The sequence below is a fragment of the Pseudonaja textilis genome, chromosome 3 (assembly GCF_049901715.1).
Source record: "Pseudonaja textilis isolate UNSWEBS1 chromosome 3, rPseTex1.2, whole genome shotgun sequence".
In the NCBI taxonomy this organism is placed as follows: domain Eukaryota; kingdom Metazoa; phylum Chordata; class Lepidosauria; order Squamata; family Elapidae; genus Pseudonaja; species Pseudonaja textilis.
Genome location: NC_141992.1, coordinates 36586359 through 36730537, shown reverse-complemented (window position 1 = coordinate 36730537; position 144179 = coordinate 36586359). Strand labels below are relative to the sequence as shown.

General features: G+C 35.9%; 2 protein-coding genes and 1 long non-coding RNA gene across 6 annotated transcripts in view; 1 reads left to right on the top strand and 2 right to left on the bottom strand.

Annotated features, from left to right (window-relative positions):
* Positions 1-4778, bottom strand: part of LOC113444273 (venom nerve growth factor 2) — an 8660-nt gene extending 3882 nt beyond the window's left edge. Inside the window, exon 1 of the mRNA XM_087931992.1 lies at positions 4716-4778. Within this exon, the coding sequence (XP_087788118.1) occupies positions 4716-4718 (3 nt within the window). The 5' untranslated portion in view covers positions 4719-4778. The remainder of the gene's footprint in view (positions 1-4715) is intronic.
* A 38445-nt stretch (positions 4779-43223) lies between these two features.
* On the bottom strand, positions 43224-107471 carry LOC113444256 (venom nerve growth factor 1). Of its 4 annotated transcripts, XM_087931990.1 has the most exons (4): positions 107065-107223; positions 106390-106448; positions 67658-67726; positions 43224-44120 (listed from the first exon to the last, which is right to left on the bottom strand). In XM_087931990.1, the coding sequence occupies exon 4, from the start codon at positions 44106-44108 to the stop codon at positions 43377-43379; it is 732 nt and encodes a 243-aa protein (XP_087788116.1). In that variant the 5' UTR covers positions 44109-44120; positions 67658-67726; positions 106390-106448; positions 107065-107223; the 3' UTR covers positions 43224-43376. The 4 variants fall into 4 exon arrangements, with proteins under 4 accessions (XP_087788116.1, XP_087788114.1, XP_087788115.1 ...); XM_087931988.1 differs by lacking the exon at positions 67658-67726 and having other exon boundaries at positions 107065-107471; XM_087931989.1 differs by lacking the exons at positions 67658-67726; positions 106390-106448 and having other exon boundaries at positions 107065-107465.
* Positions 98166-100009, top strand: LOC148126075 (uncharacterized). The gene is made up of 2 exons (XR_015742746.1): positions 98166-98307; positions 99714-100009. It is a non-coding gene; the product is annotated as an uncharacterized LOC148126075 (long non-coding RNA).
* Positions 107472-144179: the final 36708 nt, after the last annotated feature.

Here is a 144179-nt window from a genome sequence, read left to right as displayed (position 1 = left end):
TGCAACATTTGCACTTGGTTCCTCACAGTGGTGTGGCTCAACAGTGTTGAAGAATGCTCCAAGCGTCCACCTGTGTCCCAATCTTTCTTGAGTTTGATGGGTGGGATTGATTGTGGTGGAGTTTGGCTATGGTCTATGACTGCTGGCTTTGCATGTGTCCAATGTAGCCAAGAGTCTCATTCTGCAAACCTTTATGGCGGTGTGTGTAGTCAGTAAAACTTGGTAGGGTCCTTTCCACCTGGGTTGTAGAGGGGAGGTTCTGGTGAAGAACTTGATCCACACCCAATCTCCTGGCTCATATGGATGCAGGGCTTCTTCCAGGGGTAAGGTCTGTGTCAGCGCATTCTGGGTCCAGAGGGTCTGTAGTCTCTTTTGCAGGGCTGTAAGATAAGAAGAGAGAACCCTATCCCCCCTATCTAAGCAAAGGGAATGAGGATTTAGGCTGAGAATGAGGATCCTAGTAAGGTATGGGGGGGGGGGTGACCAAAAAGGATCTCAAAGGGGGGAAATATGGTTTGATTGGATTATCAGTTTCATCCTAATGTTTTCTTATATTTGTTTGGTGGCAATCTCCTGTCTGCTATGGAATTTATTTCGTGTCTTTTGTCTATTTGTTTTGCTGATTTGGCATGACCTGTTGTTTGTAAGGGATTTCTTTTTCTTGTTTCCCTAGCTTTCTTAATTACTTGGCTTTTGTCTAGGGGGCTTCTTTCAATACCTTTTATTAAATCTCTTTTCCTATGCAAGTTTGTTTTATGGCTGGCCTGATGTTCCCTTTGGGCTTTTCCTGCTTGGGTGTCACCACTGTCCTCATGAAGTTCCCTTTCCACAGGGGGTTTAAGAGCATTTAATCTTGTGTTGGATTGTGGCTATAGTTTAAATTGAGTAAAAGTTCTGAAAACAGATTCTCCTTCTCTTGCACAGAGTAGACAAAAGCCTAAACCTCTTCGGAGAGAATGATTCAGACTTTGTTGTTTATCTTTAGTTCTGCCATCCCTTCTGAAATCCTTCAAGACAAAGGCCCGTCATTATTGATGGGGCTCTCTGACAAACCATAGATCCCCTTGTTCCCTGCAGTTATACTTTGCTAAAGACAATAATTTGTGTCAAATTCAAAGTTCTTTTTTGTTAGAAGTGCTGAGATAATTCATATTTTGAGGCATACCTGCAGATAATGTATAGTTTTAGTAGTAGATTTAATCGTTAATCAATACTCTTAATCTTAGGATATTCATCAATCAGTCAGATTACTATGGTTGCAGATTCTATACAAAATATTTGCTAAAATCACCAGAAAGGAAAATTCCAAGAGGCTACATAACTAAATTTTGAGACATAATATTTCATCTTGCAAAAATACAGACAGCCAGAAGATGGCAACAGCAGGTTTGAGTTTTATTTTGTAACAGCCATCTAATATTTATTTTGATTTATGCAGCCTGCGTACTGTATCCCTATCCAACCTCATTATTCTGACTGTGTTACAAAAACTGGAGACAGAACTAGATGCTTGTTGTGCTGCAAGAGGAAATCAGTTATAAACCATTTAAATATGTTACAGCTCAGGGAAGCACCAGAAGCTTTAATTTCTCAGAAATTTCACTAGGAGCACTGGGGTCATGGCAGCAATTCAGAACATGTCAAGTGAGTTTCTTGATGTCAACAAATATTCTAATGAAAAATGTTTGTGCAACTAAATTTAAAGACAATATAGGCACACCCTGAAGTGGATCTACATCAGTTTTGTTTTCTGGAAGTCATTTGAGATTCATGACTAAAAAGGAAAAATGCTATTTGTATTTCTAATAGGGTGGAAGAAGACGGTGTTATGTTAACAAAGCAAAATTTAAAAAAGGCCTTTTCAGATTTTAGACTTAAAAATCTTAATCAGAACTTTAGAATTAGATTAGCAAGAAATTTAAAAAGAAATAATTAAAATAATTAAATAATTAAAAGCCAGAGGACAATGCAAAATATTGCCATTTACCTTTATATTTTCAAGCAGGGATAGGTTCTGTAAAATACTTACAATGTACGAGCTTTTAGAAAGATTGGATAATTTGTTCAGAATCTGGAAATACTTTAGATTCTCAGAAAGTAATTTTAGAAATATTCACAAAGTCCATATATATTCAAGCAAAAGTGCATTAAAAAACTAAAGCTATTAAAAATAATTATTAGTTTGGTAGTAATGCATTCATCCATGCTAAAAATGCAGAGGCACGGATTTAACTCATGAATCAGCCTCTCAAACTCTTAGATTTGCTATCAAATTCTAAAAAACAGTTTTGATTAGAGAAATTTTCACAAAATAAAAACCATAAGAGAAAATAACAAAGAATGGTAAAAAGAGAAAATAAAATATAAAAAGAAAAAAGAAGAAAAGGGCAAGAAAGACTATAAAGAAGCAGTATCCAGATGCATTTTTATTGTGTCCTCTTGTTCTAATTTCCTTCCTTCATCATAATTTCCTTCTTTGCATAAGATATCCTTTCTAATATTAAGACCTGTAAATCACGTTCATTTTTCTCCCTTTTCAACAAAAAGTCCATAAGGGGTTTCCAGTTACTACTCAAGGTGATTATTGATTTTTCTCTAATCAAACAGATTAAATTTGTATTTGCTGCTAATTTTGTCATCTTCACCAACCATTTCTCTGTTAAGACTTGCAACACTGACCATATGTAAAGTTAATATTTATTGGCTGTCCATTAATCCCAGCAAGAAAAGTTAAAGTTTCAATTGAATGTTGTTGTTTTTTAAATCCTTTATATTACTCTATGTATTTCAACCCAAAATTTCTAGGTTTTTGTTTTGTTTTTACAAGTCCAGCAGATAAAATGTTATCCACATCTCCAACATAAATTTGAAAACTCTTCATACATTCCAGACAAATTTTCTGGATTCTTATACCAATGGTGCATTCATTTTATGAAAATTTTCTTTTAGATCATAATATAACTTAATCTAATCACATATTTTCCCACTATTTCATCAATATATTTTGTCTAATGTTCTCAGTCCATTTTATTATATACTCTTTCATTTATTCTTCCATTTCAAATTTTAATAAGCATGTATGTTCATCATTTGTACACAGTTCAACTTCAAATTTTGTCTCCTGCTGCTCAATTTCAAATGTCCTTAAAATATTTTCTTAACTGTGCATATGAAAACCACTGAAAACTAAATTCTCCTGCAGCTGATTCCTCTTTTGATTTCATTTCATCTTATACTTTCCATGTTCTTGTTCTAACAACTCTTGATAAGCTAATCATTTTTCTTTATGCATTGTTTTTTTTATCTAAAATCTTCTATTGCTAAAATTCATAAATATAGATTTGATCCCAGGCTAGGTTTATATCTGTTCCATATTTTCAATAAGACACTTCTAATACATGTAATGACTATTAAAGCCAACATTAATCTTAACGTTATTGTACCATAAAAAGCTATGAACCTTAGAACATGCTCTTGCATCCAGATTAAGCAGCAGACTGCAGCTATCAATCAAATTCTTAAACTCATTGAATAATGTACATATCTATATGTTAACCAAATGACTCTTTTGTTCTAATTATAATTAAATAATATAAATGGGGTCTTCAGAATACAAACCTATCAGTATAATTGATAAGTTATGATTAAGTATTTTGAACAGACAAAAAAGACAAAAGACAAAAAAGTTATTTCATATAGATAAATCTAGAGGAAATTACACTGTATTTTAAAAAGAACCATTAGCACTTTGCAACTCAAATGATGTGCTCAGCAAAGATTCAATGCAAACAGATGAAAAACAAAACAAAACTTTCCATATTGCTAAAGGCAATGTGCAAAAAATATAACATTATATTAGTACTAGTAGCATAGTCGCAAATAACTGACTGGGATTTCAGGGGAATAACAACACATCTTAGTCTACAGTATAACTAACAGCTCTACAGTTCTGTAACAGCAATTTTTAAAAGAAGAGAATTTGAATTTTTAACCTGGTTTTTCAAAAGTTTCACTGAATCTATAGGAGCTTATTTAAAAAAAAAACAAAAGGAACATGTCAAGGATCAATTTTTAAGATTAGTTATAAACTCCCAGTAAGCTCCTTTAAAAACATAAAAAATCATGTGCATGCCTCCAAACTAAAGGTAGTTAAAGTTAATTAAAACAGGCAATATTCAGGAAATAATTGTGCCTCAAGCAGAAACTATAAAATGTCCACAAAGTGTGCTACTTGAGTCTTATGAAAGTCTTTGGTGGAATCTGCTACATAAAGGAATTAAACATTTTGAAAACACCCAAATAACAAATTTTGTCCCAATTTATTAAACTGGGTATGTATACCCCCTTTTTCTCAAAGAATTCAAGATGATGTATGGGACGGAGATAATAATTGAATTTAAGTCATCTGCTGAATCCCATATCAACTAAGAACTTTAGCCAGAATCCTCCTGGTATCATATCATCCCTTTAATCAAGATTCTCCAAAAGTAAGATGATGGTGTTGGAGACAAGCAAACTTAAAATGCAGCAGTTCTGAAATATATAATCGAACTACACTCTCTACTCTCTCAAGAGAGAAAGTAGTCATAGCTGGCTATTTTAAACCTTGTGCTGTTTCTCAGCTATAATCCCTAGGTTATGTCAGGAATTAACAAAATCACCTAGTTTTGGTGAGCAATAGAGAAATTTGCCAGATTGCTCAGATTCCTTCTTACCATTGATCTCAATTGATACCTCTGAAGCAGTTGAGGATATCCTCAGGTTCTCTCTTCAACTCTAAGACTGGAAGGGATGAGGCAAGCCCTTTTTAAGGGGAGGAAAAATAGGTACCTCCTCTGTCAAAAAACTGGGGGAAGGAACAGAGATTTGCCAAGCATGGAGTATCTGTCAAGTGCTAAGAAATCTTGACCTGCAAATGGAGAAGTATCAACACATGCTCCTATAGATGACAATGTTACATTGCTCAGTCTCTACAACCTGTTTTCAAGAAGTAGCCTGCACCATTCAGTTTCACACATATTATAGAATTTAAATAATTTAAAGTTATGAAGTTAAAAATATATCTATAGGACAAAAAACCACACACACACACACACACACACACACCACCCCTACATTTCAAACAAGGAACGAAACATTTTTATTCAATTCAATTGTATAGAATGTGAAGGATGTGTTTTTTTATTTTTTATTTTTCTTATGTAAGATGTACACTGAAGGTGGCATTTAACTTCATTGTATGAGGTGCAATGACAATAAAGAAACCTATACTAACTATGCACTGAGTACTCATTAATGTCAAAGGTTTTCCTAAAATAAATACAGATTGGATGACTTAGATGTTCTCTTTAGACAAGAATTAAGTAAAAAGACAATAAAGTTTAAAGTTATTGTAAATAGAGAGGAAGAGGATCCTTTTTGGCCCCCTCTCTCTTGTGCTTTTTTCTGGTCACTTTGGTGATACAGATTCAACTATAATTTGGCCTGAAATATCAAGAACTTCATCTACAGAATCAAGAATATTGGAAATATGGAGAAGCCAGAGAGAACTATTTTCTAACCCTAAGTAGTGCAGGAGTCTACCCCTAAGATTCACTAGGGAAACAGTGGGTCAATATGAGCATAAGCTATGTGAAGTAAGTTTTATGACACAAACATATTGTGTTGCTGCTGCTGTTGTCATTCAGGAACATTCAAAAGGTGATTTCCAGGGCAATCTCAAGTTTCCCATTGGAGATACCTACACTGACCATTAGAAACATAATCAGGTCATTGCAGATCAAATCTCAGATATAGATACAGATAATCAGACTTGTAGGTCATGTAGTCCAACCCCCCACCTGAGTGGAAGACCCTACAACATTTCTGACAAATGGTAGTCCAATCTCTTTTTGAAGATCTCAAGTGATGGTGTTCCCAAAACTTCCAAGGGCAAGCTGTTCCATTGGTTGCTTGTTCTCACTGTCAGAAAGTTTCTCCTTATTTCCAGGTTAAATCTCTCCTTGTTCAGTTTCCATCCATTATTCCTTGTCTGGCCTACAGGAGCTTTAGAAAATAGCTTGACCTCTTCCTCTCTGTGGCAGCCCCTCAAATATTTGAAGATCACCATCATGTCTCCCCTGGTCCTTCTCTTTACTAGACTAGGCAAACCCAGTTCTTGCAACCGTTCATTGTATGTTTTAGGTTCCAGTCCCCTAATCATCCTCGTTGCTCTTCTCTGTACTTTTTCTAGAGTCTCAACATCTTTTTTATAATGTGGTGACCAAAACTGGATGCAGTACTCTAGGTGTGGTTTTACTAAGGCTTTATAAAGTAGTATTAGTACTTCCCTTGATCTTGACTGTATTCCTCTGTTAATGCAACTTAGGATTGCATTAGCTTTTTTGGTGGCTGCTGCACACTGCTGGCTCATATTTAGCTGGTTGTCCACTAAGACTCCAAGATCCCCTTCACAGTTACTGCTATTGAGCCTGGTTTCACCCAGTCTATATGTGTACTTTTGGTTTTTCTTGCCTAGGAGTATAGGATACTTTTCTCTATATTGAATTTCATTTTATTAGATATGGCCCAGTGTTCTAGTCTGTCAAGATCCATCTGGATCTTGAGCCTATTTTCTTGGGTGTTAGCTATTCCTGCCAGCGTAGTATCATCTGCAAATTTGGTAAGTTCCCCTTCTATTCCCTCACCTAAGTCGTTAATGAAGATATTGAAGAGTACTGGGCCTAAGATGGAACCTTGTGGCACCCCACTGCTTATTTCCCTCCATGTAGACTTAGACCCATTAAGGACTACTCTCACCAGGCTGGTGAGGTTGACTCAGCCTTCCATCCTTCCAGGTGGATAAATGAGGACACAAATCGTTGGAGGGCCAGAGACTGACTCTGTAAACCAGTTAGAGAGGATTGTAAAGCACTATAAAGAGATGTTATGACTCCCCTTCGAAATTCAAATGAACAAAACAGAAAGCAGCCGTTTCACAATTAAATCAAACGGAAAGAAGCCTTACAAGATAACGGCTGGCAGAAACCACAGCATAAATCTTTACTCTGTCCGGCAAACCAGTCCTGGCAATAAATCTTCAGCCTCAGAGCTCTTTGCTGTAACGTCTTCACTCAAATAGTTATTTTGTTCCTGGCGAAATGTACCAGCCCAGCTGTGTCCTTTTATACTCATTAAGGCAACGTGCTAATTTACTGACTTGCCCTTCTCATTCGCTCTAGCTGATTTTGCCTTTTCAACCATCTTCTATTTTTTACATTTAACCACAAATTTTCCAAGTTCTCATCTTCACTAGAAGACTCTCTCAAAACTTCCCTGTCAGCCATTCCCGGCTGTTGATCAGATAAGGAACCAGAGGAGGTCAAAGGTCCTGACAATTCTAATACATCAGGTCTGTCGTCCTTTGTCACGTCCATCTCCTCATCCTGGTTATCAGTCCAATCAGTAAGCCAGGCCGGTTCATATTGTTTTGCCATAACCTCTTCACTTGAACTCATATCAATCACAGGAGCTGAATCCAAGCCCAGAGCCACAACAAAGAGGTATGTAAGTGCTACTGTTATTGCTATTAGCTCACTTGCTTATTTGGGATTTGCAGCATTTGTCTATAACAGAACATCTCATTCTGCTTTCCTTCAGACAAAACCTCTTTGTTGTGATGTCCTGATTTTTGTTTCTATACAGCTCATTGCATCATGCAGTCTTTTCAAGATGAAAATAGAGAAAGACTGAAAAAAAATTTATGGATCCAGAATCAGTGGTCTCCTGCCTGAAGAACAGAAAGTGCACGATGGATCTAACATTAACCAAAAAACCCCAAATACCCAGCTGTTTTGCATGAAAAGATACTACTTGGAATATAAATATGGTTGTGTTGCGACTGTGAACTTTTTAAATGAGGAACCAAATGAGAGAATGCCACGTCCCTGCTCATGGCTTATTCCTGGAGGCATGCTAATAAAAACAATACAAATAGTACGATAATTTTGTACGGTGTACGATGGTTGCCTTGCATAAGCAAAGACAGGTGCACATCTCTCTTAAGCCCCACTGTATTTGGAGCTATACCAAGTGTTTTTAGCCAAGGGTTATTAGCTCAATCAGTCAACCCAAAGCATCAAAATATGCATAGGGAGAGGGCAAGGGGAGAAACAGTGAGGTGGGGGATGTAATAGAGTTTTAGTTGGTGCAGAGATCATACAATTATTTGCGTCTCATCCTCATTTTGAGCACAACGGTAACTTTCATAGGTTGCTGTCTAAGGTGTGAAAATTTTGCCTTGATTCAATGGTTGAAGTTCCTCTTTTAAGATCAATTAAACTATGTAATAGAGAAAGTCTGCAAATGAAATTAAACTTTATGAGATCTTTCTCTTTCATGAGAAGTTGGAATTGATTGAATGATTATTTTTTTTTAGCTCTCTCCCAACAAATGTTTGTTTCCCTATACATGATGGTGAGAAGTGTGAAGGAGCTGGAAATCAAGTAGGCAAAGAAATCCTTGGGGAATATGTTCTCCTAGCCAGCAAAGCCATGTGGCTTCCCAGCCAGGTGGAGAGCGTTCTCCCAGCCAGTGCGGCCATGCAGTTTCCCTGTGCTGCATGGGATGCAGTGTTGCAGCAAAGCAAGGCAAGCAAGTTGGAGGCTGGGGAAGCAGGGACGGTGGGGGGGGGGGAGCAGCTTGCTAGGCCATGAGTGCCACAGCCTGTATGGAACTGCAGTGGTGAAGCAAGCCAGGCAATCTGGAGGCTGGAGACAGAGGGACTAGTGCGACTTGCAGGCTTACTTACCAAGGCAGGCAGATCAGAGGGGCTCAGATGGAAGGCAGGCAAGCCACAGAGCAGAGACTGTTTAATCAATGCAAGGAGCCACATGGTATGCTATGCCGGGGAGGTGACTTTGCGGGGTGGGGACAGTGGGCAACATGGACGGGCCAAGTGGCGATTGGGTAGGTGGGGGCAAGGCCAGCGAGAGGTGATATTTGTGGTTCTCCAAATTACTCAAAATGTTTCTAACCGTTTCGCCAAACTAGTCTGAACTGGCCAAATACCACCTCTGGAATTATATGAAGGAATAGAAGGGGAACTAACCGACTTTGCAGATGACACTAAGCTGGCAGGAATAGCCAGCATTCCAGAAGATAGGCTCAAGATCCAAATGAATTTCAACAGACTTGAACTCTGGGACCCATGTAACAAAATAAAATTCAATTGTGAAAAAAAGCAAGGTTTTACAGTCTGGCAGGAAAAATAAAATGTACAGATACAGATTAGGTGAAACCTGGCTCCACTGAAGTACCTGCGAGAGGGATCTTGGAGTCCTGGTGGAGAGTTCCCTATGTAGCCATGTGCTACAGCTGCCAAAAAACAACAACACAGTCCTAGACTGCATTAACAGAGGGATAGAATCGAGATCATGTGAAGTATTATTAAGACTTTATAAAGCCTTAATAAGACCTCACTTAGAATATTGCATCCAGTTTATATATTTGCCACAATCAAAAAAAAAAAAAAAAGATGTTGAGACTCTGGAAAGAAGAGCAACAAGAATGATCAGGGGGACTGGAGGCTAAAACATCTGAAGAATGATTGCTGGAACTAGGTATGTCTAGTTTACTGAAAAGAAGGACTAGGGGTGACATGATAGCAGTCAGGGGCTCCAACAAGGAAATGGGGTTAATCTATTCTCCAAAGGACCAGAAAGCAGGACAAGAAACAATGGATGGAAACTAATTAAGGACAGAACCAACCTAGAACTAAGGAGAAATTTCTTGACAGTTGGAACAATTAATCAGTGGGATGGCTTCTCTTCCTAAGTTATGGGTGCTCTATTGCTGGAAGTTTGTAAAAAGAGATTAGATAACCATTTATCTAAAATATTACAGGGCCTCATGCTTGGGCAGGGGTTTGGAGTAGAAGTCCTCCAAAATCCCCTTCCAACTATGTTATTTTATTATTGTGAAACACCTGGTGTTTCCATCCACAGATTAAATGTACAGATAGTTAAATTCTTTCTTCCCCTTCAGGTTTGAGGGAGCTTAAGACAAAAGCTATATCTGTTAAATGAAGGCAAAGTTTGAACATCATGGACAGCAATCCTAGTGCTTCAAGTGAATTTGAGATGCACAGAATTATATGTTCTCTCCATCAATTAAAATTCCATTAAATCCCCCACATATACGCTGATTGTGGGTATTTTAATACTTCAAGTTGACTGAAATGTACAGATACAGTAGTTAAATTCCTTCTTCCCCCTCAGGTCTGCTTAAGACCTCAGCTTAAAATTAATCTTGTTGGATTTCCAAAGACAAAAGAGCTTAAGAGAGATGTTTACTTATCTTTACTCATGCAAAACAAACATCATGCACTGTGCAAAATTATTATACTGTCCACATTGTCTCTCTCTCAGAGAACCTACAGGAATAAGTGATGAACAAAGATGTGGCATTCATTCACTTGGTTCCTGGTTTAAAAAAAAATTGGCACAGTTCCAAAACAATCATGGCTGTGTTCCAGAGAGTACCTTTTGCCACTAACCCACTAGATATATATTTTTTTAAGGTTGGAACATCAGATAACGCTTCACAAACTGCAAAGCCTCCATTTTCCTCCTGACTCACTTTAGTCATCATTTGGTGATAATATGTTATAATGAATTATAATGGAATGAATGATATTATGAATTGAGATAGCTTAGAAACTGAAATTTGCTCAAAAGGATGATTATAAGTAAAGTCCAATAAATAATTAATAACAATATAATATAATATGCATATTCATGTAAAATAAATTTTAATAATGTTAAAAGGGAAGGACTGTTAATATTGTGCACAAGAAGATTTATACCCACCGACACACTGTACAATGGAAAGAAGGTTTTATGTTTTGTGTTTATGTTTGTTTATGTTTCTTGTTAAAAAATAAAACAAATTACCAAAAAACAAAACAAAAAAACCCAAACAAACTGCAAATCCTCCATTTTCCTCCTGGCTCATTTTAATCATCATTTGGTGGTACACCTGTTGACTCCGTCTCCAAACCAGAAGACCCTTGTGTCCTCCCTTCCAGACTATTGCAATATATCAGTAAATCTTTTAATTCTCAGACCTTTTGTCTCTCCAAGCTCAATGGAACTACACCTATGTGGAGGGAGGAATGCAGTGGGGCTCTTTCTTAGGCTCTGTACACTTCAACATCTTCATCAATGATGTGGATGAGGGGATAGATGGGGAACTCATCAAATTTGCAGACAACACCAAGCTGTTAGGAATAGCCAATGCTCCAGAAAATAGATTTAAGATTCAGAAGGACCTTGACAGACTTGAACATTGGGTGCTAGCTTCAATGAACTTCAGCGGTGAAAAAAGTCAGGTTCTACATTTAGTCCAGAAAAAACAAATGCACAGGTGTAATGGGGGTGGGTGGGTACCTGGCTCAATAGCAGTAACTGTGAGAGGAATCTTGGAGTCCTAGTGAATAATCACTTAAATTTGAGCCAGCCGTGTGCTGCAGCTGCCAGAAAAGCCAATGCAATCCTTGGCTGCATTAACAGAGGGATAAAATCAAGATCACATGAAGTGTTACTATCAGTTTATAATGCCTTGGTAAGACCACACTTAGAATACTGCATCCAGTTTTGGTCTCCACGATATAAAAAAGATGTTGAGACTCTAAAAATGATACAGAGAACAGCAACAAAGATTATTAGGGGACTGGAGGCTAAAACATATAAAGAACAGTTCCTGAATTGGATATGTTTAGTTTAATAAAAAGAAGGACCAAGGGTGATATGATAGCAGTCTTCCAATATTTGAGGGGCTGCCCAAAGAATTCAGGAATAGATGCCAATTATCCAGGTGTCTAGGTTTTGCACATGGAACAGTAGAGTTTGCCTTCAAAACAAGGGCCAGTGGTGGTCGGTGATTGAAACCCATAAGGGTTTCCTTTCCTTTCCTTTCCTTTCCTTTCCTTTCCTTTCCTTTCCTTTCCTTTCCTTTCCTTTCCTTTCCTTTCTTTTCCTTTCCTTTCCTTTTCTTTCCTTTCCTTTCCTTTCCTTCCTTTCCTCCTTTTCTTTCCCTTCCTCCTTTCCTTTTCTCCTTTCCTTTCCCTTCCTTTCCTCCTTTCCTTTCCCTTCCTTTCCTCCTCCTTTCTTCCTTTCCTTCCTCCTTCCCTTTCCTTCTTTCCTCCTTTCATTTCTATCTGTCCATTCTCTCTCTCTCTTTCTCTGTCTATCCTATCCTATCCTATCCTATCCTATCCTATCCTATCCTATCCAATCCAATCCAATCCAATCCAATCCAATCCAATATGTTTCTGAATTTCCTCCTGTGGTTCTACTAACTTCTTAGATGAGATTCAACTGTAATTTGGCCTGGAACATCAAGAACTTCATCTATAGAATCAAGAATATTGGAAACACGGAAAAGCCAGAGAGAACTATTTTCTAACCATAAGCAGTGCAGGAGTCTGCCCCTGCAGGAGAAAGAATCAAGGAAAATATTGCAATTAATAGATGACCAAGGCCAAGTTTGCTATGGTAGTAAAGAGAAGAAGGAAATCATACGAGACTATTATGGGAAACTAGACACACAAGAGAATATTGATGAGGAAAGAGTTAAACAGTATTTACAGAATGCCAATTTACCCCAGATACCTAAAGAGATTGAAACAATGTTAGAAACCAATATAACAATGATGGAGTTAACTGAAGCACTCAAGAAGCAAAATAATGGAAAGGCACCAGGCCCAGATGGACTTCCAGCAGAATTTTATAAAACATTACAAGAATCATTGAACCTTCCATTGCTAGAAGTTATGAATGAAGTTATGTTAAAGAAGAAGATACCTAAATCATGGTCAGAAGCTTATCTTACACTTGTCCCAAAAGAGGAGGCCAATTCATTATAAATCAAGAACTATAGACCTATTTGCACAGAAGGCATTTGATAATGTGAATTGGCGATTCATGTTATTACAGCTGGAAAAGATGGGCTTTGCTAAAAAATTTATTCAAGCAGTAGAAGCTATATATCATAAGCAAATGGCAAAGATAATGATAGAGGGAGAACTGACAGACTCTACTGATATAAAAAAAGGAACAAGACAAGGGTGGCCTCTGTCACCTCTTCTGTTTGTGTTAAGCCTGGAAGTGCTAAACAGAAATATTAGAGAAGAAAAGGATATAAAAGGGATGAAAATTAAAAAGGAAGAATTTAAGTTGTAAACATTCGCAGATGATCTGGTTTTCATTTTAGAAGATCCACTAGAAACAGCATTAAAATTGATAGAAAAGATAGAGGCATATGGAAAAGTGGCTGGTTTGAAAATAAATAAAGATAAGACAAAGATCTTGACAAAGAATATGTTATCAAGACAAAAGGAAGAACTGGCAGATCTATTGAAAATTCAGGTCACGAATAAGATTAAGTACTCGGGGATACATTTGACAGCAAGATGCAGTACATTAAAAGAGAATAATTATATTAAACTTAAGCAGCAGATAGCGCTAGATTTGGCAAAATGGGAAAATTTACAACTGTCATTAATAGGAAGAATATCAACAATCAAGATGAATATATTGTCCAGAATTTTATATTTGTTCCAAACAATTCCAATTATGCTAGGAAAAGATTACTTTGAAGATTTAAATAAAATTGTATTGAAATATATATGGCAAGGTAAGAAAGCGAGAATAAAGTTAAAACTTTTGCAAGATGCCAGAATAAGACGAGGATTTGGTTTGCCTAATTGGGAGTTGTATTACCAAGCTACAAATTTGATGTGGGTTAAGGAATGGATAACATTAAGATATACTAGATTAATAGATGATCAAGGCCAGGTTTGCTATGGTAATAAAGAGAAAAAGGAAATTATTCAAGATTTTTATGGGCAACTATATAAGCAAGAGAATATTGATGAGGAAAAAGTCAAACAGTATCTACAGAATGCTAATCTACCTAAGATACTTAAAGAGACTGAAAAAATGTTAGAAAGTAATATAACAATGATGGAATTAACTGAAGCACTTAAGAAGCAAAATAGTGGGAAAGCACCAGGTCCAGATGGGCTTCCGGCAGAATTTTATAAAACACTACAAGAATCATTGAGCATTCCACTGCTAGAAGTCATGAATGAAGTTATGTTAAAGAAGATCACACCTAAAACACGGTCAGAAGCTTATATTACACTTATTCCAAAAGAAGAGGCTGATCCATTGCAAATTAAGAATTATAGACCTATTTCTTTACTAAATGCAGACTATAAAATCTTTGCTTCAATTTTGGCAGAAAGACTTAAAAAATACTTAAATAACTTTATTCATCCAGATCAAAATGGATTTCTGCCAAAGAGACAAATCAAAGACAATATGAGAGTAATCCTGGACACTTTGGAATATTATGAGGCACATCCCGAAAAACAAATGGCTTTGATATTCTTAGATGCCCAAAAGGCATTTGATAATGTGAATTGGAGATTTATGTTACTATTATTGGAACAGATGGGTTTTGCCAGAAATTTTATCCAAGCAATAGAAGCCATATACCATAAGCAAACGGCAAAGGTAATGATAGAGGGAGAATTCACAGATTCTATTAATATAACAAAAAGGTACAAGACAAGGATGCCTTCTATCACCTTTGCTATTTGTATTGACTTTGGAATTGTTGAGTAGAAATATTAGAGATGATAAAAGCATAAAAGGAATGAAAATTAAAAAGGAAGAATTTAAATTGCAAGTCTTTGTGGATGACCTGGCCTTTATTTTGGAAGACCCTTTAGAAACAGCCCCAAAATTATTGGAAAAGATAGAGAAATATGGTGAGGTGGCTGGTTTGAAAATAAATAAAGATAAAACAAAGATTTTGACAAAGAATATGTTACTAAGACAAAGAGAAGAACTGGCAGACCTATTGAAAATTCAAGTCACCAACAAGGTCAAGTATTTGGGGATATACTTGACACCAAGATGCAGTACATTAAAAGAGGACAATTATATTACACTTAAACAACAGATAGCGTTAGACTTGAAGAAATGGGAAAATACAACTATCACTAATAGGGAGAATCTCAACAATCAAGATGAATATCCTACCCAGAATCTTATACTTGTTTCAAACAATACCAATCAGGCTTGGAAAAGACTATTTTGAAGAGTTAAATAAAATTGTATTGAAGTACATATGGCAAGGTAAGAAAGCGAGAATAAAGTTAAAACTTTTACAAGATGCCAGAATTAGAGGAGGATTTGGTTTGCCTGATTGGGAGTTGTATTATCAAGCTGCAAATCTGATGTGGGCCAAGGAATGGATAACACTAAGAAAGACTAGATTGTTGACATTAGAAGGTCATGATTTGTTGTTGGGCTGGCATGCCTTCCTATGGTATAAGGGAACTAAAACGCAGGGCTATTTTAGAAGACATTATATACGGGAGTCTTTGTGGTTAAATTGGGAGAAGATCAAAAGACAATGTTATTTGAAAATTCCAGTTTGGTTATCGACCATTGAAGCATTTTCCTATCCTATAATTTATAAGAAGGAGCAAACAGTTAGATATGGGGAAATACTAGATGAAAAGGGTGAACTTAAATCGATGCAAAACTTAGAGGAACAAGGTTTAAAGATGAATTGGTTTTCATATGCGCAAATACATTCAAGGTATGATGAAGATTTTAAAACAGAGGGATTTTATGATAAATTGACTGATTTAGATAAGATCTTGACAGGTACTGATGAAAAGGTGATTAAAAAATTGTATGGTTATTTATTAGAAATTAAACTAGAAGAAGAACAAGTTAAAGAAACTATGATTGCTTGGGGGAAGAATTTTGGATATGGGATTGATTTAGAGAAATGGCAAAAATTGTGGTCTCAAAATTATAAAATGACTATGTCAACAGCTTATAAAGAAAATTTGTATAAGATGTTTTACAGGTGGTACTTTCCCCCGACAAGAATAGCAAGAATGTTCAAGAATAAATCTGAAAAATGCTGGAAATGTCATCAGATACCTGGTTCATATTACCATATGTGGTGGACATGTGCAGATGCTAAAAAAACATTGGACTAAAATCCACATGTGGTTGGAAAAATGACAAAAAGGCATATAGATTTGAAACCAGAGACATTTTTATTGGGAATTTTACCTGAAATATATAGTAAAGAATTGAAATACCTGATTGTAAATGTATTAACAGCGGCTAGGATTGTATTTGCTAAAAACTGGAAAAATGAGAAAATACCATCACAGGAGGAAATCATTAAGAAATATTGGAATGTGCTGAAATGAGTAAATTGACATTTGAAATCAGAGAACAAGATGATAAACAATTTTACAAAATTTGGGATCTATTCTATCAAAACATAGTAATGAAATATGTAGATTCTTAGAAAATAATAAATATATAAAGATGTATTCTTTTCTTATTATATCTACAAAATGATTGTATGATAGATTTGGGATGCTAATATGAACTGTCATAAAACAAATCAAGTAAAATATGATTATTTCATAAAACATGAATGAATAAAAGTATAGTCAAATGATTGATTAATAATGATATTAATGTATTTAATACTTGATTGAAAATACGAGAATATATACAATGTAATTGTAATTGAAGACTAGGAAATGGAAGCACAAAACAATTTGTAAACCAACCGACACACTATATGCATATATATGGAAGATGGCTTGATGTTTTTATGTTTTGTTTGTCGATGTTCATCTTAAAAACCAATAAAAATAAAATAATAATAATTAAAATGTTCCCCTCCTTTCCTCATTCCATTCTCTCATTCTCTTTATTTCATTTATTTATTAAACATTCCATTACATTACAATGAGTATTTTGTCTATCATTTTCATCACACTTGTTTCATATTTTCAAAGTTCATTTCTAATATAACAATACTATCTTATGTACCCTTGCAGAATCCCCCTTTCAATTAAATTTTCACCCATTATCTCTGTGTCTTCTAAATAGGCTTATACCCTTAATCTTTGTATGTTTTCCCTGTTTCCCAATGTCCTGTTTCTGTCTTTCATAATTTCTTTTCCTTTCTCTCTTCCCCCTCTTCTTCTCCCTTCCCTTTTTGATCCCTTCTCTCTCTAAATCTGATTCACACTTCTGTAATCCTCTCTGCTGTTTCTTCCTAATATTGTAGTTGCTTTTCAAACTATTCTTTTTGGGGGTTGTTTTTTCAAATCTTAAATTTTTCACTCTCTTTCCCTCCTTTCCTTTCTTTTCCCCGCATAGAAATACTTGGTCATTGAAGATGGCTTCTTCTTTGTCCCGCCCTTCTTGTTCTACAGGCATTTCTTGTTGTTTCTCATAGTTCAGGATCTCCATTTCTAAAAATTGAAATACGAAGCCAAAAGAACCTCTTCCTTCTTGTGTATCTTCTGTTTTTTAAGTTCCATTCTCAATTCTTCCCAAGAGCGATACCATTTTAAAAACTTTTAAACAACCACCCGATTAATTTTAGTCCTGTAGATCCAATAGCCAAAAATCCAAAAATCACCAAGTAATCCAAATAAGCCAAAGCTGTTTCTTCTTGCTTCTTTTTTCCACTTTCTCTTCCTGGGGTTCTATTATCTTGTTACAAAGTTTCAGTTAAAATATATCTTTTAGGAATCTTGTTAAAATTTCACTGTTAATTCCTTTCACTTCCAGGTGGCCTCTTCCCTTTTTCCAGATCCCAGCCTTTGTTTTTTCCTTCTTTTAAAAGTTTTTGAGAATCCAGAAATCTTTATTATTTCTTTGACATTTTATTTTCAACTTAAATATCTGTTAATGTCAAAGTGGATTTTTGCCAATTTCTTGCTTAAATCTCTTAGCTGTCAGTATAGGGAAGAAAAGAAAAAACCCCAAATCCTTTCCCTTCCCTCTCTCATTTGCCGCTTCAAAATCTTCTTTGTGAGCAATGTTATTCTTTTTAATTCAAATTCCAGGGTACCTTATATTGTTGCTTTTTCAGTTTGACCCAGTCAGCCAAAACTTTCTCTTCTTATCTTCCTCCTGCACATTGTTTTCCGGTCGAGTTCTTCTTTGAGGTGGCCATTTCTGACCACCACTGCAACCACCTTCAGGAAAGGGAATAATGGCCAGCTGGGAAGGAGAGATGGGACTCTCCTCAACCCTGGTGGCAGTCTCTCCCCTCTTCACCACCTCTAGGGGGTGGTTTAGCCTTGAAACTAGCGGCTTGGGGTGTTCCAGTGGTGAGCACAGATCAAAACCACACACGATTGCAGATTTTGTTCTGTGGCTGAAGAAGCTCAAACCAACTATAAATGTATCTAAGATAGGTACAGTTAGGAAGATACCCACACAAATGATGACAACGACAGCCATGGTGAGCCCCTCCACTCAAAGGGCTATTGATGAAATGTTTCCAAAGGAAAGATCAAATTCTATAAAGGACTTACAAGGTCTAATGTTGAGTATGCAAGAGATGATGGTTAAAAACCATGAGGATATGAAGAATGAGATGGGGTCAGTGATATCTGAACTAAAAGAAAAGATACAAATAATACAGATGAAACTGAAAAAAATAGAATATCGTGCAAAAGTTCATTTCTTTCAGTAATGCAACTTAAAAGGTGAAACTAATATATGAGATAGACTCATTACATGCAAAGCAAGATAGTTCAAGCTGTGATGTGTCATAATTGAGATGATTATGGCTTATAGCTCATGAAAATCGCAAATCCACAATCTCAGAAAATTAGAATATTGTGAAAAGGTTCAATATTCTTGGCTCAAAGTGTCCCACTCTAATCAGCTAATTAAGCCATAACACCTGCAAAGGGTTCCTGAGCCTTTAAATGGTCTCTCAGTCTGGTTCAGTAGGAATCACAATCATGAGAAAGACTGCTGACCTGACAGTTGTGCAGAAAACCATCATTGACACCCTCCATAAGAAGGGAAAGCCTCAAAAGGTAATTGCAAAAGAAGTTGGATGTTCCCAAAGTGCTGTATCAAAGGACATTAATAGAAAGTTATGTGGAAGGGAAAAGTGTGGAAGAAAAAGGTGCACAAGCAGCAGGGATGACCGCAGCCTGGAGAGGATTGTCAGGAAAAGGCTGTTCAAAAGTGTTGGGGAATTTCACAAGGAGTGAACTGAGGCTGGAGTCAGTGCATCAAGAGCCACCACACACAGACAGATCCTGGACATGGGTTTCAAATGTTGTATTCCTCTTGTCAAGCTGCTCCTGAACAACAAACAATGTCAGAAGTGTCTTACCTGAACTAAAGAAAAACAGACCTGGTCTGTTGCTCAGTGGTCCAAGGTCCTCTTTTCTGATGAGAGCAACTTTTGCATCTCATTTGGAAACCAAAGACCCAGAGTCTGGAGGAAGAATGGAGAGGCACACACTGCTTGAAGTCCAGTGTGAAGTTTCCACAGTCTGTGTTGATTTGGGGAGCCATGTCATCTGCTGGTATTGGTCCACTGTGCTTCATTAAGTCCAGGGTCAACGCAGCCATCTACCAGGAGATTTTCATGCTTCCTTCCACAGATGAGCTTTATGGGGATGCTGACTTCATTTTCCAGCAGGACCTGGCACCTGTCCACATTGCCAAAAGCACCAAAACTTGCTTCAATGGCTGTGGGATTACTGTGCTTGATTGGCCAGCAAACTTGCCTGACCAGAACCCCATAGAGAATCTATGGGGCATTGCCAAGAGAAAGATGAGAGACATCCTGGTCTTCCATAACACCTCAGCAGTGCTACAGGCTGATAGCTTCCGTGCCACACTGCATTAAGGCAGTAATTGCTGCAAAAACGGCCCAAACCAAGTACTGAGTACTTTTCAGAGGTCTGATATTGTTCTATCTACAATCCTTGTTTTATTGATTGCATGTAATATTCTAATTTTCTGAGATTGTGGATTCGAGGTTTTCATGAGCTGTAGGCCATAATCATCACGATTATGACAAATCACGGCTTCAACTATCTTGCTTTGCATGTAATGAGTCTATCTCATATATTAGTTTCACCTTTTAAGTTGCATTACTGAAATAAATGAACTTTTGCACAATATTCTAATTTTTCGAGTTTCACCTGTAGACAAGAAATTTGAAGCTTTTCAACAAGAAGTCTGGAAAAATCAAGAGAAAATTGTAGAAATTGGGACTAAGATGAATAAGGAGGAAAAAAGGGTAGATGAGTTAATGGATAAATTGGAAAAAACTAACAAAGAATTAGAAGAAGAATTTAGAAGAATTTACATTTATTGTCATTGCATTCCTCGAATACAATGAAATTTGAAAGCTACTCCAGCACAGTTCCCCAAATACCAAATCACAACCACACTACAAGTATTTAAAAATTAAAATAATTAAAAATAATAATTATTATTGTTATTAATAATAACAGCAATAATAATAATAATAGCCTTGAAAAAGAAACTGTTTCTCAGTCTATTAGTCCTCATTTTAAGACACCTATAATGTCTCCCTGATGCTAACAGTTTGAAATATGAATGACCAGGACGAGAACGATCCGTGGAGATTTTTAGTGCTCTATTGAGGAGTCTGGTCTTCACAATCTCTTCCAAAGAAGAAAGAGAGCAACCGATGATTTTTTGTGCTATGTTTATAACTCTCTGGAGCATCTTCTTATCCACTACAGAGCACCCAGCTTACCACACTGTTACACAGTATCCCCAAATGCTCTTGATGGTAGAATGGTAAAAAGTAACCAGCAACTTCTCACCCAGACCACTATTTTTCAGCAACTTCAGAAAGTGCAGGCGCTGTTGGGCCTTCTTTGCAGTGGCCATAGTATGGACTGACCAAGTAAGTTTGTCGGAAATATGAGTTCCTAGAAATGTAAAACTATGAACTATTTCCACACAGTCTCCATTGATATATGGTGGGAGAGGCTCTGCTTTGCATCTTCTGAAGTCTATAATCAATTCTTTGGTCTTTTTGATATTGAGGGTGAGGTTATGATTCTTGTACCACAAAACCAGTCTGAGAACCTCTGACCTATAGGCCGTCTCGTCTCCTCCTGATATGAGTCCCACCAATGTGGTGTCATCTGCAAATTTTATTATAGAGTTAGTGGGACAAGGGGAAGTACAATCATAGGTGTAGAGTGAATACAAAAGGGGGCTCAGCACACAGCCCTCTGGAGAGCCAGTGCTGAGAACAAGAGTGGAGGAAAAATACCTGCCAATCCTAACAGTTTGGGGTCTGTTAGTAAGAAAGTCCCTTATCCAACAGCACATGTGAGAGGAGAGGCCCATTTCCAGCAACTTCTTAATCAGTATATCCGGAATGATGGTATTAAAAGCCAAGCAGCAATAGCATCCTCTGTGGATCTGTTATTCTGATAAACAAACTGGTATGGGTCAAGGTTTCATGGGAGGCAATCCTGTATATATTTTAAGACCAGTCTCTCAAAACTCTTCATGATTATGAGTGTGAGAGCTACTGGTCTATAATCATTTAAAGTATCAGGAGAGGGCTTTTGGGGAACTGGAATAATAATGGAAGTTTTGAGACAAGATGGAACAATGGCTTGTGTGAGAGAAAGGTTAAAAATATTTGTAAACACACCTACGAGCTGGTCAGCACATGCTGAGTACCCTCCCATCAGGGCCAGCAGCCTTCTTCACATTCACTGCTCTAAGCACCTGCTTCACATCATACTCTTGTACTGTGAACAGCTGAGTTCCAGTGGTTTCTAGAGGCAATGTGTTCGAAGACCTATTCAGTTTGAATTGGGCAAAGAAGCAATTCAATTATTCTGCCAGTGATGCATCCTTATTGATCAATATGGGGTTGCTGCCCCAGTAATTAGTGAGGTGTTTAATTCCTTGCCAAGCCCGCCATGGATCACTAATGCCACTTTTGTTTATTCTAACTTTGTAGGTGTTAGCAAGAATAATTAGGAATGAAACAGAAATTAAAGGTTTAAAAATAAAAAAAGAAGAATTTAAACTGCAAGCCTTCGCTGATGATTTACTTTTTATATTAGAAGAACCACAAAATTAGGGACCAAAGCTTATAGATAATTTAGAAGAACTTGGAGACGTCGCGGGGCTAAAAATTAATAGGGAGAAAACAAAAATGATTACCAAAAATATGACAAATAAACAAAAGGAAGCCACAGTAGTGAAAATGGGTATCCAAATAGTAGAAAAAGTTAAATACTTGGGGATTATAATATCGGCGAGACATAGAACACTTAAAAAGGATAATTATGATCCATTAATAAAAAGAATATCTGAAGACTTGGAAAAGTGGGATAAATTAAGACTATCCTTCATGGGAAGGATAGCAGCCATAAAGATGACTGTATTACCCAAATTATTATTTCTTTTTCAAAATGTCCCCATAAAAGTGGAAAAAAAAGTTTTTTGATAATTTGAATGAAGTAACATCGAGTTTCATATGGCAAAAGAAAAAACCAAGAGTTAAACTGAAGCTGCTGCAAGATGCTACAGAAAGAGGAAGATTTGACCTTCCTGACTGGGAATTGTATTACAGAGCTGCAATTCCAACATGGGTGAAGGATTGGATAAATCATAGAAATAAAAGAATACTAGCATTAGAGGGTTTGCAGTCGGGATGGCATACGTTATCCTCTGGCAGGATAATCAAACGGGTTATAGTTAAGTTCAAAGACACAGAGTCAAACAGACTCTCCTAAATGTTTGGAATAAAACCAAAAGACAAATTTATGTAGAAACACCTATTTGGCTATCAACCTTAGAAGCATTGATGCATCCACATCTACTTAGACAAGGAAAAATTATCACCTATGAGGATATATTAACTGATAAAGGAGAACTACAATCTAGACAGGAGTTGAAGGATCAAGGAATTGATATAGAATAGTGGGCTTATTTGCAACTCCAATCAAAATATTTAAGGATAAGAAAGAGTGGGGAATTACAAGAACCAAAACAAAATTAGATGAAGTACTATTAGGAACCGATGAGAAAATGCTAAACAAAATCTATAAAGTTTTATTGGAATTTAAATAGGAAGAAGAAAAAGTAAAGGAAACAATGGTGGTATGGATGAAAATTTTTGGCTATACTATCATTGGCAAATATTATGGGAAAGAAACAAAAAAATGATTTTGGCCATACCATTTAAGGAAAATTTGTATAGATTTTTCTACAGATGGCACATCAAGATTGGCAACAATGTATCCAAAACTTTCCCCCACTTGCTGGAAATGTAATTAAGAAAAAGAAACATATTACCATTTGTGATGGAATTGCAAAAAAGCCCAAAAATATTGGCAAAAAATACAGATATGGCTGGAAGAAATATGTGGGACGAAAATAGAATATAGACAAGAGATTTTTTGTTAGGGATTAATATGAGAAAATACGTTAAGGATAATATATACTTAATAATCCATATAATTACTGCAGCAAGATTGGCATACACACAACATTGGAAAAGTAAAGAAACTCCAAATGAATTTGAAATAATTAGGAAAATTTGGATGTGCGCAGAAATGGACAAATCGACAAAGGAATTAAAAAATATTGATGAATCTGACTATTATAAAATATGGGATAAGTTCTATGGTTGGCTAGAGAAGAGAAAGGATCAAGAGAATAAGGAATGACTTTGTGTGTGTGTGTGTGTACAGATAGATAGATAGTGTCAGCTCCTACAGGAAGTCGCTGAAACTGGTTTAATAAAACACTTCACTCACAGTCTTGCTGTAGCAATGTGTGTTTATTTTGGCTTCCTCCATCAGCAGCAACAAACAGAAAGTCTGAGTAAAGCCAGTGCTGAGAGCATCTGCCTCTCAGTGCTGTTTATATTTCCCGTTCACCCGCCCCCATTAATTCACTAACATTTGCCCTTAGCAAAACACCCAACATTCAGTGACAGCAATCTTGCACGCTATCACCCAAACCCCCAAACAATACCTTCCCCCTTCCCTGGTGCTATTCTTCCACCCCAATCCATTTGATATCTCCTATGCAGATAGCTGACCAGCTGAAATGACATCCCGAAGTTTTTCCTGGTTGAGAAGAGTGGGAGGCGTGTTACTTAGAGTTTTGCAAAATGCCAAACTACTGATAAGGCATGTTCTCAGCCGGTCACACTGCAGTGGGGAAGGGCGGTTATGCCTGGCTCCATCAGCTGTCATCGACATCGATTTGGGACTTTCAAGGTAGATAGCTCTCCCCCACCCACAGCGATGTGTCGGGCTTCATTCTGTCAGCAGGTTTGGTGAAGCCCGACATGCGGCCCCCTCTACCATGTGATTCTCTGAAACAAAAAATAGGCAATAATTATCTTGTATGTACAATTTCTCCCTCCCCGCCTGCTTTCGTGGGGTATTTCCTATGGAACCGCCATTGCAAATGGGGAGTGGACACATCTGTACTCGGTATCCATGCTGCATCTGATAGTGGATACCCCTTCCAACTAACTAGATATTGAAGGACACCCCGTCATCAACATGAATCAAGTATCTGATCAATTTCATAATGATCATCATGTAATGGTCCTGGTAGAATCGCTTTTGGTTCTTGTCTGGTTATATTAACTGGTTTTACTAGAGTAACGTGGAATATAGGGTGAATTCATTTAAAATGGGACAGCAGTTGAAGCTTTACTGTTACCGGATTTATTATTTGTGATATTTGAAATGGTCCAATAAAATTTGGTCCTAATTTCTTATTTAAACCTAGGTGTATATATTTTGTGGATAAATAAACCTAATCTACAATATTATATGGCTTGTGGTCAGCTCACTTCTTGTTGCTTTGGATTGCATATGCTTCCTGGGCTTTTTTCAATGCAATTCGCACTGAATCCCATTGTTTTGCTATATTTGTTGCCCATGTAGTGGTATTGGGAGTTTCTTGTGTTTGTGCAGCCTGCGGCCATTCTGGTATGGGTGAAAATTCCATCCCATTAACTATTTGAAAAGGAGAATAGCCTGTGCTATTATGAACCGTATTTTTGTATGTGACTTCAGCGTATGGCAGTAAAGTTGTCCAATTACTTTGTTGGTAATCAACATAACATTGGAGAAATTGTTCAATGGTCGCATTCACTTGTTCGGCTGCACCATTAGTAGCTGGATGGTAGGCTGTACTTAATCATTGTGTTGATCCAATTGCATCGAGGAATTCGTACCAAAATGTGGATGTAAACTGCACTCCTCTATCAGATATGATCCATTTGGGTACTCCATGTAATCGATAAATGTGTTCTATGAATAATTGTGCTAGTTTTTTGGCTGATGGTATTCCTTTACATGGTATAAAATGTGCCTGTTTTGAAAATAAATTTATAACAGTCCATATAACTGTGTACCCATTGTTTTCTGGAAAATCCACTATGAAATCCATTCCGATTTCTTGTCATGGTTTTGTTGGTTCCGATACAGACTGCAATAGACCCATCGGTTTCCCTATTTTATTTTCATTCATCATGCAAGTTGGACAGGATTTCACATATGCTTTGATATCCAACAGCATGCCTGGCCACCAAAACTGTCGTTTTGCAAGGATTTGTAAGGATTTCAGGAATCCATAGTGTCCTGCCTGCTTAACATCATGACGTCTTTTCAGTACCACTGATCTCAATACCTTTGGTACATAAATTTTGTTCCCCCGCCAGGCTATACCCATCTTTCATCTCAATTTGATTTAAGTTATGTGCCAACCAATCATCTTCTGTTAATAATACAGGCAGATCTGGCACTAGTATAATGGCTTTAGTTCCTGCTACTCAATCAATTATCGGTATAAGCTGTTGGATTGTGCTTTTGCATTGGCTACAATACTGTGGAAGTCAGGATAAAGCATCCGCCATAAAGTTTTTCAGTGCTGGGACATGTTTCAATGTGAATTTAAACCTTTTAAAAAATAAAGCCCAACGCACCTGTTTCGGTGACAAATGATGTGGGTTTTGTAGGGCTTCCAAATTTTTATGGTCAGTCCACACCTCGAATGGTTTTGGACTGTCCTCTAACAAATGTCTCCAGGTTAATAATGACCAATGAACTGTGAAAGCTTCCTTCTCCCATATCGCCCAATTACATTCAGTTGGGCTGAATTTACGAGAAGTGTATGCACACAGGTGTAAAACCCCATCCGTACCCTTTTGCAGTAACACCGCTCCTACTGCTATGTCACTGGCATCTGCCTGGATGACAAAAGGTAACTCAATATCTGGATGTTTTAATACTGGTTACTTTGCAAATAACTCTTTTAAGTTGTCGAATGCCTGTTGACATACTTTTGTCCATGGCAAATTAGTATTTGTCTTTGTATCTTTAATTCCTAAAGGTTTTGTCTTTAATAGATCTGTCAGAGGTAGAGCAACATTGACAAAACAGGGAATAAACTGCCGATAAAAGTTTGCAAACCCCAGGAAACTCTGCAGCTCTTTTCGAGTGGTTGGGGCTTGCCACTTTAACACAGATTCTACCTTCTTTGGGTCCATTTCAATACCTCATTCAGAGATACGATAACCGAGGTAATCCAGTTGTTTAGTATGAAACTCGCATTTTGAGAGCTTTACGTAAAGTTGAGCGTCTAACAGTTTTTTGAGCACCTGTCTGACTAATTGGATATGTTCTTGTTCAGACTTTGAATAAATTAAAATGTCAACCAAATAAACCAAAACTCCTCTACATAAATGTTCATATAACACGTCGTTTATCAGCTGCATAAATACAACTGGAGCCTCCTGTAGTCTGAATGGCATCACCTTATAACAATAACTGCCCAGCAGACAATTAAAAGTCATTCATCTCCTTTCCTAATTCATACTCGATAATACGCTTCTCATAGATCAAGTTTTGTAAATATGCAACCTTGTGCTAAGGTGGTAAGTATGTCTTTCATTAATGGTAATAGATACAACTGTTCTGCACAGATGGCATTTAACCCGTTATTTAACACATAAACATAAGCTGCCATCTTTTTTTTCGTGGAATAACACAGGTGCTGCCACATGTCATCTACTTGGAGTGATAAAACCCCTTTTTAAATTTTTCTTGATATATTTTCTCATCTTGTCTAATTCTTTGTGGATCATGGAGTACATTCGTGGCTTAGGTAAAGGTGCGCCTGGGATCAACTCTATGGCACATTACATTGAGCGATGTGGTGGTAAACAATCAGTGCCATCTTCTTCGAACACCTTGCCCAAATCTTTATATTCATAAGGGTAGGGGTGTATGGTTGATAATTCCTTTATCAAAGCATGTTCAGGAGCCCGTTGTGCTCCATGATGACTAGGTGGATGAGGGCCAATTGCTAGAGTCAATTTCTGATACCCTCCTTCCCATTTTATAGTTGGCTCCCACTTATCCAGCCAGGCTAAACCCAAGATTACCGCTTCACTCATATGAGGAACCACCATGAAAGAAATCCACTCCCAATGTTCATCCATCACCATTTTAAGATACTCAGTTGTATGGGTCACTGGAAACCCACCTAATATGGACCTGTCCACCTATTCAAATTTAATGGGTACATCCCCACCTAATATGGACCTGTCCACCTATTCAAATTTAATGGGTACATCTAATTTAATGACATTTAAACTTAGTTAGTCCACCACCCTTTAGTTATGAAACATCTTGTGCACCCAGAATCAATTAGTGCCCCCACCTTTTTTCCCTTTTTCCTTCAGTTCGCTTATTCCATAGAAAAACAGGCAAGATAAAAGGATGGATTGGTTTGCTCACCATCGGATCATTGGGGATCCCACCTTCCAAATCATAGTCTGTTGAAACCGTAGTTGGTATAGTGAAACTGTTATCTTCATGGTGGTCCTCTGGTGATTTGCTTCGAACACCCCTGACTTTCTCCTGTCCATGCCACTCAGTTCTGGTTGATCTGGTTTGGGTACTTTCTGGACCTACCCGAGGTATTCTGTCTAATGTCAAAGGGGGTATGGGGCATGGTGCACCTCTATGCCCCGATTTATTACATCGGAAACATTTCATTATTCCTCTACCACCTGAATTAATCACCCCTTTAGTCTGGGGTTTTATTACTGGATCCATAGTTTTACATGTTTGGGTATCACTTTCAAGTTTAGGTTTCAAGCACCGGAGTCCATCATCTAATTCTATTGACACCTGATAGCATTCAGTGAGTCTAACATGCGAGCCCCTGTACAGACAGGCTTGATGTAACTTAGGGTCCAGACCTTCTTGAAATAGATGTATCAATAGACTTTTGGGTAATAATGGCAGTTTGCTAATCACCCTTCGAAATTCATTGACATATTCTCTGGCCGTTCCTCCTTTCTGTTTTATGGCCAGCAGATCTTCTTTGGCTCATTTATCGGCTGTTGTATCCTCAAATCTAGTTCGTAAGGTAGCCAGAAATTGAGCTATATCTCCTAACTCCTCTGCCTGTTTTGAAACAAATCAGCTGCCCATTCGTATGCCTCTCCCACCAATACTCCAGTGATTGCAATGATTATTGACTAAGTGGAAGGGTATAAGATAAGTCAAAATGATTCAATACCTGACCTAGAAATACAGCTACTTTTTGTTCAGACCCATCAAAAGTAGCAGTCAGGGGAAGTGGTCCCCATCTTCTTGGTGCCTGCCCTCCCCAATGAGGCCCATACTCCATCTCTCATCTTTCTATAGAGCCAGATCTTATGGAATAACTTTCAGACCCCACACTCCTCTCATCTAATCCTCTAGTATGTAAATCTGACTGTTCCAAGCCTCTCCCTACCTCAGTGTCCCTGAATCCCATTTATTTTGGTGTGCTCACAGAAGTAATATCAGGAGTTAAGGCTTGTTTACACCCCAAAGAGCCTCTATCCATGGGCCCATGCAATGTCATCTCTCTGAACTGCTGAAGTAAAAGTTCCAGCGTGTCACTACGTGGAACCATCCACTGGCTGTCTTCTGTTCCAGGCCACCTTTTCATTTTCCAGTTTAATGTTCGTTCCGTTTGGGGCATCCCTTTTGGAACATAACTCCATTTAAATTCATTTAAATGCACTTTAGGCTGCATGGCTGGCTGCGCTGTTGGCGGAACATCCGCTGTCTTCTCCCCATATCCTCATGGTCCTGTCTCTTTGACTTCACCCCTCTCTTTGACTTCCTCGCAAATCTTTTCCTCCAAAAAAATCAGGATCTTTACCTTCTGCCATGATGATTCACTAATGGAGTGAATAGTAAGAGTCAGCACTGGCTTTCTGTCAGCTCCTATGGAAGGTCGCTGAAACTGGTTTAATAAAACACTTCACTCACAGTCTTGCTGTAGCAATGTTTATTTTGGCTTCCTCCATCAGCAGCAACAAATAGAAAGTCTGAGTAAAGCCAGTGCTGAGACCGTCTGCCTCTCAGTGTTGTTTATATTTCCTGTTCACCCCCCCCATTAATTAGCTAACATTCGCCCTTAGCAAAACACCCAACAATTCAGTAACACCAATCTCGCACGCTATCACTCAAACCCTCAAACAATACCTTCCCCTTTCCCTAGTGCCGTTCTTCCACCCCAATCCATTTGATATCTCCTATGCAGATAGCTGACCAGCTGAAATGACATCCCGAAGTTTTTCCTGGTTGAGAAGAGTGGGAGGCGTGTTACTTAGAGTTTTGCAAAACGCTGAACAACTGATAAGGCATGTTCTCAGCTGGTCACACTGCAGTGGGGAAGGGCGGTTACACCTGGCTCCATCAGCTGTCATCGACATCGATTTGGGACTTTCTTTCTTTTTTAATAAATTTTTTATTAATTTTCAATAAACAAACATACACAAACAAAACACAAAACATGAAAACATAAAACTTCTTTTTGGAAAGCTGCTTAGTCCTGGGTTACATCTTTTTGTACAGACATAAATCAAATTCATGCTCACTTTATATACCATTTCATATCTTATTTACCATTCTACATTTTCTATATAGCTTCTCCCCTCTTTTCACTCTCTTAATTCTATCTTATTTATTTCATCTCAATTTAAATCATTATGCTTGTATCATTTGTCTGTTCTATTTCAATTATCTACTATCTTTTCTCATTAACACAAAATTTCTCCTGTAATCACTGATTGAAGTATGACGCCTTTATATCTTTCCCCTAAATTTAACACTTAAAATAATATATAATTTTCATTCTGATTCTGCTTAGTACATTCTAAAGCTACGTACTACATTTTAAAATAGGAAAATAATAAGTTTATAATATAATTAAAACAATAATCCATAGCAAACTAAACTCTATCATTAAATCTTAAACATTTTACACATTCCTTTTAATATTTTATCCCGTTTTATAATCATATAGTGTTCCAGTTTTCTAACATTATTTCAAATACAAATACAACAATACAGTCTTATGTACTTTTGCAGAATCTCTTTTTAAATTATATTTTTACCCATTATCTCTGAATAAATCCTGTTTCTTTACATCTTGTTTCAAACCTTTGTAACTTCTCTTCCTTTTTCCCCCTCCTTTCTTCTCCAATCTAATCTTTTTACCCCCCATCTCTTGATCTCCACCCTCTTAATCTCCACCTTCTTCTGTATTCCTCTTTTCTGTTGCTTTCTGACATTGTATCAATTTTTCACCTTATTTTTCCCTTTTTGGTTGTTTTTTTAAGTCTTAAATTCTCCATTCTCTTTCCCCTCTTTCCCTTTTCTTCCCTAACTAAAGTTGTTTGTTCATTAAAGATGGCTTCTTCTTCTTTATCCCAACCTTCTTGTTCTTGTAATTGCTGATAGGTAGAAATCACCATTTCTAAAAAATGAAAAACAGATCCAGAAGAGCCCTTCCCTTCTTGTTCCTCTTCTTTTAGCTTTTTAAATTCCATTTTCAGTTCATCAACAAGTAATGCCATTGTGAAAAAGTTTTTTAAACAACCCAAAAGTTTTGAGTCTTTCAAATAATAATTTCCAAAGGTCCCAAAGTCACCAAGCAATCCAAATACACACAAACTGTTTAATTTAGCACTTTCTTCTTTTTATACTTTCACTTCCTGGGATACAGTTCAATTGCAAAGTTCCAAAATGTATATTTTAGAAGTCTTGTTACAATTTAGCTCTAGTCCAGCAAAATCTTAATATTAATTCTTTTCCTCTCCCTTCCCACTTATAGCAAATATATATATATATATTTTCAATGATCAGAAATCTTTAATGTCCCCTTGGCTTTACCTTTCAAATTTAATTACCTGCTGGTGCCAGAATGGGTTTTTACAATTTCCATCTTCTATCACCGTAAGGAAGGAGAGTGAGAAAAAACAAACTTTCCCTTTTAACTTTCATCCGCCACTTTTCCCAATCTTCTTTGGGAATCATGTATCTTTGACGAAATTAAAATTCCAGGGTATTTAAATGCTACTTATTACCCCAGTCAGCAAGAACTTTCACTTTCTCAGCTTCCTCCTGCACATTCTTATCCGGTGAAAGCTTCTTTGTAGAGGTCATTGCTGACCGCCGCTCCACTGCCTTCGGAAAAGGGAGTTAAGCCAGCTGAGGAGGGGGGTTGCGATTCCCCCGGGACCCCGCTGGATATCCCCTATCTTCAGTTACCTCTATGGGTAACTATTAGTCCCCAAATCCAGCTGGGTCGGGGGCACTCCAGCGGTGAGCACAGCAGAAACCGCGCACGATCGTGGATTCCTGTCACTGCCAAAGCCTTGCAAACCGGAAAATCAATTTGGGACTTTCAAGGTAGATAGCTCTCCCCCACCCACAGAGACATGTCGGGCTTCATTCTGTCAGCAGGTTTGGCGAAGCCCGACAGATAGATAGATAGATAGATAGAATGAAAACATGTATTATTACTATCTGACTTAGCAATGTAATGACAAAGAAGTGGATTAGGAGGATTGTACCATGTTCAATATTTTTAATGTGTTATTTGTTTGTGTTTGTTTGCTTAATAAAATATAAATTGAAAAAAAAACATATGAAGAATAGTTACAGGAACTGGGCATGGCTAGTCTAGTAAAGAGAAGACCAGGGGAGACATAATAGCAGTGTTCCAATATTTGAGGGGCTGCCACAGAAAGGAGGGAGTCAAACTATTTTCTAAAGTGCCTGTAGGCCAGACAAGGAATAATGGATGGAAACTGAACAAGGAGAGATTCAACCTGGAAATAAGGAGATACTTTCTGACAGTGAGAACAATCAACCAATGGAACAGCTTGCCCTCAGAAGTTGTGGGAACGCTATCACTTGAGACCTTCAAGAAGAGATTGGGCTGGCTTCCAGTTTGTTCATCATTGGAATTGGAGTGGAATCCCCAATCATGTGTGGCACATGCACCCAAACCTCTCCCAAAGGCAAGCTGCAGTGGTGGTCCTAAAATGGCCACCACAAAGATGAAGAACACTCCAGGAAATTAAGACTGTGCTGGAATGGAGAAGCAGCAAGCAGAGTGTGAACCAGGCAAAAGACATCTCTTTTGAGGTACCCCGGTATTAAAAATAAAGGACTATTTTGGAGGAAAGTGTGTGGAAGCGTCGACCAGAGAAAGTGAGAAGGAAATTGAGTTTTATAAAATTTGGATTGAATTATTGTATTGGATTAACTTGGAAGAGAAAATTTAAAGGAAAATTCTTTAACACAACTAAGGTTTAAAAATTAAACTGGATAAACATTGAGCTATTGGCACTTAAAGGGCATAATTAAATACTGAAATTGAGTGTGTTGAAAAGAAAAGAACTAATAGTTAATGACTGAAATTAGTGAACTTAATAAAAGTATTATACTCAATAAAGAAAGTTAAAGGTAAAAAAATGCAAGAGCGCCACCTGATGGCACAGGAAAATTTCAATACTTTTTAAAAAAAGTGTCTGGTCTTCTCAAGAGTTTGGATTTTGGAACTTAAAATAAAGTTAAAAAAAACCTCCATTATTGTCATAGAATCTCATCCAATAATTGGGGAAATAATCACAAAAGGGCCAATTAGAAGATCTAGATTGTTGAAAATAAACCCAAAAGATATTGGCTGAAATAACACACCAGACTCTGGGATTGAATATATTGATTAAAGAAGAGGATTATAGCTATTAAGAAAGATGAAAGAAAAAGAAAAAAGGAGAAGATATAATGGAGGAACTATTTGTTGATATAAGACTGGACTTACAAGGTATGAGATTGGACTTGCAAGATTTAAGGGACGTGATAAAAATTAAACTTGAAATGTATAACTACGCATCACAGAAATTAGAAATGGTGACTCAGCATACACAAGAACAAAGTAAACCAGAGGGGGAGGAATTCTACAAAGAAGAAGCCAACTTTGAAGGACAAAAGAAACAACAATTATTTAAGCAGGGGGGGAAAGGAATTAGAATTAAAAAATTGTGGTCTGTTGGGATGATAAAAGGGAGAATGGTTCAGAAAACAGAAAAAGAGAGAGGGAAAAAGCTGAAAAGGGAAGTGCAAAAGAAAAATTGCAAGAAGGAGAAAGAAAAGTTTAATAATTGGAATGAGAAATGGAGGGGAATAGGAATACCAGGAAAGGGAATTAAGAGAAAGGACCAGAAAATAAAGAGGAACAGGAAACAAACAAGGATGAAAAGAAACTACACTGTCAAAAGAGTGAGAGATAATGGGTGAAAAAAAGGATAAGGAAGGAGATTCTGCAAGGTAATATGATGTGATGTATAAGAATATATTGAAAGTAGAAAAGTATTTTATAATGTATATTTATAAGGTGTTAAGAAAAAAAGTAATGCGGAATCCAAGGAAAATATATATATTTGTGTTATATATCAAATAGGGAGATTGATACTAAGGTAGAATGAAGGTGGTTTGCTCAAATTATTACCCAAATAATAATTTAGTTAAACAATTATATTCATAGATAAGGATGGATAAAATGACAAATGTGACAGGGAAAAGTAATATGAAAAATGAATATAGAAATGAGATGAGAATACTAGATAACATTGTAACATAAGATAGGAGAATATACCAAGAAAAATGGAAGAAGATATAACATGAATTGGAATTGAATAAATGAATATAGAAATGAGATGAGAATTTTAAATAACATTGTAAAATAAGAATAGGAGAACATACTTAGAGAAATGGAAAGATATAACATGAATTGGAATTGGATAAGATAAGCTTAATATTTAATAATAATAAGGATGATGTAATATGAAATTAAACAAATAAAATGAATAGGTAATAGGTAATTATGGTCATATTTGTATTGAGATGTAAAACCTGGAACCGCACTGCTTGCCAAATGAGAATTCTTTATTAAAAAAAAATTAGGTATGTTTAATTGATATGGTGGTAGGCACTTTGAGAGAGGATCCTCCACTTTGAGGATTGTGATTTAATGTGAATACAAGCATTGAGAGACATGATTGGTAATATTAATTTTGCTTATACTAAAATGTATGATATATTGATGCCACACTGTTAATGTATTGTATGTTATGTATGTACTGTATGTTATGTATGTGTAGATTGAAATAAAAATTTGGGGCAGTAGCTCAAAATATAAAAAGAAAAGAAAAAAAAAGAGATTGGACTGCCATTTGTCAGAAATGGTGTAGGGTCTCCCATTTGGGTGGGTGGGTTGGACTAGATGACCTATAAGGTCCCTTCCAACTCTGATTATCTGTTATCTCCTTTTGTACCGAAACATCTACCCTTATTTCTATCCTCCACCCACTTATACCACCTATCCCAAACCGCATAATAATCTGAATCATTTTTGCCTCTTAATTCCATTGTGAATTTATCCAGTTCCACACAATCCATTATTTTTTGTGTCAAGTCTTCTTCATATGGTATCTTTTCTTTCTTCCATCCCTGTGTGAAGGCTATTCTCGCCACCGTTATGATATGTATAATGATGTATCGGATGACCTTGCTCAATTTTCCCTTAATTATTTCTAATGAAAATATTTCTGATTCAAGTTCTAATTTGTGTTCCGTAATTTCTGATAACCATCCAATAACCTCATCCAATATTTTTTAACCTCTGGACACTGCCACCACATATGGAAAAACTTTCCTTCTTTATATTTACATCTCCAACATTCTGCTTTTGTGTTTGGATACATTTTGGTCAGTCTTGCTGGGGCTAAGTGCCATCTACAAAACATTTTGTCTTGATTTTCTTTAAATGCTGTTGACAATGTCAATTTACGTTATCAGTGCACATTTTTTCCCAACCCTCTAAACTTATATTATAACCTACATTTTTTGCCCAGGCAATCATTGATCCCTTTACTATTTCCCCTTCTAATTCGACTTCCAACATATAATTGTACATTCTTGTCATGAATTTTATCTCTGTGTCTGTCAAAATTTGGTCCAGTTGGACATCCGGTCTGCAGTGCTCTGGGGCAGGCAGAAATCCGTGACTGTGTGCAGTTTCTGCCTGTGCTCGCTGCCTGAGTGCCCTGAGCCACTCGGCTTCAGGGCTAGCCACCTGTATAGAAGGTGGCAAAGACAGGGGGTATCTGGCAGGGTCAAGAGATATTGCACCTCTCTTCCCTAGCTGACTAAACCCCCTTTTCCGAAGGCAGCTGAGCGGTGGTCAGAAATGGCCGCCACATAGAAGCGCTCAGCTGGAAAAAGAAAGTGCAGGAGGAGCTGTGAAGAAGTGAAAGTGTTTTTTCCTGACTGGGATAAAGCAACAGCGAAAGTACCTTGGAACTTAAAATTTGCCAAAGATACATTGTTTCCAGAGATTTACAAGCGGCGAATGGAAGTTTAAAAGGGAAAGTTTTTCTTTCTTTTCACTCTCCTTCCTAACGTGACAGCGAATAGAACCGCAAGAGAAATCGGAAAACCCGCATTGGAGGTAATTAAATGCTAAAGGGATAAGGATTTCTGAACATTTTTTTTAAAAAAACCTTTTTTGCTGTAAGTGGGAAGGGAGAGGAAAAAAAATTGGAGCAGAATTTGAAAGTAAGGAGGAGATTGCCTAGAATTTTAAAGAGCTATTAAAAATTAACAAGACTTCTAAAAGATACATTTTAACTGAAACTTTGTGACTAAACAGTAACCCCAGAAAGAGAAAGGGAAAAAAGAAGAAAGTACTAAAAGAAACAGCTTATTTGGATTGTTTGGTGATTTTGGAACTTTTGGGAACTATCTTTGATTAAAAGCACTTGGGTGGTTGTTTTGGAAAAACTTTTTCTCTCTACAATGGCATCACTTGTGGATGAATTGAAAATTGAATACCAAAAATACAAAAAAGAAGAACAAGAAGAGAAAGATTCTCTTGGCACTCTTTTTCAATTTTTAGAAATGGCGGTTTGCACTTATGAAAAACTGACTGCACAACAGGATGACTGGGATAAAGAAGAAGCCATCTTTGATGAACAAGTGACTCTATTTGGGGAAGGAAAGGAGAAAGAGGAAAAGAAAAAGGGGACTTTAAGATTTGAAAAAACAACCAAAAAAGAGAAAAATGAGGTGAAAAGTGGATACAATGTTAGAAAACAACAGAAAGGGGGAAAGCAGAAGAAGAAAAGGGAGATGGAGAGACAAGGGGGTAAAAAGGGCAAGGAGAAGAATAAGCAAGGGAGAAAGGAAGGGATGAGAAGCCTCAATGGTGGGGAGCAAGATGTAAAGAAACAAAATTCTTTTAGAGACAATGGGTAAACTTAATTGAAAAAGGGATTCTGCAAAGGTACATAAGATTGTATTCTTATATTTGTATTCAGAAATAATGTTAGAAAATTGGAAACAACATGTAATCAAAAATGGGATAAAATATTTAGTGTAATTTAGTGAAATTTTCGTGAAGAAAAAGAAGGCAATGAAATAAATGAGAGAATTGAAGTAGGAGAAATGGGAACATTTTAATGAAATAATGATTTACAATATGTGATGTGGGGGGGGGGAAATAACTATGGAAAGTATAAGTGTTCCCATAAAAGTATGATATTTAATTGAAAAGTAACGTGTAAAGTGTTTAAGATATAAATGAATATTAATATTAATGATTAGATTTGTATTGGCATTGATAGTTGTTTTAATTACATCATATACCTATAAAAAATTGTTTTCTATAAAAAACATTGTGTAATTTTAGAATGTACTAAACAGAATCCCAATGCAAGTTATGTATTATATTAAGTATTATAAATTTAGGGGAAAGAGTTAAAGGTGTCATACTCCAATCAGTGTACAGGAGAAGTTTTGTTTAAAGAGAAAAGATAAATGGATAGCTGGAAACAGAACAGACAAAGAATAATAAGTATTATGATTTGAACTGAGATGAGATAAATAAAATAAAACTAAGAAAGTTAAAAGAGGTGAGAAGTTATATAGAAAATTGAAAATGGTAATAAGATATGGAATGGTATATAAAATGAATATGAATTTGAATTTGTGTCTGTACGAAGAGTTATAACCCGGGATCAAGCAGCTTTCAGAAAAGATGTTCTATGTTTTTATATTTTATGTTTTGTTTGTTTGTGTACTGTCTTTGAAAATCAATAAAATCGTGGTTTTATAAAAAAAAAATTGGTCCAATTGTTGCAAATCCTTTTCTATCCCTTGTTCTTCTAAATCTTTTCTAAATTTTGTCTGCATTTGTAAATATGAGCAACAATCCGTAGTTATATCTTGTTCTTTTAATTCATCAATCATTTTTAAATTCCCCTGTTTATCTAACAGTTCTTCATATCTGACCTTTTTTTTTTGTATCTTTCATATTTGGGTATAGTATCGCTTCCATAGGTGAAACCCATTTTGGTATCTTCATATAATGTTTATTTTTACCTTTTCCCAATTTTGCAATAGTGATTCCCTTATCAAATATCTATGGAAGTATGAATCAGCCTTGGGTGTTTTTTTGTCCCATAAGAAGGCGTGCCACCCTGCTTGAAGGTCGTGGCCCTCAATTGCCAAAATTCTTTTATTTTTCAAATTTATCCATTCCTTCACCCATAATAGTACTGCTGCTTGGTAGTACGGTTCTCATTTTGGGAGTCTAAGGCTGCCTCTACTTCTACTATCTTGTAACATTTTAGGCTTATTCATGCTTTTTTACCCAACCATATGAATTACGTAACTATATTGTTTAGTTCCTGAAATAATCTCTTATGCAGTTTTATAGGGATTGTCTGAAAATAGCATAATAATTTTGGTAGAATATTCATTTTTATCGCTGCTATCCATCCTAATAAAGATAATTGTAGTTTCCTCCAATTTGTCAGGTCCTTCTTTATCAGTTGGAATTATTTCTTAAAATTGTCCTCCTTTATAAAGGAACATCTCCCTGATAGCAAATTCCTAAATATTTAATCTTTTTTTTACGATCTGCAATTTTTCCTTCTAAATCATTTTTCTTTCTGTCAAATTTTAGCTAATATTTTTGTTTTTTCCTTATTGATTTTTAATCCTGCTACTGTCCCATATTTCTCCAATTCTTGTAATAAATTTACCCCTGTCTCCATTGGTTTTTCAACAAAAAAAACACCAGGTCCTCTGCAAATGCCTGTACCTTATATTCTTCTCTTTTAATTCTCAATCAACCTATTTCCGTATTTTGTCTAATCTGGGTTAATAGCACTTCCAGAGTCAAGATGAAAAGTAGAGGCAACATTGGACATCCCTGCTGTATACCCTTCCTTATTTTAAAACTTTCCATAGTCTCGCATTTATAATTACCCTAGCTTTTTGGTTTGAGCATACTGTACTTATCATTTTTCTAAATTTGGTTCTAAATCCCATATTCTCTATCTGTTGAATTAAGAACTGCCAATTGACATTATTGAATGCTTTCTGAGCATCCAAGAAGATCAACGCTGCCTGCTTTTCTGTGTGGGCCTCATAGTATTCTAATACATTAAGCACTATTCTCATGTTATTTCTTATCTGTCTGGAAGGTAGAAAACCATTCTGGTCTGGATGTATAACGTTATTTAGTACTACTTTCAACCTTTCAGACATTATTGTTGTGAATATCTTGTAGTCTACATTCAATAACAAAATTGGCCTATAATTTTTAATTTGGTTGTGGTCCGTATCTTCTTTGGGGATTAACGAAATATATGCTTCTGTCCATGATTCAGATAGCTTGGCGTGCTCCAATACACCATTATACAGATCTAACATCACTGATTCAAAACACTCATACAGACTTTTATAAATTTCTACCAGGAGACCATCTGGTCCTGGAGTCTTATTATTTTTCTTTTTTTTAACTGCCATATCTAATTCTATGGGTGTTATTTCTTTATTTAGTATGTCTTCTGTTCTTCTCTGATTTCTGGTAGACCTTTCTCTTTCAGATATTGTTCTATATTATCTTTGTTCATCTTATCCTCCTTATATAATTGTTCAAAATATTTTTGCACTATTTTTTCTTCTTCTCTGCCATTCAATATTGTAGTTTTCCGTTTTCATCTCCCAACTCCTGTTTCAGCCTTTTCTCCTTTTCTATTTTTAACTTATGTGCTAACCACTTCCCAGGCTTATTGGCATGCTCAAAAAAGTTCTGCTTCGCTCTTTTTACCTCCTTTACTCTCTCTTCCTGATTCATAATATTTAACTTATGCTTAACTAGAGTCATCTCCCTTCTCACTTTCTCATCTTGTGGTGTTTTTTGTAGTCTGCTTTCTAACTCTTTAATCTCCTGTAAGCTGTTTTGTTTTCCCCACCTTTTTTTCTTTCTTTTAGCCATGCAGGCTATTGTTATTCCTCTCAAATACGCTTTTGCTGTGTCCCATAATATCTGTACTGATGTTTGCTGGACTGTATTCTCCTTAAAAAATAACTCCATTTCTGATTTAATTTTTATACATATTCTTTTTCTTTTATGATCTGGGAGTTTAATGTCCATACTCTCCTCAATTTTTTCATTCCCTTCCAAATTATTTTTAATTGATTGTGGTCTGCCCATACATTTTTCATAATCTCTATTGATTCTAATTCATTTCTTAGTTCTACGTTCATTCACGCCATATCTAATTGCAACCACGACTTATGTGGATTAGAGAGAAAGTATATTTTTCCCCCAAATTTAACCTCCTCCATTGGTCCACCAAATTTAATTCCTGTATCATCTCAAAGAAGGATGTTGGCAGGGTTTTCATTTTCTTTTTATTTTTTGTACTACTAATATAGTCCTTTCTTATGTTTGCCACTGCATTAAAATCCCCCACTATAAATATAGTTCCTTGTCCAGTTTCTAAAATTTTGTCATGTAAATTGCTATAAAATTGACTTTGGTTTTCATTCAGAGTGTAAATTACAACTAATAACATTTGCTTCTGGCATATCTCTAATTCAAGTATCAACACTCTTCCATTGGGGTCTACATATTTTTCTACTGCCTTGATTCCTTCTTTGATATATACAGCTATCCCTCTCTGTTTCTGATCTGCCAGAGCTGTAAATAATCTTCCTAGTTTTAGATATTCTAAGGATTTCTGAAACTGTTCTTTAATATATACTTCTTGCAGACATATTGTTTCTACTTTTTGTTTAGCCCATCTCATTAATATTTGTTTTCTTTTAATGGGCGAGTTCAGTCCATTAATATTTAATGATATTAGCCTGGTTTCCTCTTCCATCATCCTACTTATGGGTTAGTATCTACCTTCTATTAATTCTCGTATCTCTTTGTGGGCGTGTTCTTAGTCTTATTCCTTCCTTCTCTCCTTGCTCAATTTCCTCTTTACTTCCTCCTTCTTGTTCCGTTTCTCCTAGTTTCTGTTGTTGTTCTTCTTGGCTCCCTGTCTCCAGCTCATCCCTGCTGCTACTTTCTTCTTCCTCTCCTACTATTTAATCATACTATGCTTTATCCAAATTGTCTTTTTTTAACCTCTTCTCCTGCCATGATACTAACATCCCTTCCAGGATAAGCCACCGAAACACTATATTTCTTTTAATCATTGTGTTGCCAGAAATTTATAATCTCTTGTCTGCATGCGTACTTTCTTCGGGATCTGTTTTAAAATTTGTATCTCTTTATCTTTGTATATTAATGGTTTGTCCCTCATTATTTTATATATTATGTCCTTTACTTTCTTCCTAGCATTTTGGATTACTTTTGAAGTTCATAATAAGCCTCAGTCCATCCAAAGCCTTAATCTTCCTTATAGATTCAGGCTGTTTCCTGATATTCTGCTTTTGCTACATGCTTTTTCATTTGTCCTTTTTGTTTCTCAGTTAATCAGAGACCTTTTTTACGCAACTATGACAATTTCAAAAGGTGACTCCCATTTGTTTTTCTCTTTGGTATTGTTTGAGCTTGGGTCTTAATTATCATATTTTTAAGAATTTCCTAATCTTGAATTGTTTTTTCCTTGAAGATTGCAATATTCTGAAAGACTCTGTAGCTTAACTTTTGCATGGCATTTAACTTAAACTGGCTTCTTAAAAACAGATGCTACTTTTTCAGATTAAACAATGACAGTAAGATTTCTTTAATGCAGACTGAATGGGCTGAAACACACATCGTAGGTCTCACCCAATGAATCACTAAGATTAAAAAGCTTTTTTCCAGTGTGAAAGAGAAACTGAGACAAGAAAGTTTGCTTATTCCTTTAAAAAATCTATTTTAAAAAGTTGTGTAAACAAACTCACTTCCAACCTCAATATCAGTTAGCCAAAGAAAGTCATTTGCATTTATCAACAGTATTATAAAAAGTGTTTCCCAATGTGTCTCTTTCCAGATGTAGTTGATTTTACTTCCACTCAGCATGTACACACGTAAGTTTTAGGAGTGTGGCTCAAAGCTCATGATTTAATTGGAGTAACTGCCAGAACCCTGACACACGTAATATTATTTGGGAATGATGGCAGATGAAATGCAACATGTATGGATGGCACAAAGTTTGGAAAGTTTAAACTGTTTTTATATTTAAAAAATGCTTGAAAGTCCATATTTTTAACTCCAATGAATGAACAGCACATTTTGGTGAATCAATTCTAAATATCCGACATGTGCACACCAATTGTGTTTCTTTCTGCATCGAATCTTCCAATTACTGGTGGCAATCAATGATCTATTCCGGTTCATTCATCCTTGGCAATTCTGGGCAGTAGAGGGAAGGAATATCATTTGAAACATTTTCATCAATAACTTCCATTGATAACTTCCACTGACTTCAAAAGACCAGGATGGTCTTTATTCCTAAAAAATCAACCAAAATGTATTTTTTTTATTCTATCGGGAGGACTGTTTTCTCAGGAACCTTCTACTATTTATTTTGTGTATATTCAGCTTTGATTAGATGAAAATTCTATCACAAAGGTGACATTTGGGTATAAAATCATCAATGTTTAGACTAATCCATGGAGTTTTGCACTGATCCCAAACTTAATCAAAGGCAGTTGCAACTGAAACTGAAATCTTGCAATTACTTACCATGGAGAAAGTCTGCTAAATAGAACAGAGCATGAATAAATCTGAAGTAAATACATCCTGGACAATAATCTCACATATACTTACTTGAGAGCAAATCATATTGAAAATAGTGGAACCTATTTTGAAACAGGAATGTGTGAAATTGGATTTTATATCTTGAGGAAGCAACAGTCAGGACACATTTGTTGTATTGATGTAAATGGGATGGAGTTAGATGTATATCTAGTTGGGCTCAGGCTGGTTTTAGTTTTGCCAGCAGTTGCTTTTAATTACTCCTGTTATAAAATAGGAAGCAACATATTTGCTTAAATGTTTTCTATAAAAGGAATAATAAATTTGTACACAATTTGAAAAAAGGCATCAGACTAGAAAGCAGAAACCATGAGCTCAAATCTCATCTTAGCCATGAAAGCCAGATAGGTGACCTTGGCCTATTGACTCTCCCTCAGCTCAATCCACAGGGTTGTTTCTGTGGGGAAAAGATATGTTCAGTATGTTCACTGCTTTATACTTATTTGTGAAAATAGTACAAATGGAATAAAAATAAATTAACAATAAAGAAATAGATAAATAGATATTTATGGGACTGCTCTGAAGACAAGTTTAGCAAGAAGTCAGCTGCAAATCTAATATTTAGAATGTATCAACAGAAGGAAGTCACGTATTTGAAAACAGTGGCAGTTATGGATCTCCTCAGATGTGTATGTAATATGAACAAATGATTCTGACCTATGAGAGGGAGAATTTTCTTAACGGACTTGTATGTAATGAAGTTTGATCTAGTGCAGAGTAATAGAGCAAGTGCACATTAAATAAAAAGATCAGGTGCAGGACAATGGAAACTGTCATACATTCTTCTCAGAAACTTTTCTGTCAAGCATATTAAAGAAAAGCTACAATATTTTTTTATCAGGAAAATGCTCACATCATGTATTCAGCTTTCAAAAGGATTTAATAAATTATGATGATTCAGTTATTTCATTGTATAAACTATAAATATATAATAGAGCCCTCATAATTTAAAATAATTTACAGGCTGAGGTAGGGGGTGGGGAGAAAGTGAGTATTGGAGCAATCAATGGCCCATCAGAAGTTTTCAGTTTTTCTACTGATTACGCACACACAGGCAGTGTCAATCCGAATGAAGCGCCAGGATGCCCGATTGCCTTCCATGGTTAATGCCTTGACAAATGTGTGTGTTGTGGTGCAATAAGAATTCCAATGCCTGGAATCAATGCCCCTGCACCCACTTGGTACTGGATTTGGATTTCTGCACTTGGTTTCAAAAAAGTACTGCTTGTAGACATGGTTATTAAGATTTACATCCACCATCACAGTCACCGGTTTGCCTTTGATGTCCATTGCTTTGGTTTTGTTGGCAACCCAGACACTGATACTGTCACACACAGAATATTCCCCTCGGTTATGCACAGGATGAGTTTCACGTTTGGCCCGGATATTCCTATTAAGAGTGTCTTCATTGTCCAGGAACTCCACACTTTGCTCATCTCTTGACAATGGTGGGGGCTGAGTGCTGAACAGAACACGAGGTGACTGGAAACGCCTCTTCTGAAAAAGCTTGGGATCCACAATGATGTTGGCTGCTGATCCAAGTTCTTGATCTTCTGCCTTCTTAGGAGCAGGATGGCGCTGATCTGTATTTCGAGATGTTTTCAGACCCTCGTGAGTTTGAGCACAGCTGGTGTCAGAAAGGTCAGATGTTGCAGGGGAGCCCAGAGGGACATTATCTTCAGATTTTGGTGCTGCCCATATGCCAATCAGAAATGCTATAATCAGAGTGTAGCACAACATGGACATTACGCTATGCACCTAGGAGAGATCAAACCAAGAATGTTAGTGTGAGCAAAGGCAACATACAAAAACATCCACTCCAAGATGAGTGGAGAGATATTCTAATACTGCCTTATGAAAGGCCCAGCCATGTGGATACCAGATGCTGCTTTTTCTTTCCACTGCAGAAAGGGTCATTCAAACAGCAAGCCTGCTTAATAAAGTGGGGATGTTAGGAAATAATACACTGCCAGAGTCACTTTATCAATGAAATGGGTTGCAAATAAACAAGCAAATGAAATAATACTAGGGTTGATACCTTGTATCAAGCAGTGTTTTGAGTTTATTAATAGGGAGAATCAATACTGACTATAATTTCTATGGAATAAATTGGAAGTTCTACAGTAAAAAACATGTAAAAGGGAAAAGGAGTTCAAATATATTTTATACTTGCATCTAGATTGCCATGATCCACATGGTCATAAAAAGAAGCAGAAAGGCCAGCACAAAGATATTGCTAAATTACAGAGTTAGCTGAATAGACTGTGGAAGAATATTTTTTTTAAAGCTGCACTTACTTTAATTTCTTAAAAGCTTCTCAATACTAAGATGTAAAATGCTACTTTTGCTACTGGAATAAAAGCTGTTATGCAAGTCCTGATGTGATATTAGTTATAGAATTGTCAGTTTCCCCAGACAACTAACAGTACAAGAAAATATGGGACAAATCCAACACCCAGTTAAATCTGCTTAGATTCATTGACTTTAGGGGGTTTAAGAGCATTTAATCTTGTGTTGGATTGTGGCCATAGTTTAAATTGAGTAAAAGTTCTGAAAACAGATTCTCCTTCTCTTGCACAGAGTAGACAAAAGCCTAAACCTCTTCGGAGAGAATGATTCAGACTTTGTTGTTTATCTTTAGTTCTGCCATCCCTTCTGAAATCCTTCAAGACAAAGGCCCGTCATTATTGCTGGGGCTCTCTGACAAACCATAGATCCCCTTGTTCCCTGCAGTTATAACTTTGCTAAAGACAAGTATTTGTGTCAAATTCAAAGTTCTTTTTTGTTAGAATTCCTCAGATAATTCATATTTTGAGGCATACCTGCAGATAATGTATAGTTTTAGTAGTAGATTTAATAGATAATCAATACTCTTAATCTTAGGATACTCATCAATCAGTCAGAGTGGTTGTCATGGTTGCAGATTCTAGGCAAAATATTTGCTAAAATCACAAGAAAGAAAAATTCCAAGAGGCAACATAACTAATTTTTGAGGCATAATATTTCATCTTGCAAAAATACAGACAGCCAGAAGATGGCAACAGCAGGTTTGAGTTTTATTTTGTAACAGCCATCTAAAATTTATTTTGATTTATGCAGCCGGCGTACTGTATCCCTATCCAACCTCATTATTCTGACTGTGTTACAAAAGCTGGAGACACAGAGCTAGATGCTTGTTGTGCTGCAAGAGGAAATTAGTTCAAATCTAAACCATTTAAATACGTTACAGCTCAGGGAGGCACCAGAAGCTTTAATTTCTCAGATTCACTAGAAGCACTGGAGCTATGGCAGCAATTCAGAACATGTCAAGTGAGTTTCTTGATGTCAACAGATATGCTAATGAAAAAAGTTTGTGCAACCAACTGTAAAGACAATATAGGCACACCCTGAAGTAGATCTACATCAGTTTTGTTTTCTGGAAGTCATTTGAGTTTCATTACTAAAAAAGAAAAAGAGATTAAGTATGTCAATAAATGCTATTTGTATTTCTAACAGGGTAGAAGAAGACGGTGTTATGTTAACAAAGCAACATTTAAAAAAGACCTTTCCAGATTTTAGACTTAAAAATCTTAATCAGAACTTTTGTTTAGAATTAGATTAGCAAGAAATTTAAAAAGAAATAATTAAAATAATTAAATAATTAAAAGCCAGGTGACAATGCAAAATATTGCCGTTTACCTTTACATTTTCAAGCAGAGCTAGTTTTTGTAAAATACTTACAATGTACAAACTTTAAAAAAGATTGGATAATTTGTTCAGGATCTGGAAATACCTTAGATTTTCAGAAAGTAATTTTAGAAATATTCACAAAGCCCATATATGCTCAAACAAAAGTGCAAGCTTAGTCAAAGAAAATTTTTATAATAGCTGAAACAGTAGTGTTAATATGGAGAAAATAGTGTTGCAGGTGCAAATATCAACTGGTTCAGGAACCATTAAAACAATGATTAGCAAATTATCTCCACATCTGAGTTGATTCTTCTGGTTGTCCTAAATATTTTGTTGTCTGTCACAGCATAGCAATTTGCATCAACATCAAAAAAAGTTTTTAATCCCCAAGAAAGATCCAAGAACTTTTATTTCAATTAGTCTCTCCCCAATTTCTCCCCACTATTTTTACATAGTATAACCCAAATCAGTTTCAGCATTAAAAAACTAAAGCTATTAAAAATAATTATTAGTTTGGTAGTAATGCATTCGTCCATGCTAAAAATGCAGGGGCACGGATATAACTCATGGATCAGCCTGCCAAACTCTTTTAACATTCTTAGATTTGCTATCAAATTCTAAAAAACAGTTTTGATTAGAGAAATTTTCACAAAATAAAAACCATAAGAGAAAATAACAAAGAATGGTAAAAAGAGAAAATAAAATATAAAAAGAAAAAAGAAGAAAAGGACAAGAAAGATGATAAAGAAGCGGTTTCCAGATTCAATTTTATTGTGTCCTCTTGTTCTAATTTCCTTCCTTCATCATAATTTCCTTCTTTGCATAAGATATCCTTTCTAATATTAAGACCTGTAAATCACAAGTTCAGTTTTCTCCCTTTTCAACAAAAAGTCTATAAGGGGTTTCCAATAACTAATCAAGGTAATTATTGATTTTTCTCTAATTAAACAGATTAAATTTGTATTTGCTGCTAATTTTATCATCTTCACCAACCATTTCTCTGTTAAGACTTGCAGCACTGACCATATGTAAAGATAATATTTATTGGCTGTCCATTAATCCCAGCAAGAAAAGTTAAGGTTTCAATTGAATGTTGTTGTTTTTTAAATTCTTTATAATACTCTATGTATTTCAACCCAAAATTTCTAGGTTTTTGTTTTGTTTTTACAAGTCCAGCAGATAAAATGTTATCCACATCTCCAACATAAATTTGAAAACTCTTCATACATTCTAGACAAATTTTCTGGATTCTTATACCAATGGTGCATTCATTTTATGAAAATTTTCTTTTAGATCATAATATAACTTAATCTAATCACATATTTTCCCACTATTTCATCAATATATTTTGTCTAATGTTCTCAGTCCATTTTATTATATACTCTTTCATTTATTCTTCCATTTCAAATTTTAATAAGCATGTACAATTATATGTTCATCATTTGTACACAGTTCAACTTCAAATTTTGTCTCCTGCTGCTCAATTTCAAATGTCCTTAAAATATTTTCTTAACTGTGCATATGAAAACCACTGAAAACTAAATTCCCCTGCAGTTGATTCCTCTTTTGATTTGATTTCATCTTATACTTTCCATGTTTTTGTTCTAACAACTCTTGATAAGCTAATCATTTTTCTTTATGCATTGTTTTTTTATCTAAAATCTTCTATTGCTAAAATTCATAAATATAGATTTGATCCCAGGCTAGGTTTATATTTGTTCCATATTTTCAATAAGACACTTCTAATACATGTAATGACTATTAAAGCCAACATTAATCTTAACGTTATTGTACCATAAAAAAATATGAACCTTAGAACATGCTCTTGCATCCAGATTAAGCAGCAAGCTGCAGCTATCAATCAAATTCTTAAACTCATTGAATAATGTACATATCTATATGTTAATCAAATGACTCTTTTGTTCTAATTATAATTAAATAATATAAATGGGGTCTTCAGAATACAAACCTATCAGTATAATTGATATGTTATGATTAAGTATTTTGAGCAGACAAAAAAGACAAAAGACAAAAAAGTTATTTCATATAGATAAATCTAGAGGAAATCACACTGTATTTTAAAAAGAACCATTAGCACTTTGCAACTCAAATGATGTGCTCAGCAAAGATTCAATGCAAACAGATGAAAAACAAAACAAAACAAAACTTTCCATATTGCTAAAGGCAATGCGCAAAAAATATAACATTATTTTGCTAGTAGCATAGTCGCAAATAACTGACTGGGATTTCAGGGGAATAACAACACATCTTAGTCTACAGTATAACTAACGGCTCTACAGTTCTGTAACAGCAATTTTTAAAAGAAAAGAATTTGAATTTTTAACCTAGTTTTTCAAAAGTTTCACTGAATCTATAGGAGCTTATTTAAAAAAAACCCAAAAGGAACATGTCAAGGATCAATTTTTAAGATTAGTTATAAACTCCCAGTTAAGCTCCTTTAAAAACATAAAAAATCATGTGCATGCCTCCAAACTAAAGGTAGTTAAAGTTAATTAAAAGAAGGAAATAACTGTGCCTCAAGCAGAAACTATAAAATGTCCACAAAGTGTGCTACTTGAGTCTTATGAAAGTCTTTGGTGGAATCTGCTACATAAAGGAATTAAACTTTTTGAAAACACCCAAATAACAATTTTTTATCACAATTTATTAACCTGGGTATGCATATCCTCTATTTCTCAAAGAATTCAAGATGGTGTATGGGACAGAGATAATAATTGAATTTAAGTCATCTGCTGAATCCCATATCAACTAAGAACTTTAGCCAGAATCCTCCTGGTCTCATATCATCATTTTAATCAAGATTCTCCAAAAGTAAGATGATAGTGTTGGAGACAAGCAAACTTAAAATGCAGCAGTTCTGAAATATATAATCGAACTACACTCTCTACTCTCTCAAGAGAGAAAGTAGTCATAGCTGGCTATTTAAAATTTTGTGCTGTTTCTCAGCTATAAACCCTAGATTATGTCAGGAATTAACAGAATGCCTAGTTTTGGTGAGCAATACAGAAATTTGCCGGATTGCTCAGCTTCCTTCTTACCAGTGATTTCAACTGATACCTCTGAAGCAGTTAAGGATATCCTCAGGTTCTCTCTTCATCTCTAAGACTGGAAGGGATGAGGCAAGCCCTTTCTAAGGGGAGGAAAAATAGGTACCTCCTCTGTTAAAAAACTGGGGGAAGGAGCAGAGATTTGCCAAGCATGGAGTATCTGTCAAGTGCTAAGAAATCTTGACCTGCAAATGGAGAAGTATCAACACATGCTCCTATAGATGACAATGTTACATTTGCCAGTCTCTACCACCTGTTTTCAAGAAGTAGCCTGCACCATTCCGTTTCACACATATAGAATTTAAATAATTTAAAGTTATGAAGTTAAAGATATATCTATAGGACACAAAACCACACACACACACACACACACACACACACCACCCCTACATTTCAAACAAGGAACCAAACATTTGTATTCAATTCAATTGTATACAATGTGAAAGATGTGGTTTATTTTTAATTTTTTATAGTTTTCTTATGTAAGATGTGCACTGAAGGTGTCATTTAATTTCATTGTACAAGGTGCAATGACAATAAAGTAACCTATACTAACTATACATTGAGTACTCATTAATGTCAAAGGTTTTCCTAAAATAAATACAGATTGGATGACTTAGAGGTTCTCTTTAGACAAGAATTAAGTAAAAAGACAATAAAGTTTAAAGTTATTTTATATAGAGAGGAAGAGGATCCTTTTTGGCACCCTCTCTCTTGTGCTTTTTTCTGGTCACTTTGGGAGTCACCTTTATAGTCTATGGCTAACATGGCAATTAACTTTAGGTCTGGGGTTGGCACAATGCATCAAACAGATTCTGAACTCAAGTTCTCTACTTTCTTTTGGGCCCTCTTAATAACAAAGATTACTGCAAATATTTTGCAGCAGAAGTGAAGCTTATTAGCTGATGCATTTTTCTATGATCCTTTCTCCTTTTCTAATTCCTTATATTTCACTTTTATAGCTATCCCATGTCTTGTTTTCCATCATTGCTTTTCTTATTTTTCTTTCTCCATCTATTTTCCCATGAGGTTCTTGTGCCTATTTCATCCAATTTTGACTTTTTGAGTCCACTGAATAAACTCTCCTTATCAATCCTCATAGCTTTTTCAATCCAGCAATAGGGATGCTCTTGCTGAGGTGAAAGCTTCACCACACAAGCCAGTGTGCAGATGCAATTAGTGGTGTCATTCAGTCTAACGCTCTTTTCCATTAGGACAGGACAATAATTTCTAGTGGAGTTCATTCCCTGAGAATCAGATTTCTGTAAAAAGTAGATAGAGCAGAATATTTTTGAATAAAATTGCCAAAGCTAATTAAGACAATGAATCATATTGTGTTTACAGTCTTATTATCTCAAATATGGTCCACTTCATAAATAACTGATATTTATGCATATTGTTTTTCCTTATTTTCCACAGCTTGGAATCCCACACTGGAAATATATGGGTACTCAGGCTCAGGTTATTGATCAGAGAGATGGCCCGTTATCAAACACTTTAATACAATCAGATATGAAAATGAGATTGATTTCAGTTTATTATGTAGCCAAAAAACTGCCTGCAGTGGGTGCTGTATTGAAGCAACGATGTTGATTTAACAATACCTCTATTGTTAGTATCAATATTATCTGTGAAATATTATCTTTGAAATAGTTCAAGAATTTAAAACTTTCCAAACAAGAGCTTCCAAAGTTTAAAGGGACAACTTCTGAATACTCTATTTTAAGTGTCTATATAATGAACATGTAGACATTTTTTTTCCTGAAAATGCATGCATGCATTTTATGTCCTATTTTAATCACTGGAAAAAAGCCCAACCAGCAGAAAATCAAACTAATTATGTGATCTACTTTCTTGTCTGTAAAGCTTCTGATAACAATATTTATTTTCTTTAGATTTAGGCTCCTAGTAGAAGACTAGTAGGGTTTTATACATTTGAACATTTTTAAACACACAGTTTGAGAACAGATGATGGTTCATACTTTAACACTCCAAAACATCACCAAATCCTCCAAAATGTTTCTAAATCTCTAATTTTCATTCTCTGCCTAACACTAGATTTGGAAAATAAAGGCTGCATGTTTTGTTCTTTCTATGGTCTGATCTCTGCATTAACACATTCCATAACTGGGAGGAGGGAGGGAAGCTAAGCCATGATTCCCAAATGTCTTTGTCTGTTCCAGAAGAGTCCATTTATTGAGAACAATCTCCATAACAATAGATATCTGGCTATTCTGCATGGACCTTTGAAAGGATTCCAACAGTCCTACCAGTTCTATTGAACCCTGTCCAAATGTATATTTTATCATCAGGAATTACAGAGTTGGAAGGGATCCCAAAAAGATTCCTAGCCAATCCCAATCCCTTAACAATATATTTCATTATACTGTAATCTATGTTCTGGAAAACAGCCTTCATTAATCTTTTTTTTGTTCCACAGATATGCCAAAATTCAAATGTTTTCATCTTCCCACAAAATGCAAAATATACTGGATTACATTTGTGTAGGATATCCTGTAGAGTTGTAATTGCAGGAATGTTCCAATCTCGGATGGCAAACCTCAGATAAAGAATGTTTCCAAGCAAATACAACTCAGGCAAACAAAGTCACTAATCTAAAGGAGGATTAGAGAGAGGAAGAAAACATATGTTAGACCTTAACTAGAGATAATTAATTGTGTTAATTACTATGCTAAACAGTAACGAAAGTTAAGCAGTAACCAAAGTTAACCAATGATGGAGGATAATTAAAAATGTGTATAAATGCAAGACTAGACTCCAATAAAGATCATCATGATTCAGTTGTTCATGATCAAACAACTCGACTGCCTCATCATTACAAGTGGCGCATGAACAGGGACCCTCTTACTTCATCCAGCAAGGATTTGGTGCACCTTCAACCCCTTGTGGTTTCTTCAACCTTTTGGTTTCTGTAAGTATGGGGTCTTCGCTTTCTGAGGAACAAAGGAAGCATGTGGATGAATTAGGCTATTTGTTGAAGAAAAATAATACCGAGGTACCACAGAGAAATCTCTTAAGGCTGGTCCAGGAGATTGCAGCTCAGTGCCTATGGTACCCAGACAAGGGGTCTTTAAAATTAACTGATTGGGAACGTATAGAGAAAACATTGCATACTGAACCTCGAGCAAAAATAGAAGTTTTGCAGGTGTAGCATTTATGTAGGCATGCAATTGAAAAATTTGGTCACAATGAATCACAATGATCACTCTTTTAACACCTCCACCTTGACGTTATACTAATGCTGTCATTTGTCCCCCTTCTTCACCTGAATATATGTCTTCAATTCCCTCAGGTCCTGCAGATACAGGGCAAAAGCCTTCTGACTCTATTGTTCAGTCTTCTTTTCAGAAAAAGGTAGAGACTTGTAAAAGGGATAGCTCTGTCTCAGGAACAGAACTTGCAGAATTACTGTCTGTTTGTCCAGTACAATATCATCCTGGTCAGGGGCCACAGCTTGGACTGCAAGTAGCAGAATGGGAGAGTGAATATATGAGACATGCTCAAGCTGCTGCTTTAGGAGGGGGAGGAGCATATACAGTTGAGCAGCTATTTGGTTCTGGACCATTTGGTACAATTCCTACTCAAGTTGTTCTTCCTCCAGCTACATTAACTCTTGTTTCTGAATGTGCCTTTCGTGCTTTTCTTAAGGTACCCCAAGCTGGAGAACCTAGAGCAAATTTTTCAAACATTTGACAGAATGCCAATGAGCCTTATGCTGATTTTGTTGAGCGTCTGTCCAAAGCAACTAGACAGCAGTTTGATCATCAGGAAGCTGCTGGTGAACTTCTTCACCAGTTAGCTATTGAAAATGCTAATGCAGATTGTAAAAGAGCTTTACAGCCGTTAAAGGCTACTGCTCATTACACTCTGGCAGATATGCTGAGGGTCTGCCAGGATATTGGATCACAAACTTATAAAATGCATATGTTAGCAGCTGCTATTCAGAAAGGACAGCGACCAATTGGTAACTGTTTTAAGTGTAAGAAGCCTGGCCACTTTCAGAAGGACTGTCGCTCTACACCTTCTATGCCTCAGAATCGTCCTTCTAAGAAGTGCCCTATTTGTAAAAAGGGATTTCATTGGGCCAATCAATGTCGGTTTTGGTCGGGAAACTTGCCAATGGGTGTGGCACCGACCCAGAATCCAAAGCATGCCTTTCCCATCACTCTGACTCCTCCAGCAGTCTCTCTCACTCCTCCCCAGCCACAGCCGGTAGCGCTGGGATTGATTTAATCACTCAAGAGGAAATTGAGTTTAAATTTCCCATGGAAGTTAAAATAGTTCCATCTCAATTTAAAGGTCCTCTTCCTTCGGGATTAGTTGTCTTAATTTTGCCTCGTTCTTCACACAAAAAGGGCTGTTTTGTTGTGCCTGGGGTAATAGATTCAGATTACACTGGTATCCTCATGATTCAGATTTGGGTGAATCTTCCTCAAGTTCTTCCTTGTAATCCTTCTGTTGCTCAATTGCTTCTTCTTCCATATGAAAATCCATCTCCTGGTATAGGTAATCGTGGGGATGCAGGATTTGGATCAACTTCTTTATCTGTAGGCTTACTTCATGAGCTGAACTCCTCTCGTCCTTTGTTAACGCTCTTCCTTAATAAACAACCATTTCAAGGGTTATTGGATACTGGAGCCGATGTTACAGTGGCCAGTACAGTGGACAAAAATGACAGTTTCTTCATTGTGGGGAATAGGAGGTTCTACAGCTGCTTGGCAGAGTGTTCAAGAAATTAATGTTACAACATCTGCTGGTAAGTCCTTTTTCCTACAACCATACAGTCTAGATATTCATACTAATATTTGGAGCTGTGATATCCTTTCTCTTCTTAATGCCCATTTGATTCTTGATTATGGCTCTTCCTCTTAAATGGCTCTGTTCTACGCCGGTTTGGGTGGAACAATGGCCATTTATCAAGGGAAAAACTTGCTGCTTTACAACAATTGGTTCAAGAACAATTGGCTACTGGTCATATAGAACCTTCTACTAGTCCTTGGAATACTCCTGTTTTTGTTATAAAAAAGAAAAATGGGAAATGAAGCCTCCTGCAGGATCTAAGAGAAATTAATAAATGTATCCAACCCATGGGTCCTTTACAATGTGGTCTACCAAATCCTAACTTAATTCCTAATTTTTATAAATTATTGGTAGTTGATTTTAAAGACTGCTTTTTAACTATACCTTTGCAGCTGCAAGACAAAGAAAAATTTGCATTTACTGTCCCAGTTTTTAATAATAGTATGCCCACAAAATGATATCATTGGCGAATGTTGCCTCAGGGAATGCTTAATTCCCCTACACTTTGTCAATATTTTGTGGATAATGCCCTTCAATCCTTTCGGAATAAATTTCCTTCCTATTTAGTCTATCATTATATGGATGATATATTGATAGCAGCCCTGGATTTTGATGAATCTAGGTTGTCAAAAGAGTTAACAGACACTGTGGCACAACAGGGATTGTATATAGCCTCAGACAAAATTCAAAAGGTAGAATCTTATACCACCTTAGGACATAGAATTTTGCACAATTTCTCCATTCCAATTCTTCCTGAATTACAAGTACAGAAATCATATACATTAGTACAATGGCAAAAATTACTTGGCATTATTAATTGGGCACACCCATTCTTCTACATTACAACTGGTGATACGTTGCCCTTATTTCAGTCTTTGAAGGGAGCACAATCACCAGGAGATCTAGTTGTATTAACTGATCTTCAAAGAACATGCCTTCAAGAAATATTGAATAAGTTTAAGCATCAATGTGTGGACAGGATAACATCCTTAACAATAGGATTTTGCTTAGCTATTCTTCCCACTATACCCTTACCCACGGGTTGTCTTTATTCTAATGCATCCCCACAAGCGGTCAACATTCATGAATGGATTAATTTGTCAGCTACTCCACCTAGAAACATTTATCCTTATCAATCAGCATTAGAGGATTTGATTATTAAAGGTCGTAAACGAGCCTTACATCTTACAGGACAGGATCTCATTAGCATAGCTTTCACTCGTACAAAAGTTGAACATGAGCATTTGATGATGATTTCAGAATCATATCAGATAGCCTTTTCTCAATATGTGGGAAACTTGTTGTATTCTTTACCCAAGGATCCTAGAATAGTGGTTACTACTACTTTAAATCCGGCCTTTTCTTCCATTTTTGTGCGAAATCCTATTTCTAAAGCTCTTACAGTCTTTACTGATGGATCACCTACAAGGGGTGTGGTTGTCTGGCAGATTCAACAACAATGGTATTCTAAAGTTACTGCCACGCAGACTTCAGCTCAAAGTGCTGAGCTGGCTGCTGTGATTTTGGCTTTACGATTGTTCAATGTCCAACCTATTAACTTGATCGTTGATACTCAATATGTGTATTTAGCTATGCAATCTCTTCCCTTTTCTTATTGTGCTCTCTCTTTGGATAAGAATTTGTTATCCTTGTTTTTATCTTTAAAGAATAGTTTGGAAACTCGTTTGTATTCTTTGTATGTAGAACACATTCAAAGTCATACTCCCTTTACTAATGCCTTGACTGAAGGAAATCAGAAGGCAGATGAATCCTTAAAGGATGTTGCGTCTTTGTTTGCTGATCCTGTTGCAAGTCATTTTTATTTTCATCAAAATGCCAAATCGCTTGCAAAGCAATTTAAAATTTCATTATCTCAAGCCCGGGATATTGTCCGTGCTTGTCCAGCTTGTCAGCAACTGGCAGTTCCCTTTCCAGTGGGTGTCAACCCATGAGGAACCCAAGCTAATCAAATTTGGCAAATGGATGTAACTCAATTTTCAACCTTTAAGCCATACTGTTATCTTCATACGTCTATTGACACTCATTCACACTTCCTTTGGGTTACTGCTTCAAAACATGAACATATTTCAGATGTTATTTCTCATTGCCTATCCTCTTTTGCTGTAATGGGTTGGCCTTCTCAGTTTAAAACTGACAATGGCCCCGCTTATATTAGTAAGGAATTTCAAACCTTTTGTCAGAAATGGAATATTACTTTAGTGCACGGAATTCCTTACAACTCTCAGGGTCAAGCTATAATTGAGCGAGCTCATCGTACTTTTAAGGCATTGCTTCAGAAACAATTACAAACTGAGTCTGGCCCATACCATCTGCAAAAGATTCAAAATCTCATTGCTGTAGCATTATATACTTGGAATTATTTAACCTTTTTAGATTCTCTTGCAGACTCACCTGTTAATTTGCATTTTTTAACTACTGAATCTTTAGCAAGGCCTTTGGTAAAGTATCGCCAAACTCCAGATCCAACCTGGAAAGGCCCTACACCACTGATCAGCTGGGGTCATGGTTACACCGCCGTGGAAGATCCTTCTACTGGACAAGCAGTGTGGGTTCCAGCGCTCTGTGTTCATCCGTATCATGGCATGGCATCAGGGCCTTCACAACCCGATTCCGGATTTCAATCTTCATCTAAACATGGAAGTCTGTCTTCCAAGGTCAACACGCCTGCAACCCATCACCTGGGGCCAGGTTAAATCTACTACATATCAAGCTCAATAACAACAACTGCAACAGGCCTCATTACCTCAGACTCCTGAAAATCTTGTTGCTGCTGTTTTTGCTATTATTACTGCTAACTCTGTTACCATTTTACTTTGTATTTTCTTGTTTATGGTTAATGGTGTTTCTGCTCAAAATGATACTTCTGTGGTTTGTCTTAACCCTAATTTGTGGGTTCGTCATGCCCAATACATGTTTATGACCCATGGCACAAATATTACTTTATACTATGAGCCCCCAATGGCATTTGGTCAAATTTCTTTTACCTGTTTATGACCCATTGCACAAATATTACTTTATACTATGAGCCCCCAATGGCATTTGGTCAATTTTTTTTTACCCCTAACTTGATCATGTCTTCTACATTTATTGTCTCACAACTATAATCTATTTCACACTCCTGGTTATTTTCTAAACCTCCTATGCAATTGAATTCTGTCTGTTTGCGTTACTTGAAAGTTAGTCAATTTACAAGGGGTCTGTGTTTCTGTTGTCACGCTAAACACACTTGGCTTCAAAATTGGTCTGATTATGATGCTGCTCAGCACATATTAAAAAAGCTAGGGAATTATATTTATTGTTCTGATTACTATTGGTTGTCAGGTACCTTTAATTCTTCTTTTCATGGAATTAATATAGCTCCTGATATGTATCCTGACAATTTTCCTATTTTTAATGCCTCTGATCAATCTAATACAGGATCGATATGCGCTGGTTGTCAGCTTAAGGATCCTAATATGTGGTTCTTTTTTGATAAATATGCCACTAATGTTCATCCTCAGAATTATCAATGTGCAACTATAGGTTATTTTACTTTACCTGTTCAAATAGGTACGGTCCCATCAACTCGACAGCGGTGTTCCTCTCTGGGGCCTACATGTAATGATGAAGTCATTATTGACACACAATTGTCTTCTGGTTTTACATTTGGCCGTGCATTGGCAGGGGCCATTACAGGAGTCCTTACTCTAGGCTCTTATCCTGGCATAATTGCTCAAGAAAACAGACGATCTATTCTTAGTCTCACCTGCAGACTTGAAAAATCCATCAATGCTACCGCTGCTATTATTCGGGATTTGCAGCATGAAATAGAAGACTTAAATCAAGATGTCTTACAGCAGCGTTTTGCCATAGACTATCTTTTACCCCATCAGGGAGGGTTCTGTACGCTAGTTGGAAACCATGGATGTGCTGTGCATTTTCATTCTTTGAATAAAACTATTGAGGATGACCTTGCCAATTTACAAAGATACATTCAAAATAATATCCATGCTCATTACTCACCTTTTGAGTGGCTAACCAATTGGCTCCCTGATTGGTCTTGGCTCAGACAGTTTTTTTTTTATGCTATAATTATTATTATTGTACTAATTGCAACCTGTTGTTTTATTCAATGTATTCCAAATTTATTCACATTGTTTCATCCTGCTTCCCCCTCTCTTAATCCTCTACAATTGCGATACATTCATAAATCTTTGAATCCTCCATTTAAAATAAAAAACGAGGATATGTAGAGTTGTAATTGCAGGAATGTTCCAATCTTGGATGGCAAACCTCAGATAAAGAATGTTTCCAAGCAAATACAACTCAGGCAAACAAAGTCACTAATCTAAAGTAGGATTAGAGAGAGGAAGTAAACATATGTTAGACTTTAACTAGAGATAATTAATTGTGTTAATTACTATGCTAAACAGTAACAAAAGTTAAGCAGTAACCAAAGTTAACCAATGATGGAGGATAATTAAAATGTGTATAAATGCAAGACTAGACTCCAATAAAGATCATCATGATTCAGTTGTTCATGATCAAACAACTCGACTGCCTCGTCATTACAACAATATCCTATTAAAACAACATTTTTGCCATAAAATCTACCACTTTAAGCATTGTTAAACGCAAAGCCACTAGCATCGGCTCATGCCAAAAGTAATTGAATAGGACTTCCAATGACTGCCATCCTAAGAAAACACAAGTTTCTATTTCGACCCACAGTTTGTTTTAACAAGAAAAAAATTCCCAATTCAGCAGTAACTTTAATATTCTTTTTCTTGATATATTTTCCAGATACTGTAACAATGATAAGTCCAATATATGAAGCTTTATCAAGCACATGAAGTTAATGACAATATCTGTCAGTATTTTAGTATTTTTTATTATCTATCCAGTCTGCGAGGATTAACATTTTACCGAATGCCAAAATGAAAACTTTATTTGCAAGTTGTCAATCCAGATCTACATTCTTTTTGCTTTTTCTATTTGAACAGTATGAGACCTATCCATTTAAATCATTTTTAATAGTAAGCAGCCAAATTTATGGGCTTTTTTGTGTAGGATACCATTGATGCCCAAACTATGCCATTTTTCAGTGGAATGAGGGAGGGGAAGAGCACTCAAGAACAATACAATTCTGTTGTTCTATTCAAGAACAATACAATTAAAAATAAAACTCACATTATTAAACTATGACCAATGATTATTGCACTATACAAACACCTAATGCGAATATCCAAGCCAATATTAACATTTAACCCTTCTAATATTCATATGAACATTTTAGAAACTTTAAATATAACTTATAATAGTATACATTATAAACATGACAATAGAATGCCAATTCTCATTACTGGGAAATGTAGATTTTTTTTTGTCATGGTGGGACCCAGATGAAGTGACTGATAAGGCTTATCATTATGTTTATCATTATTGGTGATCTGATTAAAACATCTTTTCACATATTCCAAGCAGTCTACCAGCTTTCTAGAACTTTGTCTGGATACATATCAAGATTGGAAATCTTCAAAATATTCTGTAAACTTATGCAATTTTTACTGAAAAACTACTTAACAGTAGCCAGTCAAATGCTAACGTTACAAGTCAAATACTATTAACTTTTACAAAACAATAGCAGGATTACATGTCAGTCAGATGTTGCATCTGATACCTTTCAGTGGTTGTATCTATTTAAAACAACTGTTTACCCTAAAAAAATCTATGACACTTAAAAATGTTCCTTTGTGAATTAAAACTGAGTAACTCATATTCTTGATCTTTGCAAATGAATTCCTAGGAAATTTGAGAAGATTTTGATGCAAAGCAGATAATCTAAAATGAACAATTTATAGCTCTGAAATGCAAAAATTTTGTCTTGGTGAAATCCCTCCTGCAGCTCTAATCAAAAAATTCAAGGTAAATCATCAATATAAATTTATTACAAAGGAATTGCTTCATATAATGACCTATATAGTGTTACCTTTGATGTTGAAAACTAAGTAGATAAAAAAAAAATTGAAGAACCAAGTTGGCAAAGGCTGTTTGAGTTTTCCATATATATTTCAGTGGCTGCCACAAAGAGGAGGGGGTCAACTTATTTTCCAAAGCACCAGAGGGCAGGACAAGAAACAATGAATGGAAACTAATCAAGGCAAGAAGCAACCTGGAATTAAGGAGAAACTTCCTAACAATGCGGACAATTAACCAGTGGAACAGTTGTGGGTGCTTCATCATTGGAGGTTTTTAAGAAGAGACTGGAGAATCACTTGTCTGAAATAATATCGGGACTCTTGCTTGAGCAGGGGATTGGGCTATTCTGATTGGTTTATCATATAGTGATGTTGTTGGATCAGAGGTGGTATTCAGCAAGTTCTGACCAGTTCTGGAGAACCGGCAGTGGAAATTTTGAGTAGTTCAGAGAACCGGCAAATATCACCTCTGACTGGAGATTTTACAGTATCCTTCCCCTGACACGCCCACCAAGCCACGCCCACAGAACCGGTAGTAAAAAAATTTGAATCCCACCACTGCGTTGGATGATATATTTAAAGTCTGCTTTGATTTTCTGAAATAGTTGTTCATATTGCTAACATGAACGTAACCAAAGATTTGCTCACGTCAAATCTATATCCCCATTCCTTTTTGTGCTTTTCAGAATAAATTTATTTTTAAATAGGCAAATTATTAAAGAAAGAGCCTGCCCTTTATTACACATAATACAAAGGTTGTATTTTCAGCGTAACTATTTCAAAAAGGACTTCCTATCTACTTCATTCAATAGATTTATAGTTTTTGAATCTGTTTTCTTGTAGTTCCTGTTTATTGTAGCTTATTCCTAAGTTATTCAATTGAGATGTGTTGTAGTATAACTGATTTTTTCTCCAAAAGTTAAAGAGTAGGTTGTTGCAGGAAGTTGGTTTATGAAATTATTTAAGATTGGAATATATAGTATCCTGGTACAGTATTGTTGGTTTTAAATTTTTTTTTTTTTTGGTAAAAGCTGTCTTGAGCCTGAGACATTTTATTCGCAGGCAATCATGCCTTTCACGATTCCATGAATAGAAGATGAGCACTGATGGTCTGATGTAAAGGGAAATAAACAGTATCCTTAACTTTTCCATATCTCATTTTTGTCCTTCCCCAGGCCTCTGTCAACTGTGACTACTGCTTGATTCCATCTAATATTAAGATCAACTTGACTTGAACTCTGAAGAGGCTATATATAATTACTGTGATTACATAAAATATACTCTTGATACAATATACCATAACTATCTATGCTGTATTTAAACAATAGGGAACTAGAATGCTTTTGATATCTGGCAAAATGTCAATGATAGGGATGGCTACAATAAAGGCTGGGCTATCAAAGAGTGGTTTTAGATAATCAAGAGTTTCACTAACTCAGTAGCAAAGGTCAGCAGGAGAGATCAAAACCTCCTATCCCAAATTTGCTTGATACACATATAAGTTACCTTAGAAAGCCTCACAATCTTCTAAGGTTTCATTTTTCTGGTTCCATTTGACCATGATATCTTGAACAAAGAACAACTCTCTAGCCAGGGAACTGGCTTGAGTTAACAAGAGCCCCATAGATCCCATCTACCCTAAGAGATGTGGTTTATTTGAGTAAAAGAATCCTTAAGAGAAAGTGCTGGTTTCTCCCCGCCCCCCCACCTATAGAATGAAGGAAACCAAACACTCTCTCCCTCACCACTAACCCCATGCAATTTAGACATTTAAGACTAAAAAGACATGAATTCAAACAATTCCATGCAGAAATTGGATTTCCCTCCTACCCATATAGCAATGATCTTCTTTCAGTTAAATAGCCAATGCCCAGTACTTAGTCATTAACTTTAGGGAAGAAAAACATTTCTTAATTTCTTAATAAAGAGAAATAAACCTCTGGAACAACCAGATGAAACAGAGTTCCAGTGAATTAAATATAGTTCAGGTGGAATTCTGGCTTTAATTTCATGTTATGACATTCTGGATTCTATGGCATTCTATCAATCCCTAAGAATCAGTAATTGGATACTCTTGATATTTCATTTTACAATCCAGATTTGGTTTATAGTTTTGAGAATTCACTATTACTGTGGAAAGCCTATAATTTGTAATAGAGCTGTGCAAACACATCTCTTTGAAATTATCCATTCTCTTTCTGGGTACAGAAACTGAGGAATCCTTTCACAGAATTTCTTCAATTAAAGAAGAAAATTCTCACCAATCTTCCAAATATGCGGATCACCGTATTAGTAAGATATTTTGGTTTCTAAAGGAGCCCTATAACAAAGTTTTGGCAATTTAGTCACCATTTTGTATCCTCCACAATTTTTAAAGTTTGTTTGGTTGATACCGTGAGAGGATATGGCAACTTTTAATGAAGAATGGAGATTTATATATTCAGATAGGACTGCTTTCTTTGGTGGACTGGGTGGGCAAAATGTAAGAAAAAAAAATAATCTGGGAAATTTTCTCAGAAAAAAACTCCTTTGAAAAATAAAGCGTCACTATTTTTACTCAAAAGCAGTTTGAAGATAATCTGCTATTATTTCTGCCAGCTTCAAAATACTGAGACCAAGAATCAAGGATTTCACATAATCACTGTCTTTCTCCAAGTTTCCAAGAAGTCTTGGATCGCATCATGTGATGTATTGTGAATTTTTTTTCCTTTGCTGAGCCAGGGTGGCCATGGCCTGCATGTGACACATCAGACCTGTGGGACGCCAGTTTGACACCTCGAGCAAAAACTGTTATGGTCAGGAGCTGGGAGGTGAGGTGAAGAAAGAGATATGCAAATGGATAAACAGATTACCCACAAGCTCCACAGAGTAACAACATTTTCAAAAGGGATAGTTTTAGATACACCACAACTGAGCTTTAAATATACCACAACTGAACCCAGGCAGCTTTTGAAAACATCTGGCAATGGGAAATTGCAAAGCTTGAGAGTAGTATTGAGCTCTCATTAAGACAGGCCTTTGGCTCAGCCCCAAATCCTGTTACTTCAGTATTGCTGCAGAAAAAGCTATTTCAATTATGGATTAATTACAAAGCAAGACTTCTTGATAGTTAAATATAATCACATAGACAGAAATATACCATTTTTAGTTATCATTTTGAATGTGATATATTTCCTTCTAAGCTTCTTTCAGTTATCTGATAGCAGATTAATGGATTCACAGGTGCTAATTCCTAATTCACCATTGCAGATTACCACAGATTTTTTCCCCTATACAATTGTGTGAGATTGAAGATATTACAGCGTGACAAACATTAGTTCAGTGTACAACTGGATGTACATTTAAATGGGTGCAGATTATGCATACATGCTCATTATTCAGCTTCCTCATTGGCTAGAATCACCAGATGACCACAGTATTTTTAAAAATGGTACCCGAATAGTACAAGAAGAAACAGTGAAAAACATTGGTAATGTTTTAAAGTTGCTTTTAAAAATGCTCAGTTTTTAAAATGCTCTAGTGCAGAACTGTCAAACTCGTGGGGTGTGGGTCGGATGTGTCATGCACTGGCCACACCCATGCCCAGTTAACAAAGGGAAAAAAGTCATGATAAATCACGTGATGACGCCATGATGACGCAAGTTTGACATCCCTGCTCTAGCATAATGTAATTCTAATGGATTTTTTTCTTTGTTTCTAGCTAGGAAATTTTTAACTCACCCATATAAATACAATCTGTTTCAAATATATTTTTGATAGTTGGTTATGTGCTATGTGTATTGAAAAAGTGCTAAATCTTAGGCAAACATGAGGTCTAAAATATTTATACTGGTCCTCTATAAAAGAAAAATATACTGTATTAGTTGGTTGTAATTTTCACTTTGTTTCATTGTAATTGGCCTACATTTTTCTTGTGGTATAATACTATAGACTCTTTTTCAAGTTCTTATTCTCCTTGTTCTCCTGCTTTGTAAAGTAGGTGTGTTCATTGGTTTGTCATGGCTCCTAATACAAACATAAAGAATAGGCACAATACATTTAAAACTTAATTGTGTGCAGTGGGTAATTAAAGGCATATTGTTCGATTGTATGTTTTTCCAACAGAAGTTTTACATAAGGACCCTCATGAAACTTTTGATCTATTGAAGACATCATCCATAATAGGACTAGTGCAGTGTTGGCGAACCTTTTCGGCATTGAGTGCCAAAACAGGAGTGGACATGGTGTGGGGGAACATCGGAAACTGAAAGAGAAGCTCCCCAGTGCGCACGCATAGGAGCACCAGAAACTGGAAGCCAGGAAACTACTCTTCCAATTTCCGGCTCTCCTGTGCACACAAAGAAAAGCTGGCTGGCGTGCATGTGTGCGCCAGAACCCAGAAGAGCAACGGGCGATGGCTGGTGTGCCCAGAGAGATGGCTCTGCATGCCACTTCTGGCACATGTGCTATAAGTTTTCCAACACGGAACTAGTGGCATCAATTGGAATCTGGTAAATTTTTATTGGAAACAAACAAAACAGCAGATTGTAAGAGCATCAATAATTTTTAAAATATTGTCAATTCTCTCTTATTTCTGTTTAACAATCATAAGAATGAGTAAGCTTTTGGGAGTCAGAGCCTGCAAATTTATCATTTTGGATTAAAATTGTTTGGAGTGCAGAAAGGATGTAAGGGATCACATGGATGCATCAAGCTTCTTGATTTCATACCAGGTGCAGCAATACTTATTGGCATTTCATTTAGTCAATCTTGCATTCAACAACTTCATTACATCATAAGCTTTACCAGAAAAGAAGGACTAGGGGAGACATGATAGCAGTGTTGCAATATCTCAGTGGCTACCACAAAGAAAATGGAGTCAAGCTATTCTCCAAAGCTCCTGATCTATAATTCTATGATTCTTTGGTAGGGCAGGACAAGAAGTAATGGGTGGAAACTAATCAAGGAATGAAGCAACTTAGAACTAAGGAGAAATTTCCTGACAGAACAATTAATCACTGGAACAACTTGCTTCTAGAAGTTGTGAATGCTCCAACACTGGAAGTTTTTAAAAAGATGTTGGATAACCATTTGTCTGAAGTGGTGTAGAGTTTCCTGCCAAGGCAGGAGGTTGGATTAGAAGACCTCCAAGGTCCCTTCCAACTCTGTCTATTCTATTCTATTCTATTCTATTCTATTCTATTCTATTCTATTCTATTCTATTCTATTCTATTCTATCATACAGCTAGGTAAATATTTACTGAAAGGGTTAAGCTTACAACAAGAGAATTACAGTAAATATTTTCAAACAAGCAGCCTATTTATAGACAATATATAATTGCCAAATTTCATTTGTCCATTTTACTCATGTTCTTATGCTGTTTTTTTACCTCACCAGCTTTAGCCTTACCTAACCTTGCAAAATCAGTCAAAATAGTTTGGCTGAATTTCATTTGTGCAATTTGGAACCCTCTTGTGGTTAAATAATGGGGGCTGGGAAGATCATTCCTATTCATTATATTCATAATTCTTTTCCATGGGCATCTTTCATCCTTTCAGCTTACATGTGAGGTGATACTAAAGAAAAAAATAAAAAAAAGGGAAGGAAGATTGCATATTTTCTTAAATTCGTCACATGTTCCATTCCACGGAACTCAACAACTCTTTGCCATTCCAAAAGGCACATTTTGTTTGCTCTTATTTGCATACTAAGTCTTTATGATTAGTAATTTGGCTCTTATGCAACTTTATAGGTCTCTGTTTATTAAATTCAGAACATCGTTGTCTTCATGGATCATTGAGGTTCAAAGAACAGAAAGTGTAATAGTTGAGACAGAACAGAACAAATCCTACTTCAAATTACATTTCTGCCATGGAATTATCAAACTACTTCCAAGGTAATGAATCCTGTCACAATCCTGTCTCATATGAAAATTTTAAATCATCAAAAGAAAATAAAACATGCAAACATTTAAGATAATTAATTTTTCTAAATCCACAAAATGTGGATTTTGATATCATGAAATGGTTAGTAACTAGCCAATACTGACTGATCAGGAAAAAGTAAGTATGCCAGACCTGATTTGTCCTTAATGGAAGAATGCCAAGAAATTTCAGGACTATTGGGTATATATAATATATGTGCATGGTATATTATACTTTGAATTAGAAAGTTAAAAATATGTCAGAAAATGGCTATGGAAAACCACTTGGTTTTTAAAAATTATTGTTATTGTTTTGCCATGAACATTATGTAGATATATCTACGAAGCCATTAGGAATTAAATTTGACATAGAGGAGACATTGAATGCATTTTCCTATATGTAAATTGAACATACTCTGAACTCTATAATTAATGCTATCTTCAGCTAATGTTTCGACAAAAAAAGTCTTACTAGATTAAATAGATTCCAGATATTTTATTCTGAACTGCAGCGAACAACACAATAACAAGTCCATAGATAATGTTTATTTAACAAACTGGGCTATTAAAGCATCTTCTTACAATTCTCTTGGATGAGTGTTGACAAAAAAATGATTATTTGCTTTTGATGAAAGAACCAAGACTAACATTATTAGTAATGCATTTTTAAAAGATTAATAATAACTTTGTTAAGTATGCTGATCAAGGATGCTAACATACAGATGTTTACCCAGCTATATTTCTTTTATACCTCTCTGAAGCTAATAACAGATATATGCTATTATCTCAGAGCAATGATTTGACTGGTAGAATTCTTTATCTATTGGTGATGTATTCTTCAAAAAGCAGATACTGAACTGCAGTTGTCCACTAGAGCCAAATTATTCTTTTGTCCCTTAAAACTAAAGCAGGAGGTCAAGAAAGAAGTGGAGATCAGTATAGAAAAAAAAGTGATCATAGTCCTAATAATCCATAGTCCTTATTCTAAAGTACTATTTTACATTGGAAGGAAGATAATATGTTAAGTTCAAACTAAGTAGCAATAAACTGTAACATTGGCTGTTTTTGAAAAAAAGTTTTAAAAAATGCTTGGATGGTAGATTACTGGGGAGATCCCAACAATGTAAGCTTTACTGGGAACCTAGTATCACCCCAGGATGACATTTTTATAATGCTAAATTCTGAGTGTTCATTTATGCGATTATTTTATAAAATTAATTTTGGTCACCTTTCATATTTACAGCATGAGTGTACTTTTTGAATGCACAACAGCTCTCTGCAGTTTAATATCCTTCCCATTGCAAGACTAGAAAGTCCACTATTTTCAACCATTAGAGCTATTCAACATGCCAACCTATTCTCTCTCTATGATTTGTACTACCCTTTCAGGATGTATGACAGAATATTTTTTATTCTTCCACCCTAAATGTTGCCTTACTAAATTAGAAGCAAATGATAAGCAATCTTCTTATCTACATAGTTTTAATTTTTTATAAATATTTTATATTTAATTAGAAATAATTTAAGAGTAATATTGCACATCAATGGGAATAAATCAGTCTGTGAATTAGCCTTAGGTGAAACTGTCATGGGCCAGAAACTGACGCCATCTGCTTATCTGTTCCTTGTGATCTTTGATGGCAAATTTAGTCAATATGACTAATCAAAGCACTGCCTTCATTGTAACAACTTACATTTCTCTGAATTATTTCAACACAGTTGCATTGTGACTAGTTATATATCCATGTGAGATTATAGCAATAGTAATAGGTTACATAGAGTGCTTTACAGCCCTCTCTAAGTGGTTTACAACATTCTAACCACTGTACCATGGTGGCTCTTATTAAGATACTTACAATAATCTGTGATCATTTGTCTGAGATCATAAGAAAATACAAACAAGTAGTAAAAAGGAAAACAGCAGCCTGAAAAACAGTAAAATAAACGCGCTTGAGAAATAAATGTGTTTGGGTAGCTGTAATCACTGTTTTTGTCAGAGGACATTTTGATTCTTACATTGTCATAAATGTTTTACATGCATTCTGACAAATCAAAATGAATATGTGGTCCTCAAATCTAAGCACATTGCCTCAGAATTAAGTTACAGAAGTAAATACATCATGATAACATAGAACAGACAATTTTACCTCTTTTTCCTTTTAAAAAGCACTGCATATATTATGTTTTAATTTCTTCCTTATCTCTCCTTTTCAGTGAGATTATTTTGTTTGCCTTCCTAGGTTAACATTTTTTCATACAATAATTAAAATATCATATTTCACAGTGGGTGGTTGTGGAGAGGGGTTGTTTTTGGTGTATAGTTTTGTAGCTCAACCATGGTTGTACCCAGATATGCACATATAATTAGACATCCTGCTCATTTATCTGCCTGGGACTGCTAAAATTTACTGTTTCTACATTGGAATAGTTTTATAAGATAGAACTACAAGAGCAAAGGCAGATGCATTTTCTATTTCATAAGAAGCTAGGTGTGGATAATTGAGATATGAAATTATTTATTTATTCAATTTTAGCACACAGGCCATTCTAGAGTAACTATAGAGTATGGCATTATTGGAAGATAGTATAAACTATTTCTGGAAAATCAGATTAAAATTTATAATGCAAACATTGATAGGATTTTGGTGGCATTGGGAGGCAGGTTTGTCTGGGGAGATAAAAGAACAGCAAAGAGAAACACCCTTGAAGAGACTATTACAACACTGGATGTTCTCTCAAAAGGTGAGCAAAACATTGAACCTGATGATCTCTCCCATGAGAATTTGCAAAGCAGAAGTAAACACATGTTTCTATTTCAGTTCCTATTAATAATACCTTTCAACTTGATAAACTGACATGGATTCATTTACAAATTAATTTATGACAAAAAGTTGAACATGTAAATAATATCCACATAAATAAATTGAAAAATTCGATACATTTTAAAATACCAACAAGAGTTGGTGTCGGCTTCCAGCTGGGCACTGCATTGATACGGAGCTGTGGAGCGGATTGCCGCTCTGAAAGGCTCCAATTTTCACTGTTTGGTGGCTTCCAGGAGCGTGTTGGACCTCGGAGGGGTAGACAGATGAAAGGGGAAGACCTGGAGATCTCGGGGAGGTGCCGCAATCCCGGAGATTACAAGAGAATCCCCCGAAAACCAGCAGCAGAAGAGGGAGATCGTACAGATTGGAACCATAGATATGGCAGCCCAGCAGCTTAAAGAAGAAGGAAGGAAGCAAAGAGTGGAAAACAGCAAATTGAGTAGTGGAAAGGTGAACTTAAAGAAGATTTCCAGAATACTGATTTATACTACAAAGGGAAATTGAAAATTGAAACTCCAAACCGAACAGTGCAGCGAAGCGGCAGAAATATCTGAAGGAGTACCAACTAAAGAAACGGCAGTAATTTGTGCTGATTAATGGAGCACTGAAAACGGAGGAGCTAAAGGGTGAGACAACAATGTTTACTTTTACTTTGGGAGCTGAAAACTATATTTTTTGGCGATTGATGTTTGAGAATTGTGGGAAGAAAGAGAAAGTGACAGTGACGTGTCCAAGTGAGACAGAGAGATCGGAAGAACGGCTGAGAGTAAAAACTTGAAAAGAGAACAATTGACACTTTAAAAGATTTAAGGAAAGGATTGAGGAAAGAAACCTTATAATTGCAATATTTGTCTGATAACTGTGATAAAGAAAAAAGGAAGAAATAAGATAACTAATATTTATAAGTGGAACTAGGACTGTGTGGAGAAAAAGAATAAAGGAGCAAGAAGAAGAAGAAGCCAAAATAGAAAGGAGAAATGAAATGGTGGAAGTGACTATGCAAATTTAAAGAGGACATTTTGAACTCGAACTAAGAACTATAATAAGGTATTTATCAAAGAAGAAGAAGGAGGAGGAGGAGAAGGAGAAGGAGAAGGAAAAGATTCATGGACATCATTCAACTGGTCAATCATAGATGTAACTAAATAATATTGGTAAAACATAATCTTAATAGATATATATGTGTTAGAATATTGAGTTAAGAATACTGGTTAATAATTTTTGAATAACTGGACAAGTGAAAGTGTGTTGTATAAATATAGAACTCAGACCTTCAAATAATAATCATATAGTAAGAAAGTGAGGTATTTTTATTCTGAGGTAAGCATATAACTAAGAACTCCAAAGAAATAGATTAATTGATATTTATATATAGATAAGAATTTACTTACTTTAATTAATTGGCTGCTTTAAATTAATTAGTTAAGCATATAAGACTGTTGATTTTGTGAGTAAATATATTTGTATTTGATTAATATTGAATTCTCTTAAGTATTGTAATAGTTGAATAAGTTCAATAAGAAAAAATAGAAATAAGAGCTGTGATTGTGATTTTCCATAACAGAATTTTGGTAATTAATAATATAATAATATATGTATTAATATTACTATTGAACTGAAAAGGAGAGGAAAATAGTGCTCTACTGGGGATAGTTGTTGGTAGATTGGAAAGAGCAGCTACAGATAGTTAAAATGGTGACAATATCAATTACAAATGTAAAATTGGGAAAGAAAACTACAACAATTATGTCTTCACCTACAGGGGAAAAAATCTATAGATGAAATTCTACTGGCAGAAAAAAATAGTTCATCTCAAAGCCTGCAGACAGTACAGGCAATGCTCACTATGATGCAGGAAATGATGGTAAAAACCCACAAATTGATAGTGAGGAACCATGAAGATATGAAAACAGAGATGAGAACTGAAATAGGACAAGTGAAAAATGAAATACAAAATTTGAATAGTAAGATTGGAAAGATGCAGGAAAAAGAGATAAAAAATGAACAGAAATTAAATTTAGTAGAGGAAAGAACAGAGATGGTGGAGAAGAAATTAGAGGATTAAGAACAAAATTGAAAAGAGCTCTACTGCGAACTCCGGGATTTGATGGTACACATGGAATTAGAGAAGGCATCATTTCATCTTAGGTTCCAAAATGTGGTGGAAGACAAAAAGGAAGATTTACATGCAATTATGATGAATCTGATAGCGGCGGCTTTACAGAAACCCAAACTGGAAATTGAAAATGATGTAGACGAGGTCTACAGAGTATATACACACTATGCGAGGAGACATAGACTACCCCGAGAGGTTCATATTCGATTTGCGAGGAAGATAACACGAGACCTGCTCTATAGTAAGACCAGAGATGAACCACTTGTATACAAATATCATAAAGTGGTTACACTGAAACAAATACCTAGGAGAGTCAGAGAGCAGAGAAGGGGCTACCAATTTTTATCAACTCAGCTTATTAGAAATGGTATTCCATTTAGGTGGCTCACCCCAGAGGGGCTTTTAGTTTCGTGGCAGGACAAAAAACACAAAATTGATACAATTGAAAAAGCACAGGAATTTCGTGAATGACACCTAGGACCCGAGGAAGAACAAGAAAGTAGAGATGACCTAAATACAAGAAGCCAAGAGGAACAATCCTCTGGAGAACAAGAATCTGACTCACACTCTGAACACTAAAATCTTAGAGAAGAAGGGGAAGGCAACAGACTAAAAAAAAAAAGAGAGCCTAGAACAAGAAATGAAAAGAGAAATGCCTCACACAGTCAGTGACACTGGTAGAGAAATCACTTTATTTTCAGTCAATATCAATGGTTTAAATCTATCATCAAAAAGAAAACAGATATTTGAGAAATTTAAAAAACAAAACACTGACATAACTTGTATCCAAGAAGTGCATATTCCAGACAATCAAGCAGACCTCTTAAAGAATATAAATTTGGGTAAAATGTACTCGGCACTTGCAAACAAAAAAAGGGGGGTATTGTAGTATACGTAAAGGATTGGTTGCAACATAAACAAATATACAAAGATCAAGAAGGGAGAATGCTTTTTATAGAAATAAATGTAAATCAGAAAAAGATATTATTCATCACAATATATGCCCCGAATACAAACCCAAAAGACTTTTATAATAGGCTTCACCATAAGATAATAGAATTTGAGTATGCTAATGTATGCATTGTAGGAGACTATAATGCAGTCCCAGACAAAAATAAAGATTATAGAACTTCAAAAAAAAAAAAGGAAAGAAGAATACGCCCTTCGTCTTTTAATAATATGGGAAGAGAACTTAACTTGAAAGATGTGTGGAGAGAATTAAATCCAAATAAAAAACAATATACCTTTTTTTTGAGCCCCCACCAGTCTTGGTCCAGAATAGATCAGATATGGATAGACCCTGGGTTAATGGAAAATATTGAAGGATCGAGATTTTGCCAAATCTATGGGCTGACCATAATCCCATTCAAATTAAATGGAAAGGAAAGAGAAAAATTGGAAGAAGGACATTTAACAATACCATATTAAGAGATAAAGAATATATTGAAATGATAAAGAAAGAATTGAATGTATTTTTTGAAATAAACAAAAGAGAACATACCTCTCTACAGAATCTTTGGGATATGGCCAAAGCCTTTGTGAGAGGTCTAACTATTGCTTATAGTATTAAAAAGAATAAAGAAAAAAGACAGCAACAAAACATATAGAGGGAGAAACTGAAAGATTTGGAAATAAGTAGACAAAAGGACCCAAACAATTCAAACAATTCAAATTGATCTGGTAAAACATAAAATAAATTTAAATGTACAGGAAGATTTGGCATGAAAAATTAAATTAGCAAAACAAAATTACTTTGAAAACGCAAATAAGCCGGGGAGGTGGTTAGCCCATAAAATTAGAAAAGAACAAGAAAAGAGAACGATCGTAGCTCTCCAAGATCAGGAAGGGAAATTATGCACACAGACCCAAGAAAAGAAAGAAATTGCTAAGGAGTTTTTTATGAAACTGTACAAACAGGAAGAAATACCAGAAGAATCTATTGATCAATATTTGAATGAAAAGAATTTGCCCGAAATTACTGATGAAGAGAAACAAAATTTGAATAATAAAATATCTATAGAAGAAATTAGGAAGGCAATTGGAACACAGAAAGCAAATAAGACCCCTGGCCCAGATGGAATTCCTTCAGAATTCTATAAGGAATAGAGGAGATATTGGTGGATTTGTACAATGAAGCCCTGGAGAATGCTAACATGCCTAAATCATAGTTGGAAGCATATATTACCCTTATTTATAAAGAACAATCAGACCAACAAAAAATTCAAAACTATAGACCAATATAACTTTTAAATGTAGATTACAAAATAATGGCTACAATATTGGCAGAAAGATTAAAGAGAGTATTAAATAGAATTATCCACACTGATCAGAATGGCTTTCTCCCCCATAGGCAAATAAAAACAAATACAATAACCATTATGGATATATTAGAATATTATGAAGTACACTCAACCAAGACAATGGCATTGATATTTTTAGATGCCCAGAAGGCTTTTGACAACCTGAATTGGAACTTCCTTATTAAACAACTGATAGGCATGAAATTTGGTGAAAATTTTATAGGATTTATTAAGACAATTTATAACATGCAAACCGCAAAACTATTAATAAAAGGGGAAAATACAGATACCATAACAATAAATAAGGGAGTAAGACAAGGCTGTCCCCTGGCTCCCCTACTGTATATATTGGCAGAAGAGACTCTTAGCACAAATTAAGCAAAATCAAGAGATTAGAGGACTAAAAATTAAAAAAGAGGAATATAAACTCCAGGCATTCGCCGATGATATGGCATTTATATTAGAAGAACCCTTAGAAATGAGCCCTATACTACTAAGAGAAATAGAAGAATATGGAAAGATGGCAGGGTTAAAAATTAACAAAGAAAAAAAACAACTGTGTTAACAAAAAACTGTACAAAGGAGCAGAAGGAAGAATTAGCAAATAAATTAGGTATGCAGGTGGAAAATAAAGTAAAATACTTAGGGAGCTGGTTGACTGCTAGATGTTTATCGATTAAAAAAGATAACTATGATAAGTTAATAACACAAATAGTTAAAGATTTAGATAATTGGGCCAAATTGCACTTATCGCTATTTTACTATCGCTATTTTGACAGTAAAAATGAATATTTTGCCAAAACTGTTGTTCCTGTTTCAGACAGTGCCAGTCAAGCTGGAAAATAACTTTTTTTGTAGAATTAAACAAATGTATATCTAAATTTATATGGCAGAGGAAAAAACCCAGAGTGAAATATAAATTATTACAGGATGCCAAGAAAAAAGGAGGATTTGGCCTTCCAGATTTTGAATTATATTATGATGCTGCTATAGTAAACTGGCTTAAGAATTGAGTTAAATTAGAAAATAGAAGGTTATTAGTATTAGAAGGTTTTGTTCTCCAACTTGGCTGGCACGCCTTCATGGGGGATGGAAAATCTATACAACATTCATATTTCCAAAGGCACCATGTAAGAAATGTGTTGTTCAATATCTGGGGAAAGATTAAAAAAAACCACTACCCAAAGGTTCGATTGTGGCTATCTACATTGGAAGCAGTCACATATCCAAATCTATTGGATTATGAAAATATTGTATAAAGATAAAGATTTACTATATGATACTGGAGAGCTTAAAAATAGGAACCAAATACAAATTCAAAGAAAGGAGATAGCATGGTGGCCCTTTGCACAAATACAAACCCATTATAAAAAAGATAGAGAACAATTTGGCTTTAATATGATACCACAAGAATTAGATAAAATATGGCTACGAGAGGAAAAGAAAACAATTAATAAAACATATAAATATCTTTTGGATTACAAATTAAAAGAAGAAATAGTCACAGAATCTATGATAATTTGGGCTAAAAACATGGGTCATAGTATTGAATTAGATAAGTGGGAACACATCTGGCAAACAAATTACAAATTAACCATGTCAGTCTCGTATAAAGAAGATTTATATAAAATGGTTCATCGCTGGCACCTATCTCCCACAAGACTGGCTAAGATGTTCCCCAACCTACCACCCAACGGCTGGAAATGTAACTACGCACAAGGAACATATTTTCACATGTGGTGGATGCCCATGTGCTCAGAAGTTTTGGAAAAATATTCGAAATTGGATTTTAAATATAACAAAACAAAATTTAAAACTTGAACCTGAAATCTTTCTGCTAAGTATGATAGATTTAAACATGGAGAAAAAAGAAGAGTTGGTGTCAGCCCATCCCTTTAAGATTTTATCATTTTCTGGAGAATTGGTTGCAGAGTTCTGTATTGTTGCTCGGACAATTCTAAGTGCTAACAGGGTGACACGGCTGCTGCTGAGTTCTGTTGACATATGAGATAATTTAATCCAAATTAGATAGTGAAGACAAAAATGATCTTTGAACAAACTGTTCTAAACTTAGCACTGTGAAAACCAAGGTTGCCTATGAACTGTGGAAGTGTTTTTTTTTAAATAAAGGGTGGAAGAGTTGTGTGTGACATTCAAACAAGAAAGAATGTGCACTTATAACAATGGAGAACAGAGCATATTTTAAAAGCTAGGAATAGAGCCAAATACTCTTAACAAATCCATACATTTGTACTATTGTGGATTCTACACAGCACATTTATTCTCTGAATATCATCATCTTATTTCAAATGGGTAGGAGCAATTTAGGAATAAAAATGTTTAAGAATACCTTCAACTATTTGTTCAATTTCATCTATAAGATATTGATCAGTTGTTCAAACATATCTGAAACTAGAAGAGGCTCAGGTAACCTGAGGGCTAAGTTCTCTTTTTGAGTACTTGGGTAGCCTTTATGATCTGCTTCTTACAAACATATCCTATTACATTTCAAAAAGCATCTCTGACTCTGTAGTCTACATATACCTCTCAGATCAGTTAAGCTTACTCCTAAAATGAGTGGATATAGAAATTCAGCCTCAGTCAACTCCATTCCTAGTTAAATTAACTGGAACTGAGGCCATCTGTTGAAGTAGACATAAGGTAATAAAAAAAACAATTGAATCAACATGTATTCATGTTAAAATGAAGTTTATCAAAAGGTAGGAGTCTTTAATGAGATCAGTTAGAATCAAACCTAAAGGAAGACCTGAAATTATCCCAGACTGCAAATTTCATTGCTAGGTCATATGATATAAACATAAACGTAATGCACATGTACACAGATCATATTGTAGGATGAATATTAGGGGACTGGAGGCTAAAACATACGAAGAACGGTTGCAGGAACTGGGTATGTCTAGTTTAATGAAAAGAAGAACTAGGGGAGACATGATAGCAGTGTTCGAATATCTCAGGGGCTGCCATAAAGAAGAGGGATTCAAGCTATTCTCCAAAGCTCCTGATCTATAATTCTATGATTCTTTGGTAGGGCAGGACAAGAAGTAATGGATGGAAACTAATCAAGGAGAGAAGCAACTTAGAACTAAGGAGAAATTTCCTGACAGAACAATTAATCACTGGAACAACTTGCTTCTAGAAGTTGCGAGTGCTCCAACACTGGAAGTTTTTAAAAAGATGTTGGATAACCATTTGTCTGAAGCGGTGTAGAGTTTCCTGCCTAGGCAGGAGGTTGGACTAGAAGACTTCCAAGGTCCCTTCCAACTCTGTTATTCTATTCTATTCTATTCTATTCTATTCTATTCTATTCTATTCTATTCTATTCTATTCCATTCCATTCCATTCCATTCCATTCTATTCTATCCTACCCTATCCTATCCCAGCTGTCTCACCTTCTCTATGTATTCTATTATTCCTATTCCTTTAATTATGAAAAGAACATCAAAATTCTTAATAAAATATTTTTATCCACGTTATATGGTAAGGAGCTAATATTATTATTTACAAATATTCCTCGTTTTAAAGTCGCTTGCACAGTAAGACTGTGCATACATGTAAAATCATTCAGAAATGTTTTAGACTTAATCTGAGCAGAGCACCTTTCTGCTATTTATGAAAGCACACCTACTTTTGCAGATTTCTAAATAGACCTGGTAAAATGCTGCTTTAAAGTTATATTTAATATGTCACTTTGAGCAGCAACCCCAGGAAATTCATGCAGCCCCCACTGTCTTCTACCAATCACCATAAAATTTTCTTCCCCATTAGCCTTTGGGTTAGATGTTTGGGCGGGCAGGCCTCTTTAAGTTGGGGGTGATGCAGTAAGGTGATTTGTTGGCCAATGGTTATTTTTTATATGATCTTTTAATCAATGAAGGCATCCAGAGATATTTTTGAATTGGATACCCTAGACATCCATTCAGTCAGTCAGCCAGTCAACTCTTTAAAGCGGCAGTAGGCTTTTTTTTTTTGCCCAGATTGCACAAAAGCCTGAAAAAGTTGGGCTGTTTTGAGAAATGGGCTGTTTTTAGAGATTCTTTTCTCTAATCATTTTCCAAGCAAGTGCAGCCCAAATAATTAGCCATCTGTGGAGGAATAATCAGATGTGATTACACTTTCACTCTTAATTCATGTAATTTATATTTTAGGTTTCTAGAAGAACAAATCTAAAGGTAGTAGTGATAAATTAAATACTAAAAGACAATCATATTATCATAATATAAAATGGGGTATTTTAATATATAAGAGTTTGATTTAATATATAGGAGCTGACAATTTTTCTTAGGAATACTGAGTTAATAACCATCCAATTAAGCCAAAGGGGCAGGGATTATTGTGTTTTATTGTATTTTATATTGAGCTTTTATTCTTGTAAGCTGCCAAAATCACTGAGATGAGTTGGAGGACCATATACATTTTCTAAAACAATAAATAAATAAATAAATAAATAAATAGGACAGGACTACCGTATTTCCCCATGTATAAGCCACCCCTTTTTTCCAAAATTTTCAAGCCCAAAAAGTAGGGGGGTGGCATATACAAAGCAGGTACACTTTTTATACGTGAAAAATGCATAAAATAATAAAGTAGGAATAAACTGGTTTTCCAGCAGTATGCTATACTTTTTTGTAAAAATTGTACGTGATGATACGATTACGAGTGCGAGTATGCGATAGAAATGCATACGCTAGGCATCGGCCTGAATGCTTCGTTCCTACTCTCGTTCCGATGCGTAGATTGCTAGCGTCGCCCGCACCGCTTTCGGCGTCATGACCGAAGTTGTAGATCTAGACGTCGAATTTTGTTTCTTTGTAAATTTTCTTTCTTCATAACTTGTTTCTCTAATAAAATATTTTTTTCAAAACTTCACAGTCCAAAAATTGGGGGGGTGGCTTATACAAAGGGGGTGCTTATACATGGGGAAATACAATATGTACTGAGGCTACTAATTATTGAACTATTGTAGTATAGACAAAAGCTGTACAATTAAGAATGGTGAAGCTTGGCCAAATAATAAATTCCATGAATCATCAGGGTGAAGTTGAGATTGTAGTAAGAGAAGCTATTACTTCTAACTAGATTTATTGTATGTCCTTATTAAATTGTGCAAACATAACATTATATAAGTGGCAATGCTTTAACTATAAACAGCTCAATGTCTATCAGTTACCTAAGACTTCTGCGTAATGATTTTCTACCCACTGTTGAAATTATTCAGAAAAGGCAAGCCTCTTTTAAATTCTCCTCATCTTCCTGCTAATTGCAGAGATAAGCCAGATAATCATAATTTTGCACAAAAGGGTTAAAGATATTGCCTACAATAAATCAGCCACTCCCATTACTTTCTGACTTTCAAGGATATGTACATATCCCCTAGGACAGATGTGATTTTCAAGTAAGATGAACAGCATGAGCCAGACTTTAGTACTTCATGTCTCATTAATGTTCTTTTATTTTCAAATGTGAATAACAAACTGGAAAAGATCTGGAGAATGCCAATGAGAAAGAACAGGGTGTATGAATAAAATACAGTATATACACATTAGGTTCAACAATCCATTTGAGCAAATATCACATGAAATTCTGAATAGGAAGCGGGATGGCATGTCAATTAAGTGAATACATTGTTGGCTTGAAAATCATACCCAGGGAATGCTTATCAGTAAGTCTTTCTCATACAAGTGGGTTGCCAAGTCCCAGCCTTCAGCTTTCTACTCAACATTTATATTTATTTTCTAAATGAACAAATGAAGAAGTGGGAATGCTTATCAAATTTGCAAATAGCATAAAATTGCCTGGGATAACTAATTTCCCAGAAGACTGAAAGAACATTCAAAACAATTTTGTTAGCTTACAGAAAAGAACTGCAAATAAGAAAATGAACTTTAACAGAAACAAATGCACTCTGTTAACAGAAAGAGGAAAATAAATTAAGAATTTCTAGCTTGATAATAGTGATTATGGAATGTATCTTCAAATACTATATGATTATAAGCTAAATATGTATTAGAGATATTGATTTCAATTATATTTTATTTTATGGAAAGTATAACCTGCTCCAGTTCTCTGATATATGCTATAAGAGAAAAAACTACAATAACAAATAAGTAGATCAAAAACTGCATCAAAAACTCAAAATCAATGCTGATGTGAATAGGTATTGTGAAATATATGTGGTTTCAGCAAAGCATCGGGGCAGCAGGAGAGTATCCTATCTTAAGACATTCTAATTAGCACAGACTAAATATAAAAAAGACAAGAAAAGCATAATAGTTGTCAAATGATTGCATTGCATAAATGAAGGAGAAACATATAGTGAGTTAAGAATACAAAGGAACTGTTCTTTTTTTTTGGGGGGGGGTGCCATTTATTTTCCAAATCCTGTTTCATTAACAAAATGAAGTGTATAAGACTGCCTAAGCTACTTTGTTTTAGATGCTGTCAAGCCACTTAGTACCAGAATTTTTATAGTGCTAACATGGCAAACAAAATATTTCAGAAAACTATTGAAGGCAGGGGGAACTGAAAATATTTTGATTTCATTGTCCAACTCTTTTAAAATTTAACATAAGAAAAAGTTGGAAAAATACATATTTTGAGAAGTTCAAACAGAAAATCACAAAATGCTTAATTTTATTTCAAATACTGAACAAAAATGTCACCTTAGAAAAGCATTTTAAATAAGAAAAAATACAAAAATTTTTGTAGAAATTCATTAAGCATTTCCAAAACCAAGAAGCTACATCTACATGGAGGGAAGTATGCAGTGGGATACCCCAAGGCGGATGGGCCAACTTGCCATGGCCAACCGACCATGGCCAACTCATCATGGGACAACTCACTGAAGGACAATTCAACAAATTCAAAAGTTGAATTAATTTCAATGGAACCATGACCAATAATAATAAAAATAAAGAATGGCAATCCAGAAATACAACAGTTTCAATAGTTTTGACAAAAACATGGACACCAATAATAAAAGTAACTGAATGAAACTGAATTAAAGTAACTGAATTGTTTCATTCAAAATTGTTTTGTCGCAAGTTGGCCATGGCAAGTTGGAAGCAGTAAATTGGTCATGGTGAATTGTCCTAGATCTACCTCAAGGCTCTGTCTTAGGCCCATTACTCTTCAATATGTTCATAAATGATTTACTGGTAAATGAGGGGATAGAAGGGGAACAAATCAAATTTGCAGATGACACTAAGCTGGAGGGAATAGCCAACACTTTAGAAGACAGGCTCAAGATCCATAAGGATCTTCACATACTTGAATACTGGGGCCATATCCAACCAAATGCAATTCAGCAATGAGACAAGTAAAGTTCTACATTTATGCGAAAAAAAAACCAAACCCCAAATGCTACAGCTTTGGGATTTATATAGCTCAGTTTTGCTGGTTAAGCAGCCCCCCAACTAAAGATACCCCCACACACAAATTAGACACTGTGAGAAATGTGCAGTTGCATTTTATGTGCTTCTAAAAAGGGGGAGGGGAGGAGAGGGAAACTTAGGACCAAAGTGGATGGAGAAAAAGCTTTCTTTTCTTACACACTGCAATTTGTACAGGGAGAAAAGCATTCTCTGATGCGACCGGCAAACTTGGATGTTTCAGAACAGATGCAATGACAAAGAAACTGTTAATGGTAAATAGATCAATGGTGAATAGTGCACTAACCTTTAGTTCAAAGCCTAGCATTAGTTTATAAACACAGGTGATTTAATTCCACCATTAAACTATGGAGTTGGGCACTTTGGAGGAAAATCCCAGAACAAAGCGCTTTGTCAGTATCTTTTCTTTATAGCAGATGCATATATGCTCTCTCTTTCTGTTCAGGAGATTCTTTCTTGTTCCTAAATGAGAGAGGTCTGTTATCCATATGAGACCTTAGGGACTTGCTGTTTCTACCACATGAATTCTCTCTTTGTTGCCTCATATTACAACTTAAAATCTTGGAAAAAATTAATTAAAAAAATCTAGTGGGAGCTTGAGTTACATTTAGTTCAGTGTAGATGAACAGATTCAAATCTTAGTAACATTTACTCTGTGTGAAAAATGCTGATAATTTTTTTGATTTGGTTTTAATCATGCTATTTAAAAACAAGCTAGAAGATCTATTAAGTTGGTTTTAGTTATATTCTGTTGTATAACCTGAAATCAGTTATCAAAAGGTATACATTTAATGCCTTTCCTCTAACAGAGGTTAATTAAAACAACAACAAATACCATCCCCCACTACCCTTCATGCTTAAATTCCAGAGATTCTACAGTTAAATATAAAGATAAGCTATGGTAGGTGGTGAATGTGACTGCATATATTTGCTTGTTTTGCACTTACACTTAAAGTTGCATGTTAGATGACCATATCAATTTGCAGGCAATGCTACTACATGAACACTACCACAGCATGCCTTTAATCAACTGTAGCTTTTCAGATCGAAAAGTCAGATTTTAAAAATTGCAGGCCAAAACGTATTTGAATGCCAATGTTCTATTTACATTCCTTCTGCTGCTCATTTAAATTCCTACATCATTTGTAGGTGTTGATTCAATTACCATAAATATCCAAAAATCTCATTAACTTAATATGCTCGGCACCAACATCCGTTGAGCTTTGTTCAGATAAGAAAGGTAGGTATGGGTGCTTGAAAATTCAAAACATACTGATCCTTCCATATTTGAAATTTAAACCTAAGTTTGCTGGAATATACATGCAAACATGCACACACACACACACACACACACACACACACACACTTTGTATTCCAGACAAGCTGCTACAGTAATTTCTATTATGTTATGTAGGTTTCTATTCACTGTTATTTTGGTTCTGCCTGGGGAGAATTAAATTTCTTATTTTCCTTGTTTCCTCATTTTTCTATAATGTATCCAAAATTAGTAGTGCATGCTATTACTTCTTTATCTGGCCAAGATTCTGGAAAATTAACTTAATGTGCATTTTTTGGATTACAATACAAAGCAGGATGTAATAATTCTTCAGGTAGTGCAGATCTCTGAATGATTGTCTGCATCCAAGCATTATGTACAAAACATTGTACCTAATCACATAATTTTACCTCCTGATAATATGTGTATCATAAATAAATTACATCTTTCTTGCTTGATGAAACTGCAAATGGAAGTTCCTGATGGTAACACAACTGTTTGTCTAATACTGTATATAGTTTTTCTCATTATGGGATTTATTAACAAATCTATTCTGAGGAATTTTGCCAAGGAAAATGTATATATTGGGAAAAGTTGCATACATTAACAGGAAATTGGATGCAAAATATATGTGTGTGGAGACAAGTTACATCTGGAATTTAAAAAAAATGATTTTGAACTATGATGCAAAAGCATGATAGAGCAAATATGTGAATTGACAGATCAGATTATCAACCATTCAAATACACCTAATGGGCAGGACAGTAGGAGGCACGTGCAGAAAGACGGCATTATACAAATAATAATTCCTCTAATGTAAAGAGATAATATAGGTCATGAGAATGTTTCTTCAGCACAGTTGGTTTATTCACAAAGCTTTCCAGCTGTGTTAGCTGAGGTCTAATAAAAAACCAAGAGGAATCCTATTCAAGCCAGAAATACCTTTAGTTCCAGGCTGGAATCCTATGAAGGTATCAAACACAGCACAGGCCACCCACCGTTGCTTGGTTCATGGTTCCCATTCAGGGAGGTAGAAAGAAAGGCAGGCTTGAATTGAATCTTGGCGTGACCTCCTCAGAACCTGGGAACAGGGATGACTGGGTGTTCTCATTGTTTGTTTGCCAATGCTGGAGGGAAAGCAGCTGCTACAGACCTCACAAAACAGGTCATTGGCCATGGAATACATTAATGAGGCCTGGAAAAAGAAACTGGTGAGAGTCAACAAGCAAAATGAAATTTAACAAATTGAGGAGACAGAGTTTCCTTTGACACTTTCTCTCAAAATACTCTGTAGATATCCTTTCTCCTCAGAGCTACCCAAAAAATTATGGTGTGAGGGTCAGCAGATAAAACAAAAGTTTCCAAATGGCAGAATAACATCTGATACTATTCAGAAAGCTATCCAAAAAGATTTTGTATTTCTTATTCTTTTCAGCAGCAACTTTGTACCTTACATACACTGCTCAAAAAAAAATAAAGGGAACACGTAAACAACACAATGTAGGTCCAAGTCAATCACACTTCTGTGGAATCAAACTGTCCACTTAGGTAGCAACACTGATTGACAATAAATTTCACATGCTGTTGTGCAAATGGAATAGACAACAGGTGGAAAGCATAGGCAGTTAGCAAGACATCCCCAATAAAGGAGTGGCTCTGCAGGTGGTGATCACAGACCACTTCTCAGTTCCTATGCTTTCTGGCTGATGGTTTGGTCACTTTTGAATGCTGGCGGTGCTTTCACTCCAGTGGTAGCATGAGACGGAGTCTACAACCCACACAACTGGCTCAGGTAGTGCAGCTCATCCAGGATGGCACATCAATGCGAGCTGTGGCAAGAAGGTTTGCTGTGTCTGTCAGCGTAGTGTCCAGAGCATGGAGGTGCTACCAGGAGACAGGCCAGTACATCAGGAGATGTGGAGGAGGCCTTAGGAGGGCAACAACCCAGCATCAGGACCACTACCTCAACCTTTGTGCAAGGAGGGACAGGAGGAGCACTGCCAGAGCCCTGTAAAATGACCTCCAGCGGGCCACAAATGTGCATGTGGCTGCTCAAACAGTCAGAAACAGACTCCATGAGGGTGGTATGAAGGCCTAATGTCCACAGGTGGGGGTTGTGCTTACAGCCCAACACCATGCAGGACATTTGGCATTTGCCAGAGAACACCAAGATTGGCAAATTCGCCACTGGCGCCCTGTGTTCTTCACAGATGCAAGCAGGTTCACACTGAGCACATGTGACAGATATGACAGGGTCTGGAGATGCTGTGGAGAACATTCTGCTGCCTGCAACATCCTCCAGCATGACCGTTTTGGCAGAGGGTCAGTAATGGTGTGGGGTGGCATTTCTTTAGGGAGCTACCCAGCCCTCCATGTGCTCGCCAGAGTTAGCCTGACTGCCATCAGGTACTGAGATGAGATCCTCAGACCCCTTGTGAGACCATATGCTGGTGCTGTTGGCCCTGGGTTCCTCCTAATGCAAGACACTGCTAGACCTCATATGGCTGGAGTATGTCAGCAGTTCCTCCAAGATGAAGGCATTGATGGTATGGACTGGCCCGCCCATTCCCCAGACCTGAATCCAATTGAGCACTTCTGGGACATCATGTCTCGCTCCATCCACCAATGACACGTTGCACCACAGACTGTCCAGGTGTGGGAGGAGATCCCTCAGGAGTCCATCCGCCACCTCATCAGGAGCATGCCCAGGCATTGTAGGGAGGTCATACAGGCACGTGGAGGCCATACACACTACTGAGCCTCATTTTGACTTGTTTTAAGGACATTACATCAAAGTTGGATAAGCCTGTAGTGTTTTTTTCCACTTTAATTTTGAGTGTAACTCCAAAACCAGACCTCCATGGGTTGCTAAATTTGATTTCCATTGATAATTTTTGTGTGATTTTGTTGTCAGCACATTCAACTAAGTAATCAACAAAGTATTTAATAAGAATATTTCATTCATTCAGATCTAGGATGTCTTATTTTTGTGTTCCCTTTATTTTTTTGAGCAGTGTCATATACAATGCTATGGCATGGACAAGGAGAATAAAACATAACAAAATCTCATTTGATCCAAGCCCAGCATAAGGTCATATTTAAAAATATGGAATTAAAGATCCTTCTTTCCCTCTCTCCCTCTCTGATTGATTATGAGCCATCAAATTGCTGTGACCACATTTTCTCCATGATGATCTATGTCTAACCTGGTCCTTCAGGTCTTCCATTAGTAGTGAATGCTATGCACTCATTGCCACTGTAACTGAGTCCATCTACCTTGGTTACTGGGAGATTAGCTTGAATATATAAGGCATCATACTCCTATACCAATCTAAAAAAAGTCTGCTTCAGTATGTTCTATCATGCTATGACTTCCTGACCTGTATATAAGTTTTATTGTGAGGACAATGAGATATTCCAATACTGTATTTCCATTTTTTTGAGCTCATTCTACTGCTGGATGTATCGTCAAATTGATCAAGCACATAGTGACAAAGTGTGGATGGTCTTTGTTTTTCTCAAAAATCCAGTCATCATCATCAATCACATCTTCTCTAAAGCCAGCTTCAACATTTGGCATTTTTTCCATGTGGGGCTGTAATCTACAGTGAATGACCTCAAGTATTATTTTGTTAGCATGTAAAATTAAGGGTATTGTATGATAGTTTTCATGGCTAAGACACCTTTTTAAAAGCATTGAAAGGTAAATTCACCTCTTCTGTGTTGGAGAGTTGATTGTTTTCTAGATGTCTAGGTGTAGCCTGGGTTATAACCTTCGGTTGCTTTCCATATTTCTGTGGGTATTCCATCAGTTCCTGTAGCCTTCCAATTTGGTAATAACACATACAAACATGTGTGTGTGTGTGTGTGTGTGTGTAATAACCAAAGTGTTAATCTAACCATCTTCTCATCCTCTTGTGCAGGGGTTCTTGTAAGTACTGAATATCTTATACGGTATCTTGGATGTTAAACATTTCTACAGTACATTAGACATCTTTGTTGATATCCTTTGAAATGGTTATTATCTGTCTACATGCATTCTTTAGCATATCAATTTGAGGTTGGAACTTTCTGAATTCAGAGATCTATGTATACACAAACTATATACTTATAGGACAAAAATCTACTAAAAAGTACAAGTAGTACTTGCTCAATGACCAATCACTTAACAACTATTTGAAGTTACAACAGACCTCTCCCCTGAGAGATACAATCCAATGTTGAAGTTCTGACAGCTACAATCCCCCCCCCCCCTCCAGTCATGAGATTACATTTGGAATTCTTGGCAACTAGCTCAGTTTTATAACCAATTGCAGGGTCCCATGGTCACCTGACTGTGATTTTCAATATATTTGCTGGTCTCTGGTGTTTACATCTGATTTCCAATAAAACCTGTCCATTGGATAAAATGGATTCATTTAATGATACCATGCTCACTTCACAATTGCAGCATTCACTTAAAAACCACCACAAAAAAGGAAGTCTTTTGTAGACCATGCCACAATAATCCTTTCTATATGTAATTCAGACAGATTAAGTCATGAATAACTTTGTGTGTGTGTGTGTGTGTGTGATTATTCTTTTGTGAGATTACTACTCATATATTCTTGGATGAACAGAAAGACCAAATCGATTTTACTTTCAAATCTCCTGAATCAAAATTTAGTTTGTACATCTGCATATTGTTCCAAGGCAACAGTTATACCCTGTACCCTGGGTAACAAGCAAAAAAATAATGTGCAATGTCAATTTTAATTTTACTTCTCAATTTTGTAGAAAATCCCCTGAAATGAAATTGGGCAGAAGTGGAATTTCTTCCATAAATCTTTTGATCCCACCCACAAAGTTTTTTGTAGAAATGTTCAGTTCATGTTTCTGCTCTTGATATTCTAATCGATCATCACCTTCCAGGCTACTTTTAAAACCATCCAAATTTGCTTATATTATTATCTCATTATTCATAACAAGAAAATGCAGTGATCAGATTTCTACATATTCTTTGGTATCTCTAAGATTGCAAAATGGCTTTATTTAAAAATTTATTAAATTTAGGTGCTGCTCAACCCAGAAGTACTAGGTGCTGCTCAACCCAATAGTACTAGTCCTATTTTCTAAATTTTTCCTAATCCTTCCCAGGATACAAGGTTTTTTTTCTTTTTTAAAAACAGCAGCAGGATGGTGGGTTGAAATATTTTTCAGCTATCCTACATGTCCATAGTATTCCTTTCCTGCTCAGCCACAACCAGTTGAGATCCCACTTATATAAAGATGAAGCTTTGATTTTTGTGCCAACTTCCATTACTTTATATTTTTTGAAATTGGCAAAGCCTTGAGAAGGATACAATTATTTGATGATGAATGCTACTGAAAAATCTAGATGTCCATTGTAAACGCCCCATGTTTATTCATCACTCTGCTTTACAGGAATAATCCAGCCATTCAAGTCACAGTTCCTAAAGCGACCAGATTGAAGGATTTCAGTCCAATCTGCTTAGAAAGAATGAGGTAGGTTTATCTGAGATCTCTATCAAAACATATTTGCTGCAGTGAAAATCATTTATGAATCTTATCATCTCTGATAAAAATGCAGAGAGATACATTTCATAGAATTTAGAACATAATCCTACCACTACCTGCTTTAGAATAGCTAAGAATTCTGACATTAGCAAAATAAATGCAGTACAAATGATAATGTTCAAAATGTTATACTTGACATTTCTTTAAACAAAGGAAATTCCCAATCCCAAGTAATTATAGATAAAATGCCTTTAGGAGGGAGGGAGAGAGATAGAAAGAGAGAGAGAGAATTGCATGTATATGGGGTTTTTAAAACGCATAATTTCTTGCATGCTGTAGGCATTTAGTTTTAAACAGGTGGTCTTAAAAGGAAGCTGAATTGGTATCTGTTGATAGAAATGGGCTGTATAGTAGAACCAATGTAATGTTTCAAAGGAATGTTTGTTTCAATAAAGATCAAGGGTGGGATTCCATTGGTATAACAACCAGTTCAGTGATCGTGCACATGCTCCACTTTTTAAAAAAGCTCTTATACCTCCTTCTACTACAGTCCCTACGAATAAAAACAGCTGAGGTGCGCAAATCAGCTGTACTCTAAAAAAGGGAAATAAAGCACAGGAAAGAGCAGGAACAGGCGGGCCCACATGCTTGTCGCAGCAAACTGGTTTCCTGTCAGCTGATCTTTGGAGCAAGGGGTTTGCCTGAACCAGTCCAAACCAGTAGCCCCTGGTAAAGATTCAAATGAATCATCCTCAAAGCTGTTTTGAGAAACAGTGTGGTTTCTTAGTACCAAAGCAAAACACTTGTGTTATTTCACCTCACAATGTGTGTTGAAGATGGATCATGCAAGGGGTATTTTTTCATGGACTGGAAGTCTGTCTGGGATGCCTTGATCAAACACTATAGGCAATACCAGAGTTGGTATTGCTTTGCCAAGGTCAATCGGGCATATCTTCACTTTCAGTTGCCTTCAAGATCCAGTTTGCTTTTGCAAAGCAAATCTAAATTTCTTTGCACAAGCAGAGTTACTAGTTCATAGGTATCAGGTTTGTGTGTGAACACTTATAAGTTTGTCACTTCTAGATAAACAGAAATTTAAACCAATAGTAGTTGGAAACTACATTAGTAGTTTCTAAATGAGGATTACCTATATTATTATTATTATTATTATTATGGTTAATTATAAATTTGATTCACAGACTGGGACTTATTATTAATTATTAATTTTATCTTACCTTTTTAATATATAACTGAAGGTGTGTAATATCTCTAATACACCTGTCCTCCCTGTTGGTTAACTGCTCTCATTCATCTTAAATTGGTGTATCAATTACATCTGCTGTTAAAAATGTCATATCTGTCACTCTCAATTTCTCTGTTTCCCCAATTGTCAAAAATGTAAATACATTTTCATTAGAAGAAGCAGTCATTTTATTGGCACATTTCTTAATGGATTTTTCAATTTGCATTATTATTTTTATATAATGCATTTTTGTCTATATAACTCAATTGATTAATTTGTAAGCATATATTTCTCTTACACAAAAATAACAAATGGAGTATGGATTCAGTTCCATGAAAGTACAGATGCTCCTTCTAGTTTAGCTTGACTTCTGGTAACTTTATATACCAGAAGGTAGTAATAATATAGAAATGATTTGTCACTGCTGCCTTTGGGGATTTTATCCAACTTCTCACTCTAATCTAACCTCCTGGAAGTTTTTGATTGACTTTCATCCATGTACTAAGTAGATTTAATTGGTGGGGTATTATGAATCAAATGCAACTGAAGGAAGGGAATGGAATGGGTTGCATTTAGAAAGACCTAGTAGACCATGAACCAGCTGGACTATTATGTTGCTTAATCTAAGCCTTCAGAACAAAACAAAGACACATTTATCAACAAAAATAAAGAATCTGCAAAATGTAATTCAAGAAAGGTGAATGTGCTTGAATTAAATATTAAGAATGCAATGGTGCATTTATTTATTTGTAGGTAAATTCCACTCAAGTAAAATGGGATTAAATTCAGTTATTTCACTGCTCACTCGGATGCTATTCATAAGTTCTTTTCACATTAAAATAGCTCTTAACTATTCCAGTTCCTTGGAAAGGGTGTGGTAATCAGAAGCATCAAATTGAATCAGAACTATTTGGTAGACTGTATGTTAATAGCAATAATAATTATATAAATGTTTCAGTTATGATGGTAATCTCATTTCCCTCAGGGAATTTGTGAAAGAGGATAGGAATGAACAGCCTCTGATGCAATACATTTCAGTGTGTATCTGATTAACTGCTCTGTCTTAGCACCTGCATCACAAATGAAATTTCAGCTTTTCTAAAAATAGGAATCAGATTTTTAATATTTTGTTTCTTGACACTGTTTTTATTTTTTCTTAATATTGATCAAGGAGACACAATTTGTGGCCTTTCAGATAATATGAATATCATTCCAACATAACTTGTTATTTGCTATAATTTCAAAGCCTGTTTTAGCTTAATAATACCTGCAGGACCGGAGTGCCTTAAACATGGTTTTGATTCTGTTTATTCAGTGATCATCATTATGGAGAAATATTACATTATGCAATATGCAATAGTGGAACTATGGGAGTTGTTTCAGCCCATGGAAGGGAAGGTGGCATGGGAAATGTTTCAGAATGGGCTCCTTTTAACTGTTTAGTGAGTAAAAAGATAGCAAGAGAGAAATACTTCCACTCTTGCAAGATTCTGTAATGTAACCTTACAATAAATATAGAGTTGCTAGTCCTAGATATGCTTCTTTTCTCAGCTACCTGACAGGGCTAACACCAGAGGTGGTATTCAACAGGTTCTGACCAGTTCTGGAGAACTGGTAGCAGAAATTTTGAGTAGTTCAGAGAACCAGCAAATACTGGCCCTGCCCCCATCTATTCTCTGCCTCCCAAGTCCGAGCTGATCAGCTGAGTCTTGTTTTGTAGCCATGCACAGGAGAACAGAGCTGGAAAGCAGGTTAGTGGGATGGAGAGGGAATGGGATTTTGCAATAACCTTCCCCCAGGAGTGGGGAGAGAATGTGGATTCTGCAATATCCTTCTCCTGCCATACCCACAGAACTGATAGTAAAAATTTTTGAATCCCACCACTGGCTAACACCTAGCAATTTCATGTGTGTGTGAAAAAATATGAAAGACAAAATGAACTTTTGAGGGACCACATTACTCAGCTTCTGAATGAGACTATAGGAACAGAGCAATACTCTCAATTCCCAAAATTTCCAGGTGGTCCATAAGGTTTTTGAAATTTAGGAAAACCCAAACAATAATAATTTTCTATCTCCCTCCAAGGAACGTCCATCAGAATGACCAAGGAGCTTCTCCCTCACAGCCTCATTTGAAATCAATCTAAAACATTTATCTTAATTACCTAGTTCAAGTAATGGAAGAAACTGACCCACAGTTGCCAATGTCTGAAAGATCAAGGAAGGATTTCTTAAAAAGTGATCAAAGGTGCCTTCTTTAAACAAGAAATAAACTTTTCTGCTCTTAAAATTGTATTAATAATACTGTACTATGTCAATTCCTCTAAACAGGGAATTTAAGTTATGCTGAGTAATAATGTGGAAGATTATACTTTATTTTTCTTTTCAGACCTACATCATTTATTGGTTGTTATTGTACAAGAAACTCATAAGCTGAATTACAAAACCTTAAATTCATTCAGTTCTTAAAACTATTAAGATATATTGATTCTAAATAGGACTTTCTAGAAGAGTCAGAAAACCATTTCTGTGGTGAGGTATCTATTCTGGAAAATGCATACAATATTGAGAAACAAAATGTCACTTATTTGCATCTATATACATTTTCCACTCCTGAAGATGGGAGACAACTATTACCCAGGCCTAGGGAATTAATTCTGGGCCCTGCCAAAGTCAAAGGTGACACATAGGCATAATGAAATTAGTTTCAGAATATACCAACACACATATTGATTCAAGGAAGAGGTATATGGGCTGTACTGTTGTTTTAAATTGCTACACTCTTAAAACTAAAAAGCAGAACTACTCTTAAAATTTACAACTATTTTAAAATTTAAACAAATAGTGAACCAAATAGTGAACGTTGTATTATATTGGAAATATTAGACTTCCCACATAAGGTAGATCTGTAATTTGTATAGTTTGCATTTTAATATCAATCAACTAGATTGTATTTCTTGAATGAATATGAAAATTGGAACCCAATTACTGAATCCTTTGGTTTCTTTGTATTTCAAATTTTTCAATATAGTTTTCCAATTAAAGTTGCATATAAAATGCTCTCATTAGGAGAACCTACAGACAAAAATACATAAGTGGAAACTATAGAAATACGGAATGAAAATTCTCAGTGGCTGTTTCTGGCCATCAGGACTCCCTGACATTTCAACTAATTGTGGTGGAATGTAGTCTGGAATCCCAAGAGGGAGGAGTTCTTTCCAAGAGGGTAAAGAGACAGTGGACCTTGGAGTGTCTGGTAGTCACGGAGAGGGCCAAGCTGGACGCTCCCTAGCAATGCCCAAGAGAATCTCTAATAGTTATTTGGATAGTTGATTTGGCTGGGCAAGATTAATGTCAGGCCCAAAGAACCAAGAGTTACGCATGGATTTACTTCTGAGTAGTTCTTTACTGTTACTTGCCTACAGACAAAATTATAACAAGCACTACCAAAGCACTAAATTCTCTCCCTATAAAAAGACAAACATATCTTTGCTTTTAGATGTTGAAAATTAAATATGATTACGTTTATTCAGAAGTCTTCAACTGTTGCAAGTAACACTGAAACGAGTAACTAAAAAAACATTTCAAGCCACATCTATTAGCATTAGCATAGGACCACATCATAGGCAAAGGGCGTTTAGCCCTTGTGCACAATAAATATTACATGACAAATGAGATGGTGAAAAGGAACACCATTTAAGCAGTGAGAAAAGTGAATGAGTCATTATCAGCTGTGAATTTGTCATTGAGAAAAGGGAATGTATGCACACAAAGGAGATGATAATTGATGAAAATATTTTAGCTGTGGATATAAAATAAATAAAAGTATTGAAAGCAGTGGGACAAAATCAGTTCACATGGCCTCATCATCTATGTTTTTGCATGCATGGAGCATTTTGCTGAAATGCCAGCAGCTTTCTCTCAAAATGTGGTTAATTAGGCTGCTCATATTTACAGATTTAGGATTAAGCCTGCATGACTGTCACTAATCCCAAATAGATTTTGATATCTGGGCATATGCTTCCCTACAGTGATGTTGTACATTAACATAGATTGTTTTAAACACCAGTTCTTATGTGAATAGTTTCAGTTTATTACATAGCCCACGCAAAGGCAGACACAACAGAATCTCATAACTTAATCTTCATCAACAGGAGATTTATACAAATATTTTTCTGAAGGAAGTAATTTCTTAATATTAGATAAGTAGCCAAGTCTGTTGTTGCTTACAATGAATGCTAGTGTCAGCCTAAATAGCACAAATTGAAATTTTACTTTTGTCTTGTCCTTAAAAAAATGGATTGGTACAGTATTGTTTTAAGAATTGCATTATTCCACAAATAACTTGATTCGTCTGTTCCCATTTTGTTCACAACACATCTGACTAGAGGGCCATATTACTGAAGAGTTGCTATCTTATACAGAGCCATAAAATAAGTTTCAAGTAGCTTTTGTTTTTGTTTTCCTGTTGTGTAATATTTTATGAGTTTAATTGTAGTTTTCTTTGTTTTATGTGAGATGAATTGAAATTTGTTTTCAATTATTGTAAATGGCCTTGAGGAAGCAATCCAGATCAAAAGGTGTAATTATACTATTTACATAAAAATGTTACAAAGAAGCTTGGAGTTATATACTTATCCTTCACTCACAATTCACGTTTAAATAGAAGCCAGCAGTGTACTAGGCAATATTTCTTTATTTTTTTGATGGCTGGTTGAATGACTGCAAATACAAACATCTACACTCATATTATTAATAACGAGTCACCATGGGCAAATAGGCAGCAATATAAATCAAATAATTAAATAAATAAATAAGCTTCTTTCAGGAGAATATACGTAGAATGAGTAGAAACTGCAGCAGAATGTTACAGCAGCATTTCCCAACTTAATGTCTTCCACATTTGTTGGTCTATTTAGCATCTATAATTTATTTATTTATTTTGTGCCTTCTAATCAGTGGTGACTCCTGGAGACTGTTGTGACTAGTCCCTGCAATTTTCTTGGCAAGATTTCAAAAATGACTAGCTGTTGCATTCTTCCTAGGGTTGAAAGTGACTGGCCCAACTGTCTTTGTGTCTAAAGTGGACTAGAAGTCATGCTCTCTCAGTTTCTAGACTGCTGCCTTTAACCCCTACACCAAACCAGAATCAACACAAATAAAGTTTATGTTTGCTGGTGGTTGAATAGTGGCAATATTTCTGTTTCTAAAATGTAAGAAAATAATATCATAGCTGCAGATCTCAATTATTTATAATAATCATTATACAAATACTTCTAAGCTAGTTTTAGAAACTGGGTATTATGCCCTTGTTCAATCAATATTAGGTGCTTCTGCATTCAGGTATTTGTAATACTTTAGCATAATAGTTGTTTTACTAAGACTAATTGTTCATATTTTTAAAAATGCTTTTCTGTGTTACACAGTAATACTTCATTGTTGTTCATCCAAAACAAACACATTTTCTTTCAAACAAAAGAACAACCCCCCAAAATATTTTATCCCTGCGATCAACTTAGTTTGCTTTATGAAGTAGCTCATCCTGATGGAACATGATAAATCTTCAAGGCTGTTCATTTCTTGACACATTAATTTCTATCTAGTAGCATAATAATTCATAAATTAAACCCTAATACAGTGCAAGCATGATAATTGCAATATTTACTAATATGCTCTAAGCACTGTTGCCAACGTGTGTCAGCTAGCAAGACTCAAGAGGTGGGCCTTTATAGCCACGGCACCCATCCTCTCAAACATAAGTCCCTCTGAGATTAGATTAGTTCTGATCCTCCTGGCCTTTTGTAAAGCACTAAAACTTGTTTTGTGACTAAGCTTAGTGCCACAAAAGTGTGAGACAGCTCATCTTGTTTTTGTTGATAGTTATTTTATGGTTCTTGATTGCTATGTGTTTTATTTTCTATTATCTATTTTATTTAATTAGGACTGCAGAAAAAGCAATTACTACCAGCCTGCTTTCAATTGAGAACCTGTATACTGCAAAAAGAGTATACTGTATACTGCAAAGTCAAAAAGAGGGCTGTGAAAATAGTTACAGACCCCTCACATCCTGGACATAAACTGTTTCAACTCCTTCCCTCAAAACGACGCTGTAGAGCACTACACACCAGAACAACTAGACACAAGAACAGTTTTTCCCCGAAAGCTATCACTCTGCTAAACAAATAATTCCCTCAACACTGTTCAACTATTTACAAAGTGTGCACTACTATTACTGTTAATCTTCTCATCACTCCTTATCACCCATCCCCTCCCACTTGTGATTGTAGGACTGTAACTTTGCCACTTGTATCCTTACGATTTATATTGACTGTTTCCTAGTACGATTTGATTGTTGATTGTATTCTATGTCTCTTATTAAGTGTTGTACCATGATTCTTGACTGTTGATGAATATATCTTTCTTTAATGTTCACTGACACTATTTGCACCAAGAAAAATTCCTTGTGTGTCCAATCACACTTAGCCAATAAAGAATTCTATTCCATTCCATTCCATTCTAATTTGTTTTCATTTATTTTATTGTAAGCTATCCAAGTTTACCTATATGAGATGGGAGCTATATACATCAAATCAAATCAAATCAAATGAATGAATGAATAATATTACTAGTATCTGAAAAAAGAATTTTGATCTGTATTCATTTGTAGAAACCAATTCATCTGTACTTAAATTATGACTACATAAAGTATCTTATGTATTATCATATATGCAACAAGATTTTAAGGGTAGAGACTGAGGTTCACAATTTGATTCTCTGCAATATATTTTCCCTTTTGATTACTATCATCAGTCTTAAAACTGGAAAATGATATGGTTAAATACATAAAGCAAAGAAATTAGATAGTCTACCACAAGTGAAGCATATTACAGCAGGAGACAATTTGCAGTAGATAATTAGATAATTATTATTATAGGATTTCCTAATCATTCTCATTACATTTAAGCATATGAGGAAATTTACAAGTTGGGCAACTAATCTGCTTAGCTCTGTGTTGCCTATTTTCCTTGAAAAACTTGCCAAATAAATCATTTACCAGGATATTATGTTATATACAGTTTACAAGGTGTCCCAATAATTAAGTTCAATGCCTTGCAATATTCTCTACCAAGATAAACTGAGCTTTAGTATTAATATTTTAAACATCACAAGAGTCAGTGTACTACATATACATATGAATCGGTGTGATGTATATTTAGACTTAAAAGTCTCTAGAGATTAAAAAAAAATAGCATGAGCATGCTTGATGTAAAACTGAGCACTTTGGCTTATTGCCCCCAAAGTATCAAACTAATTAGTACACAACTGCACATTTATAACTAGAGTGATAAACTAATCTAGTCTTTCTCATTCTTAATATACAGCAAGACATGAAAGCTTTGGTAATCCAAAGGAATGATCAGCAGAAGTCATTACCCATGACATTATTTGGTGAAGAGTATGGCGTTTGAAATATTATGACTTGGAAAAGAAGAGGAATAAATGACAAAAAGTATGAATTAATGAATACAAGAAAAGAAAATAGTAGATTGTGTGTCTGTAAAACTAAGAGAAAGAGGAATAATGTAGTAGTATGACACTGAGCTACAACAGATAAATTCATGTGGGAAATGGATTGGAATGTGGAACAGACCAGTTTTTGATCAAGGTAGTTCTTGGGAAAAAGGGAAGGGAAGGGAAGGAAAGGGAAGAGAGGAGATTGCAGGAAAAAATGAGTACCAGATAGGAAGAAAGTAGTAAAAGAAAAATCTCTCTGTGGAATTGATGAATGTTTCAGTTATTCAAAACTCAGGCATTCTTCATCCATTCATCTTCATAGAAGGATGCAGATCAGGATAAGCACAACAAACTGACATTGTTTGCAATGACTTTGTAATGAACATACAGTAATTGTATTCAAACAAACCTAGACTGGCTCTCCAAGATATGAAATATACACTTTTTCAAACTTGCTAACTGAGTTACTTAAGTGGAATTAACTTGCATTTAACTGATCTACTTAACTGGAGAAGACATGAATGAAACCTAAAGCCACCACTGTAGCCTATAACGAACAAATGAATGAACAAACGAATGAAAGAAAGAAAGAAAGAAAGAAAGAAAGAAAGAAAGAAAGAAAGAAAGAAAGAAAGAAAGGTGAATAGCCAGCCTTCTTTCCTACAGTGAGATATGAGGGAAAATATTAAATGAAATCCAGCACTAACATTACCAAAAAAACTTTACTCATCTACCTCTCTCATACCCCCCCATGAACACATCATCCACAATCCTCTTCATTATATTATCATGTAAAATAAAGAAAGTGTTTTGTCTCTAAATATTGAAAATGTGAATGACCAACAATGTGTTACAACTTATATTTCATTTTCTCAACTTTTATTTCAGCTGGCTGTATAGAAAACAAGCAATAGCATACAAGCGAGCAAGGTTTTATCTATTCAAAAGTCTTTGATTAATATAAGGAAGATGAAAAATATATTATAATATATTATGAATATAATAACATAATATAAATATAATATAATAATATAATATAAAGCTGAAAAATATAATGAGATCCATAAAGGTAAACAAAATCAGTTTATAGTACTCAAAAAAGCAAGAAAAATAAACGCATTTCATGCAATATGAAAATGTCATTGCAGTAATTACTACTCATTATACAAGAAAACTTGCTAATTTCTTTCCTGTGGTGCAGAACTGTCAGAATCTAATTTTTTATCAGTTTTCCAAACAGTTACCATCTCTTTGTGAAAGCAAATAATCTTTAAAAATAATAGCTTCAAATTGTAGCCTGTCATAGAAGTAAAAACAAAATAAATGACCCATTGCTAGGTTGCAAGTTGTAATCATGTTTATTGCACTTCAATGTTAAGGAAAAATTTTGGTGAGAAAGAAAGACATACTCATTCATTTTTAACAGTTGTCACTTTTAAATAAGACAGAGGAAAATCCCCCAAAGCACAGCCAAATAAATCACTATATCTGCTGTTGGGTGAATTCCTGTATCCTTGCCTGAACGTGTTCAGTTGGAAGTCAGTGCATTCTCTGATAGCTAACTATCAGCAAAACTCTAGTAGAACCAGGACAACAGAAAGAAATGCTGGGCTTAATACTATTGACTTCAGTGACATCTACTGCTAGCACATTATTCTTTTGCTGTAGACAAATTTATTATTATGCCAAGAAAGTTTTTTAGAAGCAAAAGGGAGTTGTACTTCTAAAATTTGAAACAAAAACTAAAACCAGAAAGGTAAAGTTAGTGAATTATGTAAGACAGGTATTTTTTTTAAGGAAGAGAGGAGAGAGAACTGTGACAACTTGAGATTACAAGAGATGGACTATGAGTCTTTACTGACAAATCACAAAGGACTAATCACTGGATGGATACCAGTTCACTTAAAAGTTTTGCAAGAACTCAAATCCATGGTTGACAATCTTATAACAAAAATATGCAATATTCACAAATCATCCTCAGGGCTAAGAGAATAAATCTGTTTTCTTCACTATTGTTCATTTACTTTCAATATATATGGTCTACTTCAGCCCAGATGGGTGTGGACTCTGTGAGGGAGATGGGCAGTCTTTACCATCCACCCTTCCCAAAATAAGAACACATGCCCAAGGCTCCTAAGAACTATTAAGGCTTGAAAGAAAGTTCAAGCAAAATTATTTCTATCTTTCTTATTATAAACAAACAGGATTGGACTGCCAGAATCTGGTTGAGAGTATTCCGATTGCTGAAGGACATGACAAAGGAGATTTGTTCGTGGTTCTGTGCCCTTTGAACTCCACAAAGCAAGGTGCATATGACAGATCTAGATCTCTGGACTGGATGGATAATTTTTTTCTTGACAAGATACTGCCTGATATTTCTCAGTACTGTGCTTCACAGGGCTTTAAAGGCAATACCCAAGACTTTTCAGAGGCCTGGAGGCACAGTAATAACAATGCAATGTCTCAAGGATTAGTATTAGTCTACCCTGGTCAGATACTCTAGTTAAACTGGCTGCCACATTCTACACGATCTGCAGCTTTGAGCTCATTTCCAACTCAGCCCAACACATCCTACAGTAATTCAATCTTGTAGTGATGAAGGTGTGAAATTCCATTGCTAAGAAATTCTGGTCCAAATAGCACACCAATTAAATCTGGATGAACTCTAACCCTACCGTTGCTTCCTTCTGTTGCTGGCAGGAACCAAGAGACCAGGTGATCTGAAACTCACAAGCCACTTTCTTTTAGCAGGATAGTGACTGTTACTGTAGAAATTACAGAATCCAAAGACCAGCTCTGATTTGTTATGATTTAATCTGAGTTTATTTCACCGCAATGAGAATTACACAGTTTCCCAGCACAAATTTGGGATTTCTCAAACATCTTATTTGTGATTTTTTTTATGCCTGCACCTACAAGAAAAGAAAGAATAGTGGTTCTGTTAAACAAGAATTGTAATAAGACTTCCAAACACCAATATGTGCTGGAAATTCACTGATAACACCACTATGGTATTTTCTATCAGTCTGTCAAAATATTAAGGAATAATTTATGTCATTTGTTTGATTGTTTATTTAATTTTTTTATTTATAGCCCACATTTATAATCAAATAAGTTCTACCAGTAAATGAACTTACTATTTATACAGTATTACTGGCCTAACATAGTATTACACCATTTTGGAAGGAAAGGTTAATTATGAAAAGTAATTATGCAACACACATATAACAATTGTCTATGTTTTAAACAGCCTTCAACAATAGCAAAAGCAATGCTTGATCATAGGACAGATTATTCAATTTGGCTTCCAAAGAATTATTCCAAAGCATCAATTTTAATAGACCAAGATGGTTTATATATATTGAAGACAAAATTCTGTCTTAATAATAAATTATCATTAATGAAATAAGTTTTAGGCAAGGTAAATAATTCTGGAATTATTTTCATAATCATATTTTACCTTTCAAGGCACCCATGACATTTTTAAATGTTCACTTTTAAGTACATTGAATAGTGAAAACTTTACTAAGCAATTGTGTAGATAATATGCTGTTTTAAAATAAACTCCTTGGAGTTCATGTTAATAGAACTATGGTTTGGAAACTTGGATGCCACGTAAAGTAAGTCAGTATACAGAATGTGGGCTGTGATTGCCTACTGTTCTAGCAATTTAATCAGAATATATTTTTACAATGCATATTATCCTTTCCAGATTTGGTTGAATAATCTGGAAAGAGTAATCATATGGAATTTGATATGGCCACTTGCCAAAGGGCCCTTCTTCCTATAAATCCAGTAATACCATAAAGTCAGAATCTTTGGACAGAGAAGAAAGAATGTGTCCTGGGATGCAAATATTTCTTTCTTCATAAAAAAGTTTGTTAAACGAACACTGACATATACAGATGGAAAAACAGAAACAGAGCAATCCAAGGATATAGTTTTTCTAGATTTTCAAAATATTGTTTGCTAGCAAAATTGATACATTATTTAAAATATTTTAAAGTTTTTATTGTCCATGAAGTTTGTCTTCATTTTATAAGAATTTTAACATTTAAATTAAGTTTAAAAGATGTCAGATGGTCAATCTGTTGATCCGCATATACGTTGAACTAAACCTCGAAGAAGCCTGGACTTTTACAAGTGTAATGAGATGAATGAATCTTTAGAATGAAAGTGCTTTTAAATAGTCTCATATTTTAACTACATTTGGAGCTCCATTTTGAAACCCATTATCATAATAAATCTCATAAAAGTACATTCAAGGTATAACACAGACATAATTTTATATTTGAGTAAGAGACTTTAAGAAACATATAGACCAACATTTGTCCATGATCCCTTGGAGATGATGGATATCATAGCCCAGCACAGATTGGAGAAGACTATAGACATAGTGAATGAGTTCACAGAAGAAGAATAAAAACTGACAGTAGTCATAAAATAAGTTCTACAGACAATGGGAGGGAACTGCACAATAGAAGATTAAAACAAGGCATGAAAGCAGTTTTCTCCCCAAAGAAAAATGAAGTCTTCTCTGCCAATCAATCAAATCCATTTAACTTATAAGAGGACAGATTTAAATGTCCTAATAACACAAGTAGTTCACAACAGAGCTGGGTAGTCACAGGTGTAACGGTACTTTTTATCTGTGGATCTAATTCAAACAGGAGCTGGATGACACTTTTCAGGAATGGGAACTGAATTAAATGGCCTTTTAACTCTGTGTAAATTTAAAATGCAGCCACCTTTTCAGTAATACTGATGTAGGTTTACAGTAATACTGATGTAGCCTTACTGATTCCAGTTGAGTTTCATATAATTTAAAAACACAAAAGTCAAACAGTACACTCTATGTAAAACTAATGCAAATTGCTTTATAATTTAAACAACTCCTGGGAGCCTTAATTTCTTCCATTAGACACTAAGGTTTGAGAGTCTCAAAGTGTGTATGTATCCAGGGTAAGGGGTAACCAGCAACCTATTTTTCTAATGTTATCATGAAACACAAAACAAAATTGACATGAAGGAAGAATTCCAACTTGAAAAGAACAATACAGTTATTATTCTGAAGGATTTTGGAGTCAAATATAGAGTTTATGTACATATCATAAATCAAATAAAAGAATTAGATGGCCATTTTTGTTATCTGAAAAGTTGCAATGTAAGAAGAGAGAGCAGAATCTTCTTAACTTCAATATGAATTTTCCTGGCATTGTAGCTGCTGGAATGGCTACAACATTAGCTATGGGAAGACATAGCTTCTTTACAAAAGTATAAGCAGGCACCTCTCAGAAACTTCCTCTGTTTGAGCTTTGGAGCTTTAGTGCAAATCATCCTATTATTTGCTAGAAAGTTCAGAGCGGCAATATCTTCTGATAAAATATCATATAAACATATAGATATCAACTGATAGCTCTAAATGCGTCAGAATTCCCTCTAGTACTGGTAATATAGAATTGAATACATCTGTTATAAATTAATATTAAATAAATAGTAACAATTGTTGTTAAATACACCAAATTAAATGTTGGAGAGTACAGAGAGACATGAAATAAAGAATATCTAATGCCTAATGTCTATGGAAACCTTTTAAGCAGTCATATCAAATTTTCACAGAGTTAAAATCTATACTTCACCTAAATTTTAGAACTCTAGTGCTCAAAATGCAACTGTAGAAGTTCTTGATTTTAACGTGACAACCTTTTGGGTAAAATGTTATTTCACATATTAATTTTGTCACTGATTTTTTTTAGATGCAATATTTTGAACTATAATGTATATTAATAGCTGGTAAGAAACAGAAAGTTAATGAAATTGGAAGGTATTTGCTTTTACAGTCCACCCCAAAATATAAAAGGTTTGATTGATATTCAGTCTTTGTAAGACTTACAAGAATCTTATAAATCCAGTCTGTTTTCTGTATTCAAGTTAAAGACTTTTACTTCTGGAAATCTTGATTTGAGGACTATTGAGAAATTGGCCCACATTATTGTCATTTATGTAAGGATTGGGGTTTTTAAGTACATCTGGTAAATGTAGTTTTGTGATTTGTTTAATTATTCTATATTTTTCTTTTGTATCTTTTTGCATAGAGAATGTTTAAAAACATAAAAAGACCAAACATCAATAAAGGAAACACCAGAACTTCTCTAGTAATTAAATTGCTACTTGTCTTTGTTTTGTAAATTGCCTTGTGAAAAAATGTTAATTCCACAACCAAAATACATTTTAGACAACAGAAGCCAATTCTTTGCTTAAAGGGTATGCTTAATGCTATTTTAAAGAAGCAATCCTAACCAAACTCACCATAAAAAAGTATAATGCATCTCTGCTCACAATTAAGCATAATACACAGACTCTATCCTATGTTTCATTCTCTGGAGAAAAGGAAATTAATCTATGTATTTAATACTAAAATATACCAACTACAGCTGCAAATCATTCAGTGAGAAATGAATTAGCTATATTTATGCATTGTGCTAAATTCATCATATTTTTAAAATCAGATAAAAGCTATAGTAATAAAAGTAAGAGAATGTATTTAATAAGTTGTATATTTTTAAAAAATAAGTCAATGGAATTTTCTGATTTGGGGCAATAAGAATGATGCATTCAAAATGGTCAGTCTATACAATACTAAAGCTCTTGTGTCTGTAACCTTTAACTGGCTGCAATACTTTTTGAACTAGGGCTAACTTAACATAATGTCTCCAACATCTAGACTCATGACTCTCGAGAGATTACATTTGGCAAATTGGTGATCATTTCAATGCTGTTGTTGCACTGCCACTCAGAGGTTCAGTAGACCATTTTCCACCTTAGCACTCCAAAGGCTAGGTAGACATTGGTTGCTGGAGAACAATCAGCTATGGTGAAGCTAGCAGGAACTTGGAATTTGCGCCCATTCCCACTGGTAATTCTGTTTCTGTCTAGATAAGGAAACATCTATGAAACAATGATCCTGCAAATCACAGGTTGTCTAGTAACGCCTTAATATTATGACATTTCAAATATCTGAAAATGATATAATTTCATTATATTATATCTTACAGTTTTATGTTGATATAGATATATGAAAAATATAAATATATAATCTTATTCATCTAATTCTGAATGTAAGGAAAAAGAATGAGAAAAAATTTCCAAGATAAATTGTAGGAGATAAAATGCCAGGAATAACTAATTCTGCAGCTTGGTACCATTCATTAATACCTGTAGGCTGATTCTACTGAATTACTGGGATTTCAATACAAAATAAATGTGATGCATCGATCAGCATATACAGTTTTTGAATGGCATACTGCACCACAAAGTTCAAAACATAGAGACATATCAAGGTATATTTGCTTCCTTGTCCATGTATCAGATTGGGAAGTACACACTGGATATCTTTGCATTAAAGTGAGAAGCAAATAAAATTTTCCTGTCCTTATTTAAAAGACCCTTAAAGAAAAGGCACACAGCCATAGTACATACTGATCATGCTACACTGAATATATTACACTGATAACATGATTTAAGAAGGATGGATGTCAGATTTTATAATGTTAACAGTTGAGTTTAACCATTCTTTTGGAAGTGACAGACTAAAGCATTCCTAGTTAGAGAGGAAATGATATTGCCTTTGGTTCCAACTGAATGCCACATATGCCACTGTCAGAGGGCCAAAAAGACACCTGGTTACACAGACAAGAGATGCCAGAAAGATAATATCAGACAGATGAACTAGTGGTCCATCCAACACAATAGTCACTGCACTGAAATTGACTGAAATGGCAGACTTAAACAAATTTTAGAGTATTTATATTAGCTTAATATTAAGTATCACAGCACAATTTGGTTATATTCTATTAACAAATAGCTTGCTTATGCTCCATGCAGTTTTTAGCAGATGTAACTCTTTATTCTGAACCAACAAACAGCTCTTTCTTGGCAGATAAAATATAATTGAATCAACAGAGTTTATTTCTTAAACTCTAGTTTACTAATATTGCTAAAATTTATGCTATTTGGCTATTTCTTGTTTCTATTGACCATCATGAATAATCTTATATGTTGTCTATTTCTAATTAAGTTTTACTTGTTCAGGAAATTAAAACCAAATTACAGATACATTTAGTAAGCAAGCAACATTAATGGACAGTCATATGGTGTTTTGGGGGAAAAAAAATCTCATTTTCTTTTAATTTTCTGAACCATTGTATATCTACTTCCTTGGTCTCCTGACAAAAGCATAGGTATTCTCCCTGCTCCTACCAGTGAATTAATCCTAGAACACAATTTTCAATTTTTAATGTATAATAAAAAATAACACATTTTTCTCTAAAAAATGAGATATTCACATGGAAAGAGTTTTCCTCCTGATACTTTGTCTTATTATTACAGTTACTCCTTTATTGTGAAGAATCACAAGGGTTCCTGGTAGAAGATATAATTGAAAATTAGATCTTATATATAATATGAGCCACAATGTAATACATAAACCAAAAACAGAGGTAATCTAGTTTTGGCTTGTTTCAATTTTTTAGCAGCATGATTCCATGTACATTTTGGCAGGCATATAATGCATTAATTGTAATGGAATTTAGAATTTGATTGATTTGTTTGATGTCTGCTTTAAATGGAAGTTGTTAAGCATGAATTGTTTCAGAAACACTCATCAGAGGGCATATACTGGATTAGGTGGAGATTTCCAGTAGAGGTCACCATTGCTTTAACCACAAAGTAGACAAGGACATTATTTTTATGTTGTGTTTTTTTTTTAAAGAAAACATGATATGGGAGAGTTATATTCCACAAGATTGGGATAACATTATATGATCAAGGCTCTTTTTCATTCTTTCTATGCATGTTAGCTTTTGATTGCTAAGCAAAAATGTTTAGTGATTACAATATGGCCACAAGGCAACAAAATTAAATGGTTTAATTGTAATAGATGCATCTCTTTTCTAGAACTTATAAAAGTGTACATTAGACTCAGAAGATGAATCTTTATACCTAATTGCAAGTGAAATCTAAACAATAGTACTAATATGTATTCAGATCCACATATGAGTTTAATTTCAGCAACAATGTAATCATATATTTTCTATTCATACAGAAGCTACACTGTCTAACAGATTAAAGCAAATAAAATTAATGACTTCTTTTCAAATTAGAGTTGCTACTTGTAGCCATATAATAACTTGGTGAAAGCACAAAACAGTAGAAGCACCAAAATTGATGCTGTCCCTTTAGGGCAAGTTCTCTGCATTTCTCAGGTTTTGAACAATTATTATAGTCCTTTGAAAAGGATTGTATTGCTCAACAATGTTTCCAGATGTTCCCCAGATCTTTTAGCAATGATTTAGACATCTAACATTAAGACCAGATCCAAGTAAGTTGCCATTTGCTCATTATTATCCCACTGTCATGAGAATGAAATAAGACTTGTAAGCTTTATTTCAAGATTTCTATGGACCCTAAGGACATGATTCTCATGGTCATTCAAAGTATATAAGAAAGTTTCATAAATCCATAAAAGTTTATTATAATATATATCAGTTAGTTATGCCTACGCTAAAAGCATCGTAATAACAAGGCAACTGTAAGTTATCCACAAAAGTGAAGTTCTCACAAAAAAGCACATTTTAATAACCAAAAGTTCAAGGGTAGTTATGTGCTCAGCTGGACTAAGATATTAGACTACATGATTAGTTTAACTAATATAGTTTTCAACTTTCCAAGCAGTAAGTTTGGAAAATCAGGCTGGCAAGCAACTATTTATAAATTATCTGTGCATATTTCAGACTGGACAGGGAAACAGGATGTCCACTGGATACATTTTTTTAAAAATCCAAAAATCCATAGGGAATAATAGGAAATGAGAATAGCTACTGACATAACCAAGATTTAGTCAACATAAGCCACAAGTTAGTTACAGTAAAAGTAAAGCAAAGTGGATCTTCAGATGCCATGGAATGGGTCACAGCTAGGAACAGCAATAATTTATACTGCTTTTCTTATTGTTGGTTTTAAAATGGTTGCAAAATTTGTAATCTTTTCTTATTCACAATATTGCACGCATGTGTGCTTTATATTAATTTGTTCACTGATTGACAAAAATGCTGATATTGCAGACTGATGATGACCAACACTAGGAAACAGCTATAAGGTTTATGATCAACCTCCCCCCACCCACCCCCGCCCCCCAAGTTTAGTTAAGGCATGTTATTTGTGAAACTTCTAAGCTACTTTCAGCATCAAAATTTACCCTGAAAGGGCACCAGAAATAGTATTGTTTCATTTCTACTCCACCCTGTGGCCTTTCCATCCTCTGGCATAATTTCAGTGGATCCCTATTATTGTCAATAGCCATGCTCAGCTCCCAGTGATCTCCTACAGACCTTCATATGATGGCTTTCCTCTTTTCCAGTGGATGTTCTTGTCCTTCATTTGATACATCCTTTGGGAGGGAAAAAAAACCATAAACTTCCGACAGGCTACAGAAACAGAGAAACTTCTCTCAATTGATCGCACCTCTTTCCTCCCTGTCTGGCGTTTCTCTTCTAAAAATACAGCTTGATCATCAAAAAAGAAACAGCGAGCAGCGCCCTCACTTTCCATCCTTTCGCTAGGCAGAGAAGCAGAGAGTTTTGAGGCGGGGGCGGGAGAACCTGACTGTAGAAATGCAACCCGACTAGTGTCTGTCGGGTGATTAAAAAGTAGAAAGGCCTGGGGGGCTGGGGGCAGAGCTCGCTCCCATTGAAAACAAAGGTAAAGCCCCTAAAGGGCCAGAGCTGCTTATCCGAGTCCACGTCCAGATGTCTTCCTGGAGATGTTACAGGGAGACGGACTTCCCCGCCGGCAGACACAAGATCTTCCACCAAAACGTTGGGTCTAATCAGTGGCAGCAGCCAACAGAACTGGCCGCTTGAAGTTGGCTGGTGCCTCACTACAGCGCGACCGCGAAGGTTTTTCAGCCCTGGAGCCTAAGGAAAGAAATCCCGGAGTCCGCTACTCCCGCCAAGGCGCCCGGTCCCCGGACTTTCTCCCTCGCAACGCCGGCGGGCTCCACTTACCTCAGCGCTGCGGCCGCGGGCAGGTGGAGAGAGACCCCCTAGGGGCTGCTGTTGCCGCCGGACGCGCCGTTGCCCAGCCCGCCGGGAATCCTGAGGCGCCTTGCTCCGTGGCCACTTTCCCGACGCACCCCAGCCATTCACTTTCACACGGCCGCCGCAGCCTCATTCGGAACTCGCTCCGCTCTGCCTGGGTCCTAGCGCCATAAAACGCGCGTCCGGGGAGCTTCGCGGACTCGCCCGGCTGCCGAACGGAAAGGCCCCGACGGGGAGCTTCTCTGACCTCGTGAGGAGAAGCTTTGGTCCGCCGCCCGAGGCCGCCCGCCGCTTTCCCCCTTGCTCGGCGGGGCTTCCTTGCTTCGCTCCGGAGGCACGCGCTCAAACCCCGTCTCCTGAGGAAGATTAGTGGAAATGTGAGCCACGACTCCGGAGCCTTCCAATTTCTGAGCGAGGGAGGAGGCTGGACCCCCGGAGAACCTCCCGCCCCCTGCCATCCCCAGCCGGCCAGCGGGCGGGTCTTTGGCATTGGCCTGACGTGAAGCGCAGTTCAAGGGCGCTTTGAAAGAAAGTCCGAAGTTTTGTCTCCCCCTTGGCCATCAATGATTCAAGGGACCGGTTAGGAGTCGAAGCAGCGCCTAACGAAGCGCGGAACGACCCAGTTAGGAACGCCAGGCTTTCATGGAACGCCGGGTCGGCGGGAGTCACGTCGAAGGACGCCGGTCTCGAGGAGGCTCGAGCGGCAGGGAATTCGGCTGGTTGTTTTTTTTTTTTTAAGTGGCGATTAGGCGAAAAGCAAAAACTCGCCAGTAGAAACTAAATAATGACTCGGCAAACCGACGGAATCAAATCGAGGGCGAAAAGCGCTTTTGGAAGTTCCTGCGATTTGAACCGAATTCCAACTGAATGGAATTTCGACGTGGTCCGGTAGTCTTACGCATAACTTCCCAACCGGTTTCCGGACGGGTAACAGTCTTACAGTCTTGCGATCAAGACACATTTTGACACTGCAGCGAACCCCGCAGCTACTTTGTAGCTTGGCCTGTTGATCAAATCAAACCAATGTTCGCTAGTATATAGCGTGAAAGGCTTGTGGCATCCAAAAGAGCAAAGCTGTGGATCACAGTTGACTTCAGGAAATACACGGAACATTAACCTGAGGTGCCCTCAGTCATGACCTGGATGACTGAGAATCTCTACAGACATTAACCTGAGAGATATATCCATTCTTGGAGGGGAAGGGAAATAGGGGGACAGTGAAGTCGGGAAATGCTGAGACTTCAGAGGAAAATCAGCATCTCAGTCTTGCATCAAAGAATGCAAAGAGTGCTCTTTAAAAACCAGTTCAAAGGCCAGAGTGTATTACATAATAGCAAATTATGTGATCTGATACCATTAACAAAGCAGTCTATGATTCCTTCATGTAATAATAAAGTATTGGCAAAACTGATGAAGAGAACACCCCTTTACCATTCCATATAGACTACTAGATGCTCTTTAGGTCTGATGCAGCTTTTTCCAAAGAGGATGCCTTGCAAACGTATAGACCTCAGGTCCCTGAATTCTTAGGCCAGCAGAGCTATTGCTTGATTCACCTGGTAGCACCAGCATGAGGGAAGGCTGACCTATTTGCCATTGAAAATCTCAATCTCCCCCGTGTCTTTGATAATACAGGGCTACCAGATTATTACAAGGTAAGGACCAGGCCAGTGGTGACAGTCATCAAGTAGATTTACAACATTGATGTCTAGGGATTCTCTGGATCTCTTGCATGGAGCCTCAAATATGGAGCATTTTTTTGGTTAGTTTTTCAGTTTGATTTATATATTAAATAAATTTATATGGCTGGCCGGGTCACCCACAGTAACTATTGTTGCATCAACTATACCAAAAGATGTTTAATATTAACTGAGCTGTCTCTCCTTTCATATGTTACATCTTCTTGACTAGAACAAAATAGATCATGAACCTCTCTTGCTTAGAGCAGACAGCTCTCAGCTCCCAAGCACAAATATTCCTAATATAATTTAACATTTCTATTTTGATTCCATCCAGCAGAGGGCAGAATTTTGAGATATGGACCATCCTTGTTAACTCAGACTACAAAAGTTAATTTAGGGTTCAACATGTATCTTCTTATCAAAGAATAAATTGAACTAATTCCTAAGTGGAATTGCCTTTCTTTTCTCCCTGATATGAGTGCTGATGATAATGTTATATACAGTAATTACAAATTTAAGCTTTATTTCTATTGATTCCTGTTCCTACACTTTCCTACATGTCACTTGTATCTTCTCTCCACCAGTAATACACAACTGTAAAGTTACAATATGATTATGCATTGTTTTATGCAAAACTTTGGAATGAATTATTAAGTGACTGGGTTTGCAATCAAGCAGGGAGAAAGTATTACTTGTCAGGACATGCCAAAGCCAACTGGTTTCCTTTTTTGAAAAATTATCAATTTAGTTAACCAAGGAATGTGGTAGACATAATACTCTTCATTGGAGCATTTAATAAAATCTAGTAGAAAACCTACTAGGAAACCTAGTAGAAAAAGATATAAGTTGTAGTGGGCTGTGCTAGGAACAACTCCACCATCATGCAATTATCTTGGCAACATTATCAAAGGAGGTTTGCCATTAGCTTCTTCCTATGGCTGAGAGAATGTTACTGGCCCAAAATCACCCAGCACATAATCTCTCAGTTTCTACCTAATGCCTTTAACTACTACATTAAACTGGGTCTCATCACCTCAGAGACTAATACATTTTTCACCATATAAACTTCCATATATGATAATGTTGGACTTTAAGTTTTTATAAGCCTTTTCTGTTTTTATTGTAGAAGATGAAAAAGTCTCCCATTCCAGAAGCTCATAAATTGCTAATCCTTATGTGAATGCGGCATATATTTTTAGCTAGCAAGTGTTTTGACAGCTTGAGTGGACTACTAGTTCTAAGGGGTTGTGTCCAATAGGCTTCCAAGTCCAATCAAACATGCTTGGAGTGCTTCCTCCGGGTAGAATTTGCCCAGTCTGTGTTACCATATAAGGAGTAAATGCTTATTACAGTACTTTACCTATGAGGTGTCAAGGGGACATAGGCCCAGAGACAGTCCTTCTACAGGGCCCACTGCTATAGTATACCTTCTCCTTGCTACTAGTCTTTTGTAAGGCAATCGAGACAGTGCTTTTGAATGTGGGAGTTCTTTATGATTGGCTGGCCATATTTATTTATATTTGTATGGTTTTTGATGAATTGTTCATATAGTTGCTTCAACTAGGTGGCATAAGAATAATAACCTCAATCCTCCATTTTAATACACTCCATCTTGTCAATCTGTCATTGTTATATAGTTTTATTCATTCAGCCTCATATTAAAATTCCTGCCATATAAGTTCAATATGCACACAGCTTAACTGGCATAATCAAAGTATCAGTTCTCTCACTTTTTTAAAATAACAGGTTACAATCCAGTCAAGATCATATTTAATAATACTCTGAATGGATGAATCCAGTTCCTTGGTAAGACAATGTATTTCCCTTCATAAAAGAAAATAGCACTGGAGTTATATATTTTCCATTGATAGTGCTACTATGTATTAATAAATGCATAGAGAAAAAAAAATCTGATAATATTTGAAATGAAATAGTGATCATCTTTCATTGTTTTTAATTGGAATGACCTCAAAACAATTAGCAAACAAAGTATTCATTGACCTAGATAAACTATAATTGTAGTTCTCAAACATACAAAGGCCTGGAGCCACATAGGTCCTTGGTAGCAACAACTGATTGTCACTTAGCTACTGACTGTCATTTATGGTGATGCAGCTCAGAACTGATTACTCTTTCAAATATAAACCACATAGGGAAATCAGACATAAATCAGCAACAGAAAGATGAAAGACCTGAAAGTTGCATTGCCTGTCCTTTAAATTTCAAGATGACTGTTAAAATCCAGGGATAGCCAAATATTCTATACAATTGTAAAAATTTGAGTATAGCCGATTTGAAATCAGTACTCCTTTTGGGAAGGGAACGGGAGGGAGGGAGGGAGGCAGGTTGTATAACCTGCAAAGATCAATAATCCAGGGTTCACAGTTGTGTTGCAATTATACAGACCACAGAATAACATTCCTAAATGCTTCTTTCTAATATTTTCCTTTAACATTTACCAGTTCAGCTGATCTCATTAGTATTCCATTATGCAAGTTTCTGGCAGGCTAATCGTGACAAATGTTGTTCTGCTCTTTATTCTCTGTGCGGAACAATTTTGTTATCAAATTGTTATTTTAATTAATAGGAAAAAATCCTCAAGAAGGATGTATAAGGACTGTTCTTTCAAGACAATTAGTTTAAGCAGTTACACTGCCCATTGGAAGTGCAGGATAGGTGTCTTACAATGGTGATACATCAGCTGAATTTGCCATTTGAATATTCTTCATTTGTCTATTGTTATATGCTCTGCAGGGTCTGAAGGACAGAATTGGGTCTCTTTCATTGACGTTCGCTGCTTGAATTCCGTACAAACTTTCAAGAAACCTTTTTTTGCTGATGATTGTTCACTCCTGGTACACAAAGACAGTGATCTATAGTTGATAATGAAACGATTTTCAGATGCTCTTGTGCTCTTCAACCCGACTATCATCCTGAATGAGACTAAAGTACTTCACCAGCCCATGCCATGTAACAAGCCCATAGAATGATAATTCACTGATGCTGACAAATTAGACAACTTCAAATACTTGGGAAATGAGGACTTTTGGGACAAAAACATTGACCTGAGAATCAGCAAGACCAGCCAGGTGCTGAGGCAACTGAGAACTAGAGTGCTCGGTCAATACAACATTCATATCTTCATAAAACTGAAAGTCTTCAGAGTTATCCTTCTCTCCTAAATGGAAGTGAGTCCTGAACTTTGCACCAAAGATGCATCAAACTGGAGAAATTTCAAGCAGGATCATGTCTCCAACCTGGAGGTCTCAGAGTGGGTGGAGTCTATGATAACAGAGTTTACAAGAGTGTCTGGGATTATAATCTCATTCTTAGGATGATATTTGTTCTGCAATCTGAAGAAGTTCTGATAAACAACTCAGCCTTAACCTGCACACACAAACACACACACTTTACATTTTCTCTCCCCAATTAATCAACCATAAATTAATAAATGTATATATTCTCTTTTCTTATGTCAATATTACCTATGTCCAAAGCAGTGTGGTTGATATCTGTTCAGTAAAATAGTCCTCAAGCAATTTCTTAAGCAACATGTCAAAGTCCAATTTAGAAGCTGCAATCTTAATAGAACAAGTCTTTACAGGGATTAATACCTAATTTATATGCTAATTTATTCAAGGTCCAGGGTCTTAAAATATCTCTGATTACTTGTAGAAAAGCATAGACTGATATCCATTTAGTTTAAACCATACATTAATTTTAATTCATAAAAGTATATAAGGCTTGGCAAATAAAAGAAAAAGAAAAGAAATGCCACAAAAGAAATAGCTGGGATGTGGAGCTAGCAAGGAGAGATTTAGAGGTTATGACAATATAATAAAATTGTTCTATTAGATGATGAATTATTTGCTTGGTGTTCCTTTAACTGTTGATGGAGGATAGAACAGGGTCTGAAAAAAATACAGAACACAGGTGGATACTGTGTTCTGTATGCTACTCCTGATGTTATTGTACTACAAGTGCCAACATCTTTCATCATTGACTACCTTTTTAGGGGTGCTAGAAATTGAAGGTTAGCAACATATATAGTGCTGTAAATTGTCAGTTTATTTTAGAAGGCCTATGTAAATGCTCTTTGTCTTCAAAGTAGTCTTGATTAGTTTTCAGCACAAACTTTTCTGACACATAAGTATTCCTAGATTCAAGAACTGTTGCATAGAAATGTGACTTAGAAATGTAAAAAAAAAACAGTTTTAAAAAAACAGATTCTAGAATAGATTCTACTCCACAAAGCTTAGTCCATCTTTTTGTGTGTGTGTATGTCTCTGGAGACAACTATGCAAGCAGAAAATGGATGTTAAAGATGGTGGATGCATATCACTGGGCTTAAAAGATCCATTTATATATATGCCCTTCGGCCTAGGCTGGTGAGTGAGAAAAACAGGTTTCAAGGTTATGCCTCTTTCATTGTTCAGGTGACCCGTTGAGATCCCTGGTCATGCAGCATAAATTAAGCCTTTTCAAGAAGACATCAGGAAGTTGTACAGGCAGTTTTGAAAAGTACAAGGAGGGTTGTTTGTCAAATACTGTATATAGTGGACTGGAGTGAATTAGGAATGACTGAAGGACCAATAAGGTATGAAGTATTACCACAGCTTTACATCCAGAAGTATTTGGATGGCAACAAATAGGTTTCCAACCAGCATATATGGACAAAGGATGATAGCATCAAGATAAAGAAACTCTCGGCATCTGTGTGCTATTAGTCAATCACCTGTAATTGTTGTGATTTTAAGGAGTCTCATTCCATTAAGATGGCAGCTTCTGTATATTTATTTCTTCATATGTTTACTGTGCTATTACTGTTCTGTATTTTCTATGTTACTGCTACTGATTATGCTTTAAATAAACATTTTTAAAATTTATTTGCTCATACACCACAAAAACCTTACTTTGGGTACTTTGCAGTATAAAATTATAACAGGCAATATTTAAAAAGCAGGCAAGACCAGGCAACAAATGAACTGGGAACAGTATGGTTAATATTAGAGTACATTTGGAGAACTAGGTTGTGGAAAAGAGCCCGGACAAGTAGAATATCCATGACACCTTAATTATGGTAAAGATTAAAAGAATAAAAGAAATCCAAGAGTATGCTAATAGCACGTAAGTGCAATAACATTTCCAAAATGTTTCATGTGAACTCAGGAAATTTTTAAACAAATTTGATTTGGGGAAAGTTGGGTTTATTCCAGGACACGCACCACAGTGCTTGAAAACCATGAGTAGCATAGCCTAGCACATTTCATCTCTTTTATAGGGACATCTGTGTTGCAAAGAAAGCAAATTACTTTGAAACACGCTGTATTAGTTAAAATTTTTTCGATAGTCTTTGATATCTACAGCAAATGCTTTACATAATACAGTCATGTTATATTATGCCAGCAGTAATGGATTCTGTTTACATCTGTCCTTTTTCTGGATAACTAGGTATTTGGTGCAGCATTTTTAAAGGTTAACCAAGGTAGCTTCAGTTAAAAGTTTATTTGCGTTATGAAGGACAGTGTTTTTAAACTAGATGGTACTAGATGCTCTTTTACAATAAAAGGCTTGGCTGGTTTATATGGAATTATGCCTTTTTTTTGTTTACTTGTTTTACTTTTTTTTAAAAAAAATGTTTTTGGTACACTTCTTTTGTCACCCTACAAGGAACTGGGACCTTTCTGGGAAGGTTTCTGTCTTTTTAGAATGTCAACGTATAGGGATTTAAAAACAAACAAACCAGAAATAAATGGGAGTCTCTCATGTGGATCAAAGCAAATACCATAAGGAAGAATGAAATATTTTTGGGGTGGGAGGTAATGTTAGTTTATTGTTATTGTTGAATTTTCACTATGAGGGAAACATGCACGTTTGTGAGCTTTCTTTTTTATGTATCAAAGTAATTGTTGATATAGTGAGTCATTATGAAGGCTTGGATAATATTCAGCTTCCTATTTGCATGGGAAATCACCAGAAAATACCAAATCTGTAGTGCAGATTGGGAAGTAAAAGGACATCCAGGAAGAATTGATACATTCATATGGCAGCAGAAAAGATGATGTTACTAAGATCAAGCTGAACTTGAAGGAGATTATTTTACTATAAATTGCTCAGCCTCAGGATACAAAAAGTTTTGGACAGGACCTAAATTGCCTTCCTGGCTTCATGGCTTGAAAATTACAGTATTATCATTGGAACTGCTACCAAAATGAAATGAAATCAAATCTGAATGCCAATTGCTCTTTGACCAGACCTCAGAACAATCTGGCTAGAACTACTACTGTGTTTCTCCAACAATACAGCCTGCACGAATAGGAAGGCCCAGCATGATTTCTAGGCATAAAGTGAAATTAAGCCCCACCCCCCAAATTTAGGCCTATTTAATCCATGTGTTTCCCCACCATTTCTCACATCGTTCATTAGAACTACACGAGGTGAAGAGAAATGGGGAGGGAGGGGGAGAAGAGAAATCTTGCCTTTAGGAGTGCCCCGTACGTAGCCTAGGCTAGAATACCATGATGAGAACATCAGCTGATAGAAGCTCCCCGAAGGCAGAGTCCCCAGCCGCTTTGGGGTGAGGTGTGGCTGCCTGTGTCCCCTTGCCATTAGGCAGTGTCTTTCGGGCCATGGAAGCTCTCCAAGGGCAGTCACCAACCACTTCGATTGGCCGGTAGAAGCGGCCTCGGGGTGAGCACACACACACACTCCCCTCGTGTGTGCGCTCGCCCCGAGGCCGCTTCTACCGGCCAATCGAAATGGCTGGTGACTGCCCTTGGGGAGCTTCCATCGCCCCAAAGACACTGCCTAATGGCAAGGGGACACAGGCAGCCACACCTCACCCTGTAGCAGCTGGCGACTTTGCCTTCAAGGGAGCATTCATTGGCTGATAGAAATGGCCTCGTGGTGAGGGGAGTGTGCGTGTGCGCTCACCCCAAGGCCGCTCCTACTGGCTGATCGAAGTGGCTGGCGACTGCCCTTGGGGAGTTTCCATTGCCTGAAAGACACTGCCTAATGGAGAGGGGACACGGGCAGCCATGCCTCGCCCCAAAGCGGCTGGGGACTCTGCCTTCAGGGAGCTTTCATTGGCCGATAGAAACAGCCTCGTGGAGAGGTACATGCATATGGGCCACTCTAGGTGGGGGAGGAAATTAAGTCACCCCCAAAAAGACAGCCTAGCTGTTTTTGGGGGGCTCACAAAAAAATAAAATAAGGCCCAGACTTATTTTGTGAGAAACCCAGTAGCTTAATTAAGTAGAGACAAATAAGGAGAACTTTCTTTCCCTTTGTTGGTTGGAGAGGTGATATGGCTAGTTTGTGGCAAAACTCCACTGAAAACAGAGAAGTGATTAAGAAGGTGAAAAAGAAATGAAGTTTCTGTAAATCTCTCCAAACAGAAGGTTAGTGATATCACCTTAGGAAAGGAATGGTTGTTTCTTTTTTAATCCCCTACCCCCTCCATTCTGGGGCAGCTTAAGAAACATGCTGTCAAACCTCAAGCAAGAATGGAGATAGAAATAACCATATAAAGGGGGACTGGACTTAAAAGAAGCTTACAAGTAACAACCTGCTCAGATTGTTATATTAGTTTTGTGTAAGCCTTTTCAATGCTGTTTTTCAGTCTATAGAAGCAGATGGTAAAAGCAGCAGAGAAGAGAATATAAGAAGGAGGAACTATATAGTTCAGGTAAGGACAATGTATTCTGGAACCCTTTTTTGGTTAATATTGAAATTCAGATTTGGTTAACAAATATTTGGTTAACAAGTATTTGGTTCTACAGGGGAATTATTGAGTCTATCATCTGCACCTCTATAACTGTCTGGTTTGGTTCTGCAACCCAACAGGACAGACACAGACTTCAGAGGATAATTAGGACTGCAGAAAAAACAATTACTACCAACCTGCCTTCAATCGAGGACCTGTATACTGTACGAGTCAATAAGAGGGCTGTGAAAATATTTAGAGACCCCTCACATCCCGGACAAACTGTTTCAACTCCTTCCTTCAAAACAACTCTATAGAGCACTGCACACCAGAACAGCTAGACACAAGAACAGTTTTCCCCCGAAAGCCATCACTCTGCAAAACAAATAATTCCCTCAACACTGTTCAACTATTTACAAAGTGTGCACTACTATTACTGTTAATCTTCTCATCACTCCTTATCACCCATCCCCTCCCACTTGTGATTGTAGGACTTTAACTTTGTCGCTTGTATCTTTACGATTTATATTGACTGTTTCCTAGTATGATTTGATTGTTGATTGTACCCTATGACTATCATTAAGTGTTGCATGTTATGATTCTTGATTCTTACGAATGTATCTTTATGTATACTCAGGGTATTTACACCAAGACAAATTCCTTGTGTGTCCAATCACACTTGGCCAATAAAGTATTCTATTCTATTCTATTCTATTCTATTCTATTCTATTCTATTCTATTCTATTCTATTCTATTCTATTCTATTCTATATTTTAGTTCATTTTAGTTATGATTTTTAAAAGAATACAATATTCTAGTTATATAGAAATGCAACATTTTCCTTCCTTTCAAGGAAGACTTGAAATCAATTACCTAAAAAAGGGTGCTTTTTTTTTTTGCTTTTTCTATTTATGAATGTACAACCTAGGAGATGAGAAAAATGCATTCTAATTAGTAACTGAAAGAGTTCCATGATATTTTTTCTTATTTTTCAGAAAAAAATATTTTTGCCCAAAATTTCCAGGAAATGGAATCCTTTTAAATGTATTTCAAAAATGGCAAACAGTAGGTTGAAAAGTTGAAAGACCCTTTGGATATCTGAATACTCTTCTTTCTCAAAATGAGGAGAGAAATTGATAACCAAGAAACAACCTGATGGCCTTGATATTTGTTCCATCAAACTAAAAGTAGGACAAGCCATCATTTCAAAAATATCTCTTCTAGATAATTTTGCAGTCTAGTTAGACTTGCATATTTCTGAGATTTTAGGAGGATTTGAGATGAACTGTACAACAAATGGTAATGGGTCTTCCCATAGTAACTACATATTTCTGCCAGAAGGTGTAGGGGAAATTTTTGCCTGAGCAAAGCAACCAGGTTGAGCAGAGAAAGTGTCACCCAGTGATGGCTTTCATTGTATTGTTGAGATACACGAAAAAAAAAAAAAATTCTGTCTCCTTTCAATCTGTCAGAAAGTAGCTAGAAAAGAGAGATTGGATATCCCTTCCTCACTGTTCCTGTTTCCACTCTCTGAAAAGTCAAGAACATTGAATGAACTTCAACTTCCTCTTCCTGTAAAACAACAGGAATATTGAAAAATTGACATCCAAGCCACAGCTGGACACACTCTCCATCTCTGAAGTTTATGTGGTGCTCTTTTGTCTGCTAATCTTTGGGAAAAGGTAGCAGTTGTTTGTCAGAGAGTTGCAAAGGTATCCTTTTGCTTCATTTGAAAGCAATATGGTATACAGTAGAGCATGGGTGTCAAACCCGCTGCGTCACATTGCCGCCACGTGAAGTTTCACAACATTTTTCCTATTCCCGGAGCTGGGATGGCCGTGGCCTTCACATGATGCATCCAGCCCATGGGCTGCCAGTTTGACACCCCTGCAGTAGAGGATATAAGTAACCCTCAATTTATGATCACAATTGGCACCAAAAATTGTCTTGCTAAGTGATGTAGTCATTAAATGAATTGCACTCAATTTTATAATCTTTTTGGCCACAATTGTTAAGGGAATCATGCAGTTGTTAAGGGAAACTTGGCTTCCCTCACTACTTGTCACTTGACCCTGGAATGCTGCAGCTGGTTACCAAGCACCTGAATTTTGATCATTGACTGGGATGCTGTGATGGTTATATGGGTGAGGACTAGTTGTAGGTCATTTTTTTCCAGCACCTTTGTAACTTTAAACATTAAATAAATGAGGACTACCTATACTGGATTATGTTCAGGAAGATCCTAATTCAATTCCATCTGTAGCTCTGGAAACTCACAGAACATTATTGCCAAAGTCCTGCTGGATATCTCATCCTCCCCCCTGTGAGCCACAAAATCTTACGTCAAAGATATAGACTCTACTGAACTGCCCTGTTCTGAAAGGGAGCAGGGAAAACAACTTACAGTCCTGCATTTTCCAGTCCTGCATTTCCCAGAAATGCCCTACATCATTTAGATCTCCAATCCTGAGTAATAGTAAATGAGCCACAAGCAGCTCTACTCTGCAGAAGCAGTAGACTGGTGTGATGGGGGGAGAGGGGATGGATCCATGTGAACAGCTAGCAAGCACACGTATGCTTGTAGCTTCATCTGCATGTATGGCATGCACATGTGCACCCGCAGTTCATGGAAATGGAGTGCATGTGCGCATGCTCACCCACTGCTCGTGCGCATGTGTGTTTGCCCGCCATTTCTGTGGCCCTGTTGCAAACAGCTGCAGCCCAGAGGTTGGGGACCTCTGATCTACAGGAGACATTGAAAATAGGGCTCTAGTGAAACTGTTTTAGCTTCTTCTGCTTTCAGTATTATTGCTGCATTGAAACATACTCTGGTTTCCTAGATCTCACTCCTGCTCCTCTGGACAATGCTTCTGTTTCATCCTCATAGATGCAAATATTGTACTTTCCAGATTTTCACTGATGCATCAACTGAATATTATTGTTCTGCTGAAAAACATGACATTGAGTAATATTGTGCCAATCAATATTTTCAGCCCAACTTAACTCACCTATAAGAAACAGCTGGAATAGAAGTGCTATGAATACTACCTTTAGCTGTTAAAGTTATAGTAGGGCAGAAAATGAAATAATAAATGAGTAAATGAATGCATTTAAAAATTGTCAACTAGACAAATAAACATTTGAGGACAAGAAGTCTCCAATTATGGCATTATTACTTAAAAGGTCCATTGTTGTATTCTGCCTCTTTGTTCTTCAGTTCATCCATCCATCCATCCATCCATCTATCCATCCAATCATCCAGTCAGTTAGTCAGTCAGTCAGTCAGTCAGTTTGTATCTTGTGTTTTTATTCTGGTAAGCGTTAAAGTGACTAATGTAATAAACAAAAGCAGAATTATTCAGGATTCAAATCATACATTAATGGCAGAAACCTTTAGTCAAACAATTTTATATTATATGGCCAGGTTATTACAGTCTAGATACAAATACTTCATTTTTACTTTTTAAATCACCTGGTTAAGGCAGCACTAGGTTCTGGAAACTCTATTTCTCACACTCAGGGGAGGCAATCTTGCAAATTGTGTGGTGGAAGTGAGAGTATGAAGAATCAGAATATTTCCAGAAGGGGAGATTAGCTTCATTGTCCTTCATTCCTACAACTATGCTGCTGCAGGATGGAACGACTCTATATGTACAGCAATTGTTAAGCCCCTTCTTTTTACTTTCTTCCCCATATTCACTCTAGTGTTTTAGAGAAATCTGCAAAAATATCAAATTGAGTTGTGGAAGGAATTGGGAAATTAGCAGATGTATTTGATTCATGAGACAAAATATTTCATGTTGCTGAAACTTTTGGATTCCATTCCATGTTTATGGAAGTTCACAAAAAATCACCCATGTCCTTTTTTCATGTCCAGAAGTTAATCTATTTAAAATACTGGAATAAATAGCACATATGTCTTCTTGATCTTTTTGGGAGCAAAACCAAAGCTAGGGATAAATTGCTATATACGTACTCCAGGCACTAAACTAAAACAAGTGCTGACCTTGTTGAGAGTACTGTCTGTAATGAACTAGAGCAAAGGAAAGCAGCAAGCAAACAACTAGGTTCACACATTATATTAAACCTTAATGTGGTTTCTTTGTGTTTGCCTTAGTTTATGTAATCTTACAGTGATTTATAAGAGACTGTAAGTTCATCTGACTTGAAGATTTATGACTCATGGTTTAGTGAACTGTACAAACCAAACAAATCCAATAGGTAGATAGGTAGGCAGGCAGGCAGACAGACAGACAGACAGATGTAGGACAGAATCATACAAAGGTATCTTCCATATCATCCTTCAAGACATGAATTAGGTACTATTCTTCGCTCTTTAGGGTTTATAATACTATAAAGACCCAATAAAATCTTTTACTTATTTTAGATATTTTGAAGTCTCTCACTGCCTTTGTTAATATTGGTTTTGATTTTTGTGTCAGAAAATTAGTTTAGAGCGTTATCTGATCAATGTCTCCTTTTTATGTTGCTGAATCAATAATTTCTCTCTCCTATGTTCTCTTTTTCACTGGCTTCCCTTCATCTGACTCCTTCTGTCTAAGGGCTGTACTCCAAGTTTAAGCAATGCATTAGTTTTCCCTCTTTATACTTTTCACATATCTTTCCCATATTGAAAGTTTTCCTTCTGATAATCTTCTAAACTCTGTCCCAAATGCAGGAGATTTCTTGGATGTTTTGTCTTCAAATAGTTTGATTCTTGCTACTACATGTCAGTTGTAACCAATTCCTATTCTTATAAATGTTAGCAGACCAAGTTGACTGATGTCTTACATACAGCACAGTTCTCATAGATGCCCATTATACTTTCTATTTATAGTACTATTTCTAAAAATCCTTCCATTCTAGGTAAAAATTACAATTTTCAACTAGAATCATAACTGATTAGAATTAATATTTAATTAGCATAACCTGATCATTATAACCAGGTGCTAGTTAACCTTCATAATTACATTTTGCAATAGTTCTAGATTCCAAGAAATATTCAAAAGCAGATTCATCTGAACATATTGCACTGATCTAAAACCTAGAGATTACTGGTACAGGGGTTTCAAATCCGCGGGCTGGATTTGTGGGGTATTTTGTCCAGTAGTGCCTCTGCTGGCCAAAAACAGGCTGCATGAAGTCCTGCGAGGCCCCTGTGTGTTCCTTTTTTGGCCTCCATGGCCTCCTCTGGCACTCTGCCAGCCAAAAACTGTCTATGACACCACAGGTCGGTCCTTCCAGGCCTCACGAGGCCCCCACATGGCCATTTTTAGCCTTCCCGATGTCCAGCAGCATTCTGCTGGCCAAAAACAGCCCTGTTGGCTGGCAGGAAGCATCCATCCTGTCTCTCCCCCTGCCTCCCCACCAGCCCACTGAGGAGAACTACAATGCTGATCTGGCCCTTGAAGAAATCCAGTTTGACACCCCTGATCTAGTACCTCTTGAATTATTCAACTTTCTCATTGTGTGACTTATATCTTGTGTGTAAATATTTAGAACCCTCTTCTGCTTTCCCAATTAGAGACATGTCATTTGTTTCTGTTTCTTATTGTACACACCAGAGTTTATAAATATAATTTATATTGCAGTTATGGTTCCATGATTTAGTCTTGGATTCTACATTTAAGATGTCAAATGAGTAGCCATCCTGCCTGGTAGTTAACCTGAGAATTGCAATAGCTGCTACAATAAGAGAAGATCTCAGACCTATAAATTGCATAGCCTATGAATTCACTTCAACACTTCCTGCAAAGAACTTGTAAGACTTTTGCTTTTGTTATAAATGAAGTAACAATTATTCTCTTTAAAGCAATTAAATCAAATGTATTTTGTTACTTCTTACAAAACACACATTCTAACATTTAATTATTTAGATTTCTGAGAAATACCCCATGAGGAAAAGATGCTTTCCTATGTTCATTCCTGATGCAAACCAGAATAGATTGTATACTGAACATCCTAGTGCAAACAGTATGAGATAGACGACAGTGCAATATTATTGCGCAAAAGGGAAATATGATTCACTTGCTGCAATAAAATCTCTGTTTAATTCTATATTCCTAATCCAATACATAAGGTGCATCATGATGATGCCTCAAGAATCTGTACATGGTTTATTAAAAAATGAAGATGCTTCCAGACACAAGACTTTTATAAGATACAATAATGTTTTGAGTCAATAGATTAGGTATTTTGTCATCAATTATGAATCTCAATCAATAATGTTAAATGCCTTAAAAACAAGTAAGAGTTTCCATTATGAAGAGCGACTAATGGAAATTTATATCACACCATTTTTAAATCTTATTTTTTTATTTGAAGGTAGGGAAGGAATCTGATGAATTTAGGCTACTTTGAGATGAACTGGTGATATACTGTTTTGGGAAATAAAGAAAAAAGTTATTGCTAAAATCATTGCAAGTGCTGTCCATCTCAGTAGATTGGGGTATAATTTAGTTATCTTCACTTTTGTGGAAGATGAGAACTGAGAAGGGTTTTTTAGCATTCATTCTCCTGAATATTTGAGGCATGCTATTTACTGAATAGGCAATCTGGATCTCATCCAGCAACCATATTATTTTATACATTTTTAAGAACTATCAAACTGAAAAATATTTTTGTAGTTGAATAAACAAATGACTATTTAATCTCTTCTATTCTCCATCCAGTGACAAGGCTTGCCACTTCCTTTCCCATCTTTTCTGTGTTCTAGCTCTAGCAGAAGGTATGTTGTTAGAGCTCCTTAAATATTTTGATGTTAAAAACTATTATAATTTGTTGATTCTGTGCATGAATAATAGTTGCACATATTGCCTGTGAATTATCTGATACCAGCGATTTTTAGAGGAAGATCACACAACAATTTTCAAATCTTCTTTGCAATATTTTGAAAAGTTGGAATCTAGTTACACTCACTGTAACTAGAACTCATTGTTATCAACTGGAATAAAACATTTTAATATTGTTGATGGCAAATCGATCTATCCTCCAAAGTTTTGGTGGTTCTATCAAGAGTGAGCTATGTGCTGTTCCGTACCAACTACTTAATGCTGGCCTTAACCTCATCTCTGGGAACAAGAAAATCTCCCTTTCCCAGTAGTTTTCTTTTGCATCTTTCTTTATATCAAGAAAACTTCAGTGAAGAGAGTGAAAAAAAAGCCCTTCATTCCAATAGCAAATTTGCAGTGAGAATCTTTCTATTTTTGTCCAATTCCAGCTGGACACCACTCAAGAATCTGATCCTTCCCACTACTTTAACTTTTTTTTCTTCATACTTCAGCTAACTCTGTAACAGCATGGATTCAGAAACCAAGGATGAACTTCAACTTCATTTAAAGCAGGAGAATCATGGACTGTATGCTTATGTGCATGTCTAGAGAGAGGAAAAAATGAAGAGAGAGAGCACTGGGGTCGATTAGTTATAGTACATATCCTACTCCCTGTATACATTTCAGGTCATCAAACACATTTTTAATTTCTTTTAGGGTTATGGTTGCATATTATATTACAGACATTGTAGAAGGAAGTTGTTTGGTTATGGAAAAAAGTCAGCAGTCTGGTAGTACCTTTTCTGACTAAAGCATTAGCTTTTCTGAGCTGCATCTCATTTCATCAAACACACAGAGTGGTTAAATTAATATAGGATTTAAGCTCAAATGAGATGGAGGGAAGGGGAGAGAGGGGAAGATAGAAAGCTTGAGATTGAGGCTTAGTATATCAATGTTACTACAAAGAAAATTGCAATCTCTGTATGTCCTACAAAAGATTTGAATTGTGGACTTGTTACTTTTACTTGTGCTAGTCCCCCAAAATCTAGTTTGCTTTATGTTAACTTTTGAACCATTCTCTTAAGTTTCATTCATGTTCATAGAGAGTATTGTAGATCTGCACCTGGTTGTCATGTGCCATAGAGGAATATGGAGGATTTATAATACAAATGAAATCACTGAGCTGCTTATATACATATTATAGCTGAATCAACAGAGTAGGAAACACTTTAAGAACCCTGCTGTGAATTTAATGTCAAGAGTTTGCATGATTCTTTTCCTTCTGTTGTTTTAGTAGAGCAAATGACAAACAAACAAATACTTTGACATAGAAATTCATACAATTGATAGTCTCTCTTTTTTCTTAGACTAAGTCTTCTCTATGGCAGCCATCCAGAAATAGTCATCAACACATCTCCCTCTCTTGGGATAAATTTGTTTTTGTAGAATGTAAAAATTCCTCCAAACAATCACTGCAGAAGGCACTGAAAGGCAGCAGGCCAGCAGAGCACATGGGCACAAGTGCAGGCATCCAAAAAGATAGATGTCTCCAATCATGTTTCAAGGGATAGGATCCTCTTGATATCTGAATGGTTAAAATCTCAGTATGGTAAATAGAAGTAAATACCAAAAAATCACATTTTGGCAGAAGCAACATGGATAAAACCCCAAAACACAACTTCTAGGCCACATCAGAGAAATTTTCCAGTTCAGCAGAAAGTGCATCTTAGGAGAATTATGGAGGTCACATATTTGTAATGTGAGGAATAATTTATTCAATCACAGAGTGCAGAAAGACATTTCTGAATCTTGTAAAATACAAATGGCAAATAAATGGAAGTTCTGTCATTGGTCATATTAGAAATCTAGCTTCTATTACTCGAGAGTAAATGGTACCAAAACTTATGCATTTCCTTCCAGGATTTCAGTTAGCTGCGTACAAAAGCAAAAAGTAAATAGTTGCAATTCTTTGCAAGGGTCATCCCCCACATGAAATATTAATGGAAAACTATTATTAACAGCATTTGACATTTAGTTTTAGGAATCAGTTATTATTTATATCTCAGTTTATTATTCAGTCATTACTCATTTATAATTCACTTTGGACAAATTATTTTTTTCTGTTTGTAAATTATTCTGGATATTTTTAAATAGAAATAAGATATAATTGTGAAGAATATAAAATAACATTTAGTAAAAACATTTCTGAAATTTCAACAAAATACATAGCAAAAATATATGTAATAGTATATCACTTGGGTGGGATTGTATAATGCAAGTGTATAAACTTGGGGGTGGGTGTAGAAAGTACAAAGCATGGAAGTAAATGGAGAACTATAAAAAATGAAGATTTATACCTATTGAATATTTTGTGGCATCATTATATTCCTTATTTCTAATTCTTTATAACTCTTTAGAATTTCAGTTTTCTTCTTATCATAGTAAAATGGCTAGAAACTTTCCTGAAAAAAGAAAGTAGTGTTTCTTAGGAAAAATAACATATTCTCATACCATTAAAAAGTATTTCCAGGAAGGAAGAAGGTACTCTAATGTTTTTCTTCTCATAGTATTTTCATTGGATGCAGGGATATCTTCAAGGTGTGCTCAAGAAAGTCAAGGTATTGGCAACAATTGTATGACTGAAACTTTATTTTGCATTTTACAATTTTACAGATAATCAGAGTTGGAAGGGACTTTGTAGGTCATGTAGTCCATCCCCCCACCCAAGCAGGAGACCCCAAACCATTTCTAACAAATGGCAGTCCAATCTCTTCTTGAAGGTCTCAAGTGATGATGCTCCCACAACTTCCAAAGGGCAAGCTGTTCCATTGGTTGATTGTTTCTCCTTGTTTCCAGGTTAAACACTTGTTCAGTTTCCATCATTATTCCTTGTCTGGCCTTTGGGTGCTTTAGAAAATATCTTGACCCCTTCCTCTCTGTGGCAGCCCCTCAAATATTGGAAGAATGCTATCATGTCTCCTCTGGTCCTTCTCTTCACTAGACTAGCCAACCTGTAACCATTCATCATATGTTTTAGTCTCCAGTCCCCTAATCATTCTGGTTGCTCTTCTCTGTACTTTTTCTAGAGTCTCAACATCTTTTTTATAGTGTGGTGACCAAAACTGAATGCAGTACTCTGGGTTTTGTGTGTTATGCACCTAAAACCCAGGCAGAGATTCAAAAGCAGCACTGCAGATGCTGTCTTAATTATATTGACCATACCTCAAGATATCCCTGCTGGAACATAGAGCTTTAGGCTTCCTTTGAAAGTAGAAGAAGCAATAGCCAAGGGCAACTTCTGAAGACATTTTACAAGTTCTTGTCATTGTACTGCAAGGGAAGGGAAGGGAAGGGAAGAAAAGAAAAAAAGAAATATGGAGGGAGGGACGGATGGGGAGGAAGGAAGTGTCCCAATATTCCCTAGCAGATTCCCCATTGAACAGGAAGTTGGAAGTTGCTCCTCCTCCCACTGATTTTTTTGCCTTCCTGGGATCATTTGGTTTCTCTGTTTAGGTAAGGAAATATCTCTGGAATGATGACTTAAGGGATCAGGGATTGAATATTAGTTCTCTATTTTACATGATCCTGTATGTCTATAAACAAAATTTAAAACTTAATATAGGCATTGTTTCCAACAGGAAATGAAAAGGAATTTGCTTCATATTTTCTATTCCTTGCTAAATTGGAACTTTTTCTGTTATGAATGATCTTTATTGGATAATTTTTCAATATGTTGAGTGTACATTCTCTTTCCCTGCACCAGCACAATAGGCAGAGACATTTGCATCTATTTTCTTCTAAAATTCAAAAAAGAGGAACTTGGAGGGAGAGTTAATGGATGGATAATATAATATAATATAATATAATATAATATAATATAATATAATATAATATAATATAATATAATATAATATAATATAATATAATATAATATAATATATACACATATGTATGAATTTAAATGATCTTTTAGGGCAAAAGTTCTGCATTAGATTGTGAAAACAGTTTAGTACAGGGAGCAAAATTAAATTTAAAGCCCACAGCTGAAAATAACCACAAAGCATATAATACAGTACATAATTTTAAATAAGAACAATGTTGTTTCAGCTCTACAACTGACAAATAGGCTTCTGAATTTGTGGAGCTCAAATACTGTTTTCTGTGTGCTTGATAAATGTGGTCAGATATAATTAGAAGTGAATATTGCCAAGTTTGAGGGACAATTTGTATTTTGCAAGTGTGTTATCAGCCTGAAAGAAACAGCAGAAACCCCTTGTCCTGTACGTGCATGTTTTGTGGGGGATACCTGAGTACATTAAAAAAAAATAAGAAAAAGAAAAATGAAAGAAATGCACAATACTAGAATGGAGGTGTTTTGACAGTTCTGAATGGTAATTTTATCACAAGGATTTAAAGATACTTCATTAAGTCTTGTGGTAACAAGCCAAACTATGCAAAGCATGTTCAGAGTTGCTGGTACTGTGGCTAAAATAAGAGCCTCATCACACGTCTGAGGTGCCTCCTTTGGTGAGGGGAGGAGGAAACCCACCCTGGAATATCCAACAATTGTTGGAATTGTTGAACTCCAACAATTCCAGAACCCCTGTCCCAAAAGTATACGTTATATATTTGTTTTTACAAAATGCTGTCAAAACATCATCACCCATGAGATATTTATTTAATTAGTTAAATATGCAGTTGGTTAATGCAAAGTAGTACATCAAATACACTGATGTTTACTTAATTAAATTATCAGTTACCTTTTCTTTACCTGATAAACAATTACTTCTTGGTAAATATTTAGCCAATATCTGATATCCATCACCATTTCTTAATATTTGTAATGAACACTGCATAATATTTGAAGATCATTTACTTTTCTCTCTGTTATATCTATTTTTCTTTAAAGAAAAGATGTTGAACTATTGTGGGCCTTGATAAAAGTGATATTATCTTAGAAAACTAAATCTAATACTTTATTCTGCAAACTTCAAACAAATCACACAGTTTCAAAGGTGAAGTGCAGAAGGTCTTGTATCCAGAGTTTGCAGTTATCATAAAAGTTCAGATTCCAATTTGAAATTTAGAAAACATGCATATTTTAATCAGCCAAGTCAGAGGCTGATTAATTTGATTCATAGCAGGATATGATTAGTGAAATATAGAAAATATATCAATAAAATTAAATAAGTTAAGATGAGGATTGTTACAATATTAGATATGTTATGTATACCAATATTAAGCTAAGAGTAGACAAATAATGAACATGGCTGTCAATTTGAATTGTTATTGCACAAGACATTTGTACCCAGACAACACACTGTTTAGTGGAAGATGGATTGTTTGTATTAAAAAATATAAAAGTTTAGATTCCAATTTGCAATTTAAAAAATATGCATATTTTAATTAACCAAGTAGGAGGATCTGATAGCAGGATCTGATTCAAAAATCTGAAGCTTCTCACTGAAGCCTGCCAACATCTGTAATCGTTTTCCTTCTTTGACCTCTAATTGGGTGATATTTAAAAGTATAATAAATGTTTATGAGAGGAAGACGCCTGCCAGTTAGTAAACAACAAGTGCAGAGGTTTTGGACAGTGTAATAAGTATGTTTTAAAAACCATAAAGATTTGTAAATGGTTAAAATTGAAAGAACAACACTTGCAAATATAATTTGCCTCGCTACATTTCAAAAAGTTCTAAGAGTGGAGATTATTTACAGTACTTACATTTTTTTTGCCTACAATGAATAGCAGTTTGTAAGGATGTGGCATGAGGGGAGAGTCCTAGTACAGACCCAAAGTCTGCATCATGCTTTAATGCATCTGTATTTTCAGCATTCACCTTGCTGTTCTCACTTCACAAAGCAGCATCAATGAATAAGCTTTTAGCAAAGAGCATGCAAAATCTAAGCAACTTCTATGCTGTTCTCACATGTACTTGGAATACATGCTATATTCCCTGAAGGTCTCAGCGCTTATAAGAATTTTGTATCAAATAATTCCAGGTAAATATCTCAGCTTGTGTTTACAGAATAAAACTAGTGAGTAGCTGAAGGGACAGTAAAATCTTTTGGACAGCCCATGAAGAATACAAGCAATACTACTAAATCACTAAGTGTGATTCTTTGTTCTTGTTTTACTGTCCATGTACAGCTAGTCCTCAGCTTACAACAGTTCATTTAGTAACTGTCCAAAGTTACAACAGCATTGAAAAATGTGACTTGTGACCATTTTTCAAATTACAACTTTTGCAGCATCCTCATAGTCACGTAATCAAAATTCAGATGCTTGGCAACTGGTTCATATTTACAGCCACTGCAGAGTCCTGTGGTCATGTGAGCCCCTTTTTTGACCTTCTGACAAGCAAAGTCAATGGGGAAGGCAGATTCACTTAACAACTGCATCAAGATAGGTTATAAAGTGGGGCAAAACTCCACATTAACAAATGTCTCACTTAACAAAAATTTTGGGTCCGATTGTGGTCGTAAGTCGAAGACTACTTGTATAGGAAGGGTTTGAACTTGTTGGCAACTCTTTCTATGAATACAAACATGCTCTTCATTTCTGACAGAGTAGAATGTCACATTTGTATGTTACAGACAACACATATAGTACAAACTTGAAGCACTGGAGAAAGGAAACTGATAAGAAACAATTCATCTATTTATGATCTTTAATGGTATTTATGCTGCTTTACACAGCCTTAAGCTTTCCAATATTTGATAATAATCTTTTCAGTAGAAATCTAATAGTCTTAAGTGCAAGTTCTTCTTCCTGTTGTAGGATACAAGACCACTTCTCTTGGTGCAAGAATATATTGAATTTCCTAGATCCAGTATCAGGTTTTTGATAATACAATAAGTAGGGTCAACATAAAATCTGGGGAAATTATTGGCAAATATCTATCAGTTTTAGGCAGCATTAATTTTAACAGTTGCTATGTCCAAGTACATCTTTTTTTCTCCCCACATTCGTCCATATTCCTATGTAAAAGACCATATGAAGAAGTGCTATCATGTCCACTTTAGATAAAGAGATATGTTTAATTGTTGCTGAATTATAAGTTATCTTTGATATCTTTGAGATATTAATATTTATCTTGTAGAAAAATGGACTTTTAAAATAAAAATCTGGGGAAATTATTGGCAAATACCAATTATAGACAGCATATCACTTATAGACAGCATGAATTCTCAAAGCAGTAAGAATTGTTTTAATGCATTAAATGTATCCATGCACTGTATTGTATAAATATTAATATTTGCATACCTTTCAGGGACAAGCTTGAATATGAGAATAAGCCTCCTTTAGGGTGTTTCTTAACTGTTTTTGCTTGTTCATCTTCCTTATCTTATTAATTCCTCACCCCTAACCATCCCATAGGACTCTTGGCAGTTTTATAGGCATGCATAAACTTCTGTTCTAAAGCATCCATTGTCAATCTGAAGATAATTAAACATCCTCTGAAACAGGTCTATGTTTAATTATTTCCAGAAAGCAGCTTCAATAGGAGCTAACTTAAGGAACCCATTTCAGAGGTCTGAAATTGCTGTGTAAAAGCAGCAACATCACACTTTGCCCTGCTTCCAGCTGGTTTTCCTGGTAAGATCAAGTTGGCTGAGCATACATGGATCAAATTGTATTAGGCTTATCTGGTTTTGAAGGTACTTAGTGCAAAGCTATAAAGATCTTTATAGGTTAATATATCGCTATAACTTACACCCAGACCGAATATGAGATTTGTTTTAAGGCCCCCAAATTAATTAAAATAATTATACAGTTATTTGGATTTAGTCTGAGAAACATTCCTAATCAAGCATAGTGAAATCATCTAAAGTGTTTTGAAGAACAACTTTTTCCATTTCAAATTAACTGAGCAATCATTTCTTTTCTCAACATGTGTTTCAGAATTCTAAGCATGGTAGATAAATATTGAAATAAAAAGACTCTGGACATAGTAAAGTAACATATCAGGGACTAAGGCTTTACCCAGTCTTCCTAACTGTACTATTTCTATTTGCAGGAAGAAAAAACTTCAGGTATGTGTCTGTGTTTGCGCGCACATGTGGTATTCAAAGATATGGTAATCCGCCTCTTGTTATATTCTGTGTATAACTAGCATCCACAAGGCAAGAAGACTGGTGGTTGCAGCACTGTGGATAGCTTCCAGTGAGGAATTTGGTTTAAGGAGGGCTAGAGGTGAACTATAAGACATGATAACTTTCTGTGTACAATAGGATATTCTCAAGGCATCATCATCTGTTCAAAGAATGAAGATTTTTTAAAAAGTGAATGGCCAATCCTGGAAGACTTTGAGCAGAGATGGCAGCATAGGAGAATAGAAATTACCATCTAAGGTTCAGAGCTGGTGCTTATGGGGCCTAATTTTAATTCTTCATACTCCGTAGCAGATTGGCCATCTCTTCTGCCTCCAAACTAAGGGCAAGGTCTTGACCCGGCAGTCTGAAATGTCAATCCATTTTAGAGCACGTCTGGGAGAATCTTTGACTCCATATTATTGCACATTTTCAGCAGCCCTGAGATAAAAAAATAAATATTTTCTTTTTAGGATTACCACAAAGGTCAATTAAACAAATAACATATAAGATAGCCAATATCTTATTTTTTTAGAGGAATTAGGCCAGGATGGGAATTTGTATGTTTAAGAACATATATTTTTAAGATACAAATATTATTTTGCACTTTTGTTGTGAAAAATAGTTTTATTTATCATGTATTGTTATTTTTATATATCACTCTGAGTTGCCCAGAATTATTTTTTATAAATATTTTAAATAAATAAAGATGTACTAGTTAAAACATGAGACTGATAAAAAAAAATACTCTTAATCATAGTGCTCTAAGGAGGGCATAGCGTTAATTACGGTCTATTAATCTAGCTTTCTTAATGTGCAAAAGAAAAATATAAAATGAACAAATGGTTTCATTTATATTACATTAATAAAAAGTCACACAATTAATAGTGTAACAACAGTGCCAATTGAATTATATAAAAATGAATAACATGAACAGCTGAAGTAATAAAGAAATATTCTTTTACTGATTCTACTTTGGATTCAAAATATAAAAATAAATATGACAAGAATTTCATTTGTATGTTCTGATTTCTGTCAAATAAGTGCCATAATAAGTCCATGGGAAATAAGAAAACTATGAAATTTTGGAAGACATTTCAACTGTGCTTCAGTATAGTTGTACGGATGCTTGCATGCTGAGAATTGCTTGCTATTTGATCCCTCTTAATTCAATATACTTATGTAGGGAAAAATGGAAATTCGGTGAACTTTATGTATGAGAAACTTCAAGAAGATGATGAAATAAACAGTAAAAATAGTATGCAGTTGGGAATCTGCTAACCAACATTAGCTATAAAACTTGGCTGGAAGTGTCAGCAGCCAGCTGTGAAAACAAGTGAAATTTGGATGGGAAATACTGAGAAATGTCAAAGAATAGATTAGTCCTGTATCAATGGCTTGACTGAAAACAATATACGACATGGTCACAAGTTCTTTATGAGGTATCTGTACTTAAACATTCTTATGTAGCAGAATTGTGAATGATATCTGTTAGACATCAAGGTAATAGGCTAATACTAGGCTAAAACAATGAATGGTAGTTACCATATGATTTTCAGACTGTTCAGAGTTAAGCCCGTAAACAGTTCTGTGACCTACCCTAGAACATTGACCAAAAAAAGTGAATGGGCTGGCACTGGGGACTGGTTGGCCTGTAGTATTAGAAAATAAAAAGAAGTTGGGAAAAAGAAGTAAGGGGTTTGCTGAAAGAAGGAAGAACCATTGAAGAAATAAGAAAAAGGCATTTACAGCAGTGGTCACCAACCAGTGGGCCACGGCCCACTGGTGGGCTGTGAGAAAATTTTGGTGGACCGCAGAGAAATCTCACCCACAGAGCACCCCCCCTCAAAGCAATTTATCCAGGCTGTGCAGAAACACAAGGCTGCACCACCCACATGGCCCACAGGAACCCTTCCCGCCCACTCAATCCTTACCCAGTAAACTTGCCTACTAAATTGCTATTTTTCCTTCACCTGTTCTGCTGTGCAGGGAGATTTAGATTAGCTAGGAAGCAGGAAATGGTTGGATTTCTTGCTTTCTAGCTAGTCTTTATTTCTTCAGCTCTGCTTTTAAGTATACAGCCGAACCTCCCTTAGGACTGAAGGTTTGCTTGCAACCAAATTCAGTGCAGATTCATGGCAAGCAAATTTGAGAGACTGAGCTAGCCAATGGCAGATCGATAGATCACTGATTCTGTGAGCAACTCAATCTGCCTACTTTGCCTGATTTTTGGGTAAAAGTTGCTCTTTTTTATAAAAAATTCAATATTTACATACATGGTGTGTTGTGAGTTAATATTGTGAGTCTTTGCTAGCAAATTTTATGAGTTTGCTTGCAAGCAAATTTTATGTGACAGACTGAGCTAGCCGATGGCAGATAGATAGATCACTGAATGATTCTGTGAGCAACTCAATTTGCCTGCTTGCTTTGCCTGATTTTGGGTAAAAGTTGCTCTTCTTTAAAATAAAAAATTCAATATTTACATGCATGGTGAGTTGTGAGTTAATTTTGTGAGTTTTCTTGCTAGCAAATTTTATGTGACAGACTGAGCTAGACAATGGCAGATAGATAGATTTCTGAATGAATCTGTGATTCTGTGAGCAATTCAATCTGCCTGCCTGCTTTGCCTGATTTTGGGTAAAAGTTGCTCTTTTTTAAATAAAAATTCAATATTTATATAAATATTTATAATATTTACATACAAGCCATGCCCAGCCAGTCACATGACCACCAAGCCACACCCACAAATTAGGCCACACTCACAGAACCAGTTAGTGGTCCCTGGGATCTAAAATCATGAGTTTGGTGGTCCCTGAGGTCCAAAAGGTTGGCGACCCCTGATTTAGAGGACCTGCACAGAATTGACTCCCGATCTCTCTGAGCCATGACTAAGCAAAAGCAGGTTCTTGTTTCTAGTGTTTCAAAACTTTCAACCTATAAAAATCTATAACTGACAGACAGATGAACAGACTGATGAATATGAAACTTTTCTCACACAAAAGGAAGGGAGTGGGAAAAATGCAACCTTGCTAGTAGCATGAAGTTCTTTACATGTAAGATGCCTAAAACTCTCTCAGTGGTTGCTAATGATCTAGTTCCCCTTCACAAAGGAACCTGTGGTTGCATAGTGAAAACACCTGACACATTCAACTGCCTTGTGCTATGTTTTCTGATATTGTATTCTATGAGATTCCTCTGGATGGCATGTCCTGTAGAAAAGAGCTTGCTATCAAGAAGAAATGATTTTTTTTCTAACACAAAGCTTCACTTATTTTTTTACATTTGATCAATGTGAGGAATTACAAGTCATTCACAGACAGTTCAGGACTCCTAAACTCCTACAGAGTTCTAAAGATTAAGTCTTAAATCATTCCATGCTCCCTCTGGAGGCCTTTTCTTAGAAAGAGAACTGACATTCTTTCTATGATGTCTATGGAGATGCTCAGTCATCCAGGTCATGGTTGTCCCAAAGGTGCTTTTTCAAAAGGCAATTGGACTTTCTTTGTTTTTTCCCTTGAAGATGCAAAGCTTCTTAGGTGAGAGGCAAAACATCTTCAAGGAAAAAACAAAGTCCAGTTTCCTTTTGAAAAAGCAGAACCATTGGGGCACGTTCTTTCTTTGAGACTAGCAAATTACTTCTGAAAATTCTGAAGTGAAACAAGTAGTTTCTAGACAATATAATTGTATAACCAAAATTAATAAAGAAAATGCCTTTCTTTTTGAGAAACAGAACACCTCCTGAGTAATGTTCTATTCACAAGTAATACCTTTCCTGCAAACAGAAAAGCTTTACATGTCTTTCTAATGCCCGGAACTTTGGCAGGAATTTCAATTCCAAATTAATGGTTGTTTGTTACAATATTTACCAATTCTGTGATGATTTTCTTGAGCCTAACTATGCTTAATCTTCCTGCCTCAAAATCAGATGCAGTTTTCTGCCAAGCATGAAAATCAGACTATGGAACAGAAAAAGAGAAATGAATGTGTTTTGTGAAATCAGTCTATGAATAGAGAAAGCTGTAACAGCTTTCTAAAATAATAGTTCTGCTTTGAAATACTTGTTATATATTTAAATATGTTCAAATGTAATATGGCTTCCATTTAAGGGATTTCGTTTGGAAGCAATGGGCAGGAAGAGTTGTTTGTTATTCTATATCAGAAACCAGTTATCAATTGCACCATATCATCTCCAACAACAACAAAATATTCCAATGTCTAGCGCATTGTACATATACTATAAAACTATTTGTTAATAAACCAATGATAATACAATGCTTTTAAAAATGTAAAGCAGGACAGCACACCTAAAGCATGGAAAAAGGAAAAAAGAGCAATGGCTGAGCTACTCTCTTTTTTGGTGTTATGTCCATACAATTGCAATTAGAGAAACAGGAAGAGAAGGGTAACATGTGGCAGATGTGAACAAAAAGGAGGATGGTTTGAAAATTGCAGACTTGGTGAGGAAGGCTGAAAGGGACATGAATACAAAAGATTCAGAGATGATAGAACTGATGAGTGATGGACTGGACTTTCTTAAGAAGAAAGACAAATGAACAACCATTTGCCTGAAATGGTACAGGGCAGGAGTGTCAAACTAACATCATCACGGTGGCGTCATGTAATGTATTGGAACTTTTTCCCCCTTCGCTAAACCGGGTGTGGGCATGGGCAGTATGTAATGCATCCGGCCCACGGGCCAGAAGTTTGACAGCCCTAGTATAAGGTTTCCTGCCTGAGTGGGGTGGGGTGGGGTGGATTAGAAGACCTCCTTCGAACTCTGTTATTCTCTTATAAGATGGAATGAAAAATGCCCCTCAAATGTCAAATGAAATCTGTTTAATTTCTCCATAATCTCTTTCCAGCCTTCACATATCCATCTCTTTCTTTTTGATTGCTCTGCTTTCCAGCCTGACATTTTATGATTTCTTTTACTTAGTTTGGATGTAGGCTGTTATGGGTTTTTAACAAACAGTTGTGATATGTTTATGTTGGACTCTGCAAATCTATTGGCTCATATGCCTTACTGATAGTTCTTTCCCTTTCTGAAGGGAAAGAACTATGTCCAATAAAAGCATGCCTTGTTGGACTGAAAGGATGGTTTAGCAGCTCCTCCAGACAGCTTTGTTGTTGTAGTGTTGGGACAATGCCAGCAATTCAAATCATGCTAAGCTATAGCGCCCTTTGAGGAATTCTGAAAATGGAACAAGTTTCAACCTTAACATTAAATAGAATGAAGCAGCTGCTTCAGCTAGTGACTAGAAAGGTAGTCATCTGGAGCTGACCTCTATTTTCTGCCCTCCCAACCCAAGACAGCCGTTTTATTTTGTGTTTTATTTCCAGGCAAGCTTGGTTCATATGCCACAGCTTTTTAAAGACTTTTTAATGTCACCTTTATTATTTTAGTTAATGACTCAAAACTCACCCCATTAAGTGAGCTGGGCTAAGAGAGAGCGACTGGCCCAAAGTCCACTCGGTGTCTGTGAAAATGAATGTATAAGAAATTATATCAACACTACGTTTTGTCTGCTGTTGCCTTAAAAACATGCCATTCTGCCATATTTATTTGCTTCTTTGTGAAGCTGAGTTTTATAATAATAGTCTTACTCAGACATCTCAAGCAGGTTTTTCCCACAGAATTGCTTGATTTGACAGCTTTTGATGTCTTTGTTATTTTACGTCAAAACAAGTTGCTAGGGAAAAATTAAATCTTCTAATTAAAATACAATGAGGTTGCTAGTTTCCCAGAACTACTCAGGCACAGATCCACAAGAGGGAAAATAATCACAAAAAGAAACAGATTCTCCTATGTCATATTGTAATTTTCCAGGTCTGAACAAAAGTTCTTAGGGAAAATACTCAGCCAAAAGCTTTGATCCGTACAATTCCTTCTAGGTGAATCAACTTGGCATAAACAACATTCTGGAAACCCTGTAGCTAGCAGAAGACAATTGACAATTCCTTCGCTGAAAGTACAGAAATTCATTCTGGAAAAACACTGATTAAATTAGCGTCCCATACAAGCAACCAATTATTGATATTGGAAAAATCAACCAATTATTGATACTGGAAAAATCAAGTATTTTCAATCTCAATTTTTAAAATTATGTTCTGTTAAGGGTTTCCCTTATTGATAAAAACCTAAAAATGGCAGATCTCCTGATAGCAATAATATCTATTATGAAATTTTTGTGAGTTTCTTTGGGCATGATTTAATATACTGTATAAGTAGATCTGACAGTGTTGCAGACGAATATGTAGTAAGGAAGTTCCTATGTTCAAAATTCATATAACAGGCAAATGGGGCACCCTTTTGCTTATTCAGTGATTTTGGAGAGATCCTTTAATTTCATGCTGACAGGATAGAATTTGGGGAAGAACAAAGTTTGATGCTTTCTCTAGGGTTGTTTGGGGGTGTTTTGCTCTCCCATTAAGACCAGAACTAATCAAAGGCATGAGTACACTGACAGATTGTGCTGCCACAAGAACTGGCAATCAATTGTGGAGGACAGAAACTGACCATACAGTCAGTATCCTCAGCCAAATGTGTGATCCCTTACTTTGCTGTTCAAGTGGGGTTCTGGCTTCCAGCAACTAAAGTATTGTAATGGAGTTTGCCTGTCACACTTTACTTTCTTTGGAACAAATCTCTGTACTTTGATTGGCTATTGGATGAAGGGGCAGGAATATCTGCTTGCCCAGATCAGTGGTTGCTGCCCCATTAATAAACAGTCCTTCCTTGTTTTTTTCTCAGGTTTGGCTCCATAAACTCTGCTGCAACTACTATTAATTTCTAAGTAACATACCCATGTTCATTGGTCACTGGTTTGGACCTATTAGAAACAATTTCTTTTCCTGGTCACTAGCTTTCTTGAGCTACCACTCTCTTGTGCTTGCTTAAAAAAAATACAACAACAGTTTATTAGTATGTTGAAAAAATGCTGGAGTTTCATTGTTTTTTTCTTTTTATAAGCACTCATATGGCCCAAATAAAGTTATTTGAGAGCTATGATAAATGTTCTAATTCAAGTAATAACAACAACAATAAGATACAGCAACAGTGTACTTATTTAAAATTAGAAAGTAGTGAAATAGATAATCCAAGGAAAGAGAAATAATAATTTTAAAAATTATGCTGGATTTCAGCATACTGACCCTGTACTTGTCAAGGAAACATTACAACATGAAACTACAGACAGAGTAGTCTGAGAGTTCCTACAGCAATGATCAGGGAAGGAAATTTTAAAAATGATTGCTATATATAAGTGCATGTTGATACTTTAATTTTGTAAACTGCATCAAAAAACACTTTTCCCCCAAAGTATCCATATGTAGTAAAATCTGCTCACAGTAAGAAAAGAGATTGTTTTTCTGGTGTGGAACATTAGGACAGCAGTCCAGGAGATGGGTGGATGGATGGTTGTATTTTTCAGTAGCTGATACCGGCAATCTAGGCTAAACATCTGGCAAACAATTCCTGATATGTCCCAAACCAGACAGAGTTTTCTTAAAACAGCTTGGAGTCCAGCTGAGTATCAACATGGAACAGGAGCAGCTTAAAGGTGTAGTGGAGAACAATCCTAAATCTTCCCCTATGGAGAAGTAGGAGAGCTCTGGCTCTTTCAGATACATTCATAAATCCTTCAAACTACTCCATGACTCAACTCATCCTAATTCCTATCTCCTTTCAGGGCTTGATTGGAATTAATTTTCCATCCCATTATTGAACAGTTTACCCCCTCTGCTTATCCTTTATACAATCATACCCGCCTACACACACACACACATACATACACACACTCTATATACTATTGTACAAAACCATAAAGAATTCTATTGTATCCTACTTTACTGACAGTACTGTGGCTAATTGGCTGTGTCAGATTGAAATGCTCAACAAGTTGACCTGCATATCTATGAATGTAAAAAATCCCATTCATCCTTAGTTAATAGGTTTCCTCTTTTTTGATGTCTAAATAGTTAGCAAATTATTTGCTTACATCATTTTCCTTCTTGAGAAGTCAAATCATGTCTCTCAGAAGAATTAGAAACGGTTGCACATTCCAGCTTCAGGGCTCCAAAGATGTTAGATTTCTTTTCTGAACTGATAAAGCAAAAGCCTCAGCTTGAAATTCTATCATTTATGGTTTCATATATGCTTCTCATCAGTCAGGTATGCTGTTCATCACAGTTCAAAATTAATTACAACTTAAGTACAATAACTCAAAACAACTACTTCTAAAATGTGAATGAAAATGCTGTGAATTTCCCAGTTTGGTTTCCTTCTGATGATCAATTGGGTTCTAAGAATTGGAACAATATTCAAGGCAAGAATAATCCAATATTCCTATCCAAATATACAGTATGAACCTTTGTTCACACATAGGATTTGAACTTTGATCCCTTCTATAATTCTGTTCTGGCAGAAGTGATCATCATATCATCCAACCATGATATGGAATTTTCCAAGTCTCTGCTTTATACCAACGGCTTCCAAAAGCAACATAACAGGAATGGTGCTCTGTGACGGGTCAGCAACAGGAAAGGCTTCCTTGAGGTATTCTGAGAGTCTGTCTGTTCCTAATGCCCATGGCCAGCTTTTCTTGCAATGGTGATAGCAATGGTCATAGTCAGATCAGTTAAAGTTCAGTTTCCAAAAGCCCATGTAGAAATATTTGTGCAAATGTATCCTGCTCACTGGTCATACTACAATAGTTGGGTTTTTAGTGGTGAAGAAATTTTGCACTGTGTTGCATCATTAACTGCATTGCTTTATTAATTCGATGATATTCACCTTCTGTGGAGCATGTGCTACTTGTATTGCTATCTGATTTCCCTCCCCCCAATTATTATGTGTGAATAATAATCATGTGTAGCATATTTCATAGCCAGCCATTCACTGCATAACAAATCTTCTGGAATGAATGCCTTTCTTGTTGTTGTAAATGGACTGAATGGTTTGTCTCTTAACAGATCACTCTTTTGATTGCTTAGCCTATGTCATCTCTATAAAGATTTTCTGGTGACAAAAATTCTTTCCTAATAGCATTAGCCCAGCAGATGAATTGAAACTTCACTGTTTCCATTGCAAAATTAAAATGTGTGTCATATATCTTTTCTGTTGTGAGTTTGAACATGTCTATCATAGCTGTCAACCCTCCAAAGCTCAAGTGGGCAATTCTAATCACATAGAGAAATGTTGGCTTAGTTGTACATGAACATAAGTAAGATGCCTTAGGAAGCAGCTTTTTCATTTGTTTAAGTCTTGTAGCAATGTGCACAGAAGAAAACATGACTAATGCAACGCATCCTTGAGAATGATCTGCACTGCATTTCACAGTGAGCAAGTGAAAAATAAGACAGCGATGCTTTAGAAATCTGCCCTTTGGTGTCCCCTTCTGTTAGTTGCCTTTGCCATTGTTCCTATTTCCTAGTAGAATCTTTTCTGCTTTCATCAATAGGGATGGTTAGGGCAAAAGATACAGAAACAAACAAGCATCCAATAAGGAAACAAGAAATTAAACTCTTGGTGGAGCAGCTGTCCAAGGGAATCCCACCAGGAAAACCTCTAGTTGCTGAAAAGTATCGGGTTTATGCCTTTGAGTTTTCTTCTACCTTGGACTTAGGTTCCTCTGCTTTGGCATCTAAAGCTGCCACTTCCTTCTCCCTCTCTACTGGACAAGAGAGTATCAGTCAGGTCAGGGGTCAGAACAAATGTCCAGTTGGCTATATACAGATACCAACCATAGATTTCACATATCTATTTGTTTACACCTTTTATTTCTAGCCTGGGTAGGACCATCTTTCTTATACTGGTTTTTACCTTATATGCTGCATGGGAAAAAACCCCCAAAATGAAATGAAATCACAAAAAAATGTTACAATCTTTTTTTTTAAAAAAAGTCAGCCTAAAGGAAGAGATTCAGACATGGATGTATCATTTCAAAGCATATTCATGCTAACACACCCATGAATATGAATGCTTAACTATTTTCTGACAGTTAAAGAGATTTGCATAAACATCAGTGACAAGTTATTTTAGTGCCAGATGTGGGAACTTCACATACCAGTTATAATGAATAATCTGTTTTAGAATAGCAAAACAAGTTAGTATGATATCTAAGCAAACATGTCTGCAAAATTATTATTTTCAGGCAAAATATTCTTAATGATTATGCATTTTATATTTTCATTGAATAATTTTATATTTTCATTCTATAAGTTTTTCTTTAAAATGAGCAGCTCTGAAACTTAGCACCAGGTAAAACTAATCAAGCAACAGCCAAATTAAAGTCTTCTGGAAGCTTTCAGATTTGTAAATGCATGTAACCACATAATCTATTCCCATAATATTACGAATTCTTCATTCTTCCAGGTGCAATTTCACCAAAAGTTGAAATTGGGTTTAAAACATATTTTGAGGTAAATCTGAACGTTTTATTTTTTGTTATTTTACACACTTACATGTTTTTTTATATGGTTTTGTAAAATGCTCAATTTCACTTTTTAAAATTAAATATTTGGAGCCATTGTCCTTTCTTTTGAATATTTCTCATTTTCAGTCTTTAAAAAAAAGTTAATTTAATGTATAACTATGAATCAATCAATCAATGTTTATTATAGTTACAGACCAGATTTACAAACCAGCTTTACAAATAAAAGCATTAAAAGAATAATAATAGTAAAAAAATAAAAATAAAAGACAGGCAGAATAATATATTGCAATTGATGGTGGAGTATCAATGGGCAGTTAGAATCTGCCTAATTTTGCACGTGGCATTACAGAATTCTCACATTTAGAGAAACTATTTCATACAGATCTCATAACAGTAATAGCAAGTAAAAGAGATCAGTATATTTTGTTAGGTAATATATCCTATGAAAAATTGGAGCTGTTCTGACCCATTTGTTTTGCCACTTGAGGCAATTATCACTTTATCAACCTTATCAATTAGATGTTCCCTGAGGAAGAAAGATGGGAGGTTTCAGATAATCTAAGAAAGCTACTTATCAGAGCCAGATGGAAAATTATACAAATCCCTACACGTACATGATTCCCTAAGCCAGATAAGTGTATTAGGGAATGTGAAGAATGATTTGGAATTTTAATATTTAAGTAGAATAAAAAAATATTAGGAGTCAGGCCTCTCAATATTCCCTTTTGTTTCAAAAACAATGAAATAACTCTAGATTCCTGCCATGCCTCATGATTTGACTAAGGCTAAAATTGTAGGACCACATTGCAAATAGTCCCTCCTCCACCCCACCCCACCCCACCCAAACTGGGAGAATATTTTTACTGATTCTGCATTATTGAGGAAAAAATGATTCACTCATCTCCCTCCATAGCATTGATCTCAAAGAAATTGACATTCTACATACTTTTGCACTAAATAACCAATCATATTGGATATTTATTGATTGATGGTTGCATGTTGCTACAGTCTCTGAATTAGGTGAGGTGGAAAGTAACATCTAACACATGCCTACAAGCAGAGACAAGTATCAGGAACAAACAGCAGAAATTCTATGAAAGTGACAGGCAGAGAATGCTGGCTTAAGAGTAAGTCAAAGAGTTTCCTCTAAAACAGAGTTTTTCCTAACAGAGTTTCTGTTAAAACAGATTTCAACAGATTTCAATAAAAATCACTAGCTTTTCTGCAGTTTCAATAAATCAAAACAGAATCAGAAATAAGTTGACTCAGCAATAAAACCAATGAAATAACATAAAGCAGGCCAGAGTTAATCTCAAAATGATGAACTCAGAGCCTATGCAGAATGAGAATACATTCATTAAGCTTCCTTCTTTTGTTTTTGGACAAAGAGAATCCACTTGAACATAATTCATAAAAAATATGAACTTATTTTCATGAGATCTGAAAATGGTGTGGAAATAGCAAAGCAACATAAAGTACAATCCAAAGTATTTAGTAGGGAAGGAAGTGGTTTTCACGATGACCTCCTCTCTATGCAAGCATCCTGTGGCAAATAGCTCTGGGTAACACAAGAAACTTTTTTTAACATGGTTAAAATAAGCCTTTATCAGCACAAATCCCTATTTTTATGTGGCTTCCAAGTCCCTAAATATTTATGCTATCTCCCAAAGGATACAATACTTATCAAATGTTCACTCAACTGCCCCTAAACAAGCAAAAATGTTTCAACCTGTGATGTTGTATTGTAATCTTAAAAGTGCTGCTTTATATTAGAACATAATTCTAGAGAAATATCAGAAGCACCAAAAGAGATGTGGAGGGAGAGGCAAATTGCATTCTGGATTGAAACTATCGCCAATTAGAATAAGGGCACAGCTACAACTTTCACTCCCCAATCCTGGCCTCAGAATCCTCTTTTCTACTTTTTCCCAAATTGCCTCAGGCTGTGCTATAAAAATCCTCTTATCCACATAAATGGGAAATCAAATAAATAGCTTACAATCCGTATCAAAGATTTTATTGTGTTATATGTATTTGTCTTGTTTAGATTTTAAAATCCCAACATTTCATTATGAGTGAGCACTTTAAAGACGTCAAGTGATTTTTTTTGGCTGAAGACCAGAAGGTGGGTAGTACTAGGCTCAGCAACTTTTAAAAATGATCCACGGAGAACAACCACTGATACATTAGGAAAAAAAGACTGGGACCAGAAGCAGACAAAGAATGGCAGAAAACAAACTGGGGAGTTAGCTAAGAGAGTTGTTGACAGATGACGTTTTTAAAATTTGTTCTCCATTGAACAATATGATGTTAGTGTCTTTGTATTTAACCATGGCAGCATGCATCCATTTATAAAGAGCACCTGTTAGCTCTTTGAAATATTTTGCTGAATGTA